The sequence below is a fragment of the Dipodomys merriami genome, unplaced genomic scaffold (genome assembly GCF_024711535.1).
Source record: "Dipodomys merriami isolate MVZ:Mamm:240054 unplaced genomic scaffold, mDipMer1.0.p SCAF_5, whole genome shotgun sequence".
NCBI classification, from domain to species: domain Eukaryota; kingdom Metazoa; phylum Chordata; class Mammalia; order Rodentia; family Heteromyidae; genus Dipodomys; species Dipodomys merriami.
In genome coordinates this window covers 19,098,071-19,227,500 of record NW_027206068.1, presented here as the reverse complement: position 1 = coordinate 19,227,500, position 129,430 = coordinate 19,098,071, and the positions used below count along the sequence as shown (strand labels likewise).

General features: G+C 34.8%; 1 protein-coding gene across 1 annotated transcript; it reads right to left on the bottom strand.

The window, feature by feature from the left end:
- Window positions 1-21,736: 21,736 nt before the first annotated feature.
- Meox2 (mesenchyme homeobox 2) lies at window positions 21,737-80,352 on the bottom strand. Its single transcript, XM_069996157.1, has 3 exons — window positions 79,491-80,352; window positions 37,433-37,605; window positions 21,737-23,103 (listed from the first exon to the last, which is right to left on the bottom strand). Exons 1-3 carry the CDS (start codon window positions 80,002-80,004, stop codon window positions 22,879-22,881), a joined length of 912 nt encoding a protein of 303 aa, XP_069852258.1. The 5' UTR covers window positions 80,005-80,352; the 3' UTR covers window positions 21,737-22,878.
- Window positions 80,353-129,430: the final 49,078 nt, after the last annotated feature.

The following is a 129,430-nucleotide window of genomic DNA, read 5'->3' as shown; positions in this document are numbered from 1 at the left end:
AAATGAGTCCACTTGGCTTGGAAAGATACATAGTGATAAACATGTAGAGGAATTCATATTCTTTGTGAAAAACCATAAGATTGGGTGAGTGAGTCCTAGAATAGGAAAAGGATTTCTGTGGTCATTCTTGATGTCATATCTTATTTAGAATTTGGCAATAGATGAGAGATGAAATTTTGAAGGGACTATAGAATATACAGAGGATCATGACTTCTTATGTCTTTTATGTGAATTATTAAGAATTAGATATTTTGAAACATCCCTATCCTTTTACAGCCTCAAAACATAAAACTTTCAATTGTTGGTCTTTTTATAGTTGTCTACTTTAGGAGGACAAAAGAGCAATACTGCTACAAATCAGAGTATGCCTACTTTAACAATATGTAAAAAAGGAGCACATCTTATTAACATTCTTAAATATGTTTTATCGTGAAATTAAGAAAATTTGTTTTATTGTGCTAACTCAATTTTATTTATTTATTAAGTATAGTCTTATTGATTTCTTTAAATGTAGCTTAAACTTCCATCCTGCATTATGTTCTTAATACAAAACCTCCATCCCCTTTATGCTTCTGATGCTGATGCTTCTTCAAGTGTATTAGTGCTTGATCTTACTAATCATGGTAGATATTTTATAATTAAATATGAATCTAAAAGCGTGTATATGTGTATGTATTGTGCATTCATGTAGCTTCCAGGCTGAAATTTATTTTTAATGAAAATATATTTATTTATTCTCTGAAGTCTTTAAATCGCCCAAGCTACTATGGGTATTTTATAGATTTGTGAAGAAGCTACCACTTTATCTAAAGAGTCATTACTTTTGAAGAAATATTTTATTTTTAAAAGTAATTCCTAACTGGGTACTGGTGGCTCATTCCTATAATCCTAGCTACTCAAGAGGGTGAGATGTGAGGTGCATGGTTTAAAGCCAGCCTGGACAAGAAAGTCTGTGAGACTTTTATCTACACTTAGCCAGCACAAACCTAGCAGTAGAGCTGTTGTTCAAGTGTTAAAGCAGTTGCCTTGACCACAATAGCTCAGGGATAGCACCAGGCCCTGAGTTCTAACACCAGGAGCATCGTGTGTGCAGATGCATGCATGGACACACACACACACACACACACACACACACACACACACACACGCACAGAGTTATTACTGTTGTATGTGTGGCTGAATATCCTATTTCCAAATTTCAAGTGTGTGATTTAAGATAACCCCTGTTTTTACTGTATTTGATGTTGGTATAATTTGTGGAGGAGAAGGGAAAAAACAAATTGTTTAAATAGGGATACAGATGCACCCATTGCAACAATGAGATGTACCAGACGTTATGTCGAAAAACGGGGGGAGGGGGGGAGAAGATGGGAAGGGATGGGAAGGGGAAGCAAAGGAGGAGGCAACAATGCTTGATAAGACATGTACTCATTACCTTGCCTGTGTAATTGTAACCCCTCTGTACGGTATTTTGACACACTCACAAGGAAAAGATAATTCATACAAACAGTAAATTTACTTCCAAATACTTTAGTATTTTTAAGGTTGTGTGTTTTTTAAAGATAAAAGCTGGCTTATAGGAGCCCTTAAATTGATTATAGATTTAAAAATTGGGAAGTAGATACCACTGTTTGAAGTCAGGTCCTTGTTTCTAATTCTTAACACATTTAAAGAAACAAAATTGGACATTTCTGTCTTTCAATGATTCCACTGAGTTTATTTACTGCAGTTACATAACAGGCTCCAATTAATAACAATGAAAGACTGCTTTTGTCTAACTTTACATAATTACATATGTTGGAATGGCTTCCTACAGTTTTTGGTTCACTGTTCTTTCTTATTCAACTTTTCAGAAAAAAGTAAACATAATATAAGTAAATGGTAAGCTACTTTTGCAAGGAAACGCATAACTTTGATGTAGCCTTGATTCAAAGAACGCTTTCTTTCATGGGTGATGGTGGAAACAGAAAGTTTTATAGTTCTTCAGTGAAATCTGACCTTTGAAGTACCCCAAAAGTGGAGTGTGTATAGGCTTGCTTTAATCCCCTCTTGCAATGTAGCTCGCCACTTTTCCTCAGCCGAGAATAGTCATTTTAGGCAATTGTAAGATGTGACACCTGATTTCGCTTTAACAGCACCTGCCCCAAACATAATTAGCAGTCCAGTTCTGAGAAAGAACTTCCATACTGCGCAGATGGTATTCTTCATACCAGACAAGCAACGATGTATATTGGAAATCAGCCAAACTGTCTGCAAAACATTGTGAGAATTTCAAGACAGGCACCTGAATAGAAGGAAAGTTTTCTCTTTTCCTCTAATCCACATTATGAACATCTGTTAAAACTTGGTTTTCACTTTTCCTTCTACTTTTTTTCTTCTGATTTGGTTTTTGTTACAATTTAAAATTTATACTCAGCATTAGGTTTGGTTGGTGAAATCTAAACATTATCCACCAGAAAAGATGGTATAGGATTCTATTTTCAAGTAAACTTACATTTTTACTACTATTGTTTTGTTACATGAATCTGAAAGCCATTTCAATTGTGAATTTGTTCAAAAATCGATTGACTTATTGATATTGTCAGTTTCAGAACTGGCATTTATATTTGTGCCAATTACACATGGAATACCTCCACTGGGTATAATTTGCTTCAGAATTATAGAGTGCCCTGACTTTCAGGTTGATATCCAGATCTGAATATTCTAGAGATATGAGCATTAGTGCCCTTTCTTAACTCACACAAATTCAGAATGTGGGTCAGTGCTGGATTTACTAGGCATTGATCAAATTCTAAAGACATAGCAATCAACAGAATAGACAGAGTTCTTGCTCCTTTGAAGCCTACAGTCAAAAGGGGAAGTGAATTACCTACCTAGTGACAACCAAATAAACAATACTAGCTACAAAGAATAGAGTATGATAATTGATGAAATTTTATTTAAGATGATCAAGGTTTGTCTTTATTAGGAAGAAGAAACCTAAAGAAATGAAGGAATAATTCAGTATACGTTTGGGCAGATTTAGTGCTTTAAAACCCCAATAAAAGTTTGGGAAATTCACTGTAAGCCATTGCAATGTTTTCTGCAAAGGTGAGACATTCATTTTCTGATCTTTCAAAAAATATGCAAATATTTCCTATGGAATGCAACTATTATTTGGAAATTTACATCTGCACATATCACCATGAGGCATTTATAAACAAATCTGATTTATGTTTTAGAATGGCCACTCTGGCTGTAGTATGTGTAAATCTGATTATGTAAAAGCAGTAAAAGCACAAATAACCTACTAGATATCTATGTCATGTGTTAAATTTTCTTAAATTGTTTGCAAAATATATATATGGCCACTGCATTATTAGGCATCCTATGCCTCTGGCATAAGGAACTATTTAGAAACCCCAATGCTGCTTAGAATCACCACTTCAGAGTTTTATTAATGAAATTAGTTTTAAAATACAGATAATAGTTTTTTAGTTTTGAACCAGCTCACTAAAATTATTTTGAATGTATTTGTTATGATTTTATAATTTAATATAATTTGATGGATTATACAGAATGACATAGGGATCTTTAATTTTAAGCTTCCTAGAATAGTTCAAATAATAATAAATACAAACAAGAATTTTGTGTGATCTAATAATATTAGTATAAATATAGTGATCTTTTAATGTGTATTTAAAATACAAAATAGCAAAATAAATAGTGATCCAAATTAATTTAAAGTATGGAGCAAAATTATCAGAATTATTATTGTTTGTGTGTTGTGTGTGTGTGTGTGTGTGTTTGCACACGCGCATGCAGTAGTCAAAGGGTTTGAACTCAGGGCCTGGGTACTGACCCTAAGCTTTCTTGCTTTTGGCTTTTGGTGATTAACTGGAGATATAAGTTTCATGAAGTTTCCTGCTTTGCAATCCTCAGATCTCAGTTCCTAAATAGCTAGGATTACAAACATGAGCCACTAGCTCCCTGCAGAGTCATTATTGATTTTTACAAAGTAGCTTGAAAATGACTGGCAGAAACATAATGTATCAAATATACAACACATCAGAATTGATGTGTTGTAAATGTCAGCCAACTCTTGAAGAGCTGCTTCTCTGATGGCACTCTAGGAAGAGCAGCACTATGAGGAATTAAACATTTTGTACATTAGCTAAGTTGAACCAGACTAAACAATACCTGTAGAAGTGCTGAATAGGCAGTTCTCATAATTATATACCAATATTAAGAAATATGCCAACATAAATCAGTACATGGACAATCGATTGATAATTGAGCAGAGCAGTATATGTAACTAATTTACTTACAGAATTAGTTCAACTGACTATTAGTCAAATATAAGGCAAAATTATTTTCAATAAGTTCCCTGGTTTATTAATATATAATATAAATTAAGTAACATAAGCTTTCCCATAAACTTAACGTCAATTTAATTTTTGGTCTTGAGGTTTAATGTACATTTTTTTAAGTTCAAAAAGTAAAATGTTTATGGGGAATAACGATGATTCTTGTGTTTTCTACTTGGCTTTCATGATGTTGACTTATGAAATAATTTGCAAGCACTACAAATTTTAAGATGATTAATAGCATATTTTATCATTAAAATTTGTATTTATAATTCCTAACCCTAGAGAAATCTCTTTTAATTGGTCTTTTAATTATTTTAATTACTTTAATAATTTTAATTAATTTTTTCTCACAATTTCTCTCAGCCTAAGACTTTAAAATTTTGTTTAAGAATGTCAATTTGGCTAGATACTAGTGGTTTACATCTACATTTCAGCTTCTCAGGAAACTAAGATCAGATGATCTTCTTTTGTTTCTTTTTTTCTTTTTTTTTTTCGGTCATGGGGCTTGAACTCTCAGCTTTGGATGCTATTCCTCAGCTTTCAGCTCAAGATGAGCACTCTACCACTTGAGCCACAGTGCCACTTCTGTTGTTCTGGTGGTGTATTGGAGATAAGAGTCTCATAGACTTTCCTTCCCAGGCTGGCTTTAAACTATGATCCTCAGATCTCAGCCACCTGAGTAGCTAGGATTATAGGCCTGAGCCACCAGCACCCAGCCAGAGGATCATTTTTTTATAGTCAAAGAGATGAAAGCAAAAACACTGGCATCATAAGATGAAATGCTATCTCATTATAATCAGCACAAAACACAAAACTTCCTTAAAAAAAGCAATACAACTCACATTCATAACAAGATTTGTAGAAAAATCCTGCAAGTTTTATTATTTTTTTTACTTATTGTGAAAATACTGTACAGAGGGGTTACAATTACATGGGCAAGGTAATGAGTACATGTCTTATCAAGCATTGTTGCCTCCTTCTTTGTTTCCCCTTCCCATCTTTCCCATATCCCCCCCACACCCCCTGCCAAAGTTGTAAAGTTCGTTTTTTGACATAATGTCTTGTACATCTCATTGTTGCAAGGGGTCCACATGTATTCCTATTTAAACAATTTGTTTTTTTCCCTTCCCCTCCACAAATTATACCAACATCAAATACATTGAAAATATCAGTCTAAAAACTAAGATTTTGGTAGCTACAAATTTACTTTTACTTTTAGATTATTGCTCTTTGATCAAAGGATAAAAGAAAGGGAGTTGAAGAGAAAATGTAATTATTTTTCAATGCTTCAATGAAGAATTGTGCCTACTAAGAATTTTTATTTGCTATTCTAACATGGTGTTTTAAATATCACTCATATCACAGATGAACTGAATTATTTAAACAGCATACTATTTGAAAATAGGCATAGCATTAAGGACTTATTATTCAAGATCACCAGCTTAAGTGTATTTACAAGTGAAAAAACAAGAAAAATGTTAGTAAAATTTCTACTCAGTCCTTGAAATAAGCTACTCTCTTATAACAGATTTAGTTTTAGCTCTGTAATGTCTCTGATCTTCTTCCTCTTAGAATAAAACTAGCATTAACCATCAAAAAGATGCCAATATTTTTAAGTATTCTTTGGTTTTCTTTTTTTACTACCCTTAAGTAGCTGTACAAGGGGTTTGCAATTCAAAATGCCAAGTAATGAATCCAAGTCATGTTAACAAATGTTAACCCTTTTATCTTTCTCTACATCTCTACCAAAACCAGCATTACCTCAATTTCCTTAGTTCATCTGAAAAATGTTCTTAAAAAATAATGACATAAAATTGTGAAATACTTATTTTTATAATTTTCTTTATTTTCTCTTTGCTCTCTAATCACAACCTACTAGTCCTTATTGAAATTTAGAAGTCATTCTACTTATTATTTTGACATGTGATATAAACTCAATGGGTAGAAAAACTGTAGATGGATTTACGTCAAAGGCATTTAGTTCCGTTTATAAAACAAAATAGCAAAGAGATTTCATAAATTAACTCTGAGGAGCTAGCAGCTGTGGGAAACACAGGAAGTGGAAGTGTAATGGGGCCATGGAAATGAAGAACTAAATAGGAGGATCATGTTTTGTAGTAACCCTTTGAAGCCTACCCATGATCCTATACTACATTCATCTTAAGATTTTCCACAGAGCTACAGAGCCTGAAATAGAGTTCCATGAAAAGATAAAGTTCCATAGAACAATATGCTATACCATGACAGGATTCAAAAAAAACTAAAAACAAAAACAAAAAGAGCACAAACTATTTCAAACCTCTAATAATAGCTGCAGATAGGAAGGACTATGGATTAAGGGGAAAAGATTTTGAAATCCTTGTCAACAGAAGAAAATCCATATAAAGTGGTAGGTGCCATCTCACTTTTGGTGGGAAATATAAAGAAGGGGAATGAAAGTCTAGGCTGACTTAAACAAAAAAAGGAATCTATGTCAAAAATAACCAGGGCAGGGTTTTTTAAGTTTTCATCATAGAGGTCCTTCACTTGTTCAATTAAATTAATTCCTAGGTTTTTTATTTTTGTGGTACTATTACGAATGGAGTTGCTTTCGTGATTTCAGCTTCACTCTTCTCATTGTTGGGATACAGAAAAGTCACTGATTTTTTAAAAAAAATTTATTAATAATGTTACAATTACATGAGGGGTTACAATTACATGAGCAAGGTAATGAGTACATTTATTATCAAACATTGTTGCCTTCTCTTTTGTTTCCCCTTACCATCCCTGTTCTCCCATCTTCCCATCCCCAAAGTTGTAAAGTTCATTTTTCGACATAACATCTTGTACATTTCATTGTTGCAATGAGTCCACCTGTATACCCATTTAAACAATTTGTTTTTTCTCTTTCCCTCCCTAAATTATATTAACACTAAATAGAGTGAAAACAGGGATTATACCGTGGGGAATTCTATGCCTCCATCAGAAAGAATGACACTGCCCCCATTTGTTAGGAAATGGAAAGATTTGGAAAAAATTATATAAAGTGAAGTAAGCCAGGCCCAAAGAAACATAGGTCCCATGGTTTCCCTTATCTGCAATAACTAGTATATGTCAGAGACAAGTAGAAATGGTCGGAGAAGTTGATGTCTGGCCCTTGTTTTTTGAGTGTTAATTTTATACCCTGCTATTTTGCCAATGTTTTGAATCAGCTCGAGTGTTTCAGGACTGGAAACCATGGGATTCTTTACACACAAGATCATGTAATCTGCAAAGAGGGAGAGTTTTACTTCATCTTTCCCTATTTGGATCTCAGGAAATCAAAATAGAACTTAGAAAGTGGAAAAACCTCCCATGCTCCTGGATTGGAAAGATCAACATCCTGAAAATGGCAATAATTATATCTACAAATTTAGTGTGATACGTACCAATATTCCAACCTCATTCTTCAAGGAAATAGAAGAGGCAATCAAAAATTCATATGGAACAATAAAAGACACCGAATAGCAAAAACAATCCTAAACAGAAATAACAGTGCTGGAGGAATATCAATAGCAAATTTCAAACTCTACTACAAAGCTATAGTAATCAAAACAGCTTGGTAACTGGCACAAGAAGAGACCTCAGAACCAATGGAATAGAATTGAAAACCCACAAATGAACCCACAGACCTATAGCCATCTAACAGGAAATAGAAATGGAATGGAAGAAAGACAGACAGCCTAAAAAAATAGAATGCATCCATTCATCTACTGAGGGGCATCTGGGTTGGTTCCATATCTTAGTTATGGTAAATAATGCTGCAATAAACATTGTTGTGCTGGTAGCTTTAGTGTGGTCTTGTTTGTAAACATTTGGGTAAATGCCCAAAAGTGGGATTGCTGGATCATAGAGGAGTTCTATGTGAAGTCTTTTGAGGAACCTCCATACTGCTTTCCAAAGTGGTTGAACAAGTTTACATTCCCACCAACAATGAAGTAAGGTTCCTTTCTGTCCACATCCCCTCCAGCATCAGTTGTTGTTAGAGTTCTTGATTTGTGCCGTTCTAACTGGAGTGAGGTGATATCTCAATGTTGTTTTGATTTACATTTCTTTTATGGCTAGGGATGTTGAACATTTCTTCATGTGTCTATTGGCCATCCTTCTTTCTTCTTCAGAGAAGTTTCTCTTTAAGTCTTTCGCCCACTTATTTATTGGGCAGTTGTTTCTTTGAGGATTTGTTTTTGGGGGGTTTAATTTTTTGAGTTCCAAGTATATTTTAGATATGAGACCCTTGTCCATTGTATGGCTAGTAAAGATCTTCTCCCAATCCGTGGGTTTTCTATTGATCTTGCTAGCTATGTCATTTGCCCTGCAGAAGCTCTGCAACTTTATGCAATCCCATTTGTCCAAACTTTCTTTGATTTGTTGTGTTTCCAGGTCTCTATTCAGAAAATTTCGGCCTGAGCCAAGGAGACCTAGGGTTTCTCCTATTCCATCCTCAAGAAAATGTGGTATATATACACAATGGAATTCTATGCCTCCATCAGAAAGAATGACATTGCCCCATTTGTTAGGAAATGGAAAAACTTGGAAAAAATTATATTAAGTGAAGTAAGCCAGGCCCAAAGAAACATAGGTCCCATGGTTTCCCTTATTTGTAATATCTAGTATATGTATGAGTCAAGTGGAAAAGGTCAGATAATGTGATATCAGGAAAATGAACCCTTAGATGTGTATTTTAATGTTTTTTTCTTTCATGCATGTTGTTTCTAATGCATTTATAATATTATCTCTTTGTTGCTTTGTATGTCCCTCCCCCACAGTATAACCCCTGCTTTCACTATACTTGATGTCAGTATAACTTGTGGAGGAGATGGGGAAAAACCAGTTGTTTAAGGATACAGGTGGACCTGTTGCAACAATGAGAAGTACAAGTTGTCATGTCCAAAACGAGCTTTACAACGTCGGTGTGGGGCGGGGGGAGGGGGGAAAGGGGGGAAGGAGAAGGATTGGGATTGGGGGGGAGGGGGGAGGCTGGGAAGGGACGTGAAGGGTAAACAAAGGAGGAGGCTGCAATGCTTGGTAAGAAATGTACGCATTATCCTGCCCATGTAATTGTAACCCCTCTGTACAGTATGTTCACAAATAAAATAAAACTAAATTAAAAAAAATAGAATGGAAGAAGGACAGCCTTTTCAGGAAATGGTGCTGGCAAAATTGGTTAATCACTTGTAGAAAACTCAAGCTAGATCCTTATATATCACCCTGCACCAGAACCAACTCCAATTGGACTAAAGCAGGCACCAGGACAGAATCAGAGAAACCCTAGATCTCCTTGGCAAAGGCCGAAATTTTCTTAATAAAGACCCAGAAACACAACGAATCAAAGAAAGATTGAACAAATGGGATTGCATGAAATTGCAGAGCTTCTGCATGGCAAAGGACAAAGCTAGCAAAATCAATAGAAATCCCACAGATTGGGAGAAGATCTTCACTAGCCATACAAAGGACAAGGGTCTCATATCTAAAATATAGTTAGAATTCAAAAAATTAAATCCCCCAACAACAAATCCTCAAAGAAACAACTGCCCAATAAATAAGTGGGCTAAAGACTTAAAGAGAAACTCCTCTGAAGAGAATACTACCTCACCCCCGTTAAAATGGCTATGATCAAGAACTCTAACAACAACAGATGCTGGAGGGGATGTGGCCATTAGGGAACCCTTCTGCATTTTTAGTGGGAATGTAAACTTGTTCAACCACTTTAGAAACTACTATGGAGGTTCCTCAAAAGACTCCACTTAGAGCTTCCCTATGACCCACCAATCCCACTTTTGGGCATTTACCCAAATGATCACAAACAAGACCATACTAAAGCTATCAGTACAGCTATGTTTATTGCAGTATTATTTACCATACCTAAGATATGGAACCTACCCAGATGCCCCTCACTAGATGAATGGATTGAGAAAATGTGGTATATATACACAATAGAATTCTATGCCTCCATCAGAAAGAATGACATTGCCCTCATTTGTTAGGAAATGGAAAGACTTGGAAAAAATTATATTAAGTGAAGTAAGCCAGGACCAAGAAACATAGGCACCATGGTTTTCCTTATTTGCAATAACTAGTATATGCCTGAGACAAGCAGAAATGGTCAGATAAGTTGATGTTAGGCAAAATGAACCCCAAGATAAGGACTAAGTGGTTTTTCTTTCTTGCTATTGTTTGTAACATATTTATAAGGTGATTTTTTTTAATTTAATTTTATTTTATTTGTGAACATACTGTACAGAGGAGTTACAATTACATGGGCAGGATAATGCGTACATTTCTTACCAAGCATTGCAGCCTCCTCCTTTGTTTACCCTTCACATCCCTTCCCAGCCTCCCCCTCCCCCCCAATCCCAATCCAATTCCTCCCCCCCCCCACCGACATTGTAAAGCTCGTTTTGGACATGACAACTTGTACTGATCATTGTTGCAACAGGTCCACCTGTATCCTTAAACAACTGGTTTTTCCCCATCTCCTCCACAAGTTATACTGACATCAAATATAGTGAAAGCAGGGGTTATATTGTGGGGGAGGGACATACAAAGCAACAAAGAGATAATCTTATAAATGCATTAGAAACACATGCATGAAAGAAAAAAACATTAAAATACACATCTAAGGGTTCATTTTCCTGACATCACATTATCTGACCTTTTCCAATTGACTCATACATATACTAGATATTACAAATAAGGGAAACCATGGGACCTATGTTTCTTTGGGCCTGGCTTACTTCACTTAATATGATCTTTTCCAAGTTTTTCCATTTCCTAACAAATGGGGCAATGTCATTCTTTCTGATGGAGGCATAGAATTCCATTGTGTATATATACCACATTTTCTTGATCCATTCATCTACTGAGGGGCATCTGGGTTGGTTCCATATCTTAGCTATGGTAAATAATGCTCCAATAAACATAGTTGTGCTGGTAGCTTTAGTGTGGTCTTGTTTGTAAACATTTGGGTAAATGCCCAAAAGTGGGATTGCTGGGTCATAGGGGAGTTCTATGTGAAGTCTTTTGAGGAACCTTCATACTGCTTTCCAAAGTGGTTGAACAAGTTTACATTCCCACCAACAATGAAGTAAAGTTCCTTTCTGTCCACATCCCCTCCAGCGTCTGTTGGTGTTAGAGTTCTTGATTTTTGCCGTTCTAACTGGAGTGAGGTGATATCTCAATGTTGTTTTGATTTGCATTTCTTTTATGGCTAGGGATGTTGAACATTTCTTCATGTGTCTATTGGCCATCCTTCTTTCTTCTTCAGAGAAGTTTCTCTTTAAGTCTTTCGCCCACTTATTTATTGGGCAGTTGTTTCTTTGAGGATTTGTTGTTGGGGGGTTTAATTTTTTGAGTTCCAAGTATATTTTAGATATGAGACCCTTGTCCATTGTATGGCTAGTAAAGATCTTCTCCCAATCCGTGGGTTTTCTATTGATCTTGCTAGCTATGTCATTTGCCCTGCAGAAGCTCTGCAACTTTATGCAATCCCATTTGTCCAAACTTTCTTTGATTTGTTGTGTTTCCAGGTCTCTATTCAGAAAATTTCGGCCTGAGCCAAGGAGACCTAGGGTTTCTCCTATTCCATCCTGTAATGTTTTCAGAGTGTCTGCTTTGACTTCAAGGTCTTTGATACATTTGGAGTTGATTCTGGTGCAGGGTGATATATAAGGATCTAGCTTAAGTTTTCTACATGTAGTTAACCAATTTTGCCAGCACCATTTACTGAAGAGGTTGTCTTTCTTCCATTCTATTGTTTTAGCTCCCTTATCGAAGATTAGATGGCTATAGGTCTGTAGGTTCAATTCTGGGTTTTCAATTCTATTCCATTGGTCCTGAGGTCTGTTCTTATGCCAATACCAAGCTGTTTTGATTACTATGGCTTTATAGTAGAGTTTGAAGTTTGGTATTGGTATTCCTCCAGCAGTGTTCTTTCCGTTGAGGAGCGTTTTTGCTATTCGGGGTCTTTTATTTTTCCATATGAATTTTTGGATTGCCTCTTCTATTTCCTTGAAGAATGAGGGTGGAATTTTGATAGGTATTGCGTTAAATTTGTAGATAGCCTTGGGAAGAATTGCCATTTTCACAATGTTGTTCTTTCCAATCCAGGAGCATGGGAGGTTTTGCCATTTTTTAAGTTCTGTGTTGATTTCCTTTTTTAAGGTTTTAAAGTTTTCATCATAGAGGTCCTTCACTTCTTTAGTTAAGTTAATTCCTAGGTATTTTATTTTTTGTGGGGCTATTACAAATGGAGTTGCTTTCCTAATTTCAGCCACAATTTTCTCATTGTTGGTATACAGAAAAGCCATTGATTTTGGGGCCGTTAATTTTATAACCTGCTACTTTGCCAAAGTTTTGAATCAGCTAGAGTAATTTGGGAGTGGAGTCTATGGGATTCTTTAAATACAAGATCATGTCATCTGCAAAGAGGGAGAGTTTTATTTCTTCTTTCCCTATTTGGATTCCCTTTATGTCTGCATCTTGTCTTATTGCTGTAGCTAGGCATTCTAATACTAGATTGAAGAGAAGTGGAGAGAGTGGGCATCCTTGTCTTGTTCCTGAATTAAGAGGAAATGGCTTTAGTTTTTCACCATTGAGTATAATGCTGGCTGTAGGTTTGTCATATACAGCCTTTATTGTATTGAGGAATGTTCCATGGATTCCTAATTTTTCCAAAACCTTCATCATAAAGAGGTGTTGGATCTTGTCAAATGCTTTTTCTGCATCTATTGAAATAACCATGTGGTTCTTATTCTTGCTCCTGTTGATGTGATGAATAATATTAATTGATTTGTGTATATTGAACCAGCTTTGCATCCCTGAAATGAATCCTGTTTGATCATGGTGTATGATTTTTTGGATGAATTGTTGAAGTCGATTGGCCAAAATTTTGTTGAGAAGTTTTGCATCAATGTTCATCAAAGAAATGGGTCTATAGTTCTCTTTCTTTGATGAGTCCCTGCCTGGTTTTTGGATGAGGGTTATGATGGCTTCATAGAATGTGTTCGGTAGTGAGCTTTCTCTTTCAATTTCATTGAAGAGTTGGAGGAGTATTGGTGTGAGCTCTGCTTTGAAGGCCTTGTAAAATTCCGCTGTAAAACCATCTGCTCCTGGGCTTTTCTTAGCTGGGAGGTCTCTTATTGCTGTTTCTATTTCAGTGCTTGATATGGACCTGTTGAGCTGGTTTAACTCATCTTGGTTTAGTTTTGGCATGTCAATATTTGCTAGGAAAAGGTCCATTTCTGTCAAGTTCTCAAACTTATTAGCATAAAGTTTTGAGAAGTATTCCCTTATAATATTCTGAATCTTGGTTGTGTCCATGGTGATGTTTCCATTCTCATCTCTGAGCTTATTAATTTGGGTGTGTTCTCTCCTTTTTCTGATAAGATTTGCTAAGGGTCTGTCAATTTTGTTAAGTTTTTCGAAGAACCAACTCTTTGTTTTGTTGATTCTTTCTATAGTTTTTTTGGATTCTATTTCATTTAATTCTGATTTAATTTTGATTATTTCTTTCCGTCTAGTGGATTGGGGTTTATCTTGCTGCTCTTTTTCAAGGAAGTTTAGATGTGTCATTAAGTTGCTAGTTTCAGATCTCTCCAATATGTTGATGTAGGAGCTCAGAGCTATAAACTTGCCTCTGAGTACTGCCTTTGCTGTGTCCCAGAGGAGCTGGTAATTTGTGTGTTCATTTTTGTTGAAAAGCATGAACATTTGAATTTCCTTTCTAATCTCTTCCATGACCCACTCTTGATTCAGCAGTGTGTTGTTCAGCCTCCATGTGATACCGGACTTTCTTTGGTGGCTTTTGGTGTTGAGTTCTAATTTTATTCCCTTGTGGTCAGAGAGAATGCAAGGTATAACTTCAATGTTACTGAATTTATACAAGTTTGCTTTGTGGCCTAAAATGTGGTCTATTATAGAAAACGTTCCAAGTGCTGCTGAGAAAAATGTGTATTCTGATGCTGCTGGGTGAAATGTTCGGTAAATGTCTGTTAAGTCTAGTTGATCTATGCAGCTGTTTAGATCTGCGGTTTCTCTGTTGAGTTTTTGCCGAGTTGATCTATCTAGTGGGGAGAGTGGTGTGTTAAAATCCCCAACAATTAATGTCTTTGGATCTATATGGGATTTGAGGGAAAGTAGTGTTTCTTTGATAAATTTGGGTGCTCCATTGTTTGGCGAATAGATATTTAGAATTGTAATATCCTCCTGAAGGAGAGATCCTTTAATTAGTATGTAGCGACCTTCTTTATCTCTTCTCATGAATTTTAATTTGAAGTCTATTTTATCTGATATTAGGATTGCAACTCCCGCCTGTTTATGGGGGCCGTTTGCTTGGTAGATTTTGTTCCAGCCTTTAACATTGAAAATGTGTTTGTTTTTACGGGCAAGATGTGACTCCTGTAGGCAGCAGATAGAAGGGTCTTGTTTTTTAATCCAACTAGACAGTCTATGTCGCTTAATTGGAGAGTTCAGTCCGTTAACGTTAAGAGATAGGACTGAGAGGTATTTGGGAGTTCCTGCCATGTTATCCACCTTCTTGGGGGCTGCAAAAACTGGGTTCTTCCTATGGTTCTTGGATTCTCAGTTTGGGTGGAATTTCTTGGCCTTTGTTGCGGTCTTGTTGGTTTTCTATGTGTAGGACATCTTTAAGAATCTTTTGTAGGGCTGGTTTGGTGGAGATGTATTGTTTCAATTTTTCTTTGCTATGGAAGGTTTTTATTTGGCCTTCAGTTATGAAGGAGAGTTTAGCTGGGTACAGTATTCTTGGTTGATAGTTGTTTGTTTTTAGGGCATGGCATACGTCATTCCAGGCTCTTCTTGCTTTGATTGTCCCTGCTGAGAAATCTGAGGTAATTCTAATTGGTTTCCCTTTATAGGTGATTAACCTTTTCTCCTTGACAGCTTTAAGGATCTTTTCCTTGGTCTGGGTTGATCCTGTGTGGATTATAATGTGACAGTGGGATGTCCTATTCTGGTCTGGTCTATTTGGGGTTCTAAAAGCTTCTTGTATCTGAATAGGCCTTTCTTTTTGTATGTTTGGGAAGTTCTCTCCTAGGATCCTGTTAAACAAATTTCCTAGACCATTAACTTCTGTTTCTGGTGCTCCTCTACACTCATTATCCTTAGATTAGGCCTTCTGATGGTGTCTTCCAGGTGTTGGATAGATCTAACATATTTCTTGGACTTGTATTGGGTGGTTGTATGTTCTTTCTCTATAATATCTAGGCTGTCTTCAATCCCTGAGATTCGATCTTCTGCATGGTCTAACCTGCTGTCAAGACTCTCTACTTTGTTTTTTATCTCTTTTCCTTCTAATTGGTCAGCTTTGATGGCTTCAAGTTCTTTGTTGAAGCTCTGTTTTAGGTCTTGTATGAATTTCTTTACTTCCTTAATTTGGTGTTCAGTGTTTGTTCTCAAATCACTTAGTTGATTGGTTGTGGTTTCTTTGGACTCCCATTCCTTCTGTTGGGTTCCATTCAGCATTCCCTTTGTGGTCTCCCTGACTTCCTTCAGCTCTTTGTTAATGGATTCCATGAATGCCTTTAGCGATCTTTGTGTATTCTCTACCTGGTCTCTCAATTCCTGAATTACTCTTTGATTAGCTTCTTCCCTTCTGTGGGATTCCTGCAATCCTCTTTCTTCCCGTTCGAGGGATTCCTGCAGTTCTCTTTGAGTGTTCTCAGCCTGCTCACGTCATTCTTCCCTTTCTCTTTGAGTATTCTCAAGTTGTTCACACAAATCCTGTATCAGTTTTTGAGTAGCTTCCTCACGCTTATGATATTCCTGTATAAACTTTTGGGATTCCTCCTCTATCTCCCTATCACGCTCATACAGAGTCCTTTGTAAGTTATCAAACTTCTCATTTATCATGTTTGCCACCAGTATTTGTAGGGCTATTTGGGAACTCTCCTCTGGGTTGTTCATTATCTGATCTGACCCCTGATTATCAAGATTGGGAATTGAGATACCCGGATTTGCCATTTTTCTTGTGTTTTTTCTGGCTTACTCTGCCCATTTGAGATGAAAATAGCACAAGTTTTGTGCTAGAACACTATCTTAAGGCAACCATCAACCAACGTTTGCATTTATACAGTCAATAGTCTACAGATACAATCTAGTTCAACAGATACATCTATTCAACATCAAACAACTATATGTTAATGGGTTTCGAACCTCAGAGAAGAATTTGGAAAACCAGAAATTTTTAGGGTTAGGGAGAGATGTGGGTAAAAAATAGGAATAGATTGGTGTGGGGATGCACAGGGAGAGTTAACTATGTCCTAATCTCAATGCAGGAAAACGGTTGGGTAGGATGCAAGTAGAGAGAGAGAGAAAAGGAAGAAAGGGAAAGGGAAATAAAAAGAGACCAGAAAAAAATAGAAATGTAAAAATTAATATTATTATGGAGATTAAAAGACCATCTATTTAGAGAGGAATGTGAGTATATTAATAGAAGGGTAGGGACATAGAGGAGAAGTGAAAAACTTAAGAAAATGCTTAAAATATTATATAGGTATAAAGAGGTAGTACTGCTATTAAGGAATTTAAGTCTCAGAGGTTTTGAATTGAGTAATAAATTTGTGGATTAAGTGTGTACACAATGGGGGATAGGGTCTACTAGTTAACTACGGGTTTACCTGAGGATGTGCAGGACAAGAGTTAAGTTACATACAGAAGATCAAAAGAGAGGAAAAGGTGAAAAGGATTAGAAAGGGAGAGAAAAAGATCAGAAGTTCAGTAGAGCTAGACAAACAAACAAAAAGATAGTTAAGAGAGAAAGAAAAAGAGAAAGAAGACAAGAAAAAAAAGGAAAACGCACATTCATGTATTCCTAAAATAAAAATTATAAGAGGGAAAAAAAAGTTACTGGAAAACAATTATTTTTTCAAAAAAGGCAAAAATTAAAGATTAATAAAATTTTTAGAAAAGGAAAAAAATTATATATATATAAGGTAACAAAAAAAAAGAAAAAAAAGAGAAAAAAAAGAAAAGAAGAGGAAGAGAAGAAAAAAAAAGTTCTTTGATTTTTTTTTTGATTTTTTGGGAGGGGTGGGAAGAATCCTGTATCTCCCTTTTGTCTGTAAACAGCCTCTTGTTGGAGTCTCTGGTCAGCTTGAGGTCCTGTGGCTTGATTGGTTTCTTAAGTCAGTTTGTTCTAACAGGCAGAAAAATGCTCTGCTTTACCCAAGATTTTGAGATCCCCCTCCCAGATTAGTTTACTGGGAGGGTGATCTGCTTTGAGAATCACAAAAGAGGGGGATGCAGTGGTAAGGCTAGGTTCTGGGTAGAGTTGAGGCCTTTCAACAATCAGTAGCTTTTTCCTGGGGCCATTTTGTGAAAAAAAAACAAAAAACTCACAGAGCCCAGCCTGGAGCCGTTCTCAGGGTTTCTGTTTTTCAATTGATTGTTGAGGCTGCTAGAGGGAGGGGCAGCCTCTGGCTCTGGTTACCCAGTGAGGAAAGCCACTCCAATGGCTGGTGCCTGAGCTGGGTGACTTTTCCCTGGATGGAGCCGAGTCTGGCAGGTCACTTTGCCGCTGTTAAGTTCTTGTGACCTGCTAAATGATTCGTTTTATTCCAAGGCCTGGGTTGGAGCTGGCAGCTCCTCCGAGCTTTGTCGGTATCCAAGATGGAGATCACCGGTGCTGGCGGGGGAGGGGTGGCCTTCCCTCCTCTGCTCCCTGAGAAGGAGTGAGGACGTTGGGCTTCTATTCACGTGGAGTCTTGGATCCTGGGTCGTCTCTGGTCTGCGAACTGCAGGATGAAGATGTCCGCTCCTTGTCGGTTCTTGCTGGTGTTGAGTAGAATCCACCCGCTGCGTCTGGCTCCTTCGTCCTGGACTCTCTGTGTGAGCGCTCAGTTATGGCCCTGGCTGCGTTCTCCGCAGCGACCCTGCCGCCGCCGCCGCGGTGGCTGCTGGCAGGCTCTCAGTTGTGTCTTTTTGCCTTGACTTCCCCTCTCTTGTCTAACTCTCTGTCCTGTGATGGCACACTTGGTGTGATTCTCTGGCTTAGGACTGTTCACTGGAACTCTAAAACTGCTTTCTATGCGAGAGATTGTTCAGATTCCAGCTTCTCCTCCGCCATCTTCCCCAAGAAGCCTCAAGGTGATTATTTTGTTGCTTTTTCTGTCCCTCCCCCATGGTATAACCCCTGTTTTCATTGTATTTGATGTTGGTATAATTTGGGGAGTGGAAGGGAAAAAACAAATTGTTTAAATAGGGATAGAGCTGGACCCATTGTAACAATGAAATGTACAAGATATTATGTGAAAAAATGAACTTTACAACTTTGGGGGGCGGAGAGAGATGGGAGAGCAGGGATGGTAATGGAAAACAAAGGAGGAGGCTACAATGCTTGATAAGAAATATACTCAGTATCTTGCCCATGTAATTGTAACCCCTCTGTACAGTATTTTAACAATAAAAAACTTATTAATAAAAAAGTAAAACAAGAATATATATATAAATTTGTTGCACTAAGGCAGTAACGTTGGAAATGGCAGGTATAGAGGTAAAACGAGAATAAAAAAAAAAAAAAAAAACAGGGCACAAAGGGAAGAGAAGTATGTCTCAAGTGGTAGAGTAAGAAATGAAAAAGCCTAAATTCATTCCCCAGTACCACAGGAAAAAAAAGAGAGAGAGGAAGGGAAAGAAGAAAGAAAGGAGAAAATAATCTATTGTTTTTGTTGTTTTTCTCTTTTCTTTTAGGTTGTTGGTAAATATAGAGTAAATTGAACCTACATAATTGATTAGAAAATTGTATTTCCCCTCATAGAACTTTTAACTCTAGAAAGATAATGAGGTTATTATCTTGCTGACATGTGCTTCATTTTAAACATGGGTGAATTAAAATACAGCAGAAGAATAGCGAGTTATAATTAACATTAATCTGGGGGTGGTTCTAAAGTTTAGTGGTACAGCTCTTGCTTAGCATTCACAAAGTTTAAATCTCAGTACTATAAACCAATGACAGAAATAAAACAAAACAAAAACTGTCATATATAAAAAGTTTGTTGTTGGGGCTGGTAAGGTGGCTCAGTGGTAGAGCACTTGCCTTGCATGCATGAGGCCCTGGGTTCGATTCCTCAGCACCACATAAGCATAAAGAAAAAAGCTGCAAGTGGCGTTGTGGCTCAAGTGGTAGAGCGCTAGCCTTGAGCTGAAGAGCTGAGGGACAGCGCCCAGGCCCAGAGTTCAGGCCCCATGACCGAACCCCCCCCAAAAAAAAGTTTGTTGTAATTAACATCAGTTCGCTTGCTTATTTGTTAGTCTTCCAATGTGTCCAATGTCTTACATTGGGGGTCACTTTGATCCATCCATATTCCCTTTCTTACCTCTTCATGTCCTCTGAGGTCAAATTTCATTTTAAAATAACTCAAGATCCTATGGTGAAGGTATGACTTCTTATATAAGCTTTGCATTTCCTAACTGTCCTGTCTATTCTGAATCACTTGACTTTTCTGTAGCACATTAAACTACTGTTCTTACTTCTTCCTATTTCATGAGAAACCTGAATTCTTCAGCTACTTCTTGTTCCCTGATGCACTCAATTTGATAGATCTCTTCTGATTTCTCTAATCTATCAAGATAGCTTTCATTATTATCCTTCAGTATTTGTACAAAGGAACTGCCATTCAACACATCAGTTTATGAATACAATGTGTCACAATCTGTGTCACCCCTTGAACATTCTTACTTCTCCCTACCAATCCATCCCCCACTTCCCTCACTTTTCTTAATTTTTTAGCATATGTGCTGACTTTTTACTGGATGTTCAAGTTGTCCTTAATTTAAATCTTATTTTAAGCCAGTGCCATTTCACACCTATCATCCTAGCTACTCAGGGGGCTTGTTTGAAGCTAGCCTGGGCAGAAATGCCCAGGAGACGCTATCTCCAAAATATCAAATCTGAGGATTGTGGTTCAAAGCCAGCTAGGTAGGAAAGTCATTGAGACTTTTATTGCAAATCAACCAAAACCATAAGGTGAGATTTGGCTTACCTGGTAGATCCCTAGCTTTGAATAAAAAAGCTAAGGGTCAAACATTCAGTCCCTGAGTTCATACCCTGGCATATCCACCCACCAACATACCCACACATACACATGCACATACACATAATCATCATCATCATCATCATCATCGTAATCATCATCAATGAATAAAGAATAAACAATGAGGGTTTGGGAAATCTTTGCTAGCTACTTTTCTATATTACTATTTTTAACTCATTGGGGAAAAAGTAGATGTTTGTGATGCTCCCACATTCTTCTGATTATAACATAAAACAAATAAAAACAATGAGATAGTTATAATGTATTTCTAATCATTCATGATACTAAATAGATTAATTATTACATTATACTGCAACATCTGTCAGCAATTTCCCACAGAGCTGAATCTACTTAATTCATCTCACAGTGTCTGGATGACCACTTTAAAAACTATTGCAGGAAGTGGCGCTGTAGCTCAAGTGGTAGAGCGCTCGCCTTGAGCTGAAGAGCTGAGGGACAGCGCCCAGGCCCAGAGTTCAAGCCCCACGACCGACAAAAAAAAAAAAAAAAACATTTCAAAAAAAAAAACAAAAAAAAAAAAATAAAAACTATTGCAAAATTCAGGGAGTAGAGCTCAGTGGTAGTCTGCATACACAATGCATTGGGTATGAAAATCAACACCACTGAAGTGAAATAAAGTAAGTTAATTGGATTAATTAATGCTTATATTGTACATACCCACTAGAATATGAAAATATCATGTTTATCTATTTTTGCTAAATAATATTGTTTTCTACCTTTACTTTGTATTCATAAAGTACACAAAGAAATCCATTTTCTACATTATTTAAGTTATTGAAAATATTTGTAGTATATACTCTTAGGTGCTCTTTGACTACCCCAAATTGAGCTTTTTTGCAATGTTAAAAATTCAGAAATGTATATTTTGTTCTAGTTACTTCTATCAGGATTACATAAGAACAGATAATCTGAGACATTTTAAAGCACTGATATTACATATATGTATATATTTAAATATATTAAAATATGAACTCAGACAGTGGTTTATCCCTGAAATCATAGCTATTCAGGAGGCTATTCAGGAGGCTGAAATCTGAGGTTTGCAGTTTGAAACCAGCCAGAAAGTCCGTGAGACTCTTATTTCCAATAAGTGATTAAATAAATTAATATACAAACAAACAAAAGCTGAAAGTGGAGCTGTGACTCAAGCAGTATAGCTCAAGCCTTAAGCAATAGAAGCTCAAGGACAGGACAGTGGTCAGTTCCTGAGTTCAAACCCCAGGGCCAGTACCCAAAATCAATAACTAAAATTAGCAAAATAACAGAAAAGAGATCAAAATTATTTACAAAGGTCATTTATTAAACTTCTTTTCAAAATACAATGATTGTTGCCGTGCACAAACATATCACATATGAACAGGAATGTATTTTTACTGAACTTAATTTGGAGATATTTGGAATCTTGTCATCTATTCACTTGAAACATTGGCCTCATTTTTCACTTTGACTAATATCATTACCAATAAGGATAAAGTTTTCCTTGATAGTTAAATCACATCCACAAGAGCTATCATTATTTATAGAAATAAAATCAAACAATGTCTGCCATACAAATTTCCTTCTGCAAGGTAACTGCATTTCCTATGATCCTAATATTAAGTTTCAAGCTATAAGATAGGAAGAATTTAGGAGCAAGGTTAAGTTTTATAATGTAGTAGCAGCAGCAGTTGAGAGCATATGCAACATAAGGTTTGTTTTGTCTGTGGTACAAGAATATGCCCTATCAGACTCTAATGTGTCTTCTTCTACTTGGACATAGGTAAGCATGTGCTGGTCTCTGAATGACAGAGTGTATTAAAAATATAAGAAGCTGTTTCTGGTTGGCAATGTGGCTACCTATTTTCATTAGCTAATATGAATGCATTGCTAAAATTAGTGAAGACAGAAAAATGACTTAAGAGTAATATATACAGAGTTAAAAATACATTTGAAAAAAATCCACTTGGTGATTTCAGGCACTGTGGCTGTTCAGGATAAAATACTTCATGGTCTATACTTGATAGCTATTTAATTTTCAGTGCAAGCAAAAGCAAATATCTGCCCACTGTCATATACATGACCTTGTGCATTTGGAATGTTCAATGTTCAAAATTTTGTCTTTGGTATCTTCATTCTGGAAGCATCTTGAATTTAAAACAAAAAAAAGAGGTCTTCTCAAATTTGCTCTTGGTAGCAACTTAATTTTCAGTGCAAGCAAAAGCCAACACACCCCGTTGTCGCTGCCAGGCATGCAATCAAACAGGTTTGGAATGTTGAAAGCAAGTTCACCTTCTCCACCTTCAATAAGAGGGACTTATTGTAAGACCCTCCACCAACCATGTAACACAGGTGGATGCGATGCCTGGGTTCAATAACCATCACTACCATAGTCATCTCTGTGTGTAAACGATGATGCCATCACGTTTTCTTCCTGAGAATGGAGCTGGTCCTCTCTGTGGATATCATAAGTGAGCATGCTCTGAGCTCTGATCGCTGTCGTGACTGTCTTCATTGGCTAGAGAGTCCCCTGTCTGCTGGAGGGTGGCCGCTCCGATTCCGGAAAGCTCAGACGGCAGAAGTGTGCCCTTTTTCACATTCACCAGTTCTTTTTCTCGGGCTGCAGCTCCTTGCTGCCCTCCCTTAACCCTCTTCCACTTCATTCGCCTATTCTGGAACCAGACTTTCACCTTAAAGAGGAAGGGGGACAGAACAAAACAAAACGAGCAATTAAGATGGCATTCTGTTCTCCTTTAGACATCAAAAAATAAGAAAGTGAAAATGTTTGCATTGTATGCATCAACTGCTTTGTCAAATGGCCACTCCTTTCTACGACTACTTAAAGATAATAAATACATACTTAAGATAAATAAATAAATAATAATAATAATACATAGCTCCTCAGAGGCCTGTGAAAGGAAATAAAGTTAGAGCAAAAAAAAACTACTTCAGTATTGAATTTCATCAAGTTGTATGCAAAACTCTATTTCATATTTTTCATATATGATGCAAAAATAGAGACGAGGAAGCACTCTATCATCAAAGCTGCTGGGGGTAGCATTAAAGTTTATAAAGAGTTTCTATGTACTAGAAATCATATATTTGTCTTGGTTAAAGTTTTACACCCTCTCAAGTTCTTCTTTGACTTGCCCATCAGTGTTGATTCTTGATCCAATTTACTAGATGCTCCGGAGGCTACGAGGAAGCTGCATCTGAAAGGCCATATGTCAAGAAACTGGACCATGCTGATAGTCCACTTTTAGGAGCAAACCTGAATCAGTAAGTCAAACTACAACAGGCTCAGATGTCCTAAAATCGCAATGATAAAGTCAAAAATTTTGCAAATTGACCCTTATAAATCAGGGACTGTTTAGTTCCTGTTGCTGTAAGACATTTTTATTTGACCATTTCACCTCCCACTGTCTGTTTTCTTTTCTTTTATAATTAGTTATTTTCTGCTTACAACTGTCACTCAAGAGGCAGAGACATGAAGGATTATGGTCCAACACCAGCCCAAGCAGTAAAGTCTGTGAGAATCTACCTCACAATAACCAGGAAAAAGTCAGCTGGAGATGTGGCTCACGTATTAGAAAGGAAGGCAAGCAAGAACAGGCAGAGTTCAAATCCTGGTGCAAGCAAAAAAGAAAAAAAGAAAAGGAACTTTTATTTCTGAGAAATCTGTTCATAATAAATAATTGTCTACATTTATCAAATGCTGATACAGCATCATATACTATGTAATTCATATCAGCTCTAGAGGGAATTTTTTGTTTTTGGTTGGTTGGTGGTGGGGCTTAAACTCTGGGCCTGGATGCTGTCCCTCAACTCTTCAGCTCAAAGCTAGAGTTCTACCTTTTGAGCCACAGTCCCACTTCTGGTTTTCTGGTGGTTAATTGGAGATAAAAATCTCACAGACTTTGCTGCCCAGGCTGGCTTTGAACCTCAATCCTCAGATCTCAACCTCCTGAGTAGCTAGGATTATAGGAGTGAGCCACCAGCCCCCATCTAGAGGGAAAATTTTAAAAAAAATTTATAATTGAATTTGACTAATACATTTAATATGGCTCTTAGGCAGATATAAGTGTGTATATACACACATATATACACACATGTACACATATATATGCACACAAAAATATTAACAAGCAAACATTTACTAATATAATGATCATCTATTACAGACAGAATTCTACTGGCATCATTGTATCTTGCTTAGGAAGAAATCTACATCAATGGGTCAAAGACCATGCCAGTATAATGCACTAACATAGAAAAATCATTTCCCAATTTTGCATAGGTTTAATTCCCTGTCCTCCAATGGAGTTCTACTTGATTTACATATTGGCCAACACTTTGAATTATCTGTGGTAGTTTTTAATATAATAACAATCCCCGCTATCTCATAAAAAGTTTTCCTAAATCCATTTAAAAATAATCGACCCTTTCCCTTAATGAAATCTTTCCCCTGCGTAAATCAAGTTTCCTGGAAGCTGAGGGTGTGCTCCGTTACATTCCTTTATCAGTTCTCTTAACCTTTGACAGAAACTGTGGCATCTTCATTGTGGCACTTCTAAAATAAGTCTGAATAGCTAATAGGGAAAATTCTTCTTTGTTTTTCTACATCAGAAACATGTATACTCTCCATTTTTACTTTAGAGACAATTCTGCTATCTATATATACATATTGTAAAAGACAAAGTAAGAAGAAATATGCTCAGTTTGAAAAGATATTCATATCATTGATTTTTGCATAACTTCAAATGCTTCACCCAAGTTTCTACAGGTTTCTCAAGTGCTTGTAAGAGAAATTATGAGGTTAAAACCTGTCATGTACTACAGCCTGTACTAGAAGTCATGAATAATATATTACATAGTTAATGTTTACATTATTATTTACTTTAAAAAAGACTCAATAGTTGTTTTTCTTATAAAGCTACATAGAGATATAAGCTAGTTTTATTATCTCTAATACAATTTTTCTGGATACTATTAACATCCCTTTTGTTTTATAGTGGAGAACATTGAGATGAACATTCATGATTCATCTGATTACACAGGACAACTTGGTAGTCCCTTCCAAAATGTAGTGTTTTTTCGTCATTGCTTTGGGCTCCTATTTTTAAAGCTTTCAGGATATCGAAATTAAAGCATATCAATCCTGTGACCTCTGTGCGATTTTTCTACACTTATTAAATCTACACTTATTTCTTTGTTGAGGAGAAAATATGCAGTAAATTTACACTTATTTCTTTGTTGTGGAGAAAGTATGCAGCAAATCTTTAAAGCCATCATAAATATACAATTCTAAATATGAAAAATAAGACATCAAATTTTTAAACGAAACTCAGTTTTGTATTGCTTTCTATACTTACTATGTGGAACTTTAAACTGATAACATATTTCATTTTTATTAAAATTTGCTATCTGAATATATGCAGAAATATAGAGATGCACAAATAAATATGCAATTACATTTGGACATATATATATATACATATACATATGTGTGGATGAAAGCAATTAATCATTATATAATAGTTGTAATAATTTAGATTTTTCTTCTTTTCTTTTTTTAGCTTTCACATTAACTTTCTTCTCATAGTCAACTTGTGTGAGTTATTAACAAACTCTCACATTGCCAACTATTGTAGGGCTAGTATTTCTTCTTACATGTAACAAAAACTCACACTCAACAATGAGTTCTGGGTTGTAAAAGAGTTTAAGGCTTTGTTACAAATGAAATAGACACACACACACAATTTCTACAGAATATTTTCTTTAATGGCTAATGTATGTATTTGATTTAGGAATATCATAAAATTACTAATAGATAAATAAAAACAACAGGTACATAATAGCTTCATAGAAAGAAGGATTCCCAAAAGTCAAGACTTTCAGTATTATTTGCAAACCTATAAAATATTGGGATAAACTGAAGTAAAAGGAGATATTTGGGGAAGCATGTTTATTCACATCACAGTAATAGCAAAATGTATAAAAGTAATCTAAATTATAAATATTTCTTCTAGTATAACTTGCTAAATATTTTTTCTATTATATTAAAACTTGCAAATAAAGTGTGTAGTTTGGTATCACCTCATTAGCCTAGCTTCATTGACTTAAATAAAAGTAATTGCCTTGGTTTTTTTAGAACATTTCATTGTGTGAAAGAAGTATTTTATTGATTTAAAAAAAATTGCAAGTATATTTCATACAATAGTCTGTATTCATAAACAATGCTGAGTGGGTATAATCTGACTCTTCTTCTGTTACTTGGACTTTATTTATTTTTACACTCTAACATCTAATATCCACTGATTCGTAATGGGTTAAATCAACAGGATGGGTTCCAGTGGGGAGTATAAATACAGTGCAGACCCTCCTCCATGTTAGGGCATTCACAGTCAAGAGAAAGAGACTTGCAAATATGACATTTGTTATGAGCTGTATCTGAGGATTTCGGAATATTTTGAAATGTAGAAAGGCTAGCTTCATATTTTAAAGAATATTCCTAAGTAGTTTACTGTTGTAGTGGTATTGCTAATAATCCCTATTAGAGACACTCACAATATCCGTAGATACACCATCAGGCTCCATTCTGACTCCCAGGGCCCTCTCCCAGTGTTAGTTGTCACGTGGTTAATACAGCAAATGATTTTTCCCCTCTTGGGAAGATCATCTTCTTGTTGTTCTTGGCATCTTTGTGTGTGTTGGGGTTTTTATCCTAATAACCCAGGGTGGAACACTAGGTTCTAAGGAATTGGGTCAACAAATCTTTTGTATATAAATGAGACGTGGAGTTGAAACATTTGAGCTTGGTAAATAATGTATGAACTTCTGTTATTTTATTTGTGCTTCAAGTCAATTGTATCTACTGGTCTATAAGATTTGGTAAATTCTGGATAAGAGCTTACTATATATTATATATAATATTATATATTATATAGCTTATTATTATATGCTAAGAATCAGAAAAAGGATAAAATGTTACTTTTTTAAGGAAATCACCAGATTGCAAACTAGCTCTGCAGAGTATTATTCAACAAAGTATTTTTCATAACAAAAGAATAGAAAAGTTTGATAGTAGCAAACCTAGTTTTAATTTTTCAAACATCTTAGAAATTTCCATTACTTTACCCCTAGTGAACAAAGTAAGGGTTTAGTATTAAGATTGCTTAAATGATCAGGCTACTCTTCCAATAAACATGAAAATGTGAGTTCACATATTGAATACTTTTGCAAAAAGAGAAAAGGCAAAGGAAATTTTGGTAATTAAATTATATGGATGATATACAACAGAATATCTTTTCTTTTACAAAAAATTATTGTAAGGAAGAATTCTATTACCATTGGCTAAATATTAATTTCAATTTTACTTATTTGTTTGTTTACTGAGGATTGAATCCAGGACCTTGTATATACTAAAAACAGGCTATTTCAGTTGAGCTACATCCTACTGAACTTTAACTCTTTATTTAACTTAGTCTTTCATATTACAGTTTTGAAAATGTAAGCTTAAAATACGTTTTGTCTTAGAGTTTGCATTATAACACAGGAGAACAAACATTAAATGTAAATTTTGCTTGTCATGCAATTTCCTTAGTTACTCAGAGGCATGTAAGTTGCAATAAATTTCCATCTATAATAATGCAATAACCCATATTTATATAATACTATAAATGTCTATCTTTCGAAGAAACAAATGAACATAAGCCCAAACATCTGGATGAAAACTAAAAACTTTAGTGACATATCCAGATGTCTCCAAACATCTGGAATTTGTAGACTTAATATTCCAAATGTTTCCATTTTTATCTGAGTATGTGAAATACTGTAGTCACTGTCTGAGAAATATTTATTCACATATTTAGATGTGAAAGTACCCAAAGAATAACTGTACAAATATGATTTTCAGATTCAATTAGTGCCTCCCCAGGGATTGTTTGCCCATGTCAATTATCTAGTACACCCGATGTGATAAACCCAGCCTACATAAGTCATGCGTATAGCCAACACTCCAACTGAAGAATCTGAACCATGTATGCTTGATGTCAAAATAAAACATGAAGACAACAATACCATTGAATTCTTGTTATCTGAATAGATGGATTTGTGTCTGATTAAAAGAAAAAATCATATTACTATTTAGAAGAAGCAGATTGAAGTCATTAATCAGCTGTCATTTCTGCATCAGCATATTGAGGTTGGAAGGTGTCTTTGTAGATATTGCAGCATGTGGACCTAAGGCGGTGGGTCATGCTAAATGTCCAGTATCTGTTTACAAGGCTAACTCTCACCTTTATTCTTTATCTTAGCACAATAATTATGACTTTGCAAACCTATTTCTTCCTCTACAATTTTCTGTTCTGGGCCTTCTTTTTCCCCCCTGTGTTTTTTTCTTACAAATCATGCCAATTATTATAGCCATAAAAATTTACTACTTCTCATATATTTGAAGAAACTGAATAAACATTAGCTACTGTCAACCACTGGCAAATAATATTTAGAATAAGATATAAATCTTTATTAAAAACAACAAATAAAATTATCCATAAATAATTTTATATTTAAGTGTACTATTGCATGATAATGGTATATTGCTTCTTCCTTTTTCCAAAAATGAAGTCAAAGTAACCTTTCACATCATTAATACATTGTTAGAGTATCTATATATTTTAATTTAGTTTTTGATAAATGTAACACTAGGACAATATTATATGTGGTATATAGTATATAAATATGTAATATATAAGAATACTATAAATTATACAGTATATAAATGTATTATATTAATACAGTATATAGTAAATACTGATATATTTTATATGTTATATATTATATATTTATATATAATGTCCCATATTCTGTCATTTCTGATAAAATTAATTCAAACTGTCTATTTTATTATGAACATACATTAAAATTCAATATTCCTAATCTTATTTTCACATAAGTACAAAATACAGATATTTGCTTAAGCACATTATGAATAAATGACTTTTGTAAACTGAGTGAAAACATAAACCTAAATTAGCTGCTTTTCTTTGTTATTGTATTAGAAAAAGCAAGACTTAAATAAATGGACCTTTTGCTTTTGGAGCCACTACTTTGTACCTACATTATTCAAACTTTTGAGGCCAACTAGTATAAAAATTTGTTTTCACATAAAGCATACCCTACAGAACAATGCTTAACAACAATTAGAAATCTACCACTATCAATACATATTGTTTCGATTAATAGCATCTCATCAACTTATACATAAAATGGAATATAAATATTTCCTGCTTTGAAATTAAGAAACTCATTAAGAGCAATGGGTGACAATATTGTCAGACACCTTGGACCTATAATATTTTGTAGAATGGGATCTTCTTTGTACAACTACTTAAAGATATAATAATTAAAAATGTAAATAAGCAAACTAAGAAATTAAGAAACTCATCATTCTTATAAATAAGGAGTCATAGACCATTGGTAATTTGCTATGATACTAGTTTTCTGTTTTGAGTGTATACGAGCCTTTAGTACCTTGGCCATTGTGCTTAGATTTAGAGAGTATTGCCAGAGACCTAAGATTATTATGATAACATTAAAAAGACAATTATTATTTTTAAATAAATACACATTGATTCTTAAAATAGTCAATAATTCCAATGATTAGACAAAGGTGAAAAATTAGAAATATACATAAATGTATGTGTATGTCCATTATAAAAACAACTGACAGTGGGATTCTAAATTCTAGTCCATTATGAACTGAATGTATCTCTGTTTCATGAGGAAACTTGGGAATACAGGAACCGCTTACACAAAGTCTTTTATAGTCACATCTCTAGAGACTACCAGTTCTTTTAGGCCTGACTTTATTACTTTACAGCTGTCACAGAATATTTGCATATATGGATCTGAAAATCAATATGTATATGATTTTAAAAAACCTATATGACCATATAGATGATGCTAAACAAAATGATCTCCAAGAAATGGCCACAAAAGGTTTTGCTTTGTTGTTGTTATTTGTAATGTACTATGCAATTTTTTGTTTCTTTTATATGCTCTTCCCCCTATGGTATATCTCCTGTTGTCACTGTATTTGATTTTGGTACCTGGTATTGTATATACGTCTATTTGAATGAGAGAAGGGAAGGGGAACAACAGAATGGTTGGACAAAAAACAAGAGGGAAACCAATGAGAAAGTGATATACAAAAGACAATATATTGGAAATGATCTGTACAACTTGACGGTGGGTTGGAGGAAAGGGAAGCAGGAAAATGAGGGAAGGCGTAATAAGTTTGACAATAATTGTACTTATTCAAGAAATGTACTTATTACCTTATGTATCTAACTGTAACCCCTCTGTCCATCACCTTGACAATAAAAAATAAATTTATACACAAAAGTTTCATGGCCTTTTCAAAATACCTATAAATTCCTAATTTAGTACTCGTTTAAATAACATCTCAAAAAACCATATGTATGGGAGAGTAGTGTAAAAAATGGTGTGCTTCAAATTGTCTTTCACTGAGATAGTTCAGTTAGCTAAACACTATGATCTAAATAAACATTTTATGTCTTTCCAAGTGACTTAAATACTGGTGTCATGAAATTAATGAATCTTTTCAAATCAAGTCTTTATCAATTTGGATAGACAATATGCTAAATAGCTAAGTGTATTCCTATAAATGTATAGAAATAATCCTGCTAAGAGGAGGAATTATATTCAACTTTAGAGCAAAAGATGAAGCACTATATATTTGGTACAAAAAAAATGTCATTTTTGGCATCCAAAAATGGATGACTATTTTGAAAACACTTGGCTTTGTACACGTGATGATTTATGAGTAACAAACAAGGTATAATGTCTCTCTGGTGTAGATGATCCAACTAGGTGGGATTTCCCATTTATCTTGGCAGAGAGGTACATGAATCTGTTTATTCTGGTAATTTTAACTATTTTACAAATCTGCAGCATTGTTCCTTTGATTAGCTTTGTGGTGAAAAAAGGTTTATAAATTAGAAAAGCCTGTTATTTTTTCTTTATTTGGCAACATTCACTCTAGAAAAATATCCACTTTAGGAGGCATTTCATCTGCTCATACAGCTGCCAGGGTGCTTCTTCCCACTGTGAGATACAAATGTTGTGGAAGCATTCTCCACATTCATCAGGATGGAGAAAAATAATTTTAAAAAAAATTGTTCAACTTAAAAATACCTTGTGATAGAAATGTGTTAGGACTGAAAGGCTTTTCAATGTATTCTGAGTGACTCTGTCAAAGAATACTAGTTGTTGATCTTCAGTACATGAAAATACATTTATAAATTGGAAATTATATGTTGGAAGATTACTAAACTAATAACATCCATACAACATTATAATATAATATAGTTCAAAGTTCAACTTTGTTTTGGAGTCTCCCTTTGTACTTAACATAAAATAATTTTCTTGGCTTGGAAGGTGGCAGAGAGTTTGCCTTGCACGCATGAGGCCCTGGGTTCGATTCCTCAGCACCACATAAGTAGAAAAAAAGCCGCAAGTGGTGCTATGGCTCAAGTGGTAGAGCACTAGCCTTGAGATAAAGAGCTGAGGGAGAGCACCCAGCCCAGAGTTCAGACCACACAACCAACCAAAAAATATTTCTTTAATGTTTCTTGAATGTTCTTTAGTGTTTTGTTAACAGGAAATTATTTTGCAAGTCTTTCTGTCTCTGTCTCTTTATTTCTGTTTCCTTCTCTCTCTCTCATATTTTGGCCAGATGAAGTTGAAAAATACTTATAAAGGGAATTATAGATACACCTCAACATTCATTATGGAAAACAGCAACATTATGTAACTTCTTTGTGAGATTTAAATGACTATTCTTCAAGTAGCAATAGGAAACTTCAAGTCCCAAATAATGTTTAAAGGTACAACGTATCATACATTTTTTTCTAAAGATATACCTAATAATTATGGAAAATTTCCTATCAATATATCTATAGCCTAAAATGGGCAGCCCATATATTCCTCAGAAAATGTAGGCATAGCTACAAATAGTATGCTGTTTATAGAATAAATAATTCATAGATAAACACATAATATTTCTAGAGATAAGGACTAGATGATAAGGACCAGTTCTGATTTTAAAGTAAATTTGTATGTATATGGAATTTTAAAAAAATTTCTACTATAGATCAAGAATATTTAATATTCATCATTCTTTGCTATATATGTATGCATTATGTCTGTGCATTTGTTCAGTTAAAGTCAAAAAACTTATTCCAGACTTAGTGAATGTTATCAATGGAAGGAAAATATGGAATATAAATTTAGAGATATTTTGGTGCATATGTTTGGTTACTTGACTAAATCTTACAAATTTTTAAATATAGAAAAATATTACATAATTAAAATGTTCAAATGTAAATCTATAATTAGGACATTTTACATGCTGAAATCATATGAGGATTTTTAAAGGGTAAATGTAGTCAAGATATATATTACACAGATAAGCTTTATCATATTAGAGAAAAGTCAAAGTAATGGAATGATTATGTAATAGTCTGAGTGATTATTGTCCTCCAAATTTCTATGTTGAAAACCTAGCTCTCAAAGTATTGTATTAGGACTAGTGTCTTTAGAAGGTGATTAGACTGTGAGAGCAGTTCCCTCATTAATTACTCTTATGAAAGAGACTTTGGAGAGTTAGGTAACCCCTCTGGTCATATAATGCTATAATAAAATGATGATTGGCTGTGAGGAAACAGCAACTAACCACCTACCAAATCTCTAGAGCCTTGAACTTGGACTTTCCATCAGCCAGAACTTCTCTTGTTTATTAGTCACTTAGTCTAAAGCAATTCGCTGTAGCAGCTCCAACATAAACAGATAAGCTGTATCCCATTTTACAAGGATGGATTTAAAAGAATCAGTTTACCTTCTATCTGAGGCCCAAACTTTGAGAAAATAAACTAAAATGATTTCACCTAATGAAGGGCTTGACTTTTTAGAGGACTATGCTAATGGGTCTTCAAGAATCGCAAAACTGATAGTTGAAGTATGGGACATTTTTTTTCCTGATAAATTCAGCAATAAAATTCCACCAGAAAAAAATAAAAATAAAGCCTTGAGACTCAATCTACTGGATCATCACAGAAGTTTAGAAATAAAATTATCACTTAGCATATTCTGAATATTCTCAATTCAGCCCTGTCTTGGTATTGAATACTTGTCATGTTTGTTAATAGTTGTTCAGCTTTTTAGAATTCTATGACTTCTAGTATTTATTTGTCTAGCTTATTTTGAGAAGATTTTATTTCCAGCACCTAGCCCAATAGCCTAGATAGATCGATCCATCTATAGATAGATATCTTTATAGCTAGATAGATATATCTAGATAGGTATAGTGATATATAAACAAGTGAATTAATTCAACATGAATTTCATAGTAAATATTTATACATTGGAGGATAGCTGTGTCTTGAAGTTCGTGCTAAAACTCTTCCAAATTCATTATACCATAAAAATCTGAGCAAAAGAAAGAGCAAACTCTTAGTTTCAATTCCATTCCCAAGAAGCTTGGCACTTCTGTATGAAGACACAATTCCAAGTGACTAATTTTAGATTTTAATTCAGATAGTTTTAACAAAAATTTAGTTCTTTCTCATTAATTCATACATGTCCTCTAAAAATGTAGTTCTGACTAGAAACCAAGGTCCATATGCATACATCATTATTGTCTTGTCAAACTTTACTAAAATTTTACAGAATAAAAATCTTTACATTATCAAATTTTTATTTTTTTTGAAAATTCAATTATTTCCTCAAGATTTTGCTTGGTTTTTTTTCTCCTAAGGAGGCGGCTTTTGTATTATTTCAGAAGTAATTATCAATGGATTCCTGTATTAACACCCAGCTTGCTCAGATAATCTGAAACATGATACTACATTGATAAATACATGTAAGCAGGAGCTTGAAAAACACTTTGATTATGAGAATTTTCTGTCTCAGTGTTCTGAGTAATAGCTCTAGTAACCATTGCAAAGTTTCAGGTTATTACAAGAAAAAAATATAAGCAACAAAGACTGAGGCTCAATCTTGGATCTCAAGCATAGGCAGCTTAGTCGGTGACCATCTGAGTACAGGTCTACATGGATGTAGGAAAGGCTGACAAGTCCAGTTCAAAACTCTCACCCACAAAATTCCAAGCAAACAGAATGTTATTGTATAAAGCCACCCGTATTTGGGGTGCTATATTAGACAGCAAATCAAAACCTTCAAAAAATCAGTTTTTAAAATTGGGTATGCATGGATACATGCATATGTATTACAAAATGTTTTGATCATAGTTCTTTTCCAACCAGGTCAAGTCATCTCAGAAGAAAGAATAGCCAAAATGCCTTCAAACTTCTCAAAACATATGTATGGAATTGTTTTTTAAAAGAAATTATTTTCAAAGCTGAGTGTCAGTGGTTCACTTCTGTAATACTACCTACTTGGGAGGCTGAGATATCATGGTTCAAGGCCAGCTCAAGCAGGAAAGTCCATGAGACTTTTATCTCCAATTAACCACTAGAAAGCCAGAAGTGGTATCGTGGTTCAGAGTGATAGAGCTTTAATCTTGAGTGAAAAATCTCAGGGATAGCACCCTGGCCCTAAGTTCAAGCCCCACAAATGACAAAAAAAAGAAAATTATTTTCACAAAAATTATGTGACATCATATTGTATATCCAAATAACAAAAGATGACTATAAACTATCCCTAGATTAATAAGCACAAAATCTCAGCTCTTCTTTTGGCTGCACATATAGCACTGTATAGATGGAAAATAGACTGTAGTTTCTTACTTCCTTTATGTGTTCCATAAAACATGGCTGCATTTCCTGGAATTTGCCTTCTCTGTGTGCATGAATATATGGACTGTTCCCGAATACTTACTTTTCAGATCTCAGATGAAATATTAAGGTCAGCTAAGATGAACCCCAAGATAGGGACACAAGTGATTTTTTTCTTCCTTGCTATTGTTTCTGATGTATTTATGAGGTACCATGTGATTTTTTTTATTGCTTTGTATGTCCCTCCCCCATGGTATAACCCCTGATTTCACTGTATTTGATGTTGGTATAATTTGGGGAGGGGAAGAGAAAGAACAAATTGTTTAACTGGGGATACAGATTGACCCAGTGCAACAATGAGATGTACAAGACGCCATGTCAAAATCGAACTTTACAATTGGGGGGGCGGTGTAGATGAGGAGGTGGGAGGGACAGGATGGTGGGGGAAAAACAAAGGAGGAGCAACAATGCTGGATAGGAAATGTACTCATTGCCTTGCTCATGTAGCTGTGACCCCTCTGTACAGAATTTTCACAATAAAAACTTATTAAAATATACAAATAAAATAGTTGTCTAATTTTGGGTCCTATTTTTCAATATGCTAAATGCCAAGAACTTATAGGAAGAACTTTGTGTGTCAAGATGAGGGGAAGGAAATTTTGTGCTCCATACTCAGGGACTAGTCATAATATTTAATAAAATGTAAACTGCCAATAAATAAAACCACATAAAAGTGTTCCTCTGTGTGTTTCCATTACTCAGAATAGCCTACCAAACCTGAAATCTGAACATTAACAGAAAATGATGATTTAAGTAATTGGAGAAAGTCTCATAAAGTATATACTCACTTGTCCACACCCTGTGGATATTTTCTGGTCCCAATTGGGATTTCTGGAAGAGGTATGTATAGTCAAAGAGGAAATGAACTCCAGCCCCAAGGGTGCCAGTCATATTTGCACTGTCCATAAAGTTGTTTGCATTTTCCTTTCAGCAAATGTTTTTCTAAATTTTAGCGACTGTTAACCATCAGTAGACTAATGTCTCCTAGGGCAAAGTGGAAACTTTGGAGTGTGCTGGCTATGTGTTCTGATGGAATACATCATTGGTCATTCAAAAAAGTCTAAGAAATGGACATATAAATTAACTAATTTAAAATATTTTGTTCTAATTCACTGGGGTCCACAGATCATTAATAGTTGTAAGGTTTTGTTTAAGTACCAGAATTTTAAATTACTGGGACTCACACAATTGTAAAATCATTCTGACAACAGAACGGCAGTATTTACCAATGACCTATGTCCCCTTGGCCTCCAACCACTACCTAGACTTCTTGTACCTAATTTGTACCTAAGTTGCCATTTGCAAACCTTAGAGTGTGACTGGAAGGAAGCCAGATCATTTCCAGATAAAAACATTTAGAGGTCAGTGCATGAACTTGGAACCTTGTCTTACCTCCTGTGTTTACCAAGGACACCACATGTGAAGGCCCAAGATGGCCAGATGGAGTCTGTGAGTGAGTGTTTGAATTCTGGAGTTGTAGAGATTTTATGTAAGCAAATAATGATGTGAGAGTGTTCTACCATTGAAGTTAGAGGGTTATTGTGTTATTCCAGTGTAACAGACTCGATCCTGAGCAGTACTTGTGACTACATTGGAGATTTTGAAAGGTAAGTACAATAAATCCCTCATCATATGACCTCACTATATTAAAAATGATATTTTCAACCCAAAATACAGATGGACAGCATCACAGAATAAAGTGTTTCTTCTTAAATACAACAAATCTAAATATTTTCCTTAAAATATTATTATATTATCTTTGACATTTTTAAATGATTTTTCTTATCAGAGTGTTCTTTTTTTTTGGGGGGGGGTCCGTTCATGGGGCCTGAACTCTGGGCCTGGGCGCTGTCCCTCAACTCTTCAGCTCAAGGCTAGCGCTCTACCACTTGAGCCACAGCGCCACTTCTGGCTTTTTTCTTTCTGCTTATGTGGTGCTGAGGAATCGAACCCAGGGCCTCAGGCATGCAAGGCAAGCGCTCTACCACTGAGCCACCTTCCCAGCCCACCAGAGTGTTCTTGATGTAATAATGCATCCAGTTTGTGGTGGTTACAAACTAATATCTAAATATTTCACAAGTGACACAAGATTGTTGACTCAAACCAAGTAAAAAGATTACATAAGGAAAGGTTCTAACTTTACCTGTCTTTCAGTGAGATCTAGATTCACTGCTATCTCATATCGTCTCAGTCGGGTCAAATAATTATGATGGGCAAATTCTGCTTCAAGTTCTCTGATTTGCTCTTTGGTAAAAGCTGTCCTTTCCTTCCTTGGTTTGCTGTTGACTTCTGACTTGTAATTTCCTTCCTGGGAGTCTGAAACAAAAGAATAAAAGATTAAGTAAATACCTTTCTGTGTACTTTGGTAGAACAGAAGACAAACAAAAGTAATAAGGTTGATTTCACTTGATAGGTGAAAATATACAGTTTTATTTTATTAACTTCCCTCCAATAACTCACAGCTTGATTATGGAAGCATTTAATTTACTTCACACAAAATATAGACAAAAAATTGTTGGGTGTTTATAACGTATTATTATAATAGTAAAACAAACCAAGCCTCAGTAGGAAATGATTATAGATAAGAAATGTTGCCTTAACACATGTATTTAAGATACAAGCATGCTCAAACTCAAAAGAAGAAAAACAGCACACAGACCTGTTACCAATCAAATGTTTAATGACCAGTTATAAGAGTTGAATTGGACACATGTATAAGTGTCTGAATACTTATGTCTTCTTCTATTTAATTAGGATCATATTTCTGATTTATTATGAAAAGTGATGGTTCACTGTAAATTTATATAGAAAAATATAGAGAATATATTATTTAAATCAATAAAATATAAGTAGCTTCAAATGTTTTTTCCATTATATATAAGTATAAAATGTTTTTTCATTATATATAAGTATATATAATTATATATTGTTAAAAAGTTGTACAATGTCTATCACAATGTATCTATATTATCTAATTTTATGATGACACTATAAAAAAGCCAATGACTTGAAGCACATGAATCTAACTTTTCTTTTTGGAAATCAATACATAATTGACATATAGTGTTTTTTCTTATGATAAAACTTAAGGGAGATGTTTATCATTCTGATGCCCTTGGGACATAGACTAAAAGATTAGGCTTAATACACTAAGCAGAGCATGTATCTATAATGGAAAGATATCAGCATACATCAAGTATCCCAGTTCTGGTAACTCATGTCACATTTATCCTTAGTAAAATACCAACCCAAACAAGATTTTTTTTAAAAATCATAGTGTTCATCACACTACTTATGATTTCTAAGTGTTTTTGTCATTAAATGAGCTATGATACTATCATCAGATGGAAAACACATAAGTCTTCCATGAGCCCAGTGATAGAATTATATAGGAAAATGAGCAAAGATACAGTGATATTGTCATTGCACTTCTGAAATTTTTCTTAGTATCAATTAGTTGTACAAGAAAGTTACATTTTGTGAATGCAATACCCATATGTAAATACCATGCTATTTGGGGCACACACACACACACACACACACACACACACACACACACACACTCACGCACACTCACCTTCCTCCCTCTTCCTCCTCATTTTTCAAAACAGTCTCAACAGCCTTCATTGTTCTCTTTAAACTCATGTATTGGGACCACATTCACCCTTTTTTTAACTCTCTCTCTGTTCCCTCACCTCCCCCCACTAATTTCCAAATACCAGACGGACATGTTTCACCTTCCTGGACATTCATTTCTGCTAAAGTTCATGTTATTTGCAGAAGAGATACCACTGTAGTATTTCATACATACAAATACTGTGCTTTAATTGGGCTGGCCACTGTACTTTCATGTATTTGTGCTAATGCCAGTCCCATATGCTTTATTATTTAACAGCTTCTGTAAGTTTGGTTTGTCCATCTCTTCTTTTTTTTTTTTTTTTTGGCTGGTCCTGGGGCTTGAATTCAGGGCCTGGCACTATCCCTGGGCTTCTTTTGTTCAAAGATAGCACTCTACTGCTTGAGCCACAGCACCATTTCCAGATTTTTCTGTTTATGTGGTACTGAGGAATCAAACCCAGGGCTTCGTGCATGTTAAGCAAGCACTCTACCACTAAGTCACATTCTCAGTCCTGGTTTGTCCATCTCTATTCATGATGCAATGTACTTTGGCATTGGTCATTATCTAGCATTATCTTTTGTTTTTCCCCCAACTTCTAATCCCTCAAGTATTTCCACAATAACACAATTGATAAACATAATATAGGATGGATTAAAAATGGTTTTATCTATGCTTGTTGTTTTATCTAGTGGTACTGAAGTACACTGAGCAGCACAAAAACTGATGTATGTGTGTGTGTGTGTGTGTGTGTGTGTGTGTGTGTGTGTGAAGTCTAACTAAAGAGGGCTCTGCCTAATAGAAATCCACTAGACAGGGCACTTTAATGTAAACACATTTATTTTCATTCTTACCAGCATATATGTTGACCACATGTAAAGATTTTTAGGATTATCATCAGCAGTAGCAATAGCTTACATCAACATCTGAGTATGTTACAAATTTTTTGCTTCTCGTAGACCAAGGAGGTTTCAATGGCTTGCACACTGGCCCTGTCTAAAACGCCTCATCATTCACAATCTGGGCTTGTCACTTATTTTCATGCTGACTGGCCTCCTATCTTAGCAAGTCAAAGGGGATTTTATCCAGTGTAAAATCTCTTTTGTGATAAGGCACACACATGTTGGTTTCACCCCATAGAGAACCACTGGGAGTAGATGAGTTAAACAACAAATCAGCTGTGACCACACAGGTAGGCATATTTTACACAACTCCAACCTCCTTGGCTCAGAATAGAAACTGACCCACAGTTCATCACACACTTGTATAGCCACATTATTTGCCAACATCCACACCATTGAAGTATTGAGTTATTCTGGCATTGTGTGAACAAAACTTCAAAATAAATGCTTTAAAACAAATTTTCAAGCTGGGCTTCATTTTAATTTGAGTATTAGATATCTTTCTTTTTGATCTGTCTCTACATTGAAAGTAATTTTAAGATTCACAGTTGGTTCCAGGCATAATATTACATGCCTGTAATCCTAGCTACTCAGGATCAATCACAGCTCAATGCCAGAAAAGTCCTTGAGACTCATCTCCAATTAACTACCAAAAAAGCCAGAAGTAAAGGTGTGGGTTAAGTGGTAGAGCCAGTCTTGAATGAAAAAACTAAGAGTCAGTGACCAAGCCTCTAGGTTGAACCCCTAGTACTGATACACACACACACACACACACACACACACACACACACACACACACACACACACTTCCATGGATTGTTCTAGAAAATCACAAACTATACCATGGCACAGAATATTCTGATAATAAGTCTCCCTCAGAAGTATTTATTTTTCCATGTGAATCAAAGGAACTTATTTGTCACTTTGGAGCTACTCTGCCTAAAATCAGTGGTTAATTAGTCCTTAGATGTAAACAAGTTTTTTCCCTTCAGTCAAACAATTCTGGAAACCGATGACAAAGACAGCACATTTTTCTCATGAACAATTCAATTTGAATGATTCATGGTTCGCACAGTCTCTTATGTAAGCATGAATGAACAAATTCACATTGAGAAAAGCCTATTAACTTTATTTGTTTTTGTTTCTCTAAAGCCAATCTCTTCTCACTTTTGCAATATTCAATAATACTCTGTAAGTACACACATACACACACAAACACACACATACACACACACACACACACACACACACACACACACACACACGCAAGACCTACATGCACAACCCTTCTAACCAGAAGTCTACAACAGCGTATTTATATATTCACTATTTGGATTTAAACAAAGTCTGGCCATAACTCAGCACTTATATCCAAAAATCATTTACTGAATGCCTGAAATCCTAACCAAAATTGCTCCAAGTGAAATCCAGTGCCTAAAATGAAGCAAGCTATATACACTTACATTTACAATTGCCAAAGGAATTATTAAGTTTCAGTTAATACAAAGAAGAGTAGGCTAGTCCTTTTTGGCATCAGCATGGAAGAGGACTATCAATGGAATTGAGATAGAACTGATATCCATTTATTCAATGGAATTTTATTATGATATATGTGACTCTTATAGTTTACAACAACATTGTTTCCACTCCATTGGAATGCAATATGTATGTATGTGTGTATGTATGTATATATGTGTGTGTGTGTGTGTGTGTGTGTGTGTGTGTGTGTATGTATATCTATGCTTTGATACAGTGTTTTTAAGTTTATCACTTGTGAAGTCTCACTCTATTGGAATGCAGTTTTGGACTGTTTTCTGAGTTTTTTTTAATATTATTGCTTTTTATATAGTATTTTCCTAAAGTTTTTCACTGTGGACCAAGTATTCTCTGCTCTTTTCACCTGATGAGCTATTCCTTGGTAGAAAATAGGTAGGAGATTGGGACAAGGCTTTTGGCACATTTCACATCTGCTTCCATCTGTTTCCCAGCTGTTTCAGCTGAGGCAAAGCTCCCTCTGTCTTCTCCAACCTCCCATATCCTTTGCCAAATGGTAGGTGTTGAGGGGGATTTTTGGAAACTGTCTTTCTTTCTTTCCTACAACCACAAACAAAATGTCACCATCTGTACAGGATATTCCCATGTAACATATTACAATTGTTGATTTTTTTTCCATCTCAGATACTCTAATGTGCCTGTGAGTGTACTCTCATACTCTCTCTACACATTGAGGAAATGGTGACTTAGGTATTCAGGTATCTTTGGCAGTCCCAGATCCTTAACCTTTTGATCTCTAGGCTGAGGCTAATGGAAGAAGTCTGCGGTACTTCCTGTGGAGGATAAAAATGACCCTCTGAGAATCATTTCTGTCTAGTGTTTAGAACTTCTCCACATGTGACTTTTTATTTCCCCCAGTGTGCAAGAGGATGTCAAAAGATAATAATGGTTTATTGAAAGTGAGTGAGGTGAGGGCTTGGTCCGTTCACTTGTGCTGTAGCATTCCTCCAACAAAGGAGAAATAAAGCACAATGGAGCCTATTTTTAGCTACTCTGGGTAAACTTAACTTGTTTAAGTGAGGAACATAGCTTACTTATGTCTATAAAATATTAAAGATAAAATGGAATGTCTCTATAACTTGGTCTAAAAATGAATTCTTGGTCTTCATTCTGAAGGAAAATTAAAATACTGAGGCTTAGCATATTTCAGTCCTTTACAATTTCTTATATCAATAAACTTACATCATAAGTTATTTACATTCAGAGATTTCTACTCTTTGGTCACAAAGCTGCACATGGCTGTAAGTGTAGGAAGCTATAATAATCTTAAAATAAGCATGCATATTGTGGGTAAAAGAAAATTTATAAAACAAACCTACCAATGCCAGTGATTTGTACATTTAAACAGGAAATTGCTTTCCTTATAGGCATTTATCCAAATTGATATTTCAGCTCCTTTCTGTGTGGGTATTTCTGCCTCTCCATTAAAAATAAATAAAAACATTTTTTCTTGAGGCTTTTTAAATTCTCTTGCCAATCCACTGCCAATATGGAAACCACAGCCTCAGTGGTTACTATTACAGATGAATGTGAATATTACTGTATCCTGTGGAGTTGTAAACTAGGATTGAGAACAGTTATACTAGATGTACTATAGAACTTCATTAACAAACTCAGGTTATTTCTTGTAGTTCTGACTTCAAAGAAAGTACAGCTCTGATACTAGTTTCTCTTATAAAAGCAAATCTAGGTTTACATATCACAAAAAGATCATCTCCATAGCTTTGTCAAATATATTTCCATAATATTATTTGTTTTCTAAAGGGGAAAATATATCTATACCTATCCCAGTGATTATCTGTTGATAGAGAGCACTATTTCAGCTCATAACCTCCCTTCTTAGAAGCTCCTTGATGATTTGTGAAAATGTCTAGTATCTCCCTCAGAAAAAAAAGAGTCCATCAGGATGCTGGTGGCTCACACCTATAATCCTAGCTACTCAGGAGGTTGAGATCTAAGCCAGCCCAGGCAGAAAAGTCACATGAGACTCTTATCTCCAATTAAACCACCAGAAAACTGGAAGTGACACTGTGGGTTGCTCAGGAACAGAAACCAGGCCCCAAGTTCAAGCCTCATGACTAAAAGAAAAAAAAATGAACATTTTTTGTAGGATCTCATTAAACTTCATAGTCCTTACTTACATTCTTACCATAATCTATAACTATAGGAATATTTTCTTTCCTTTACTAGAATTTGAATAGTTAATGCTAATACCCATCAGATTGTTCAGACTTTGAAAATGAATACAAGTAATGCCACCATGTACACTTTGATGTTCATATAATCAGACATATTAGACAATGTCATGAAGAGGGTTCAAATCTTTGCACATGCACCTACATTAATCCATAGCCAGTTCTTTGTCAGCAAATATCTTGGATTGTCAGCAAATATGTGGGATTGATGAATATTGGGAAGATGGGGAGGGAAAAACAAATATATATTTTTCAGGCAAGAAAATTGGCAGTTGCCACAAGAATTGTGACACTTTTAATTTATAGCTACCAGTGAAAAAGAACTGAACTCTTTCATAACATAAGGCAATGAAGTGCCAGCAAATTCTGCACCAGTTCTTCTAGTAGTTTAGTAAATCTTTTGACCCAATAACAGGAGAACTTCCATAGAGATTTCTTTCTCATTATAGACAGAGTTCTATGTCTTTTCAGGGTAGGAGGACTTACAATTATGCCATCATTCTGAGTTCTTTTTTCTAGTAAGTCATCATAGTGACTAGTATATATTTGTAGTTGTAGACTTTAAATGACTGAGTTTGTGTCCACTTATTTTTATTTCTACTTCGCTTCTTCAGACTGTAGAAAATTTAAGACTAGAATCTCTTCCTTATCCATTTTGGTCACTAATGCTACATACAAAATGAAACTCTTCTTTTCAAGAAGTGGACATGGGTTATGATTGCAAAGATTACTCTTGGAGACCATATTATTAGAATTTAAATAAACTTCAGGTTCAAATTAAGGAAAAAAATCACTCAATATTTCTTTATAGTAATACATGTCTTATATTAAGTTATATTTCATCTGTCTAATATCATTAATGGTAGGTGGGAAAAATAATATCACATCTATTTTATATCCATAATGATAAACTTAAGCATATTTTGTAGAAAAATATCAATGAGGGTCACCGTTACAAAATGTATATCCTAATAGATGAAATGACATACCAAGTAAAGAAAAAGGATATATACAGATCAGACTCCTAAACATCAGCATCTTTGAAATTTGGACTTAAATAATTCCTGTCACATTCTATACAAAAACATAAACACATCTAAGGTAAAGGTGACATTGGGCAGGCAACATCTTTAGTTTCTACTCACCATATATTTGTAACATTCCCTAAACCTACTGAAAAAGTTACAGGATTTTCAGTTCAATAGAAATCCCCAAACTTAGCCAGAAAAAAATGCAAGATTTCAGTTCAATATCAATAAATTTTCTATATGAAAGAAAACATAGCTAAATACTCAAACAGAAACCTGATTATGATGCCAAATTCATAAAAGATAAAAACATAATCTCTACTACATATTTGTTATCCAGCTGCTACCATTTTCATCTTTGTCTTTCACATGAGGTAAGAGGAGAGTGTCTCGGGGTTGTGAATACTAACTCAACTGTAAACTACAGCCCTTACTCATTGTGGTTAAGGCATTAGTAATTAAATATTATAGATTGGATGGAGTCAGGAGTTAGAAAATCTTTTTTAATATAAGAAACTTTTTTCCATAAGGTGAAAGTTAACTTAAATGAGTAGAATTTGCACGATAACTGTATTCTGCTTTACACTGACAAATGGATGAGCCCTCCATAGGATCTGGGGCAAGTATACAAATGAAATGGAAAGGTAAATTGTGATATTACACTGAACCTGATGAGGTTTGATTATGAATTGATGTATGAATTACTTTTTTCCCTAAAAGTTTTATCAGAAATGTTGAAGAAACTTATCCACAACCAATATGCACAATAAATGAGGTTGTGCATGCATATGTGTGTGTTCTGTGTCTGTATTTCTTGTTTATTTAAACACCTGGCAAATGGATGTGTAGATTTAGATAAACAAAACTCATCATCTACCTAGATGTTAGAATACGTGAAATGTTTAAATAACTCTTTAACTCACTTTTCAAAACTAATAATAAATCACTTACTAATATTATATTCTTACTTTGTTCATTAAACATGCTATCTATTTGTAACTTTCCTCATAAGAATGATTTATAAATCTGTCACTTTAGCTTTTTAACCACTAAGCTAACCAGACTGAAAAATAAATGGTTAATGATTTATAAATAGCATCAATGTCTGAGAAAAAAATACAAATTATCAAAAGTAATGAATAATATGTAAAAGTAATGAGCTAAAACTAATTTTTAAACCCCAAACAGCCTAGGGTTTTGTCTGTGAAGTAAGGGCAGTTTGTTTGCTGCTGCTAGAGTTACATTCTCAGTAGAAGAACTAGTTTCTTATTGCCCTTGGACTGGAAAGATGGAGAATATAGTTTCAAGGTGACACTGCTGCATAGTAATCTGTGATTTGATTTATGAATGGTTTTTCCCTAATTATGATAAGTAAAAATATTTACAGAATATTTTAAATACTTGCCACAAATAAAATTTTATTCACTCTGACTAAATAACACTGATTTCTAAAAATAATTAGGGTCTGAGGGTCATTTGGAAGAGAATTTTCTTTTTTTTTGGGGGGGGGACAGGGGGTCCGGTCATGGGATCTGAACTCTGGGCCTGGGCACTGTCCCTCAGCTCTTCAGCTCAAGGCTAGCGTTCTACTACTTGAGCCAAAGCACCACTTCCAGTTTTTTTTCTTTTTGCTTATATGGTGCTGAGGAATCTAACCCAGGGCTTCATGCATGCAAGGCAAGCGCTCTACCACTGAGCCACCTTCCCAGCCCCTGGAAGAGAATTTTCTTAGCCTGTGCAAGGTCACTGTTTTGATTCTCAGCACTGCAAAATGAAGTAGAGTTGCATTCAATTTTAATGTGTCTATTTAAGCCTAAGTAGACTTGAATTTAAAACATATAGATCATTAAAATATATAAAATGAAAAATACTCTAAGATTAAATTAAGCAGATGTGAGATTTATACTATTCCAATAAGTCTGTTATGAATATTTTTGGTAAATTAATATAAAGATGAGTTTTAAAGGTACTAATCTTTCACAAACATATAAATGATAGCACTCTAATCCTCCTTATTATTACTAGTTCCTAACAAATATCTAAAGACATTTTATTTGGACAAATTTTAAATTTAAAATCCAAATAGAGTGATAAAGTGATATGCAAGCTGATTTGTAACTATTTAAAGTACCTCATAAAGAATGTACAGAATTTAGTGGAAGCAGAATGGTAATGATGCAGAACAGAAGATGACAAATAAAAGACATATATACAAATTGTATAGTGATATGTACAAATATTTTTCTGAAAGATAAAGAAGTTGAAGTCTGATAGGCTGTTGGACAAAAGGTAGGTATGAAAGATGGCAGGCTTTAGAAATAACTTGTCTGTGGAGAGTTATTCAAAGAGAATAGTTTTATAGAATTCTGAAGCTCTAAAATAAAGTCTCATTTAAAATTTTATTATATTATTATATTATTTTGTATAAAGTTACACGACTATATCTACAATAAATAAATATATTTACATATTATATTATATAATTTTAGTATTATAATACATCTTACAACCATGTACCCATTGCTTTATGGTGAAAATTTGGTGTCTGATATTTGTATATGTATGTGTTATTGTCTAATGTTCTTTGAAATAAACAGAATAATGGGGTATAGCACCTAGTTTCAATTAGCTTACAAGGAAGTTCAGAATAAAAGCTATTTAATAATAATACACAATAATTGTAAATGTTTGTACTGAAGGTACTAGCAAAGCAGTTATTTGTTTTAAAAAAGTTTATATAATTGAAGACAAGAATAGTAACAGTGACAAAGCCTGTAATCCTAGCTTCTTGGGACTAGAGATCAGGGGACTGTAGTTCCAGATCATCTCAGATATTGAAAGAATAAATTGCTGAGAATCTATCTCAAACAATTACTGGTTGCAGTATCATGTGCTAGTTATCCCAGTTATGGGGAAACACAATGACTGGGACATTGGTGCATGCCTGTGCTCCCCAAAGACACTGAGACACATAATTTGGAGAATCACATCCCTGCAGATAAGGTGAGACCCTGCCTGAAAAATAACCAATATAAAATGTGGTCAGAGGCATGGATCACATTGTAGAGTGTCTGTGTAGCAAATGTGAGGCCCTGATAAGTATTCTTAACTAAACCTTTGCTAGAGCACCTTCTGGGAAATGCCTAAAATAATATCACTGTAACTATTTCATGGGGAACAGTTATAAAAGGGCATAGAATTGCATATGTAACAGATTAACTATCTACTTATGAAACCATCTATTAATACCAATATTTTATTGATTATATTATGTTTTACTTTTGTTGGTCATGGGCCTGAACTCTTGGCCTGGGAGCTGTTCCTCAGCTCTTCATCTCAAGGTAGAGCTCTACCACTTGAGCCACAGCACCACTTCTGGCTTTTTCTGCTTATGTGGTTCTATGGAATCAAACCCAGGGCCTCATGCATGCAAGGCAAGTACTCTACCACCAAGCCACCTTCCCAGCTCTGATTCTATTATGTTTTAAAATTGTTAATTATATTGTTAGTGATTGCTAGCACGTTTTTTTCCAAAAGTCTCAAATCAATAATACAATCAAGATACAAATGTAAGAATTTGAATGCAGTTATTTTCAATGCATTCATAATAGTTTAGAAACTAACTTCAATTTTATATTCAATGAATTTTACAAGGATAAAATTTTCATTGAAGTATGAAATAATAAGAAAAATCAGACCTAAACTTATGTCACATTAAACATGAAATATATATATATACATATTTTTAATCTCCACTAAGACAGGCAGAGGAAACTAAGGCAATCCATCACAATGTTCTCTTCTTTCTATGTGTCTTGGTGTCTCTGTGACTCTGTCTCTCTTTCCTTAGTATTTTTAGCTGGAACCAGGACTTAAACATAGAGGATCACACTTGTTTGTCTGGTGCTAGGCCACTTGAACATTATCTCCCACCCAACTATTTTATGGCTGATTGGAAATGAGCTCTTATAGACTTTTCTGTTTGCACTGGCTTCAAACCTCAATACTCAGAATCTCAGCCTCTAGAGTAGATTGGATTATAGACATGATCTGGCTAAATATCTGGCTAAATTTAAATATTTTAGATGCCATAGATAACAGTCTATTATGTTTGGAGTGTTTAAAGAGTTTGTTAAGGTTAGATATTAGATACCTATACATCATCACACTTGTACTGTCAGCCACAAAGGAGTATGTCATTCAGTCTTAGAATATAATTTCCTAACATACACAGCTTATCATATGTCAATCTTACAATAATTTTCAATTATTGAGAAAATGTTCTTGATAGTAACTGAATGTTATATATTTATTCACACCATTAACATGTTTAAAAAGAAAGAATAGATTGTGGATAATCGCACTGAAATGAGGTTTTGTTAAAAACTAGGGCTGTGGTAGAACCTTTGTGGCTCATTGCTAACTGTGAGGTCTTCTGTGCTTACACATTCTAGTGAAATTCAGAATTCCCTTTCTCAGAATCCACACATAGTGTGGGAATTTAAAATAAGTATGAATGAGAGGTAGTATTCAATATTATATATAATATATACAAACTATTAACACTATGAAACTAAAATAGCCATGGGTAAAATTTAATTATCTGAAATTTTTACTATATTTATTAGACTGCTAATTATATTTCAATCACCTAACTTATACTTCAATCACCTATCATTTAATATCTAGCAGATATTAATATTAGCAGAATACCTCTTTATTTTTGAAAAATGACATTGATTTTTGAAAGGAGGAGATTGTATTTTCTAGTTCTTTCTACTGATATGTACTTTACAAGACCCAGTATCCTCAGGAGTTCCTTCCAATCAAGAAGGATTAAGTAAATTTGCTTGAAATAAAAAGTAAATGAGTTTTACAAGCATATGGGCTCTTATGTCTTGTACATATTCTTTTTGCTGCTTTGCAAGTGCACAGTCTAGTTAAAATTAAAGCAGAAACTGAGTAATGGTGGCCCACGCTTATAATCCTAGCTACTCAAATCTGAGCTCCAAAGGATCATTGTTCAAGGCTAGCTCAGGCAGAAAAATCCATATGATTCTATCTTCAAATAACCAGGCTACAGAAGTGGCTCAATTGTTAGAGCAGCAGCAGAACAAGGATGGTTAAGCCTGAGTTCAAACCACAACTCTGCATATCTATCTATCTATCTATCTATCTATCTATCTATCTATCTATCTATCTATCTATCTATCATCTATCATCTATTTATCTAAGCTAATAACGTAAATGAAATTTTATACACTCTTTTTTTTATTTTATTTTATTTTAATTGAGAACATACTGTACAGAGGGGCTACAATTACATGGGCAGGATAATGCATACATTTCTTACCAAGCATTGCAGCCTCCTCCTTTGTTTACCCTTCACCTCCCTTTCCCGCCTCCCCCCTCCCCCCACCCAATTATACCCCCCTCCCCCCCCACACCGACATTGTAAAGCTGGTTTTGACATGACATTTTGTACTTCTCATTGTTGCAACAGGTCCACCTGAATCCTTAAACGACTTGTTTGTCCCCATCTCCTCCACATGTTATACTGACATCAAATATAGTGAAAGCGGGGGTTACACTGTGAGGGAGGGACATACAAAGCAACAAAGAAATAATCTTATAAATGCGTTAGAAACACATGCATGAAAGAAACAAAAACATTAAAATACATATTTAAGGGTTCATTTTCCTAACATCACATTATCTGACCTTTTCCGCTTGAGAAATTTTATACACTCTTATCCACATATTAATGATGGACATACATGTAGAGAAAGATATACTTATTCTGTAAAACTGTAACTGGAGGTTAAAATTGGTTGTATGTACACAAATAGAATTTAACTATTGGAAACTGTTCTTAAATTAGGTATTTCAACAGTTCTATAGAAAAATAATTTTATTCACTTAATTAAGGATTTCCCTGTCATATAGCATGCTCTGAAAATGCTTAGCTTTCCGTTGTGTAAAAGGAAGTATTCTACAATTGCCACAAAACTACCACTCAGGCATACATAAAAATCTGTGTTGAAGAATATCCACAGTGTTTTTGCCAATTACCTAGCACTAGCTTATGAAGAGGCCATTTCAGTATCACACGGAAGACCCTATATTTTCCACATTAAGTAATAAGTCATTTCTAGACATATGGCTCATGAATATATTTTAGTAAATTCTGTCAACAAGCCTTAATACTCTACTTATTACATAAGAGTCTACATAGATGCTTCAATTTCTTGGTCTTCTCTATCACTAAGCTCAATCAGGGTTAATATTCTGCTTATTACACAAGTCTACTTTGTTGCTTTAATTTCTTTCTCTTCTCATTTTACAACATTTTCGCTCCTTAGCAATCTTACTAATTAGCATAGAAAATTCTCAAGGATCATAATCTAGGCTCCTGAAATGTAAAGACAGGAAAGCTCAATTTTATGGAACATGAAAGTAAAGCTGTTGTGAAAGTAGCCCCACACCAACAATGTTCTCAAGCTGGAACACTAATCTTACCTGCATAGTCAATGACATTAACAAATTATGAAAAGCTTCATTACTGTGATTGTACTAAAATGCCATAACTTAAATCATAACCATTTAATGAAACAATAGACCTCTTAAATTTATTAAACTTCTAAACATGATCACTTTTCCTAGGATTATCATGTATGCATTAGCTCATCTGTTTATAAAGAAATGACTTCACAATAATTTTGTATTATTAACCATCTCATTTCATAAGTCAGGTTTCGGAACATTCCAAGTAAACTAAATCAAATAGTGGAAGCAGAACAAAATCAGAAGAATTTCCTTTACCAACACATTGAAGTAGGGAATGCTGGTCCTCATCCTCAAAATGCTGAATTTTTGCTTGTTGATTACACAGGAGAGATCCAATCACTTTGGCAATCAAGGTCATCCTTAAGGACATGCTTCTTTTAAATTAACATAATATGTACTGAAAAAAGTCACAATTTTTCAGGCTTTGTCTCTTTGTATTTAAGATTCAGAGAAATTTTTGTTTCTGTAAATTATTGGTAAATCTACAGCCTGACAACTGTTTTAAAATCCACACACTGCTACATAAAATTTTCCTACCATAACTTAGTTAAATAAAAAGACAATCTTGAACCATATAATTACGAGATAAAGGGCTGGCTTTTTGTTAAAAATATATAACCAGCTGTGCATAAAACCAACTTTATGTAGTGTGTATGAGTTCAAAAACAAGAAAGTGAGAATTACATCACACAGATATAAAAGAGGGACGGTGTTTGGAGGGTTTGAGATGGCTCTTTCTGGAGGTGGTATAATCTATGCTGGATGCAGCGGAAAGGATAGTAGGCCAGAGAAAAAGATCTGGGTCCTTTATTGTTGCCATTAAAATCTCACATAAAACTGTCTCCACATTCCATAAAAATGCCATGGTGCTTCAGGAAAAATACAGACCTGAGACAATAGTTTATTTTGGCTGGAACTAAAGTTCCAGAACTGAAGAGTTACTGCCAGAAATAGGAACCAGCTTTGAGAAGAATTTCGCTGAAAGAGGATTCAGCGAAAGTGCTACAGCCTTCATTCCCTCCAGTTGCAGGGTGGGAATCAAGGGTTCTTTGTTAAGAGCCTTGAGACGCAATTAATCACCCAGAGGAAGTAAAGAGGTTTGAGATTGGAGTCTAGTTACCCAGGGAATTCCCTCTTCCTCTGGCACCCACTTACCAGCAACCTATTAAAAAAGAAGAAGACATATTTCACTCTAAAAATGATTAATAATAGCTTATTTGCATGAAATTTAGTTTTTCACCAGCCCAGACACAATTGACCAGTTTTTAAACTGGCCCTCCCTCAACTCTCAAAACCCCAGTCACCAACCATCATGAGACCTCTTCAACTCTGTTTCTCTTTAAAAGAGACATTCTCCTTTTGCCTTGGTCATCCTGATTTTTCCCATAATTCCTATAAGTTAAACTGGTCACTATTTTTGAAGTGTTAATTACCAAGAATTCCACTCAAGAAATATTTTGTCTTTCTTAGTCTGTTTTATCTCATTGAATGTGATAATCTCCAGGTCTGCCGGTTGTATAAACAGCATAATAACATTCTTCCTTATGATCGAATAATGCTCTAATGCATAGATATACAATACATTTTATATCCAGTTGTTAATTAAGCACCTAGGCTAAGTCTGTAGTTTAGCTATTGTTAACAGTACTGCTGTGAATGTCTTTTGGGATAGAGATGTAATTCAGTTGAGGAGACCTTTCCTAGCATGCACAGTGCCATGATTTCAATCCTTGGCACTACAAAAAATGAAAGAGAAGAGAAAGAAAAGAAAAAGAAAAAAAGGAAGGAAGGGAGGGAGGGAGGAAGGAAGGAAGGAAGGAAGGAAGGAATTGATTGATTGACAGGACATAAAAGTAGGCCTGGTTTTTGTATGTTGTGTTAGGTGATTACTGAATTTACATATTAATTTACTGTAGCTTCTTTGGTAATTTTACAGCTCCCTTCTTCTGCAGATACAGACAAGCTTTTTAAAATTTCCTTTCTGATTGGTAAGCATTTTATTTCCTTTCTTATCACCCCAATGTCAAGGGAAAAGCATTCCATGCTCATCATTAGGCATATTAACCCCAAGCTTTTGCTAAGTATTATTTACCAAGTTGAGGATGTTCTCCACCATTGCTAGTTTTTTGACAAGTTTGATCATACATGTGTCTCAAATATGCAAATAATTTTTTACTCATAATTATTAGCATGTATACATAATTTACATTTATAATTTATAATAACTTTTCTTTTAAAATTTAATTTATTGTCAAGATGATGTACAGAAGGGTTACAGATAGATAACATTTTAAAGTATCAAATCATCCTTCTACAATTAAACCAACACAACTTTATCATGGAATTATATTAATTTTCTGTATGACTGAATTTGGTCTTCATTTATTTATTGCCTATCCCAGGATTTGAGTAACAAATTTTTTCTAATAAATTTGGTATATTGACAAAATTTTGGAATCATGGCTTACCATATTCCTTTTGTCATTTTGTTTCATGGTTTATTACCAGATATCGGTATTTTTCACTTTATTTTGTTTTTCATTGTTTATCATGCTAGCAGATACTGGAATTTTGTGGCTTATCTTCAAGACTAGCTTTCTACTTCAATTATTTTCTCTATTCTTTAAAATTTATCCTTCACTGATTTCTGCTTTTACTCTTAACTTTTCTTCTTTCTGCTTATGTTGCATTATTTTATCCATCTTATTTGAGATCGATTTAAGAGTTTATTGTTCAAAACCTTCTATCTTTTCCAATAAGAAATTAATTTTATTCTTAGCACTGCTAGCTGAATACTGCAAAACTATTATTCATGTTTTCACTTTCATTCAGGTCAATGTATTTTCTATTTTCATCAAGACTTCTTCCTGGAAACATAATATTTAGTAACATTATTTAATTTCTAAAAATGTGGAGATTTTTCTAACATTACTTTGATACTAATTCATTCAAGTTTGTTTAGGGTTTGTTTGTTTTAGTGGGGCATACACACATTTGGCTCATAAAAAAGAGATGCAGGGTAGAATATTATAAAAATGCCTACTAGATTGTGTTGATGTCATTAAATATGTCTAAAACCTTGATGGTTTTATTTGAAGGATTGAGAAATGTGTAGTAAGAAGTCTTCGATGTGATTATAGGTTTGACTACTTCCCATCCCTGGTCTATTGGTGTTTGTTTTTCATGCTTGAAAGTTCTGTTTTAGAGTAAACATAAATTTGTAAGTGTGACATCTTCTTAGTATATTGATTTTCATCACTATATAATATTGTCTGTAGTAATAGTTTTTGTTCTAAAATCTATTTCATTTCATACTAGTACATGCACGCATAATAAAAAATTTCTTAATATGTATTTTTCCACTTTTTTTTACTGTCAACCTACACATCATTATACTGTAAGTAAATTTCTTCTCAACAACAAGTGGTTGGACCAAATTCCTAATCCATTTGGAAAATATTGACTTTGAATGAGTGATTGCTTAGATTATTAATACAATATAATTTGGTATACATTGGAACCTAAGTATGACATTTTGCTTTTGATTTTCTTCCATTTTGTATTTTTTAACCTTTTATCATTTTCTCTGTTATTCCTTTTATAACATGAACATTGATTTAGAATTTTGTGTAGTCTTTCTGAGATTGCTATGATGCTACTTGGGATAATGGCAATCATCAAATGTTTTGTTAATGGAATGAAGTAAAGAAACATTACCTTCATTTTTGTGTTCCCCTCTGCAACTTATAGTGTCATTGCCTTCAATGGTTCTTTTATTCTCACTTAGAATCACATCATAAAATGTTATGGATTTATTTTACATATTTCTCATAATTTCTCAAATACAAGTAAAATATATTTCATTTTCCCATACACTGGCTGAGGTTCTTCTTTTGATTTTCTGAGACTACTTTAAGAAAATGAATTCTTTCTGTTTAATGAGCTTCCTTCCTTTATTCCTTGATGCATAATTCTAGGAATTCAAAAGCTTCCATTCATTTGTTTGAATTTCCCTTTAATTTTAGAAAAAATTATTCTAGATAACAAGCATTGGCCTGTTAATTTGTTCTACAATTGAAAAATGTTGTTACTTTTGGTTTCTGACATCTAAAGTTTTCAATGGGAAACCTACTGTCACTCAAAAACGTTCACTTATAGACACCATTTGCTTTTAACTATTTTGTAAGACTTGCTTTTCTTTGCCTTTAATATTTAGAGTTTGATAGTGTAATTAATGTATATTTTTCTGTTATCCTAGCTGAGTTTCTGTCAACATTTTTTGTTTTCAGTAGTTTTGTGTACTTGTTCTTTAGGAAATATTTAGTCACTGTTTCTTCTGATTCTTCATCATCCCATGTACTTTGTCCTAGAACTTCAATTATGTTTTTATCCATTTTTCGTAGTTTAACAGATCCCCTGAGTCATCAGTCATTTTTCTCTTGCTCCAATTAATTGGTTGTTATATATCATGACATTTATCAGTTCTCTCTCTCTCTCTCTCTCTCTCTCTCTCTCTCTCTCTCTCTCTCTCTCTCTCTCTCTCTCTCTCTCTCTCTCTCTCTCTCTCTCTCTCTCTCTCTCCTTTCTATTCTGCTTTTGTGCTCATCCATGAAGAATTTTATTTGGAGTCAGTTGGAAACACCATGCATACATATAATCTTTGGGAAGTATAGGCAGGAAGAATGTTAGGTTTAGGTACTAACTGAAAGCAAACAAAAGCAAACAAAAAAGCAAAAGGACTGGATATGTGGCTCAATAATAGGACTTTGATCTAATAAATATGGGACTGAGTTCATACCCTAATACTGTAAAAACAGTAAGGAAAAAAAAAACCACTTTAACTTGATTTACTAGTTTCAACATTCCAGCAGGTTCTGCTTCATATTCTCTTCAATTGCTTTATGTTACCTATGTATATGATGAAATTCATTGTTTGTTTACTAAAATATATTCTTTCTTTGGCTTCAAAATGGTCAAATTTAATCAACAAATAACTTCGGGGAGCAATAGTAAGTTTAAAATTCACACTTGTTTGTCAAGCAGTCTACCACGAATCATACTGTCAGCACTTTTTGCTTTTTTAAATTTTTTTGAATAATGATTTGCTGTTTGGGCAGCCATACTGGATTGGGCATCTCATATTTACATGTTCCACATAGGTGAGATGATAGGCACATGCAACTAATTTGCTTATGGTTGAGATTGGCCATATTGTTTTTCACTTAGCTCATCTTAAACCACAATCCTCCCAATCTCTAATTCCCAAGTGGCTATGATTACAGAAATAATCACTTTTCTTGACACAATAAAGTTGATTTATATTATAATACAAGAGAATGTATTTTGAACAAAATATTCCCATTTTTCCATCTTTTCTTCTCTCTTATCCAAACAACATTTAGATATACACACATATGTGTATATACATATATATGTGTGTATATATACAAACACATATGTGCATACACCGTTATGTTATACAATATAATATTATGTTAAATAAATAGGCAAATGAATTGAAAAGACACTTTTTCATAAAAGAAATACACATGCCTAATAGTAAGATAATGATTCTATATCCTTAGCCATAAAGAAAATGGAAATGGAAATAAAATAATGCACTAGAATTCTAACTCCACCCAGTCAAAATGAAAATTATCTAGAAAACAAGCAACAAATGCTGTGAAGGATGAAGGGAAAAGGAAATCTCATGCACTGTTGTGGGAGTGTACATGTACACTTAGTTCAAGGGACTAAAACTAGACCCTACTTATGAAACTATGCTACTACTCTTGGAATTAGAAAAGAAGATAAATTAATATTAATTGATGAATTTTTATGATGACTCTCAAAATTTTGCCAGATTAAACCTTTACTAAAAGAAAGGTATTTCAGGCAAAGGAAATCTTATCATTTTCTTTTGATACTCTCCACTGCCAACTCCTTCAGATTTTCTCAATTAACTTCTTCCAGTCCTGTGGGGACATCTCGTTATGCTTTGTTATAGAAAACTATCCTATACATTGCATGAGGCTTAGATGTATCTTTTATCTTTAACTTGTAGATGTCCATACAACTCTCCCCACTTCCAAATTGTGACAGTCCTTTGTCTAAAGTGATGTCATGTCTCCTATGAACAAAAACCACCTGGTCTGAAAATACCTGACTTCCACTATAAATTTACAGCACAATATTTGGCCCAGAGTGAATGAACGATACATAAATCCATTGTCATGACTGTAGTTTGTAAATGAAGAACAAAATTGTTAGAATAAATTGGAGAGTAGTTATTATACTGATGCAGGTATTCATCATGTTAAGCAAAATAAGCCAAACTCAAGCAGACAAATGCTGTTTTTGGTGGAGAACCAACAGGAAGGAGACAGAGAAAAGGCAAGTCATGGGGATAAAAATTATACAAGTAACATCAAAGGGATATATATATATATATATATATATATACATATATATATATGTGAAAACTGCATAATGAAAGCCATTAGTATTGTCTTTTAAAATAGGAAGAGAAGTAGGAACAATGATAAGATTTTAGCAGAGGGGTGAATGTGATCAACATGTATTATATGAAGTATGAAATATACAAAAACACATTTGGGCAATTAATATTGGCTAATAAAAAGGAAAAAATATACAGGTGAAAAGTTGCAATAGTTACCTAAGAAACCAAGGTAAAATAAAATTAAATGTTGCTTATGATATAAAGTAAGCAGATTGCTAATTAAATGGTGTCAGTCTTCCTTTCAAATTTGCCTTTATCTGCCATGAAGCTGAGATGCTTCATATAGCACAGTAAGCACTCTATTCTTTGGAGCTAAGCTAATTATAATTTAGTAAAAGAATTTTCAAAACTTCTCAAATTCCTCTGAATTAATCAATATATTAGTATTTTCATTAAATTGACTTGATCAAATAGGCACCTATGTAACCTATGAAGTTCGAAAGACAGACCTCGCTCACTTTTTAAAAAATTCAGTCATGTTTTCTTCAAAAACGGGTATCACTTTGCCAATGGTAGCCATTTAATCTGCACTTTATAAATGGCAAAGACTGAAGGAGTGGGAGATTAATCAGTCATCCTAAAGCTCAAACCACTATTTCAAACAGATGTTCTTGTATGAGTTTTCCACTTAAGGCTTGTTGAGTACCTGTAAGTGAATAACACAGAATACATTTATTATATTGCTGGTAATGATTTGGGTGGTGCTCTGACTGAACAGTCATTCCCTAATTAAGAGGAGCTAGTATTACAAATCCTCTGATCTGAGCATTATTAGTGCCATTGTAGCCACTTCAGCTACTTGAACAAACTTTCCAAGTGACAAGCAATGACTGTGCGCCTCCATTGTCACATAGTAAAAGGTTGCACTTTGCAAGAGCGCCATGCTAAATAGAAAAATAGTTTTGTTGTTAACTAGAACTTTGAGTAGTTAATTGTTTTATTTTCAGCAAGAACATCCTCAATGCCGTTGCAAAGAAAAGGTTAGCGCTGTTCTTCGTCTCACACCACATACTCCTGCTTAATCCCTGTTCTGGTGTTAACTAAGAAAATATAGAAGCTTTTTTTCATTCTGGCTAATTTTTTGAGAAATAAAAAAATAAAAATAGTCAGATATTACTATTTGGAGAATTATTAGGGGTTAAACAAATGGATAGAGAAAGGATAGTTTAATGCTGTTGTAGTATTCAATGTAAGTATTTGGAAATAGAACTAGGTAATTTGAGGAGATGGCCAGGATTGGAAGAGATGGAGGGAAATGATGAGAGGAATGATAAAATCCACTGTACTCACAAACTGACATGTGGAACTGAAACCCCTCCATACAACTACTTAAGTATAATAATAATAATGAGAATCCCCAATTTAGCAACTTTGAGGTCTACCAAGAAGCATGCTCTTTGGTGATATGTATGAGGTTTAGTGGTTTTGGGTTCTCTGCTTTTCTAAACCAAAAGTAATTGAGCAAATAGAGACAGAAACCTTGATACAGTTCTCCTTGTAATCAATAATAGTGTATAAATCAAACTACTTCAATAACATGAATATGAACATACATTTCAGCTGTGGTATATAATCCAGCGAGATTTGAACTGTCAATAGACAAAACCCTTTGAATGATACTAGGTTCAAAATAAAGGACTAAAGAGGGACTGAGAAAATTAAACATATTTTGTAGTTGCCAGGCAATATAATTTTTCAAGGTTGAGTAATGCAATAATCCCCTATAGGAATAAGCAGACTTTTAGTTTCCATAGTATTTGAAGCCAGATTTTGATATTTTTGGCTTAGAACAATGAAGCAGGCCCCCACTATTTCAAGATTTTCCACACCCTCCTTAATATCTACACCATTCAGTAACTGAGAGAACTTTTAGTAATTTATTTGTATTCCTATCTGAGATTTATAAAGAATGAAATCATCCCCAAAGGTTTATGATTGAACACAGCACATATAAAATTTTAAAGTACAGTTCCTTTTAAACAAAAAAAATATTTTCCGTAATTTAAAAACCAATAACTTCCCCCAGTGAATGCATATCTGATATTTGGTAACCAAGTGTATGAATTATTAATACTGTAAGAATGGAAGCCCTAAGCCAGGCCAGTGGCTCATGCCTGTTATCATAGCTACTGAGGAGGCTGAGATCTGAGGATCGGGGTTCAAAGCCAGTCCGGGCATGAAAGTCCGTGAGACTCTTATCTCCAAAAAACCACTAGAAAACCGGAAGTGGTGCTGTGGCTCAAGTGGTAAAGTGCTCTCCTTGAGCTGAAGAGCTGAGGGGCAGTGCCCAAACCCACAGTTCACGGCCGACAAAAAAAAAAAAAAAAAAGAATGGAAGCCCTAGATTTAAAAGGCCTCTAAACCATTTTATCAAATATTTCAAAGTTATTAATAGCTCAGGCTCATGCATACTAACATACTGGTTCTTCTTACACATACAAATATCTCATCTGTGAACCTACTCTGAATAAAATAATAACTTTTCTCTCATGGTCCTAGACTCTTGTTTGCGAGGAGAACAGATTGAATCGGGGCAAATAAATACACTTACAAAGTTATTGGAGGAGATTGAAGAGTAGTAAGAGAAAATGCTTAAAACTGATTTATCTTGTGTCCAAGTCTGTTCATGTCAAAGAAAAATCATCTGTGCATACAATATAACACTAATCTATTTATTTTTATGATGCTGACCATGAAATCCTGGGCTTGGTGCATGTGAGGTAACTACTTTCACACTTCTCAATCCATACAATATATTCTTGAAAGAAAAAAAAATCGTGTAAGATTTTTGCAAGCTGGAACAACTTTAGATATTCACACAATACTAGGCACCACCAAGAGAAGGACCAGCATAAGGTAGACAGTATAACATGAAAAAATCAAGGGTTATATCATCAGCCTCTTTCCAGCCCTCAAAATACTGGAAGAGACAAAAATGGAAAAGGCTCAGTGCTTTGGTCTGTCTCTCCAGTTGACCACATGGTCCTTTCAATGTTTCTGGAACTATGTTATTTCCAACAAGTATGTTTTTGTTTAATTTTGTTTCGGTATTAGGAGAAAACAAATATAAGTCATGTTTCATTGTACTCAAAGAGCTCTAATATTTGCATGAGAAAGGACTCATGAGGCTCTGTAAGAAAAATTCTTAATAAAATCTAAAGGCTTAGTATAAAACTTAGAGGAAATAACAATACATTATGCTTTTACATTCAATGGGTGAATCACTTTTCCTATTGATGCCTCTTATGTGCTTTTGTATCATACTTGTTTTTTGAGCTTGTTAGGCATTTGGCTTGTCTTTTGGGTTATCTCTTATCTGGCCTTATGATCCTTTGGCAAATTATCGGTTTGAATGTTCAAGCATTTACTTTAAAGGAACTCATTGTTTTCATTGAGACAAAGTACAATAAATGTACCTGACATTTTTTTGAAATAAAATTTGCAAGCAAATGAAAAAAGAACAAATAAACTCATGACTAGATCTTTGATGCTTATTCTTTAGTGAAGATCCTGTTGTTCTAGTGCAAGTTCTTATCTGAGAACAATTAGCATTTGACTTAAAGTGGAATTTGATTTAATTCAATCATTAATAAAGTACTTCAGGTTTAATTTGCTTGGGGTCCACAAGGCTCCAGATAAAATTTGTAAAGTTTCCTCACGGATTTCTTATGTTCCCACAAATCAAGTTTTCTACTTAAGAGATTTCCAAGGCCTTTGCCTTCAACTTTCATTCTTGGCTTAGATTCACCCTTTTGCTGAAAGTCAAGGTTTGAGGCTCCTTTGAATGCCTGCTCTGTGGCTATCTGCTGGTCTTTCTCACAGGTGTGAAGACCCCAGCGCCCTTCTCTTACATCCCATTTCCACTTATGAAATACTTATTTCTTGAAGGATGAAGTAAAAGTGACTTTTGTTTTTCTAAAAGTCTCCTGTTTCAAAGGACTCGATGGTGATTTGTTTATTTCTGAGGAAATGGAGACCAGTTAGTGATGACAGATTTATTAGTTAAGTGGACATCACACACACACACACACACACACACACACACACACACACACACACACACACACATACACACACACACACACACACACACACACACATACACACACACACACACACACACACACACACACACACACACACACTGCTTTCCTTATAGTTTGGGCTATTAACCACACTCTAAATGATCAAGACAATGTTTTAGATTTTGGCAAATCAAATCCACGAGATTCAATGTGGTCAAATTTGTGAATTGGTATGACTTCTTTCATATATACTTGCGAAAGAACCTAGGGTAAAGAAAACTAATGGACTAAAAAAACTAATGTTGTCCTAAATTAGAAGAAAAAATTGCACCCAATGAGTAGGTAACATTAATGTCTTTCAGAAATAAGGGAAGGAATTATATAAACAAAAAAATGTCAAGTGGTAAATATCCAAAAAAAAGATATCCAGCGTTTGCAAAGAGAATACAGGAAAATACATATTTTAATCAAGAAGTACCTCCAATTATAATAGTAATATAAACTGTCATATTTATCATTGATGGAATGTTTGTTAACAATCATTCATATTTTAGAGTAATGTTGAAGGATGGGTATCAACTTCAGGATGGAAGAAAATATTCTTCCTAAATTAACAACTAATGTTATCAGGAGGCAAATGTCATAAAGGGAAGACATCAGGGCGAATTCCATACTCTCGATGTTTATTTTGTTAAATATACTGGCCAACTGATGTTTAGCATTTATTCAAATCCATGGAGAGTAATGATAATATTTTGGGGCTATTCCCAGGATTCATGTGCCAGGGTGGTGACTTCACATGCCAAAATGGCTCTGGTGGCAAGTCTATCTATGGAGTGAAATTTGAGGATGAGAATTTCATCCTGATGCACACAGGTCCTAGCATCTCGTCCGTCCATGGCCAATGCTGGATCAAATGCAAATGGTCCCAGTTTTTCATCTGCACTGTCAAGACTGATTGGTTTGATGTGGTATTTGGGAAAGTGAAAGAGAGCATGAAAGTGAAGGAAGCCATGTGAGGCTGCTGGTCCAGGAATGACAAGACCAGCAGAGGGTCACCATTACAGACTGAGGGCAACTCTAATACATCTAACTTGGTTTATGGTAACCACCAGACCATTCTTCTGTAGCTCAGGAGAGCACCCTTCCACCCCCATCTATTTCTAATATCCTGTAATCTTTTTGCTCTCATGCCATTCTCTGGGTTCATGTTTTTCTTACTCTTCTCCAAATCTAGATGGATTGCAGAGTTTATGATTCTAAATAAAAACTAAACAACAATAGAAAACAAAACAAATAAAACCACATACATATGCTAATGTCACCATTATTGTTGAAAGTGATTCGTTCAGCCATCTTGAAAAATGCAAGTTCAGATATTTAAGTTCCTATTAAATAATAAGGTGAATTACAGAAGAAAGATTAAATAGGACATAATTAGTTTTAGTTTCACATCCTGCTCTTAAATATGCCCCTTTCTGAGCTCCAATCTTCATTCCAAGGGCACTGCTTTGATGGATTCTGGAATCCCTTCCATTTCTTTTTCAGTGTTTAGGATTAAATTTTGTTTGAACATCCCAGATAAGAGTTCCATGGCTGAGTGATATCATTAACCCTAGCATCCTATCCAGTTGTAGCATTCTGTGAATCTCCTTAAGCATAGCTTGCAGGTAGGTCTTATCAGCTCCAAAGTAGATGTGGAGAAAAAGGATGACATCATTTAAAAATCAAGCAAAGAAGACTTAGGAATGACTGAAAGTCACTTCACTTGAGTCACAGTCTTCATCAAAGTCTTCATCAAACATGGGAGGGTTAATACATAACCATCATATCTGTAAGTGGATTTTTTTCATGTTATCCTTGTGTTAATTCTCCCTTACCTTATCAAGATGACATGAATTTCATGCTGAAATTAATATTGCCCACACATTTAATCACTGAATCAGAAAGCAGAATACCTTGCCTTTCATTGTGATTATATCCAATAGTGTCCCGGAAATGCACTCTGCGTGTATGTGTAGTGCTGGGGGAATTCTGGGTTTTGTGCAAGCTAGGCCTAGGCATATGCTCAACCACTGTCTTGAATCCCCATTCTTAAAACAGTATTTTAGAATTAGGAAGCTTACTCATCTCGTGCCTGAGCCAAAAACCTAGTGAAATGGTAAATAAAGGATAGGAACCAAAGCATCCTAGGAACAAATTTTGTTTACATTTTGAGGAGCCAAAAATCCTACCCCGAATTTGATGCCTTCATTATTTTCACATGGTTTCTTATGCTTTTCTACAAAGGCCACAATCTATGGATTTTCATGGACCCATCATATGAGTAAAATGAGATGAAGACATGGTGACAAGTGCCATCCTCTTTTTGAAAGCTTTCTACAGCTCTCTGGATATTTTACCCTATGCTTCTTTATTATACCTACATCACATTGCTGTAACTGTTTCCATTCTCGTCTTCTTTACGCTATGATGGATCCTTCCTTGAATATCAGAGTATTCATTCATCTTAGTTGACCCACTATACAGTACATTTACAGAATTATATATGAGTTTGTGAATTATATTGCTATGGAAACAGCTATTGTCTTGGTGGGAGGAAACATCAGTATTGAAGTGAGATAGGTCCTGATTTCACACTAATGGCCATTTATCAGAGGAATTCTTTTCTGAGTTACTACCTTAACTAATGCAGTTTGATCTAAAGTAATAAGGTTGCATGTCAAGTGATTCAAAATGTTCCATTAAAAAGTGTAAAAGCAGAAACTTGGAAAAAATATATATTTGGAGTCATGTAGAGAAAATGTGAGAAAGTATTTATGTCTGACCTGAGAATAACACAACTACTTCATGAGGAAATCCTTTAATAACATCCTACTTGTGACTCTTGGGTTAAGCAGCCCCTCCCTAGTTCAGCACCTCTTTAGGACACAGTTAAATTATGAGTCCACTTTATTCCATCCGCTTTGAATAACATATTTAAATTTCCTATTGGCTTAGTATGGCTTTCTCACATCCTGAGTTTTCAAGACAAACAGTGCAATGTGGAAACCACCTATTTCTACTGTGCTTTAGCATGCATTCCACTGTGTTACTACATTTAACTACCATACTTAGTGTCTCAAGATTTTTTATAAAGGCATTTTGTTTCAAGGGGTTCCTTATGCAAAAATTGCATCTTACGTATGCAAATTGTGCCCATGAAAAAAACACTTCAAAGTGAGGGGTATTTTTATATTAATCTTTAGTAGAAGACAACTTGCATTAGTAATATAGATTGCCACATCCACACGTTAACCTACAAATGGCCACTAATAACATATGAGTAAAAAGTTTTAACATAAAAGTAAACTCATAAATTTCACCCACTGAAAACTAGTAAAATGTTTTCCTTAACCTTCTACACTGCCAGTAAAACTTTATTACAAATTATATTTGGTCTAGACTTACTCTGCTGCAAAAAAAAAAACCCTAAAACAATGATAAACTGGTAGCTGAGCACTTATTTTGGCTTGGTTTAATGCAACTGTATAAATTACATATAAATACATATATATATATATATTATATATATATATATATATATACATTCATGAATATTTCTTTTCTGTCTTCCTAAGTAATACCAAATGCAATTATTCGCATTTTTCCAGGTTTCTATATTTCAATGTATACTCTCAAGTCATAAATTCTAAAATGAATGTGCCCAGGGATATCACTGCCAATGTGTATATCAATATTGCTTTTATAATACCACAAATACCTAGCAGCTCAATCCTCAATTAATTCCCATTTAATCTCCATTAATGATGAATTCACTGGTGATTAGTCTCCTGGTTCTTCTAGACACCAAACTTTGTGGTTGTGATGTTTAATTGCATAATACATAGCACAGCCAAACCAGTCCAGATGTTCCACAGTATGGATGCGAGGCTCCCTATACGTCACTCCTCCTTTTGCTTTCCTGAATGCCAAGATGAGGCCTCATACTCTTTCTAAAACAACTTAAACTCGCCTCTAATAACTTCTGCTGTTTGTCAGCTCCCTGATCTGAAATTCTGAAATTCAGATCAAAGATTACAAAAGATCAAATCTTCTGAGAGACTTTAAATGTTAATAATTCTATGTCATTAATTGCTACTGTCTGATTCTATTAAGGTTTTATACTTTCACCCTGGAAAATCTAGCCTAGTTCCTGGCATGTTCCCCACCCTTTCCCAGAAAAAATGTTTTCCTCCCTATCCCTCAAGAGGCTTGGAAGAATCTCCCTAGTTGACCTTACATTTTTTAAGTAAGTTTTTATTATTTGCTTTCTCACTTCCAAATTCTAGTTTTTATACTCAGAGCCATTGCTTTGCTGTGCATTACTTCATATTGTGTAGTTACCATTTAATGATTTAATGTCTTTGTTTTTTTCTTGTAGTTTGATAACTACCCAAATCCTAGACTTATATTATACTAGGTTCAATTAATTTTTTTTGTATGTGTGCTGGTCCTAGGACTTCAACTCAGGGCCTGGACAATCTCCCTGATCTTTTTTTTTTTTTTTGCTTAAGTGGCAATGCACTACCACTTGAGCCACAGCTCCACTTCTGGCTTTTTTTAGCTAATTGGATGTAAGATTCTGGTGGATTTTCCTGCCAGGATTGCTTCTAATCTGATCCTTCTATCTCAGCCTCCTGAGTAGTTAAGATCTCAGCCATGAACCACTGGCATCCAGCTCAATTAATAACTTTTAGAATATCAAGAATATCTTTTATTATAGTACATATTTGGGCAATAAAAGCAAAACGTCCTCAAGCAAAATGTGCTCTTTATATTTTACATTTGGATGCACTGCAAAGTTTAATTATATAAGCCTTCTATGGTATTTGAATTCACACAATTCCTTTCTCTGTTGCGTAATGCCCATCCTCAGTGCATCTTTTGGTTAACAGCAGTAGCTTAGTGTTTTTGTTTAGAAGCTGTATCCAACTGAAATAATGGTAGATGCATTAATGTATCCTATATCTATACTGACCAATACATCAGCCTGAAGCCACACATATCTACTGACTACTTAAAATTTGGACATGAGTCAAATTTTCCATTTCATTCACTTAATTCAAATGTAAGTAGCCCTGTGTGTCTTGTGGCTATTGTTTTATAACACCAGACAACATCACTTCCATTAACAATAACCACAGGTACACAATTTTTACTAAAAATGATTATACATTATTGTAATCCATAAGTTGCAAGGAAAATACGTAGAATTCTAGTTTGCTGGTTTTCTGAACTTTTCAACCATGGAGCAAGATTATTCTACACTTTCAGTCCTCAATCATGACCATACATAGGAATCACCTGGAACATTAAAAAATACAAGAAGTAAAAAGATGAAATTCTTTTGGAAAAAATTGGGTCAATGTAAGGGAAACACGAGATGATACAAATAGTACTAATATGACAAGCACTGATAAATATTGAACAGAATAAGAACTTGAAAGATCATAATACTTTTGTTTCTTTCTACTTTTAATATTGTAATTTTCTAATATCAAATTTTACAAATGCCAAGTCTACTTTAGGTTATCTTAATCCTAATTTATGGTCATCATAAGAGTGCGCTTGTTGGTATATAGCATGAGTGTTGCTGCTCTGAATAAGCATATGACATGTTGGTGGAAAAAGCAAGAAATATAAAATATCTTATATTTATTTTTCCTTAAGCATAAAAGTATTTAGTGAAACTGAGCCTGTATTAGGGTTGTGGAAAGCAGATTCTGATTGTCAAAGGATACTGTAACATCAACTGATTTTTCACCTCTGTGAAAACAAATGCTGCTGAGTGCCAATGGCTCATGCCTGCTGAGTGCCAGTAGCTACTCAAGAGGCTGAGATCTGAAGATCACACTGCAAAGCCAGCCCGGGCAAGGAAAGTCTGTGAGACTCTTATCTCCAATAAAACACTCAGAAAACTGGAAGTGGCACTGTGGCTCAAGTGACAGAGCACTAGCCTTGAGCTGAAGTGCTGAGGGACAGTGCCCAGGCCCAGATTTCAGGCCACATGACCAATAAAAATAAAAATAAATAAACAAACAAATAAATAAATAAATAAATAAAGAGTCCTACATAGAATTGAATTAATTCTAAAAGAGATATATAAGTAGGAGCAGAAAAATTGTTATGGAATGGTATGAAATAAAATGGATTGGGTGTGTTACTACGTAGAACACAGAACGGTAACCCAACCTACTGGAAAGAGGAATTTTTAATATAAATCAATAAGGTGGAAGGAGAATTTGAATGTGTTTGAGACATAGTTGTGTTTAGAAGAAAAAAAGAAAGAAAATCTATTTAATAGTTATATTTATTATATGTGTATATATATATATATATATTATCTAAGGATGAAAAATGAGTTGTTTATTGTCTACTTGTAATAGCGATTTTCTTTATTACTTGATCTGAAGCCAAAAAAGGCAAACACACTATAAGTAAACCGCAAATAGAACAAAACTTACTTAAGCTTTTTAAAAAAGGAACAGATTCTTCAGTTTACAAATGGTTACCTAAAACAGATTATTATTTACCTAAATATCTATTACTTACAGCAAAGTTCATCTGTACATGGGCTTTAAAATATTAAATTTTCAAAGAGAAGGCACCAATGTTTGATAAGAAATGTACTCGTTATCTTGCCCATGTAAATTGCAACTCCTCTGTATGGTATTCTCACAATAAAAAAATATCAAATTTGAACTTGATATGGATATTACATAAGGTGTTAAAAATCACAGCACTTTGGTCATTGCTACCAGAGCTACTTCATGAGAAAAATAGGAAATTCAAATTAAGAAAAATTACCTGTGTTAACATTCATAAAACAAGCATGAAAAGTGACTGAGGTCATCATAAATGTAAATCTAAATAGCAGTAGACTATACACAATTTTGTCAAGATACATTTTGTTTACTCAACATTAGTACCCAATGCTTTATAAATATTGCTTAAATTTATGAGAGGAAACTAAAATCTTAATGTTTCAAAACATTTTGTGCAAGTTTCCTTGTATGGGTGCTAGACCGAAGGATATGAAAGCCAGATGCTCCTCCTAGGCTAAAGGAACAGACATTACTTGACTTCTCTGGACACATGCTGTCTTGGCAGAAATAGGCTCCTTGGGCTTAATCATGTGTGAGTCCCTTCAAGTTTTATTATAGTTCTAAATTTGGTTATCTGTTTAAATATTCCAATGCACTGAGAAAGCTACAAATCAAATTTAAGCTGAAATCAATGAATTAATGAATGAACTAGTATAAATAACGAGGACTTTATTTCATTTTTTGTCATTGTTGTGTGTCACTGAACATCTAATGTTTTGTCCTTATTCTGACTTTTCTCTCTCCTCCTACTAGCTCTTCTATATTAAACAGAGGAACAAACACTACATTTATTTTTTTATTTTTTGCTGGTGCTGGGGCTTGACTCTGGGCATGAGCTCTGTCCCTGAGCTTCTTTGGCTCGAGGCTAGCAGTCTTCCACTTGAGCCCCAACTTCATTTCTGGCTTTTTTTGTGATTAATTGGAGAGAAGAGAGTCACTGACTTTCCTGACCCAGCTGACTTCAAAGTATAACCCTCATATCTCAGCCTCCTAAGTAGCTAGATTACTGGAATGAGCCACTGACACCTGGCAATCACTACATTTCTTAAAGGATGAAATGTGAAATCAACAGCTTTGAAAAAAAGCTAACTCTGCATTTGGGATTTTAGTTACCTGTTTTATAATTACATTGTTTACACAAAAATAACTGCTGAAGACCAGTAGATATAATCATGTTCAGTTTCTGTAAAGTCTATTTTGAATTCTCCATAGTGCACTGGGTTGTAGGACAGAAATGTCCCCCATGTCTTAGGTCTTCAAGTCAAGAGTTTTGCTGCTCTGTGTTCCCACAACTTGAACAATTATTTTTTCAGTACTAACTATATACAAATAAATGAATGAACCGTCTTCTTTGTAAAAGGAATTGCCCCAAAATAGGGCCTATCTCATGCATTTTATGTAGGATAAAATGCTTTCACTTTTTTGTAAGATTTGTGTAGTTGCTATTTGTAAGGGTGTCCAAATAAAACTGCTAAAAATAACGAAGAGCTGAAATACATGAATTCTCTCTACAAAGTGTGATACATAGTAGAAAAATGCCCCTCACCCATCTTCCCAGTTAATAGCTTTAACAGAGAAATGATATTTTATTAGTAATATCTGAATCCATTTAATTTGAGTTTTCCCTCTTGTACTCTCTTAAAGACAGAATTGCTTCCTTTGTTTTGTCAGTATATTTTCTCAATAGAAAAAAAATTGATGGAGTGGTGGTAAGAGACACTAAAGAACCAGAAACAAGAAGATCCCCAAGAAAAGATTCTTCAGAATAGGACTTTTAAGACTTGTGAAGGCAACTACAACTTGCCAGATAATTTAATTAGAAATCAGCCTATATTCACAGGGGAAAAAAAGCGTATAGACTATTTTAAATTTATACCAAGCAGCCCTTCTTTTTTGAATATATTTTTATTGTAAAGATATTGTACAGAGGAGTTACAGTTACAAGAGCAAGGTAATGAGTCCATTTCCTATCAAGCATTATTACCCCCACTTTTGTTTTTACCCTACCAACCCTTTCCTTCCCACCTCCCATACTCCTCCCCACCCCCCCTCCCACCCCCTACTCCCCTCACCACAGCAATGTTGTAAAGTTCATTTTCAACATAGTGTCTTGTACATCTATCTCGTTACCACGGGTCATCCTGTATTCTTATTTCTGCATTTTGTTATTTCCCTTCCCCTACCCAATAGCAATATATGTAATAAAAATAAAAACAGGTACTATAGAAGAGTACACACCCACAATACAGTGATGGATGACAAACATAATAACTCTTACAGAAGCAGACATTCTTCTAAGTATATTGTGCATGTAAACTCAGCTTAATTTGAGGAAAAGTAACTGAAGAGAAGTTTTATTGTTGGCCTATGTGGCAGCTAGTAAGAGAGAGAAATCGAGCAACAGTTGAGTCTTCCCGTGTGACCCTCCTATCTGTTTCCCATATTTCTCCTTCTTGGTCTGCATTCGTTCAGGTTGACCTTGATGCACTTCATCCACATGTCTTCTGTGCTCTGGATACTGGTTACATTTGGCCAATGGAAGCAACAGAAGACTGGCTACCCCAAGGCAGTTTACCGGACGATACTCGATATCTACTGTAATCCTGCACCTGAGGTCCAAACTTTGCCAGAAGGCTTCTGTCCGGATGTTCTTACCAAATGGATTCTAGTGAGAGCTCCTTCTGTTTGCCAACTGAGGTTTAGGGGAGCTATTATTTTCCAATTGTGGACAGATCCTGGGTGATTCATCATTTCCTGTTGCTTTCCTACAAACTGCCCAGCATCAAATGATTCTTATTTAAGTCTCTTCAATTCTCCCTTAGAGGATTCATCCACTTCCTTACCTGATATGCTAAGAAATAAGACAGGCTTTTATGATGTGTCAATTAGGACTAAATGTGCCCGCAACTTCCGGGCATCCAAGAATAAATAAGATACAGAAAGCCTCACTTTCAGGAAACAGAATGGGATTGGAAGAAAAAATATCTATAGTTGCCTGGAAATTGAGCATGGATGTTCATAGAACAAGAATTCTGGAAATGTGGGCGGCAGCAGGCCCCCAGATTTGGATGCCTGAACTCTGGCTTTCCTGTCATTTCAATCTGGATCAAAAGTTTACTTAAACATACAGTCTCGTTTAATTCACCCAGACCCGTTTATATTTCAAATGAGAAAAAAAAAGGAATTTCTATGTAAACATAGCATATGGTTGGGGAGATTTTAATTGTTAAAGGCAGTAAAAGGAAAGCTCTCTTTCATTTTGAAAAATATCAAATGAGGGGATACCACTGGAGTTCAATATACACAGTGCAAAAAGACCATTTTGATGGTTTTTAAAATGTAAAGGCCATTCATTAAACTACTGACATCCTGTAAAATAAAACATTTTACCCATCTAGTTCTAAGTTTTGGCTAGGATAGTGCTGTTGTTCTGTGTGCTTTATCTACCCAAATAAATCAGTAATTTGTGAAGTTTATTTTCATTGTTCACTTGTTAAGAGTCATTTCTCATCTTATTTTTGCATAAATCAGTAATTTGTGAAGTTTATTTTCATTGTTCACTTGTTAAGAGTTATTTCTCATCTTATTTTTGCGGTAACATGTATACATCATTTTAGTTTGCTTTTTTTTTCAAATGACTAAGAATACTCATCTAAAAATTTACTGAATGGTTCAGACAGGAAAGAAACTACCTCTGCAGATAGTGAACATATTTTATTTACTGCATTGCAAGTAGCTATCACATTGCAAAAACTAAGTTTATCTAGATGTTACTTCTGGCAAAACGTTAAGGATAGCTTTTTCAAAGAATAAAATTGCAGGCTTTTAAACTCCACTGGCAAGTGCTAGCCTAAGTTGAAGTCTGCTGGTACCTTTCCTCAGAGCCTGTGGGATGATTTCATCGAAATTATATTCTTGCCCTCTCTCATAGAAGATAACTAGGGATTTCTTGTTTTCCTTGTAGAATCATGGGAATCACTTGAAGTGAATTAAGAATAGTGAGCTAAAAGAAGAGAAAAACAAAAGAAAACACAAACTGCAGGGAACTTGGCAGGTTTGACTTTTATGACTAGCATTGATTACTAGTCCTAGCCTGCTGGAGTCTCCACACAGCTTTACATGCTAGAAACGTAATATTTTAGTTTTCAATTGAAACATTCAACATCACATTACAGCAGTAGAATGTAGAATGTTGAATCTTTAGTTAAATTTACATTGTCAAGAAATTTAATTTGGAATTTTCTAGATTAGTACACACAACTATATAGGAAATCTAACTGCTGCATTCTAGCTAACACAGCACCTTCACCGCTATCCTAGCTTTACAAGTAAACATTCTAATAAAACACAACACAAGCTAATAGCTATAGAAATTAAACATCATAAATTCTCAGCACTGCAATACTGAATACCACATATTCATATTTTCAACTAATGGAGCCAATATAAGCTTCAATGAACCCAAAGAGTTAGGAAAGTGAGGACACAGTGTTTAGAGATGTATTTGAAGCAAGTTTAGTTTAAACTTTTGAAAATCAACAGTCTTTCAGTCTAAAATTTTAATCAATAATAACCTAAAGTTTTTATGACTGTAAGTTATACATAGTAAGCATGTTATATTTTCAATAACTATAAAAATCCCAAAAATTGAGGATTTAAGTCACTAGTGTAATCAAGTACATTAGATTCAGTAAACCTGGACGTAAATGCAAAATTTTGAGAATTCATAGTAGTAATATATAAAGTAATGATATAAACAAATTTTTCTATATATCTAGAATAGAAAAGGAAGCATGATAGTTTTTTAAAGTCTCTCTCACAGAAATCTTTCACAAAAAATATTTAGATTCAAAAAGTTTTGCCTAAATATTCCTGTTCACATGCAGAAGAGACCAAAACCAAAATATCTTCAGAACCCTATAAAAACCAAAAATGCCAATACCTGCTTCATAATTTACACACACGTAATGTGCAAATTCAAAAATGAAATGATGTCTAATACTTTGCACATGGAATTTTTTATTGTGTATTTCAATTTTCAAAGGTAAAGAAAACCTCCCGATTACTCCATTTTATTACACATAAATAAATGTTTACAAAGTAGCAGTTAATTTAGTAATACAGTTGTTAAAAGGTTAAAACATACTTTCTCTGAAATAGAAAAGCAGCATTTGAGATCTGTAACTTATAAATAAATAGAAAAGTCATTTTTTTGCATGATAAAATATGAAGTGCAACTTTCTGAATGGGAAAACAATTTATCTATACTTTTACAATGGAAGTAAAATTTGCAAAAAAAAAAAATTAAATCCTCTTAGAGGGGAGCATCAGAAATGGGTGCTGGAGGCTTTTGCCTGTTATCATAGCTACTCAGGAAACTGAGGATTGTTCTTCAAAGCTAGCCCAGGTGGAAAAGTCCCTGCGATTCTTATCTTCTATTAATCACAAAAAAGAAAGAAACAGAAAGAAAAAACAACAAGCAGGAAGTAGAGCTGTGGCACAATTGGTAGAACACTAATCTGAGCAAAAGAAGTACAAGGACAGTGCCTAGGTTGGGTTCAAGCCTCAGAAATGGCACAAAATAAGAAACAAAAAAGAACACAAAGAAGGAAGGAAGGAAGGAAGGGAAAAGGAAGGAAGGAAGAAAGGAAGGAAGGAAGGAAAGAAGGAAGGAAGGAAGGAAGGGAAGAAAGAAAATGACAACAATATTTACATTATTTCAGCCTTAAAATAGATAATAGAAATTGAACCCTGAGATCTCAATGACCAGTGTCATAATGTATTTTACAATATAATTGTCAGATAATCTACAAGCTTTTTTGTAGTTGCAATGATGACTGTGATTTCAGAGTTTTGCCTACACTTTTCTATATGCCGTTGCTCTTTATGGCCTCAGCTCAAAACAGCTATTCAGAGCAGTCGTAAGAAATATAGGGACCATATTAAATTGTTATCTTTATGTACTTTTAAAAATATAGTTAATGAGTAGACCATATTAGCAAGTGAGATGGATAATATATGAAAATTTAAAAGGACAATAAAATTATTATTGAATAAATATGTCAAATACAAAATGCATTCTATCTACTCAAGTTCTAATTTGTGAAATTGTGACTTGAATTGTGTTTCTTTCTTTCTCTTCTCTCCTTTGTAAAATTTTTAATAGTTGAAATTAACCAATGATACCTTCAGCATGGAAAAGCAATAAGTGTGCGTATTAAGAATTTGTCTTCACTCATTATGATGACAATCGGTGGGCAATGAATTAATGAAGAATTAACTTCTTTCACAAAATGTTTTATTATTACTAAAAAATATGGCGATTTGGAAACTTTGAGGAAGATTGAAAATCAGAGATAGAAAATTTGAGAGATAAACAGTCTGTAACAATTAACTGAGCAAATGTTGAGGAACTCTTACATAAAATTTACTTTATAGTGTATTTCTACCAGTAATATTGACCAATTACAACTTTCATAGCACTGTTTATAAATGGATGCCCTCTGAAATTTTAGATATAAAGCAATAAGATGAGCATTGTTGAAAACTAAAATGTGTTATTCTATTGCACTTTTTTATTTGAAGTAAAAATCTAAAACACTCACAAGTATTTGTTTTGTGTTTTAAGCTGTTGACATTTAAAATATACTAAATGAATAAAAATGTCCAAGCAAAGTAATAAATAATACAATTATAGGTAGACACTTTTCACACTAGTTTATTAAATTGTTAGCAAGCTAACACTTTTAAATTTCCCCATTATATATGAAACTAGTTTCCCGAATTTCCCTTCAAAGAGAATATCTTAATTTTTATTTATAATTAATTTCTTTAAATGATTGTCTTGCAGTCAATAGTGTAAATTGTGCATTTTGACAATAGGATGAAAGGTAGGTGTATTTAAACACAGAGAGAAAATAATTACCATAATGTTCCCCCCCCCCCCACAGTGGGCTAGTAGAAACCAGTCTAGGAGGCATTAATATAACTTTTATGGATTGTTATTGTAAAGCAAAGGTGAGTACTTTAAGTATGCAGTATTGAGATTTTAATCCGTGTAAAAGCTTAGATGTTGCTCCCTTGCATTTAAGCCTTTCCTTTACCAACTACAAATGAGGAGATTTACATTGAACTAGAAACAGCATACTTTAATTCGCAGTTTTCCTTCCATTCATTTCTGGCCTTAATGTTAATTCTAAAGGAATTCCGGCTCTTGACTTATGAATGTAATCTTTGGGTAATGCTCATATAGGTCATTCATAGCTACAATTATTATCTTATGTCAAGTCAGCACTTAAAACAGTTTACACCTAAAATTAAGCTAACACTCCAAGAAAAATAAAAACTAAAATTTATATTTTATATTTCGTAGCTTTGAGATATTTGAATTTTCAATAGCTGTTATCTTCAGGATCCAGCTTATTACTTTTATTAATTCTAAAGAATACAGTGAAAGTTTATACTTAAGCAATGCTGAAGTGAGTAATAAAGTCATCTTTTTTAAAGAAAACATGATGATCAAAATATCTAGGAAAAATACAATACTAGAGTTAAATTGGAGTAAGACAGTAACTCTGGCTTTAACATTGTACCTACTAACCATAATAATTTCTTGACACTCAATCATATAGATAGATAAAGTTTGAAAATAAATATTTTATAGTCTAGTAGCTATAAAGCATTTGCCATCTTTAGTCTAATATGACTCAAATCTAGTAAAACACACTTTATCAAATAATCCCCTACCCCCCTTCTCCTCTGTTGGATATATTTGCTTTTTAAAATAAGGCAAGTATTTATTTTCTTTAGACTAATCTGATTAAAATTATCTGCATGTTTATGTTATAGAATGCTTGCATAAAAGTAAGAATGATTTTCATCCCTTTCATTACATTGTTTGGAGAACCATCTCATATAATTCAAGCCAAAAAAATCACACTATTTATAGACTTTTTTTAGATCATTTGCTCTGTGTGATTGTTTTAAGTAGAGTTGTAAAGTTTTGACTATTAAGAGTCCCTTTGAAGGTGTGGCAGATGTTGGCATGGTAAAGACGGCTGGAAAACATAGCAGGTTCAATCTTACAAAAATGGTCAGCCCATGAAAAATGTTTAACATAAAAAAATGTGGCATACTTTTTATCAACCTCAGTAATTTGAAATTGTCAATAAACTACAAGTGGAGCCTAAAGTCTAAATATATCCATTTTTATACCACTATGCTTTTTGAGTTTGTTAACATGTAGATTTATGTATGTCTGTGAAGGTGAAATGCATATTATGATCCATTACTATGAACCAAATGTAAGATTTATAAATATTTTAGCTGTTTTTCAACATTTTCTGGCACTATTTCTACTATAACTTAATTTGGTCATAGATAAAACATGCATACAGTCCTAGTATAAGATGCAGTGATATGAAATTTTTATTCCAAATTTCCAGGAGATTTAGATATTACATTTATGCTCAACCAAAAAAATACATCATAACTGCACACTTCCTTACAAAATATAAGTGATTTTCACTTTTCATTAATTTTTTCTCATACAATTGCAAGAGTCTAGAAATTAATTAATTTCTTGAAAAGAAATATTGAAAGTTTGAAAGTAAGCCATTAATTACACAAAATTGTGTTCATGTAACACATGAGGGAAAATATAGTTCAAATATTTAGTATGTGTAAGAAAGTATAACAATGGAATCTGTTGAACTCATAAATAGAAGGAAGGGTATGCAGAGGAATGATGAAGGAGGTGAGTTTGATTGGTATATATTGTACATATGTATAGAAATGACACTGAAATTCATTGTACAACTAACATATGCAAAGAAAAAAATCTTTTCAAGAACAATTGTAATCATTTTCCATGTTGTTTTAGTTCCTGCTAGAATATGAAATGAAATAACTTTGAACACTCATTATAGAAGATGAAATGTATTATCGTTACAGGAGAAGGGTATCTTGAATGTAAATATATCTAACGATCTAACAAATATTTACTCAGACCCAGCAATTGGCAAATTGAATTCTATTTTCAATAAGTGTACATTAATCACTGTGATGTTTCCTTTTATTTAACCAAATAGCCCTTCAATATATTCTGATCAAAGAAAAATTTTATTCTAAGTCCCCAGTGGTTTTTATCTTTGGCAAAGAGTAGCTTCCCCCCCCCATTCAAGTTGAAATTGACTGATACTTTAAGAAGATGACACAAGTTTTTGCTTCTGCATTTCTTAGTACCCTAATAATCGGCTTTAAATGTAAAAATAAGCTTTATTTTGTTATATGACTTTTATTTATGAAGGGGATGGTAAGGATTTGATTAGCTAGAGTTTATGAAAATAGGGTCATTTAAAGGGTCGGTTTTTGAATCCTACTTTCTCTGATTGTCCCTACCAAAAATAATGTATGTCTTTTAAGGATTCTAGGAGTCGTGAGGAGCAATCAATCACATAGATTTCTCATGCAGAAAGTAAAAGTGAATGATCAGGTCTGGAAATTCCAAAAGAATCTGACGATCCTGCATTGCAATTGTCCTCTGAAAGCTACTACTGTCAAAAGAACTGTCCATGAAACCATCATGAGATTCAAAAACTGATTTTTATAGCTAATGAAAATGGAAACTCTCTTTAGATTAACCTTGCAACTAATTGTCTAAAGAGAACTTCATTGGCAGTTAATGAAATCTGTTAAGGAATGATTGACCCGTATTGGTAACTTCTTTAGATATAAACTGATTTGTGATGGGGCATTAAAAGTTTATACTTGACCTTGAAAATAAAAAGTTAGATTTGTGACTGTCAGGGACAAACTTGCATGGTAAATACTGGAGGAGAACCGACACCTCTCCACAAGGTACCATGAAGTGCGTATCTCAGTTATCCTCATTTACATAGTATCTTGTCCAAAGTTTCACAGAAGCTAAACATTTTCTTAATCCTTCAAACTTGATATCAGAGATGACCTTTTTAGGACTTTTATGGCAGAATTACACCAGAGAAGAATATGAATGCAAGTGTTACGTTAAGCAGATGATAACTTTCAAAACTTTAGAACCCAAGTGGCCCTCTCTCTCACAGTGGAGGGAAATTCACAACTTCTTTCACTCGTGCGTATCTTTTACATCTTTATAAGAGCGTTGAAGAGTTGCAAAGGTTTTCAGTTCCTCTAGATTACTAGAAAAGCACTAGCCCCCTTAGGCTTCTAGTTCAAGGAGACTTTTCCTGTTGCTCGCTTGACTGCTGCCTCATACACTCCTGCAACGCCTGTGTCAACTAGCTTAGCATCCATCCTCAGGCATGAAGCAAGCTAGGAGTACCGAGTCCCGTAGTCCGGTACCCCAAATGGGAGAGGATTCACTTTTTCACTTTTGAGTCTCAGATTCTCCTCACTCCTACATGCGTACTAACTTTCATAAAGAATCAGCGGTTCTTCAAGAATCTCAGTATCTCCGTATTTACAGTTCTCTAATACCTTGCTCAAAACCCTCTAAATTCCTAGATAATTCCTTCTTCCCCCCAAAGAAGGAGAAAACGTTTATCATTTAAAATAAGGTGCGGTGAAAAGATCCCTGATATCAGAAGGGGGGGAAAAAAGAAAACCTAAAACTTTTTTCTCATGTGCTTTGCCAAGTTCCACTGCAAGTTCCAAATATCGTGAAAGAACTTGGAAGTCCAGTGAGCGACGGGGAGAATCAAGCCACTCAGGAGTTGGGAATTTGCAAGCGAAAAGTCCAGGAGCTCCCTGGCACGCATGCACGCAGCATGGGGCGCGCTGCCGCACCGACACCCCCGCCCCTCAGCCGGGAGGGATAGTCACGCTTCACAATTGATTTTATATAGTCACTTGCTTATTCCCTCCCTCCCCCCTCCACACACACACACCACCACCACCACCACCATCACAGCCTCTGGAACTTGGGATCTTGGAGAACTTAGGGCTGCTGGCTGTACACGTGTGTTCCTCAGGGAAACCCGTGTCCCCAAAAAGTTGTCTGGCTGAATTTGGCCATGGAAAGCCCAAGGAAGGCAAGAGCCCTATTTCTCATCTTCCCTGGGACCTCTTCCCTGGCATCGCCCCCTCCATTCCCACCTCCTCCTTCTCCTGTCGGGACACCTCGCCTGCCCAGAGGTGTACACCCTTACCCGAGCTGTCGCTTTTCCTCTTGCTGCCGCTTCTCTTCTCCACCTCGGCGGGTGACAGCGCTTGGCGGCCGTAGTCTCCCGGTGCGCACGCCGCGCCGGTCGGAGTGCTGGAGCCCAAACTGGATGAGTTGGAACACAAGACAGGAGGGCTGCTCCCCAATTCCGGGGGCCCTCCCGAGTCGGTCTGGAGACAGAGACTGTGCCGAGCGGCGCTCGGTGGGGAGGACATCTGCGGGAGGTGCCAGTTGGTTTGCAGAGCCTGGTGCTGCTGCTGCTGGTGATGGTGGTGGTGGTGATGGTGGTGGTGGTGGTGTCCCCGGTGATGCTGGCTGGCAAACATGCCCTCTTCGTTGGGGTATCCCGCGATTATGCAAGACGAGGAAGAAGTTGAGAGTTCGGGGTAGGACATATGGTCGGATCTTCCATGGAGGGCGAGGGAGGACTGGGAGAAGGGGTGCAAGCCTTGCGCTGTGGCGTGCGGGCTGCGCAGGCAGCCAAAGAGCGGGTGTTCCATAGCATGCAAATCTCGGGGTCCAAGCAGACGCGTTCTCGATGGTTCCAAACGCCGCCACCACCCTCTGTCACTTTTTACTGGAAACCGTGTGACTTGACCCCCCCTCCCTCTCTCTCTCTCCCTCCCAAAGTAAGAGCGGCGCGCTTTTCTGCAGAAGCTCGGCTAATCCCGGTCTTGGAGCCCTAGCGGCCAGTCTCCTTTACATAGAAACCCTGGGACCCGCAGGAGCGTCCCTCGAAGCTGCTCAGATGTCAAGGGTAGGAGAGACCGAAGCCAAAAGAAGGTGGTCCCAGAGAACTGCATTCAGGGGGAAATGGCTCTGAGAGGTTATAAATAGAGTGTAACGTGAGCTGGGGGCTGGCTTAGGAGCCCGGAGCTGACCACAGGCAAACTCCCTCCAAATCTCCCGCTCAGTCTGCGCCGCCGCGCGCGCTCCTTTCCACCGCCCTGAGCTGCCTGGGCAGAAGCGGCACGTCCACGCCCGCTGGGCCCGGGCAGCCTCCGGGAAGGCAAGCCCAGATGCCGGGTGGTGGCTGAGTCCCGCCGGGACGGGCAATGGCTCCACCCCCGAAGGCTCCGGGCAGCTTAAGTCAGTCCCCCACCCCCGTCCACACACACAACTCCCCCAATTCCCTCATAGAGTTTCCTATCCACTCCCTATTCTGGGGAAGTTTGAGTTTGCCACTAACATGAGGGAACTGTCACCTGCAAGAAAGCGGGGAGAGCGCCTTGCCCTAGAACACAGAGAAGACTTGGGGTGTAATGGAAAGCTGAGAGTTAATTCAGGGAACGCTGGGAGAAGTCCTCCCCTCCCCACCCTCAAATTCAGTGGGTTTGTGTTTGTGTTTGTGTTTTTCTGTTTCCTTAGCGCAGCAGCGCGCCTAACGTTTCAATGTCTTTGTTGGAGTGAATGCATAAAACGCTTGGAAACCAGGTCAGAGATGGCAGAGCTATGCCCCACAAGCAGCAGAAGATGATTCTCCACTTGGGAAGGAGAGAGTCCCGGGGAAGAAGGTTGTTCATGTCTGGGGCTCTGGCATCCCTCTCGCGCATGGCTGAGTGGCTCCTGTTATTTTCCTTTCCCCCTCTGCCTGTCTTTCCTGGTCCCACTCAAATCCCTAGCCATTTATCCACCAATAAATTTCCCTGATGGAGGACTATTCCGAAGCAATCTTTTCCCAGTAGCAAGTACATTTCTAGCCTCTTGCAGGAGACAAGATTCCCTTATTTCCTTCCAGAAATCCATTCTCTCGCTCAAAAAAAAATCAGGTAGCCACACCCCTTTCAACAAACTGCGGTTCCATTTACCGAGAAAGTGATTTGGGACCATTTTGCATCCTCCAGCGTTCACAACGTTTGAGCGCTCCGGGTCTTTCTGGTTACAATTGGCATCCTTGTATAGGAATTCCGAAAGTTGCCACAGTGAATTTGTGAGCGCTAGGGGCTGGCCTTTGATTCTGACACTTGTTTGGGTGACAACACGGTCTGCTAGGGCCTGAGTCCTTTACTCAGGGCAAGCAAGCAGAGGTAAAGGGCAGCAGGAAAGTCCCCACTCTGTCTGGACTGGGCATGTGGCCTTGGGAGAATATCAGCAATCACCAACCATGTCCCACAGTGTCACCAGCAGTACTACCCTGTTATTTTCATTGTCTCAGGTGTCCATTGCCTGGTGACCTGGTCTTTGAAGTTGTTAATGGGATTAATCAGAACAGCAAACTGGGCTCGACATCTGGTTTGAATTAGGAGAAAGTATTGATTAATCTTGAAGGGGCGTCTGTAAGGAAGGACCTTTCCTTCTATCCAGCCCCTCTAGCTCCTGTCTGTCTCTCTTCTATTTGAAGGCTTCGAAATAAACCTTCACATCCGTGTGAAAGATCGAATTGTTTTCCATTTCTTAGAAATGGGGTGGAGTGAGGTTGATCAGGAATTCTGAGATTGGTAAGCACTGCTTTCTTTAACGGAAATTGAGCCCTATTTTGAGGGAAATTAGTTTTGCAGACTTCGTTAAAAAAAAAAAAAAAGGCATGTAAAACTTTCGTTTACCAGCTGCTCAGCTTTTCAGTCTGAGTCTGAGCTGGGAACCACTGCAACTCTTTGACGGTAAGGCTTTCTTTGCCGATATTTTGGGACCCAAATGTTGTTTTGTATTTCTGAAGGGGATCTTGGGGTATTTCTCGGTCTGCACATTTCTCGGGGTTTTCAGCACTGGCAGGATGGCATCTAGGACTTAAATCTTGGAAGCATTTCTTCCTGCCACTCTCCATGCTCTTGGCTAGGTAAGAATAAAAAGGGGTTTAGGTTTCCATAATCGTGGAAATATTTTTGAATTTTCATCGTGTTTATGGTTTCAATATGTGCTCTGATATTAAAAGTTGTAATACGAGAAAAAAAAAAGCCAAAATACCTTACCTGCTATACTTTGTAGATTCTGGGTGAACACATTAAGATTTTACTCAAATTGAAGTTATTAAGCAACTACCTCAAGAAACACAACCAGAAATGTTGTGGTAGTAATATGTTGCTAATCAGAATCACCACAAAATGTTAAGGTTGAAGAAAATATACTTTATCCCCAGATAAAGGGTAAAAATAAATTAAATAACGAAATAAATAGGGACACCCATAGTTCAGCTTTAGTTTTCATTACATATATTCAGATGGTTCTAAGCAGGTAGATCTTAAATAAATATTCGAATTGAATAGAACATCGCAGGTAACTAGCAAATAGTAAACACCAAGTTTTCATCCTCAGGGGTTGACACTTCTTGAACCTGCTAAGTTAACATATTAACATGTTGAGAAACCCTCTACCTACCTCAGTCACCTACCAGGGAAGGGTGGGGTCACCAACCTGGAGAAAGGGGGAAACATTTTTAAAGGAAGGAATTCCCTCCCATCGCCTGCAATTCAAACAAAGCTAACAAGTCTTTTCAATTGAAGAAACAAAATATCTGGGAAAAAAATGAAATCCAGACTTCTAATAGTAAGCATAATAGAATAGAAGCAAACTGTTATTTGGGGAAGAAAAATAACTCAAAGAGGAAAAAAAAAAGGTTTTGCAGTGCAAAACCAAATAGAACTTACTTGATATGTGTATGTATGTATGTATATTAATGCTTTATCCATTTATAAAACTTTTCATTTCTTAGAAATTTTGGAATAAGATAGAATTTTGATTTTTGTTTTCCAGGCTATAGTGACATTTTAGTATAAAACAACAGAAAAACATTCCTAGTACTTCCTATAATTGCCAGTTCAGTGTTTTGCAGTGTTTTGTAAAATCCAGTGATGAAAGATGCTTTTCCAGTAATTACATTAAAATAAGTAGAAAAACATTTATAAAAATTCTAAATGGTTGTAATTTTAAACTACATATGGCATAGTATTTTTTCCTACACCTACAATATGTCTGAGGTTTCCAAAAAGAAAATCCCACCAAAACTGTTACATCAATGTCAATATGTGAGGTCTTAATATCAAGTTGCACATTTTGAGATTGATTATATGAACATGAAATCTATTTGGTTCTTATAGGGCACATAATCGAAATTATTTTAAATATGTGCTAGGCTCTTTAAACTTGATAAGTATGTGTATATTATTCCCTTTACTTTCATGAAATGATATTGAATTGTAAAAGCAGAGTTTTTTAGAGTATTTTAAAGGTTGAACTATATGAGTTGCAAAAATGTAATATTTGAAAGTAAAAATGTATTGTACATTAACTGTCCAAAGAAACAGCTTTCATTATGACATTTTCATTCATGTCTGTAGTATATTTGATCTTATATTAAGATTTATGCTCATTGTTGCAAAATCTGCCATTCTTCTATACTTTTACAACTTGAGGTATGAAATGAAACTCAAAATTAAAGATAATAAAACTCTACTTTGCTTTTTGCCTGATAGATATATATCGTCATAATATATGTTAAAATGTGTATAATTAAGTTGAAACTGGAAATTTTCTCTGAAACATGTATTGATTATAGGGATGTGATTTTTATTATATATTTCCCCAAGAAGTAATTATGTCCATCAGTTGATTATTCTGAAATTAATAGTTTAAAACTATTTAAATAGACTAAATGCTCAATGGTAATTTATTTGCTTTATCATCTTCTACATTTTATGAAACCATAAAACATTTTTCTTCAGAAAGTGTAAATTATATAATTTAGGAAACAAATACGTTATGGCTAAGATATGTTACTTAAAGGTTTTATGTGACTTTATATATTTAATGTTCTAATTTTTAACATCTAAATGATTTTATTATACATTTTGTTATGCTACATATGGATACATAAACATTTCTTCAGAAACATTTTCATTCTACATTTACATTTATGATTTCCTTTAGAAATCATGGTTTTCTCCCATTTGAGTACTTTACATGATACTGCAGGATACACTACATATCTATCCCTACAGTAACAGAAAAGAAAACATATGTAAATTGGGTTCCTTTAATAAGAAATTCAAACTACTTAATGGTCCATGCTTCCAATCACACTTTACATATATCATCTATCTTATGTAATTTAGTTTTTTTGTGCTTTCTCCATAGGAGTGCTAAAATTGGAAAGGTATTACCTGCATTTCAGATTTCACAAACCTTTAACTAGACTCCTCTTTGTCACCTGTTCTAAATCCAAAATTACTGGGCAATTCCCTTACACTAACACAAATAGGAAGGAATTACATTCAATTTTCAGATTTTCATGTTTGTTCATTTCATATGTCATTTTGTATTTTAAAATGCAGGCATATTCAGAAACTCTGAATGGGAGATAAACAGAGACATTAATGCAAGATGGTCCCATAACAATGTGCTACATATGAAATCACATTTTCTTTCACATTTAGGTCATCATCACTATATTTCTCTGTGTAATTTAAGGGAAATAAACCACTTATTTCTCCCACAATAGCCATTGCTATACTTTAAAATAGAACGCAATTAGAATGAATTTATAAATCTCATAGAACAAAAATTTGATTGAAACTAAAGACAGGAATTCTAGAAAAACTTTGGTATTGAGTTTTAACTTATGCAATTTGAAAAACTTAACAAAACTAATATAACTTCGGCACTATAGTAGGCTATACTTTTGTGTTTTTATTGTTTATTCTTCATCTATTTGTAGTATGTTTTATTCCTAAAATGGAATTTTCATTTTGAGCTTATGAGTTCAATGAGAATATCTTCTGTTTTCACTGTATTAGGACAATTCCTCTAAAATATTTAATTACATGTTCTAAACTTTTATGATTCAGACTCAGCAAATAAACATGAGCTTTATCCAATGGCAGTATTGTTGTTTGTAGCAATAAAACAAAATGGTTGTACATTTGTGTGCCAAGTGGCAAGTTAAAACCAAATGCATACTCACCCATGAACACTCTAAAAGTTTCATATTAGAACTCTTAGGAAAAAAAATCACCTCAGATTTTTTTAAATGATTTTCAGAAATTATACAGGTTATTTGAATTGGACAGCAGGCGTATCAAATGAAATAAACCAAGAGTGAAAATGAATAAATGACAACTTTTGTAACGCCTCTGTTCACCTGAAAAAGAAACAAATATATCTGAAACAAGAATAGGCCTAATGAAACCAAAAAAGGGCTTAACAGGAGAAAATTCAGAAGGTATGATAAAACTGAAGCTACAGAAAATAATTTTGTATTTGCTACTACAAATATGTAGACTATAAGACACACGTACCTTAGCAATGCTAAAAAAAAATCCCAGTTACATATCTTAGTTTAAGTAGAAATTTAAAAGCAACTCAAAAGGAGTATATGCATATATATTTTTCATAGAAGTAATAATGATGAAATAATACTCTTCTGAGAAGCAGTTTCAAATATTCAAATGTGTATAATGCGGAGCCTAGGGAAAGATGTGGTTAAAACCCAGACATCTGCAAGCTACTAATTATCTGAAGTTCTGAATATTCATTGTTGGTACATGTTACACATTTGTACTATGAAACTCATTGTCATCAAATGCTTTTTCTAAATTTAACTTATATCTGGAGAATAAGTTCTGCTAAGTTGTGATAATAGTATATAAAAAAGAATAAACTTATTCATAACAGCCTTGGGTCTAAAGAATATATTCATATATACATGTATATTCACACATACATACATATATATGTATATGGCTAATCTAAAATAAAGCCCTTCAAAATACAGGTAAGAGAATTTTGGTAGAACCTTTGAAACACTGAGCTGAAGAGCCTAGGAAAAGATAATTCTGTGGACTAACAACAGTTAACAGCATTTTCACCAGCAATCAAAATCAAGATTTTCCTGTGCTATCTCAGAGAGCATACATATTAAATGAAAGGACATAGAGAAGTTAGGGAAGATTCTTTCCATCCATATGACATTCATTTTGTTGAGCTCCTATGCTATAATCTCTAAATTACCTTACAATTTCCATATTGCAAGATCTGCCTTGATCTAACTCTATAGTTCCAGTTTTTGAGTGTTCAAAACTAGTGCATAGGAAAACTCAGTTATGAGCAGACAAAATCAGAAAAACCTTGTAGTCCTTCATGATAAAATATAATAACACTAACTGCTAATGTTGAAACTGTCCTCCTTAAAGAATGGGGAGCCTTTCATGTAGGGTATCTGTAGAGATCATTTATTTGTATCATCTCTGAAAATAAATGTTAAAGATGACTACCTGATTGGGTTAAAGGTTAATATCCCCATGAAGGTAATGCTCAATGGCAATAAACATGACCCCTAATCAAATGTCATGATTCCTTTGTTTATTGAACCATCTTCAAGAATACATCTCTATTATAATAAATAAAGAAAAATAAAAACAGTTTAAATAGACCATCCCAGGAGTTTTGTTCATGCTGTTCCTCATCCTATCATTGATAAGTCAATGGTACTTGTCAATAGTTTATGAGATGTTTCAAACTTCTACAGATTTTCTTCTGAACTACCTTTCATATCTTGCACCATTAATGACATAATTTGATCAGAATGAAAAGAATTTTGAATTTTTTTCTGGCACTGGAGCTTGAACTCAGGACTTCATACTCTTGCTTGGATGTTTTTGCTCAAAGTTAATCCTCTACCATTTGCAAAATGCCTCCACTTCTGGCTGTTTGCTCTTTAACTGGAGATAATTGTCACATCAATTTTCTGTTAAATTAGCTTCAAAGTATAATAGTTGAAACTCAGCCCCCTTAGTAGCTAGGATTACAAGGGTGAAACATCAGCTCACATTAGACTTTCAAGATCAGATCCTTCTGGCCAGGTCAGATGGCACAGATTAAGTAGTTATTCCAAATCCAAAGACAAACACATACATATACCATTTGCAAAGCCCTCCACTATTTTACATGGGGTTGTTTAGAAAATACATTTTTAAAAGGAAGCAATAGAAGCTTGCAATGTTATGTACTGTAAGTTTGAAAAAGCTGTTCTTTCTGTAATAACATGCAAGTCTTGATAGCCATGAAGGTTTCTGTTACATAGACAGTATTTTTCTGCAGTTGCAGTTGTGAAATTACTGTCATCTGGTATTTGTGCCAAATAAAGCATGGCTAAAACATGGATAAAATGTTTAACATACACTGATTTAAAAAACTTGCTGGATGTCCATGGCTCACAAATATAATCTTAGCTACTCAGGAGGCTGAAATTTGAGGATCAAAGTTCAAAGCCAGCCAGAGTAAGAAAGATACTGAGACTCCAATTAACTACCCTTCCCCCCCAAAAGCCAGTAATAGAACTATGCCTCAAGGGGTAAAATGTTAGCCTTGGGCACAAAAGCTCAGGAACAGTGTGCAGGCCCTGAGTTCAAGCCCAGAATAGGACCAAAAATAACAAAAAATAAAGTGCTAAATTCCAATTTCAGGTTACCAAGTCCCGTGTCAGTCTCTTTCTACACAGCATCTCCCATAACTTGTTTGTTCAAGTCAGAAATAGGAACTTCCCTTAAGGGCCCCCTCCTTCCTATTCCTCTCCTCTCATATGAAATCAATCATTTGGAATAGACTCCCAATTGAACCTCTTTAATATTCATTAGACCCATCCTTCTCTCTATCACCAATGTCATTACTTTGTTTGGAAGCTTAGCTCTACTTGCTTAAATTACACAAGATTCTCATGGCCCCTTGACAGTCTGCTTGCCAAGAGTACTCTTCAGTCCTCAGAGGGAGGATGGAAAATTAGCTTGCATCTAGCCCTATCAATTCTAATTCTATTAACTCAAAGTACCTCTATTGTAGAATATTAGACAATACAGTGAGTGCACAATATGATGCCCTCTTGTCCAGTGCATCCTATTGTGGTGACTGAACACTTCAATGTATCTATTCCAAATGACAATTCCCTTTAGGATTAAAATGTTCCCCAGATTTCAAAGACTTCAAATGAAATTAATGAAGTTTTACATGAGTCACCTGTTGCAATAGCCATTATTGGCTATGTCAAGATTTATTGAGTTTAACTTTGTTTTTGCTTCTTTAGGTGTAGCTACTAGAAAATGTTATGTAGATGACATTGTACTCCTCTTAAACAATGTTGAGCTAGAGCATGTCCTTTAGAGTTTTTGGTTTTTTTCTTTTAAACTATTTATTTCTTCCTTTAAAAATAGGTACCAAATTACATGTAGATCTGTCAAAATGATGCAGGACCTGAAATTTTCCTGTAAATTGATCCTCATGATCCCATGATGATATGGTGGGTCACAATGTGGCATCACACCTGGAAACCTCAGGAACAAGATCTGAAGGAAACATAGGAAATTTCTGGAATAGCAAAAGATCCTATTCAAAGACATCTAGTTTTTCCTCTGTGCGCCAGGAGTACCACTGTTAATTAACTACTAATATGCTTCAAAGAGTTTGTTTGGGAATGGCCATGTCACCAAGAGTTAACCTTGAGGGCTGGGAAGGTGGCTCAGTGGTAGAGCGCTTGCCTTGCATGCATGAGGCCCTGGGTTCGATTCTTCAGCACCACATAAGCGGGGGGGGGGGGGAGCGGGGGGGGGGAGCCGGAAGTGACGCTGTGGCTCAAGTGGTAGAGCGCTAGCCTTGAGCTGAGGAGCTGAGGGACAGCGCCCAGGCCCAGAGTTCAGGCCCCACGACCGGACCACCCTCCCCCCCAAAAAAGAGTTAACCTTGATATCACACTGCCTTAGCAAATGTGGAGTTCTTCTTCCTGCATTTTCTAGTGTAAAAATGGTTGGGTCTCCAGGCAGCAATTGATCTTGTGAATTAGTCATGACAGCATGTAGGAGACACACTCCTACATGACCCAGCCAGGAAAAAGAGAGGCAGTGGGTCACATACTGGGCTTATACTTTGTGCTATATAGGCAATACTTGCCATGTCTGCTCAAAGCTCCTGGGTCCGACCAAAGAAGCTGGAAAATAATCCAGAGTTCAGACTACTTGCTGAGCAGCAAACATCTTTGCTATCAAAAGCTTTGAGGAACTACACATTTTCTCCAAATTGACTACACCAATAAACCATGTAATTTTTTAGTATGATTGGCATCCCTAATTAGTATTTTCTAGCATAATGTCTGGGATACACTATTTTAAATCTTCAAGATTCAACTTCCCATTAGATTTTAGTAGACATGGAGCTACTGTATCATGTCAGGAGCATGTAATTGATGCCACAAGTCACAAAAAATTAATTGATACGGTGCTTGTCTTAACTTTAATATTTTGGGGGTAATTGGTTTATTGTGGCTTTTTTGTTGCTGTAATATTTGCTTTCTTTTCTGTTCTGGGAAAGTGATTCAATTCTGTTTTCATTGGAATCAAAACAATTGTGTACATGTGTCATGACAATATTTAAAATTTACTGGACAAGGGGCTGGGAAGGTGGCTCAGTGGTAGAGTGCTTGCCTTGCATGCCTGAGGTCCTGGGTTCGATTCCTCAGCACCACATAAGCAAAAAGAAAAAAGCTGGAAGTGGTGTTGTGGCTCAAGTGGTAGAGCGCTAGCCTTGAGCTGAAGAGCTGAGGGACAGCGCCCAGGCCCAGAGGTCAGGCCCCACGACCAGACCCCCCCAAAAAAAAATTTTACTGGGCAATTTTTGTGTACAAGTATGGGTAGTGAAGTTGTCCAACTCTATTTACATAAATCAGATTAGAGATATTATCTTTACATTGAATACTATCCATTCTGTAATATTTTCCAGCATAAACTGTGAAGATGATGCTGGATGATGATTTATTTTTCTCATGTAGTGGTAATTTGATCACTGGTAAGTTAAATCAGTATTTTGTGTTTAGATTTTCTCATCTCTGAAATAAATATATTTATTTCTATTATTTTGCTTAGTGCTTAAGTTATGTAATTTATGCCCAATTCATTCTATAAATCAAATGTTATATTGTGAGTCTATAAAAATTAGAAAGTATTGTCAGGATGAAAAGTGTTATTGTTGTCACTTCTTTGGCCCATATTCTGTCTAAATAGTAGTCCTGTATTTTTTGTACTTAATAAAAAAATTAAAGGCCAGAGAGACAGAGATACACATATTTTAATAACAAGAGAGTAAATGATATAGGTAACTGTATTTTAAAAAACATACATAGTCAAGAAATATAAAATTATTGCAAGCTTATTCACAATAAAAATCCAAATTAAAGGGGTTGGGGGTTTAGCCCAGCGGAAGGGTGCCCACCCTGCATGCACAAGGCCCTGGGTTCGGCCCTCAGCCCTGGGGGAAAAAAAAAATCCAAATTAAAGAAGCTAGCATTTGTCAACTACAAAAGAGATAAAGGATTTTTAAAAACAGATATGATAAAAAAAATTCAGAAAATAAAGCTTATGCAGAATTGACTAGTGTAATAAGAATAAAAATTTTAAGAGAAAGTTAACAATCAATAAAATGTTAACTTGAACCCAAGAATTCCAGGTAGATTAAAATATCTAGAAAAACTAGTATACAAAATATTTGTGTATAATTATGTTTCTAAAGTGATTGTCATGTGAAAATTCACTAAACAATAAAACTTGATAAAAAATAAAATATGCAAATTCATTATAATGACTCAATGTGACTATTAAGAATTACATTCTGAGCCAGGAGCTGGTGGCTTATGCCTGTAACCCCAGCTTCTTATGAGGCTGAAATCTGAGTAGTTGTAATCCAGACCAGACAGTTCCGTAAGACTCTTATTTCCAATTAATCATCCAAAAAGCCAGAAGTAGAGTTGTGGCTCAAGTGGTAGAGTACTAGATTGAGCAAAAAGGCAAAAAAGCAAAAAAAGCTCAGAGATCGCCCAGGCCATGAGTTGAAGCCCTAAAACCAGCACACACAAACACAAACGTACATATATACAAATAAAGATTTGCATTCTGATGTAATAAATAAGGATGTAAAAACTTTTGATAAATGCTTTGGCTATACTTCAGTGATTGTCTGGCAAGTGAGTTTAATCCTCAACACTGAAAACAACAACAACAATAACAACAAAGAAAGCAAAGACAATCACCAATTACACTACAATCTTAAAAATAAAGTAGTTTGCCAGTATACCAAAAATATAACCCAAATATACTTAGAACATGTAATTTTAGGTGAATATGTATGTGCACATGTCTGTATATATATGTATATTCATGTATATATTATGAATTAGAAAATAATATATAAAGAGAATGAAAAAGTATATATGTATCTATTTTGTATATTCATAATGCCAAATAATAAGATACTTTTATAATAACATGCATAACATGTATAACGTTTTATAAAAACATATTACCCAAAAAGTAAAATAGCAATATATTGTCATCTGATTTATGGAATTTGTGGCAGTTATCTTATTGCCTAAAATGCTTGAAGAACATTTTATAATTTTTATAATGAATATACATATTTTGGTATCTGGAAAAGAGCATTGCTATTTCTAAACAATTTCTAAAATCATGAAATATGCATATATACATAATGTACGCATACTTTATGATATATGTATATATATATATAATATATATATATATATATATATATATACAAACACACATATCCCTTCCTAGATTAAGTAAACTGTGCATGCACAAGTTAATAGGGCATTGTATAGAAACACAATCACACAGAATTTTTGATTGGCTACCAGCTGTAGTACATGTACTGACAATCTTTGCTAAATCTTTGTCTTAGAAGTTATTGTTCCTCTTTCTGAATCACATCAGTTACTCTGAATTGTACTGGGCTGTCTGCAGTTTGAGATTAGCCTGCTGTAACTCCCCTGTGAAAGACTCAGTTGTCTGCAGTTCAGTCAGGTGAAGCACATGGAGCTCATTATATAGAGTCCAAGGCCATGGCTGCACTGGCTGTTCAGAGGTCTGCAGCCCAAACCCAGATACTGTCCTGGACAGATGCAGCCCTTCATGGTTTGAATTATAGTAAATTTGAAACGAGCTCTTCTCCCATGTGTGAAAATAAAACTGAATGAGGGATTTCCCCAGAAGTTTTTTTTTTCTTTTGCAATGGCAGGGTTAAATCTTTAGTGGGGGATCAGAACAGTAGAAGGTGTTTTTATATTAAGTTATGACAAGAAGTTCAGAATATCACATGACACCTCCTATTGTCTAAGAGGCATAAGCTGCTGGAGTGCTAAATGTCTGCAGAGTTTCAGGGTCTTAGGGATTTTGTGCACAACTTCAAATAAAATTTATAGTATTACCTTTTCTCCCAAGTTGATATCATTGTGCAAATTACATTAGTTAGCTACAAAATAAGCATATTTGTGTTTCCAAATAAGCATATTTGTGTTTCCATATTCTGTTCAATGCATGACCAAAGAAGCTGTCTTTCCTTACTTAAGACTAAGCAGATGGCATAAAATTACAGAAGTCCTTGTCTCTCTCCCAGTGTTTTTTGTTTGTCATCTGCACATTCTTTGGCTACTGCTGCATCACTTTGGCCCTGCACGCTGTGTCTATTGTGTCTACTTTTTTCCCTATGAAGATCCCAATCATACTTGACTTACAGCCCAATCTAGTATGGCCTCACCTTAACAGTTACTTCTGTACACCCCACATATCTAAATAAGGTCACATTTTGAATTTTACAGGGAAGATTTGACAATTTATAGGGACAATATTTAAGCCCAACATAACAAAAGTGTTTTATAAAAATAGAAAATAGAAATTAAATAAATATAAATCAATGTAGTAAGTACTAAGTTCTTGAAAATTGTTTCAATAAATAATATAGCTATAACTACTTATCTATATCCCCAAAGTTTATATTCCCCAAGTGATCAAAATCTTTCTTTAGAACTTCCTATTGAAAAGAAAATTACCAATATTTAAGCACAAAAGATAGTCAGGTGAATCAAATGGTTTCCTAACAAAGTGCTTGACTCTTAAAAATGTTTATTTGACCCAGTAGAACATTTTTTCTACAACATGGAAACAGTTAATCTTGACTTTAAAAGATAATTATAACTGAAACAATTTCCATGGAAAAAGCAAAATAAATAATCCTGTCTCTAACAGACAATTCAAATTCAATTTAAAATCTCCATAGAATTGCATCAGTTTCTTAGTTTTATTTCTTTAAGGCAGGAATATGACTGTCTACATTGGATTCATTTTGAAGGCACAAGGATTTCCCTTTGTCTATTCCATATCTGCTCTTTTCTTGCTCTTTAAATTATGCAGAATTCAGTCTAAGTTATGCAGAATTCAGTCTAAGTGTCATTTTTCCGAGGAAATTTGGATCATACATTCACTTAGTCACAAATATGTCATCTATTCCTTCTAGAGCAATAACCTTGTACAGACGGGTTGTTCTCTACTAATTGACCAATACAGTATTAGTAAATAATTTGCCCAGAGAGAAGGAATATATTAAAGTCCAGAACTTTAAAATGGTAACCCATGCCTGCATGACCTTCGGTGAAGTTATTACATCTATTTCATTGAATGTCAGTGTCTTCATCTGTAAAGTAGTTATTATAGCACAAGCATTATTGGAGTGAGGGTTTAATGGAACATTCCATGTCGGGAAGTTGAAGCTGCCTACTAGAGTTCTGCAGCCTAAGCATGTTATAAGCAACAGTTATCTACTTTCTCATATGTACTAGGGCAATGAAATACTGCATTTGAATAAAAGCTAATTTAATACTGAGTTATGCTGCAATTGAATATGAAAATTAATTGAAAATGTGCTTAAACATCACTTTAATGAATTTGAGGAGCCCTTGATTAGCAGTTCTGGAAGGGATAGAAATACACAGCATCTCAAATATCAAAAATATTGGCTTTTGAGCTGGTTGTTTTATGCATATGATCCTAGATTCTCAGGAGTTTGCAATCTGATGATCATGGTTTGAAGCCAGCCAAGTCAGGAAAATCTGTGACTCATTTCCAATAAATTACTCAAAAAAAGCCAGAAATGGTGGTGTGGCTCAAGTGGTAGAGCACTAGCCTTGAGCACAAAGAAGCTCAGGGGACAGCACCCAAGCCCCAAGTTCAAGACTCAGGACCAGAAAAAATAATAAAAGATTGGCTTCTTGCACATTCTTGGGGTGCACCCATTTTAGTTTTGTCATTTCTATATTAATTTCCAAATTGTCATGATGTGTTAAGCACAGGATACCTCACTAGATTTCAAAACAACATTCAATAATATCAATGAAATTTTAAATAAATATTTTGATGAAAATACTGTCATTTTGTGATTGATTCTAAGATAAATCACTATATATTTCTAATATATATATATATGTATATAGATAGATTAAAGTTATAGAATATAAAGCTGTGGAAACTGATACATGAAAAGGAAAATCAATATAATGAAAATTCCTATGGAAAGAGAATAGTAACTTAAGAAGAATCGTGGGAGAAATTGAAAAGCTTTGACTAACATTGATGAAAATAATCTGAACATTTTACTCCTTCAAAATAAAAATTCCACTGAAAATAAAATGTAAGGACATTATCTAGCAGAATTTATATGCTTAAAGTAAGTAGATACAACATATTTTACTTTTGGTCACCAGATCTTCTCAGTAGGATATTTTCAGGACCTATTTTCCTCAAATTCCAGTGTGTTTTTGTTAGCATAAAATATTTTGTTTATCACTTTCTAATGGTTTACACTGCAGTTTTGTAGAGTGAACTTCAGTAACTTTATTTCTGCTATATTTTTTGTCGCACATTCCATTCAGTCCATTCTCAAGTGAGATATTAGTGAATAAGGAAGTAGCTTAATCTGGAATCTTCTATGTCCCTAGCTATATAACTGTACCAGTTGTCAAATCTGTTTTTTTTTCCTGAACATATGTTGTTATTTCTCATTAGCTGAGTATGTAAAATCCTTCAATGATATTTTCTTTCAGTTTAGGCTTTGTTGAATCAAACCTAAAATATATAGTAAAAACAACAAAACCCAAATTTGGTTATATCTTTTATGCATGCATATGATTGATTTGGGATGACTGATTTGGGATGGCCCTTATAAATAGAATTTTTTTATATTTTAATTTTAATTGATATTGATGTAAGCATGCATAATCATGGTACAAGATGATGCTTTGATACAGGTATATATTATGTAATCACCAAATTAAGGATACTATTATATTTAGTACTTTACACTTGTCGTTCTAGATAAGAACATTCAAAATTTTATTTATCTAGCTACTTGGAGACGTACAATGTATGACTTTACTATGCAATCAAACACCAGAACTTGTTCTACCTTTAACATTTTACTCACTGACCAATCTCTTCATAAAACTATGCATAGATAAATGAAATATGGTATATATTTGTAATACTATTCAGTCATAAAAAGATGGTATGCTGTCATTTGCTACAACATAGATGAGCCTGAAAAACATCATGTTAAGTGAAGTAAGCTGGACACAGAATTATAAATACTTCATTATCTTACATGTTGAATCTGCAAAAAATTGATCTCATACCAGTGGACAGTTGAACTGTGTTATAGGCTGAGGACTTCTGGAAGAGGGAATAATTTTGACTCTTCTGGCAATTCTACTGTGAAGTCAATATTTAAATTCCAGTGATAGTATATTATTTGTCACCTTCAATTATTTGTACACATACGTTTTTCTTTCTCCTGTGTTACTCTGTGTAGAATTAAGAAAATGAATAATTTTGAGCATTTGTTAGCTTCAGTACTGGAAAGAGTGACATAAAGTTAGTGATTGGAAATTAGACAAACAAAAGAGAAATGTCATCTGAAAATATATTTATGGTGATTTGGTTTGATAGCTATTAACCAAATGCTAGAATCCACAAGAACTTTATGTACACAGATGTACATAATATGGTGCATGACTTTAAGAGAAGTCAATTGGGCATTCAAATGGGTACTCACAAATAAGCAATTGTCATAACAGGAACATTAAAATGATACTGTATCTTAAATAACTATCTGAGACTATCCAAAACTCTCAGTCTAATAAAGCAATTTATTCTTTCCTTAATTAATAGTCCACTAATTTACATAACAAAATGCATGCACAAAAGTATTGTCTTACAAGTTTTAAGAGCATGTAAAATCTACCTACACATAATTTCATTTGGTTTTTCTTTTATTTAACTAATAAATATTTTCCTATCTTTAGCATGGCTATAAAAAATACCTAACCAGTTGTACATTGGTTTAATATCCAAGGAAAGGCAGGTGTTCACCAACTAGAGAAAGAAAATTAAAAGCAGCCTAACTGCAGACACTTCCTTTGAACCACAAATTTAGATTTTTTTAATGGTTTTACAACCTTCTCAAGCTGTCAATGAGAAAATGTGGCTTGACACTGAACACATACCAAGTCAGTAGCATAACTATTTTATAGTGTCTGATTGGTCACTGTGAAAAAATAGTTTCAAATTCAATCCATGTGATAGAAACACCACTTAGAAAAAGACCATTCATGCCACAGGACTGCAGGAAAACTGGTTATAATAATTCCCATTTCATCTAGCAGAGAAAGAATTGTTAAAGACTTACAAATGGAATGTTTCCTAGTAATATTGCATGTTGAGGATTATTAATATAAATTTTACTATAATAAAGTTCATTATTATCAGAAGAAAAAACATAACATTATTTTTTTCATATTTGTGTGCACAAAAATAAACCCTGTATTAAAGGAAAATTTTCAGGTTTGCTTCTGGGAACCCTTTGGGAATGCCCATTCATAATTTTTCCAGGTCAGTTATTCATTAACTTAACTGAAATACATTACACACTTACTATACTATTTCTCATAACATAAAGGTATTGCCTGGTAACCCATCCAACTGGTATTTATATTACATATGGATTCTGGGCTCTATTTGGGAAATTCATGAATAGATTTTTAATTTTTTATTTGAAAAAGTGATGAGCTGGGGGATAATAATTGTATAGGTAATACCACAAGTACATTTCTTTTTAATCATCATTACCCCATCTTCCACTTACCACTCCCTATCAGCCCCCTAAATTGTAATGGTCATATCCCACATAGTGTCAAGTGAGTATCAATGTTGCTGTGGTTCATCCCTTGTTCTGCTGTTTCTGTGAGCATGAATAGATATTAATGTTTACAGATTGCAGAATCACAGATTGCCCAAAACAGAACTGGCTGGTATGTCAGAAGGTTCTGTATTTAAAAAGAAACAAAAAATAAGCTTAAGTGATCAAACTAAATCATATTCTCTCAGAGACAAAGGGCACATGTTTTCTCTCTTGTGTAGAACTTAAATCTAAAGTGTAAACATTCATGAAAGCATTTACAAGGTCATATCCATGTATATATAATCAAATTCACTGAAGTATGGTATCTTCAGGGTATGATTTCAATGGTGTAACAACTAAATTACAATTTAGAAATAAACACCAGGAATCTGAAGCACGTCTTCTCAGAGAGAAGTGGCATTTGCAGGGGTGAGGGGAAAGGGCAGATGAATACGCTCATACTATTTAAGTTACATATGTGAAAATGAAATCAGGTAACTTGGGATGGGAGCAGTTAGGAGAAATTTGGGAGAGAGAATGGTAAAAGGGAAGAGAGACATTGATCGAGAAGCCTTGTATAATCAAACATGTTGAATTGAAGGCTCTTTGGACATCTGCTTGAAGATAATAATATTAGTAATAATAATAATATAAAAATCTCTTTTGGAAAATTATAAAAAAAAACTAATTAAACTTCATCCACACTTAGAAATCAGATTCATTTTGCATATAGTAAGACAAAAGAAGTTTTAAGAAATGAAAATGTAAATTTTCACATTTCTGCTAATTTCATCTAAACTTTACTTGACTAAATTTGAGAAATCCAAATTGGTAGACTTTTTGTAGCTATTTTTTTATCTCCTAGAGTTTTTTTTATTGTTAATAGTAGTTTCAAAAGCCAGGGACAAGTTAAAAAATGGAAATAATAAGAGTAGTGCACAGGTTAAACAGAATTTACCCGATCTCATTTTTCAACTCTAAAATGTGAATTTAGCTGAAAAAGAGGTTGAAAAAGTTCCAAGACAAATTTATTTTTCAATTCTAATATATATATAGTAATACTTTACCTTTCTTTTTTAATTTGCCTGTCCCTAATGGCAAATGAGGTAGCAATCTTTTCATATATTTATTTGCCATAAAAGCATCTTCATTGTTGATGTGTCTACCCAGGATTTTGGTCCATTTTAAAAGTAGGTTATTCTTTTCATTATTGTTCAGTTTTGAGAATTCTTAATGTCTTTTTTGGTTTTCCATTCTTGTGATAAAAGGCCAGACCTCGGTGTGTATGCATGCACATGTGTGCACATGAATATTCTTTCCATGTATTTGATGAAGAGTTAAGTAAGGCACTTTTCCAAGACCTTGACAACTGAATATATGTACGCCTCTTCTTACATTAAGCACAATAAGATGGCACTAAAAATAATGAAATACCATAAGAAATGTAGGGAACAGAAAACAATGACAACAAAATGGTGTGATATACAGAAGAGAGTTAAGCATTTGTGCAGAGGAGTTAAACTGATTAAGTTTTCCTGGATATATCCCCTTACACACATTATTTCCATAACTTATGCCATTTGTGGGGACAAAAAGAACATATTTTGTTCTCTCTCGTGGGTGTATTTTTAAAATATGCACATTTCCCCTTATTTTTCCTTCCCAATCCTGTCCCATTTCCCAATCCCCCACTGACTCCAGTTCAGCATGCTCTGTTTTGGACTAGACAAATAATACACACAGATTTATTCCTATAGAAACAATCTCTGGTAAAATCATAGAGTGCCTACTCAAATGATACCAAAAGTTAACTGCATGCTTTTCAATGGCCAGAAATAACTCATAGGAAATAAATCCACAAAGCACTCAATGGAATATTGTAATCTTCTTAGGGGATTCATTGCATAATGAGAAAAAATTGAGGCAGTAAAGCAGTCCTTATAACATATTCTCTGTCTGTCTCTAACTCTCTCTCTGTCTCTCTCTGTCTCTCTCTGTCTGTCTGTCTGTCTGTCTCTGTCTCTGTCTCTCTCACTCTCTCTCTCTCTTTGGTAGAAATTATGCTGAGCATAAAGTATTGATCTGTGGCTTAGTCCACTTGAAGGCATGGAATATTAAGTATAATGTTCCTTTGATTACATTGTATCATGGTGATAGTATATGCAAAACAATTTATAGTCATTACCTGACAATAACCTCAATTGCCATCATTCTAAACCAGAATGATCTTGCTACCTCTTAGACATAAATTCACATAAGTCAAAAAGTTGATACTTTGGGCTCAATGTTCTTTAAACTGAATTCCAGAAATTATTTCGCAGGAAGGGAGAAAAAATCAAACATCTGGTGCATGCACAAGAATTTGCATTTCTGAGATGTAGCAGAATCATTAATTGAAGAAATTTCTGTTAATGAAACCATGCTGGAATTGGGGCACAGTTTTAGAGCTGAAGCTATGAAAAGGCAAAGATGGAAGTGAATCTTCCAAATTTGTCACTTATGAAAAAAAAACACTTTAAGTTTCAAGTTAGAATTGTTTGATCATTGTTCTATATACCATGACTGGGCCAATCTTCGGCAGCACCATGTGATGCTGATGCATGTGATAATTTGTGTGTTATTTTTGGACAGTCACACATTTGATTCTGAGAGATAATCTAATGTACTTGAAGGCAAAGCAAGACAATATTTTAGGGAAATTAATGCTTAATTAAAAGTGGAAACCCATTCTCAATGTGCATCAATGCAGGTTAAATATATCCTTCAGTCTAACTGTCATTGAGAATTAAGTATTCCTTCCAGCTTAGAGATTTTTTAATTTTCTTTATTGTCAAGGTGACGTACAGAGGGGTTACAGTTACATAAGTAAGGTAATAAGTACATTTCTTGTCAAACGTGTTACCCCTTCTCTCGTTTTCTCCTACTTTCCCTCTCTCTAGCCCCCATTCCCCAAACTGTATAGATCATTTCCTACATATCGTCTTGTGTATATCGCTGTTACATTGGTTCCCCCCTTGTCCTTTGTCTCACCATTCTGTTGTTCCTCTTCCCTTCCCTAAGTCAATTAAACATATATCTATAGATATATAGATATAAAATACCAAGGTACCAGAAACAAATACAGTGACAACAGAGGATGAGGATATACTATAGGGGGAAGACCATACAAAGGAAACAAAAAAATCACATGGTACATTAAAAACAACAATAAAGAAAAGCTCTCGTGGATATTTCACCATAGCTAAGATATGGAACCAACCCAAATATCCCTCAGTAGATGAATGTATCAAGAAAATGTGACGTGTGTGTGTGTGTGTGTGTGTGTGTGTGTGTGTGTGTGTGTTAGAATTCTATGCTTCCATCAGAAAAAATGACATTGCCCCATTTGTAAGAAAATGGAAAGACTTGGAAAAAATCATATTAAGTAAAGTAAGCCCAGACCCAAAGAAACATAGGTCTTATGGTTTCCTTATTTGAAATAATTCGTATACATCTAGGATAACCTTAGCAGATGAGCAAAATAGCTCAATAGCTCTGTACACATATGACCATATAAGATGACACCAAGCGAAATGAACTTTAAGAATTCTCTTTCCCTTTCAAAATTATATCATAGGGGATTTCCAGACCTCTTCATCTCCCATCTTCTCCAGTTAAAGCTGATTGCTTCCTATCACATTCCCACAGAATCTGGTTTCCTGAACCGCCTATTCTGTCTCTGTGTCTCTCTCTTCCTGTCTCTGTCTCTCTCCCCTTCCCCCCCCCTTTCTCTCCCACACATACTCTTACACGGAGGAACATATTTTCATTGTTTCCTTTAACCCAAAACACATTTCTTATTTTGTCCTAATTTTAGACTGGCTACATTTTTTACTCTATCGAATTTTCTGGGATAGTTCTTACTTCATCTTAATTCTGAGAAAGGGCGGGATTTACCATGCAGACTCTCATTGTGAGAGGAGACAGGATACAGGTGAGGACAGCATGGCCTTGGCTCTCCCCCTGACTCCCACAGTGCCACATGAATATGGATCTTATTTTTCATTCAGAGGTGATGGTCCTAAGAGATAGAAGAAAGCACTCAGAGATTTGCTTCCCCTGCAGTGCCTCTGAGTACACATACAAGTGCTGCCCAGAGTCCCAGTGCCCATCTCCACACTTCCTAAACTCATTGCGACGTGCTCTTGTGCATGTAGATTCTTAGAGGGAAACAAGGAGGGGAGGGAGATTATCAGAGAAAGATGAAATGTGGAACCTTCTGCATAACATTTATTTTAAATTCCATTTGTGAATAGCTGTGAAGATTCTTTAAAATGCCAGTGGGATTCTGTGCTTTGCCTCCAGCAAACAAGAACAGGAATAAAAATGAAATACATTCTGTTCTTGAAAGAAAACAGAATAAGATTGGATTCGGAGAAATATGGCGAAGAATAAAGGGATTATGGGGAGAATAGGCAGAGCCAACAGAAGATAATCGCACACGCAAAAATCAGATAGGAAATAAACACCAGAGGGGAGACAGGAGTCCTCCATAAAAGATGGGTTCCCAAGCTGCTTCTTCAACCCCATATTTACTGCTTCCCTGCTTCTCCCCAAACTACTGTCCCATAGATTAGTCTCTAACAGTCACTTAGAACTTAGACCTGCCAAATACTAAACTAGGTCTCTTCCCATTCTGATGTTCAAGCTAAGGTGTGAGGGTTACATTTGAGTTTGAAATTTTGCCTGAATTTTTCTGGTATTTAATGATTTCAAAGTGATATTTCTGAATTAATCTTTATGTACAATACATAGACAAAACAGGAGCCAGCAATGTCTGACAGTTCTGATTTTTATTTTCTCAGCAGATGTTTACTGTATGTTACAAAGGTAAACTCCACTTTTTAGGCAAAAACAAAAGAAAACAATAAACTTTTTCAAGTGGGCAATTAATCTGAATAAAGATAGATGGAATTAAAATGGGTATGTTGGAATTAAAATGCATCACTGTTTCTCAGCTCTTCTTCCTCTAGAGGATGGTAAAGGATAGATTTTAATTATGTAAATTACCACATTTGATTTAATGTAGGTTTTGATTTAGAGATGTCAGTAAGTTTTCATTACCTGTAAAACTCACATAGTTTATATGCTGATTATCACAACCCATAATTTCTGTTTCACTCTGGTTCTGGCTCTGCATACACACAAGAAATGATAATACAAGATAAACTCAGAGCAATAATTATTTGTTGCACATACATTAAAAAGAAAATGGCATCATTTGAAAAAATATTTTCTTCCTATTCAAGTTTCATAATGCTTATTTTTACAACTATGAGATATCCATCCTAATTTGAAGAACACAAACCTGCATTTGAACCATCCATTATTACCTCAGGAACAGAAATAGGTTGAGATATTGCATAATTAATCAAAATATACTCAGTGATCTTTTACCTCTGTAAAGACCCCTCCCTGCAATTTAAGTATGTCTAAAACAGAAATAATATCCTATTTACCTTTTACTCCATATTTTGTTTTAAAACACACACAAAATTTGAGCTTAATTGCAAATGATTCTGTTCTTTGTAAACAAAGAAATTCAGGCTGTAGGACTCTTGCCTCCTTCTTTCCCACAGCTGTAACCCGATGTCAGGAAAATGTATATTTGGGTTCCCAAATTCTTGTCTCCCTAAGGGAATTTTGACTTCCAGAGGATTCTCAGCAGTAAATGCAAATCACCATTTCATACCACATAACACTTCTTTCAACATAATAGATACAAAAGATGGCACACATACACAGAGTGACATACATTTTGAGTATCAAGGTGAGAGTTGGGAATGAAAGTAAGCTACATGGGTAAAGAAAATGTTCTAATGATGCCCTTTATTTCCACAATTTTTGCATGTAAAAAGATGTGCAAATCTCTTACGCTTGAAAACAAAAGTCAAAATTTTAAACTATCCATCTTTTATTATCTCGGTCGTAGATAATAAAGATTCAAATCGAGACTGTTTTGTAAGTGCTCAGTATATAAGTGGCCTGAACTAAATAGATGTGCATTTTCTAGAAAAAAGAGCAGATGTTGCTACTACATAAGAGAATATTCCTTACTTGCTTTAGGTGGACTTTATGGAATTTTTCATCCACTGCCATGAAAAAATGGTTATATTTAGGTCATAGATAATGCTTAATTTTATAATCCACTAAACAAAAATATTTTGCCAAATTTTGTATTTGCACATTATTTTAAAAATTCTATTATAAATTTGAAATAGAAAATGAGGAACAACTTGTCTACTCGAAATAGAAAGCAAGAAACAACTTCCACTTCAATCTTAATGTCTAATAATGACATGGATCTGTGGACAAACATCTAAGAAGTATTTAACTGTTGTTACTGCTTTTGTTATACAAGAACTGACCTATTATATATAGTTGTGGAAAATCCCTATGTTTCCAGTATTTAGATATTAAGAATTTTTGTTGACTGAACCATAAAAATGGGCTGACTTTACCACTCAACCACTAAGGAAACAACCTGAAAGATATATTTCCTTGTTTTTTCCTGCATATTTCCCCCCTCTAGAGTTACTTGCTTTACATACAAGCTAGAATTTAATTTCTAGACATTTTCAAATCATTTACTAAACCATTAAACAAGTAAATACAACTGTCTTCAGCATTTCCAGGGACAGAAAAGACTGATACTCCACATGATGTATCCTTGTTTTATTTTTGAGTACAGAAATGTCTTAAAGGATTAGAAGATACAGAGTAGAAGAATGCACTGGTTAAAAAAAAAAAAAAAAAGCCAGGTACAGTCCTAGACAAGGGTCTGGTTCCCTAATAAGCCTGATTTCCAAGACATGTATTAAGTGACATCAATCTTCACCTGTTGGGAGGAAAGCATAATATTCAAAAAAAGAAAAATCAGTTAAAAAAAAAAAACAAGAAAAATTGGATAACATGGTTAAGTGCTGGTGAAGGGAGTCTATCAGGAACCACAAATAGAACAATATATGGAACCATAATCCACCCCCAAAATACTTCACAAAATGTAACAATACTATTGATAATAACCAGTACCTAAGTGCAGCCCTCAAACTGTAAATATGGAACTGGCATTTAAAATGTTGAGAATAGTGTGAGAAAATGCACCTTATAATCATATCCTGACAGTGCCATCTGCCTGTCGCAGTTCAAACTGCAGTGGGAAAAAGGTTTTGTTTGTTTGTTTGTTTGTTGTTTTTTTGCCTTAAAAAATAAGGTTTTTATTGTGAAAATACTGTACAGGGGGTTACAATCACATGAGCAAGGTAATGAGTACAACAAGCGGCCAACAGTGAATAACCGAAACCATTATGAAAGTCATCTCATATACAATTGGGTCTAAATTTCGAAACATTTTCATTTTGAATCATTTCATTATTTCATTGTGGCCTCAGAATAAATGATTCCATTGGTTTCTGGTTAAACAAGTTGATGTCTTGTCACATGATGCCCCAATCATTACGTACGGATTTATGTGGCTTTTAAAATTCAGCCCCCCTGAGCTAGTAACTAGTTGGCAATTCCACTTAGCTTAATGACCACCTCCATGTTCTCCAGGGCACCATTCTGTTCTGAGATTGTTTATGAACTTCTGTAATGACCTGAATACCTTTGTATTTCTGTGCCACTAGTTTCCTCATGGTGTCTCAAAGCCCAGAAAAAGTCCTACCTTTTATCCTAACACTGACATGGACTTGATAGTTGAATTTCTAGATCGGTCTTGGCTTGTCTCTTCTGTAAGTTGAAAATAATTGAAATATATGATCACGCAGTTGTTGTAGCATTATCACAAGCTGTTCTGTTTAGTCATTTGATTTGGATTTCTTTGAATCTGGACATATACTATCCTCAGTTTTTCCTTGAAATCCTAACTTAGGTGAAATGTGTTATACTATATCATGCACATGTGGTACAAACCTTTCTAACCAGAACTGAGAGTCATCCGGCTCCATCATACGCTATTTCCTTACCCTCTTTTCATCTTTCTCCTGCTTTTCTGGCAGAAACAGAAATTACTTGACCATTTTAAAATTAATGTCCTTTGGGGGACCCAAGATGTATCTTTTTCTTCTAGTCAATTAGAAAATGAAAAGCAATTAGATAAACTCAAGGGCCAGTGTAAACTGTGAGGCTGGAAGGTGAGCTTGTTTTCCAGAAAAAGTTAAAATACAGCCCTGAGTAACTGGACTGGTTTTGATGTTTGAGTCTATTCTAAGTATTTAAGGGGAATTTTTTTTCTTAGAGGCATAAATAAATTATATTTCATTTTTTTACATCTAACTGGCATAATGGGATGATTACAAATTAAATGAGTGAAAGAAATGTTTGTGGAATCATAAACTTCTATTAGGTCAAGTATACCTTTAACAACTTTATGAACAAGTTTAAAGAGTCACAAATAATTTTCCTTCTATTTTTTCTTTATTATTGTTATTATCATTAAGGAGTTGTACAACAGTTGTTATTTAATTCTTCATATAGAAAGACATGTTTTGTTTATAAAAATCTTTTTTAAAATAAAAGTTTTTATACCTTTGGTATGAAAATGCTATAATCTGATACACAAATATAGATTTAAACTAGTCATTTGAATGAAAATTTCCCCGTCCTCCTCTCATTCAAAGTATTACCTAAATGTACTCTGAAGCATTTAGAGTGATTCTACTTCAATCCTGTTATGTTTTCAATAGTGAAGACTGATAACTTGAGAGTTCCCAAGGGGTTAGTGACTGCAGGTTAAGTATATAATCAACATTATGTGCTGTTTTGTTGTTTTGTGTAATCCCTGGAGCCATTTTAGATGAGATAACAAGGGCTGAACAGAGCTGGGTAGAAGTCTGTAGGTATCTTCACAAATATCATTATTAATCAGCATCTTTATAGGTTTAGTCATTCTCACATTGATATAATTTTCTTACGAGTAGTTAAAAAGAGAAAATGAAAACTTTATTTCTTTGGAAGTAGAATTACTGTTTAAAAAATCTATGCATTAAAACACTTATAGCTTGGCAGAGTGGCACAAGCCTGTAATCCTAGCTTCTCAGGAAACTGAAATCTAAGGGTCATAGTTCAAAGCTATGGAACTTTTTTCTCCAGGAAAGTCCATGAGACTTTTATCTCCAATTAACCACCAAAAAGCTGAAGTGGAGGTGGTTCAAGTGGAAGAGTACCAGCTTTAAGATTAAAAGCTACAAGCCAGTGTGCAGGCTCTGAATCTAAGCTCCAGTACCAAACATAGATAGATAGATAGATAGATAGATAGATAGATAGATAGATAGATAGATAGATAGATAGATAGATAGATAGATAGATAGATAGATAAGATAGATAAGATAGATAGATAGATGATAAATATATAATGTCCTATTTATAATTCATTTTTTCATTCATTTTCTATCTAGCATAGAATTAGACTTGCTTCCAGAAATTCTCAGTACTATTGCTTCATTCTATTACTATTTTCTATTTGTAACTATTTCCCCAACTTCATTCTCATGATTTCTCAGTTTGATCTTTGAATAGCTCTTATTGATTGATTTTTCTACTCTGACTATCCTACCATCCATGCACAAAAATGCCCACTGGACTTCAGTAGTAGTCACCCATGATGAGGCCTCCCTGACTACTTCCCCATCTCATACCTGAAATTAGCCATCCTGAATTGAGAGCAGTTACTTTTCAAGACTTGTTCTCATTCATCCTGTTCCCAATTCCTACCCTCTCCCCCAATCTTAGATAATAGAACATTTGCGTCCATTTTTATGTCTACCAAACTGACACTCCTTGGAGAAGTCCTTTCTGGCCTCTTGAATCCTTCCACTCAGCATCCTGTATTTCCAGCTTACTATCTGCACCACAGCTGCCATTACCAAGCAGTTCAACCAACTAAAAAGGCCTTGTGATTCTTTTCTTAACTACTAGAACTTGAAATTGTTGTTATTTATATCTGGACTCTCTTTAATTTTGAGAATATGCACTGTCACCATTGTAAGAGACTGAAAGGAAAACACACTAAAGAAAAACCAACGCAACCAGTTTCCTTACTAAATTTATACTCAACACCACTGTGTTAAAGAAAAGCACTATGATTCTCTGATTGCCATTGCTCCATTTCCTTCTTTCCCTACACATATTAATAATTGTCTCTGAAAATGTTTGATATCAATTTCAATAGTATATGAGTAAATTAGCACATACAATGTTCCAATAGAGTACCATGCTACCCTTTCCCTTGGAGCAGAGGTATTTGAATTTGCTCTCCTCTTGAGATACAGACACAATTTTGGGTAGGATGAATGGCAGCTCTTGCTGTGAAGAATCTGTGCTGCTCTCTTAGCTCTTGTTTCCATGGTTTCTGAAAAACTTAAGGCTCTCTCCTTCCTTCTTCCTTTCTCCTTTCCTCTCATCTTCCTTTTTATTTTCTTCTGCTTTTCCTTCTCTTTCTCCTGCTATCCTTCTTCTTCCTCCTCCACCTCTTCTTCCTTCTCCCCCTTTTCTTATTCCTTTTCTTCTTCCTCTCCTTCCCACCTTCCTCCTCCTCCTCCTGCACCACTTCCTCCACCATTTCTTCCTTCTCCTCCTCTTTAACATTTGGAAACATACAACCAGCTGGGTAGAATCTGCTATTCATATGTTCTTAATAAATTTTTATTTCCCCAAGGATTAGCTTGTGCTTCTTAATCCTGGCTACACATTAGACTATCCAAGAATTAAAAAAAAAAAATACACTGTGTGACTCCACAAAGATTGATTCTGATTTACTGAGTTGGGGTGAATCTGGGACAAGGGTAGGTTATAATTTCTCCCATCTGGTTCCGACACGTGGGAAAACTTGCCCATCTCTATTCTTGAGTTTTACAGGTGGTATACTAAAGAAGTAAACGGACCAGCTTGATTCATACACCATTTCTGTCCATTATTCCTAGGACAGAGGGATGTTACATTCTTAACATAAAACGATCACTCAAGTGTGAAATAAATAACATCTGAAAAGATGGTGCTTTGTTTGCATTTCAGATTGAAGGTGTGGCAGGACACAAATATCTGGGAGGAACAACAGGAAGAAAAAGTACCATCAGATTCTGTACCACCAATGTCTGTTCTTGTCTTGAAAAGAACACACTGAAGTCCCACCAGTCATAGTATTGCAACAGGCCGAGTTCCTCCATGCACAGAGGCATCCCACAAAAGGCTGCATGCAAAACAGGAAACCACGTCTTCTAATTGCTCCTTAATTCTAGATGTTTCATAATTAAACTCCTACTCCACTAAACTTAATCCTTCACCTCATTGGATATGTGATCTTGAAACATGACTACATTAATGCTATTAATTAAATTAAAGTTGTTAAACTTTTAGTATTAACCAGTGGACCACTAATGAAAATAAATGATGAGCCATACTTGCATAACTATAAGATTGCTTACAAAGTTACAAAGTCATTTGGGAAGAGACTGATCATTCTCTTGAGTCATTTATTTGGGGTTTGGTGTTGTGGAGGAGTAGAGAAAGATGTTGCTACTGAACCAATCACTTCACCAGTCCTTTCTGCTTCTCTTTCAGAGGAGTTGCTTTGGCTCAAATCGAATGACTGAACAAGAACATAAAACACCCTCTACTCTGGTCATTGCTATGCAATAGTTAAAAATTAAACGCCGGTATCAGGTTAGAAATAAATCATACTGACTTTGTGACTTAAGGAATAGGTGTTGGAATGAATGGCAGGAAGATATTGGAGAAACAAGCTACTTGATGACGACCTTCTATGTCCTGGAAATCTTACTGATTTTTCCTTTTTTTCAGTATGGTATTTCACATGTGTTTTTATTATAATTTAGTCAGAATCATGCGCTATATTGCTCTCTTTTCCCAGTCCACCCTATACACCAATTGTTGAACAGATTTCCATGAGTTACTTTATTATATTATCTTCATATACAGATAAAGTATTTTGATTTTTAAAAAGTAACCTTTGGTTAATTAAAATGATAACTTCTTAGCCAGTCACTGGTGACTCACTCCTACTCAGGAGGCTGAAACCTGTAAGATCACAGCTTAAGACAAAAATAAAGTTCATCAGATTCCATCTCCAAATTGACCAGCAAAAAGCTAGCCTGGAAGTGTGGCTGAAGTGGTAGAGCACCAGCCAAACAAGCAAGTGGAATGCATTCTTGAGTTCAAATAAGTACCACTAATTATTTTCATTAGCCTGAAAGGAAAATATAGTATTGTAGATCAGGAATATTTAGCCCAAGCTAAAAATGCCCTTTTGATTTATTTTATTGAAAAGAGTTTTGAAGACTGTTTTAGTTTTAAATTTACAACATTCTAAGGAAGGCTTTTTATCTAAATGGACAAACTATGGAAACAAATCTGGAACTGTGTGGGAGAAAAATTCCTGACTGATGAGGATGACATTTTGAAAACTAAATCCCTCTATTATTTTATATCAGTAACTTATTTCTTATGAACTTGGCGCTGGAATAGTCTTTAAATGAACTAAAAGTATTTCATGTATTTTATTTTATTTATTTATCTTTATTTTTTATTTTTTATTGATCAAAGACCTTTATTTTGAATATTTTAATTTCAACATAGAAGTTGGGGGTACTTATGGAGTACCATGATATGTTTCAATGCATGGATATTTTGTATAATGTTCAAATATGAATCAAGGTGACTTTTAATAAATTAAGCCAAGTGAAGTTAAAACATTTGGAGTATCTCCAATAAAACTTGACATTCACTTCTTTCTTCAACAAAATAAGGTTTTTAGATTCTAAAAGAATCATATTTAACTTCTCTCACATAACAATTTTAGTATACCATATACAGTTGTCAAACATTTCTTTTTTTAAAAAAGTAAGTTTTTTTATTGTGAAAATACCATACAGAGGGGTTACAATTACATAAGCAAGGTAATGAATACATTTCTTATCAAGCATTGTTGCCTCCTCCTTTGTTTTCCACTACCATCCCTTCCCTCCCATCTCCAAGACTACACTCCCTCCTCCCCCCCACCTCACCCCACCCTTCCCTACCCCTGCCAAAGTTGTAAAGTTCATTTTTCGACATAGCATCTTGTACATCTTGTTGTTTCAATGGGTACACTGTATCCCTATTTAAATTTGTTTTTTCCCTTCCCCTCCCCAGATTATACCAACATCAAATACATTTTTTTTTGTCGTCGTGGGGCCTGAATGCTGGGCCTGGGTGCTGTCCCTCTTCAGCTTAAGGCTAGCGCTCTACCACTGGAGCCAAAGCACCACTTCGGGCCTTTTCTGTTGGGGTGGTGCTGAAGAATCTAACCCAGGGCCTCATGCATGCAAGGCAAGCATTCTACTTGAGCCACCTTCCCAGCCCCTGTTTCATATATTTTAAAATTCTGGATTTGTACTTTGGTTAGAAACAGAGAAAACAAGAGTACTGGAGAGAGAGAAAATGTATTAACGTTCCCAGAAACTAGGAAGATAATGACAATGATTTGGGTCATATTATGTCAGTCTATATACAAAATTAACAATAAAAATAAACTTTCTGAATGAATGATAATTTTGAATTCCAATAATATTGGGGTTATAGAAATATTGTCTTACCTCTTTTATGGCTAAGAAAACCTATGTCTAGAGGGGTTATATCATCATACAAATTATTGAAATGCAAAGTGATGGATTCAAATTACAATTTTAATGGAATCTATTTCAGGGCCCATGATCTTAATCATTCTGCTTTACAATTATACATAGGAAAAAATGTCCTCAATTTATGGAAATTTAAAAGTGGAAAATTATCCTAATGTCATTGAAACCCTTCTGAGAAAAAAAAGAGTCTGGAGATGTGGCTGTCTGGCTTACTTCAGAAGACTTAGAATATATATATATATATATATATATATATATATATATATATATATATATATATATATGAAAGATTGCTGATGAAAAAAATGGATGATGTCAGGCTACTTTAGTAATTAAGATGAAATGAAGACATGTGGTTTTTCATGATGGTTATCAAGGTTACTGAAGTTTGTACAGAGGAAAAACAGTTACAGATGATTTGAAAATTTGAGTCAGTAGGATAAAGTAATAAATGGTGACATTGAGAGCAAAAAGAAAAGAAAAACATTGGAATCAAGCAAATTTTAACACAGGAAATGAAATCAGCTATGTGTTACTGGTAGTATAATATAATTTTGAATAAAGATGTCAGACAGATCTTTTCTTATTCAAGCAAAGTCTTCCAGTGCTGTTCTTGTCACGTTTTCTTACCATGTGACTCAAATTTGCAATATCAATTTAATATTTCAGTTCATGTTATTGTAGTATTGTTCTTTGTGACTTTGTCTCCTCATCTATTATACATAATACGCTGATCTTTTCAAAACAAAACAAAAACAAGTAGTTTAACTCACTGAGTATTCTAACCAAAAGTAGTACTTTGTTGCCAACTTTACACATTTTCTGATGTTGACAATCTGATGGACATACCCAAATCCCATTTTGTCATATTCTTCTCAATTAAGTAACTTCTCCTAGTTAAACTTGATTATTAACGTAACGTGATCAAAGGTGTACACTGAGTTTCCTGAGCCCAACCATTTCCAATAGAACTAAGTGTATATGGAATATAGTCCAAACACCTGGTTTCTTTTGGCTCTTCATATATTCAGAGTTCCTTGATATTATTTAATGGGTTATATATATTTATATAAATTTATAGATTAATAACATGCCACTATTTTGTCTTCTCTTGCTTTTTAAAGTTTTAATTATAAAGCCACTAATAACCTATTTCCTTCTTATTTTGTACATGAAAGTCCTTATATTTGACTTAATCTATTCCACATCAAAGAAGTGGAATTTACTCAGTGTATTTTTCCAATTTATTATATAATTGTAAATGCTCACATGCACTTTGTTTTTTTTTGTTTTTTTGGTCGGTCATGGGGCTTGAACTCTGGGCCTGAGCGCTGTCCCTCAGCTCTTCAGCTCAAGGCGAGCACTCTACCACTTGAGCTACAGCGCCACTTCCTGCACTTTGATATGTCTTTATGAAAAAAGGAAAATCTAGTTTTGTGCTTTTTTCTTTACAGCTCAGAACCTTGCTTATTTAGTAACATATATTTTTGGAGAAGCTGGACTTTGAACTTAAGTCCTTGAACATGATAGGCTGGCACTCAAGTCACAGCTCAGACCCTGAAATGCTTGTTATTTTGTAAATGGAATCTCATAGACTTTTCTGCTTGTGCTGACATCAAACCATGATCCTCTAGGATCTGTCTTTTGGGTTGTTAATTGGAGATAAGAGGCTCACAGACTTTCCTACCCAGATGGCTTTAAATAGTGATCTCCAGATCTCAGCCTCCTGAGTCACTAGGATTTCAGGCATGAGCCATTGGTACCCAGCCTGGATCATTTAAATAATATCTTATAGCAGTTTTCTATAGCTTCTTTTCCCATTTATTTATCCATTAGAACTGTAACTGCAAATATGTTTGCAATCTTGTCTTCTGAGTGAGCATCTCTACTCATGTGTGTATGTGTATGGTCAAAAGCGCTTGCTCTCATAGTTAGGTTGAGAGAAACAGATTCCTAAGGCTGAGGATGTGACTTAGTGGTAGAGTGCTTACCTAGCATTCATGAAGCACCGAGTTGGATTCCTCAGTACCTCATAAACAGAAAAAGCTGGAAGTGGCACTGTGACTCGAGTGGTATAGTGCTAAGCTTGAATGAAAAAGAAGCTCAGGGATAGTACCCAGGCTCTGAGTTCAAGCCCCAGGACTACCAAAAAAAAAAAGATTCTTAGAGGTTGAATTACTGGGACAAAGAGACAGAAAATTTAAATTTTTATACATGTTTCTCAATTACACTCCAAGTTTGTATTTATTCACATCAAATCCATAAGAGGAGTGTAAGGGTTTTCACCATAATTATCAACATTGAAAGTGATAAACATTAATTGACAAGGTTAAAAATATAACTTTACTGTATTACATCTGTGAATTTAACATCATCATATGAGTTTCCTGTCTATTTACATTTCTTCTTACATTAATTTTATCCTTTATCTCTTCTATTCATTTTATTAAGGTAGGCCTTTTATATGAACTCCCAATTTAAGAGCAATTCTATTAGTACATTAATGATTAATTTTACTTCGATGTTTTAGATTAACTGAATTTATTTCTTAATATTAAATAACTATACTTGACATTGTAAATGACATCAAAGCAATCACAGATTATGTTTAAGATTGCACAATAAGCAACATATACTTGGAGAAATATAGTTTACCTAATTGCACATATAAATACTGCAAAGTCATAATGCATCTATTCTAGATTTTAAATATGTATTATATATGCCTTGTACTTTCTATTCTTTTTTTCTAATGTGAAAATACCATACAGAGGGTTTACAAGTACATGGGCTAGATAATGAGTACATTTCTTATCAAGCATTGTTGCCTCCTCCTTTGTTTCCCCTTACCATTCCTTCCCATCTCCCACGCGCCCCCCCCACACAAAGTTGTAAAGTTCGTTTTTCGACATAACGACTTGTACATCTCATTGTTGCAATGGGTCCACCTGTATCCCTATTTAAACGATTTGTTTTTTTCCTTCCCCTCATTGCTGTATATCAAAGAGAACCGTAGACAACATTGAAGCATTTGCAACATAAAAAGTGTGAGATTACACTTGCAATAATTCTTTGTTTTATACATTTCTTCATCTAATCTATTATTAAGAGATAGACAATTTCTTAAAATATTTATGAACATATCTGTAATGTGTACTATGTTACAAAAATATTATTTAACTCTGTCTTAATTTTAATATAAAGGAGATTGCCATCAAAATATTAGACTAGATTTACAGTCAATCAAATTTTCATGACTGTGCTTTAAAAGTTTAGGATTAACAGAGAAATTTTTAAATGAGAAAACACCGCTAAAAAGAGATGCTCAAGAAGCATGAAATAAAATTTCATGATGAAATAAAATTATTTAGAAAAGAGAAATTCTACTCCCTTCATTTTCTTACCTCCAACTATTCCTATTTCTCTTAAATTTTTACAGAATAAACTCAATAGATGGAGTTTACTATGTCTATAAACAAGTATTGACAAAAGCTTATGCCTTTCTTTTATGTTAATTTCTTTTCCCATGAAAAAGATGTCTAAGAATGTTTCAGAGGAAATGTTTCACAGCTAGAGAATTATAATCATTGTACAGGTTCATTGTATTTTCAGTTTATCACTGGTATATAAACATTATATACATTACAACCAATTAATATGAGTAAATAGATTACTAGCCCATGTATATTTGTTAGTCAGTTGTTGAAAAATAACAATAATGCTTTTTAACAAAACTAAAATAGACCTTAACAGGATTCATCTTTCCCTGGTTCTATAACAATATTAAAAATATAGTGAGTCTGTATAAATAATGGGCCTTGCCAACTCAGATATCTAGATTTGAGTCCCAGTGCTGAAACTTACTACCTCTGTGACTTGGGGCAGTTTACTTGACCTCTTAAGTAGTGTTAATTTTGTTGTCACACATTATTTCCTTCATCACTTGGAAAATGTAATGGAAAGAATATTGGATTAGTAATAGAATCGTGGATATGAATCATCGTTTCTGCTCTCAAGTCTAACACCTACCTGCCATGGGCCTCAATTTTCCTATCTCAGTTTTCCTAACATAACATAAAGGGATTGGACAAGGCTAAGTTTTAAGACTTTCCAATATATTTTAGAGCACAAATAACTGCTTTCTTTACACTAAATTTCACAGCCTTAGAGAAAATAAACTTTCTTTTTTTTACATTCTTTATTTTTGAAGTTCTGTTGCAAGGCCTATAGTTTTGAATCTGGGAGGAAAATATGTTTTAAAGTTTCAAAATCTTTTATTTACCAGAACAGAACTTTGCCAGTGGATTTCAAACAATGATAGGAGTGTTTTTAGGAAACATACTTTACGCTGCAACTTATTTCCCAGGGGCGCTGGAAGAAAGACCTCTCCTAAAACTTGCATTTTTGGAAAAGGTGGAGTTGGGCTCTCATCTGCAGAAAACATCTGTCAAAATCTGTGATTCATTGCCAGAAGCCTTCCTTTGGAATCTTTTCTTAATAATAACAGTGCATAACAAAAAGATGCTTTGTAATTTAGTGATGCCTTTATTTAGACCACCTTTCTAATCCATTTATAAACATGTCTAAGGAACACAGGCAATGTCTAGACTACCAAACAAAAATGCACCCAAATCGAATAGAAACACTGACAGCTGGCATTTTCTGTAGTCTACACAACAATACCAGTTCATTACATAGGTGTCTTTCCATAGGCATTTACATACATTTTTAGGGAAGCAAATTCCCCTTTTAAATCACTCTCTACAGGTTTGGGCATAACTCAAAACATCTTTATTAGCTGTAGTTGGTGCTCATAACTTAAAGAAATGAAGGGGAGCTGGTAAGAAGGCTCAGTGATAGAGTGCTTGCCTTGTATGCATAACGCCCTGAGTTTGATTCCTCAGCACCATATAAGTAGAAAAAATCGAAAGTGGCTCTGTGGCTCAAGTGGTAGAGTGTTAGGGTTGAGCTAAAGAGCTAAGGAACAGTGTTGAGGCCCAGAGTTCAGGCTCCATAACAAACAACAAAAAAAAGAAATGCATGGTATAATGGTCTTGCTCACATACAAAGAAGCAAAATTCAAAACAAGAAAGTCTGTAAAATCTTTGCCATTATAAATTATCTAGTTTATATTGAGCTAAACACTTTTCTCTATTTAAGTCATGAATTCTTTTTTTTTTTTGGGGGGGGGGGTCCGCTTCAGCTCAAGGCTAGCGTTCTACCACTTGAGCCACAGCGCCACTTCCTGCTTTTTTTCTTTTTGCTTATGTGGTGCTGAGGAATCGAACCCAGGGCCTCAGGCATGTAAGGCAAGTGCTCTACCACTGAGCCACCTTCCCAGCCCTGAGTCATGAATTCTTTCATAGATATATGTCCTTTTTGTTTTTGTAACAATGTCTTTTTGAAAAAAATATTTTTAAAAATTTTGCTGATAATTTACTATTTTCTTGTGTTTTGTGTTATAGTTAAATTCTGTCTTATCAGCATCAAGATTACAAAAATTCTTCCCTTGTGTTCCTCAAAAGTTGTGTATCCAGGTCTTAGATATTTGGTCCATTTGAGTTAATTTTTAATAAGGATAAAATTCAAAATTTATGTTTTCATATATATTTCTTTATTTTCATATTTATCTTCATATTTAGTTTTTCATATGGCTATTCAAATTTTCTAGCATTATATGCTTTAAATGTATATCATTTTATATTGAAATGTTCAGAAATAGCTGGCAAAATAAATTGAGTATAATGGCGTAGCTTGACCTCGAAGTCCTACTTTAATTCATAAATCTTTTGTCTACTTTTATAATAACATAGATAGCTGTTTTGATTGCGAAGGCTATATAGTCAATCTTGAAATCAGATAGACTAAAGTCCTAGCGGCATCCTTTTCAAAGGTGTTTCACTATTCTCTGTTCTTTATATTTTTATATGAATTTTAGGAACAAATAGTTCCTGCAACAAAAACTACTGGGGTTTCAATTAGTATCAATTGAATGAATTTGAAGGCAACTGGTAGTTTACTAATTCTGTGTTGTTTAACTATCATTCAACTTCCAAGATTCAGGTTCTTAATTTCTCCTACATATGTTTTACAGTTTTCAGTGTATAGGATTTGTACAATTTCCTTATGGCTTGAGGAAGCTCACATCCAAGATTTTTTTTCTTTTGCTTTTTCTGCTGGTGTTTTATCAGAAGCACATGTTGAATTGACACAGTGAGACCAAAGGAGGATATTCTTAGAAGAGAATCATAAAGGCTCAATACCTGTGCGCAGATGATCACATAAAGTGATGTTTAACAAAATGGACTCCAAGAAATTGAAACAAGAGGTTTTTTATTTTTATTTTACTCTTTCTGGTGTTTTTTTTTTCATTTAGTTTAGTTTTGTTTTTCTCCTTTTGCCGCTGTTTTTTTTTTTTTTTTTAAATTTCTGTACTGTTTTTCTTGTATGTAAGTTTATCTATTTGGGGGAAGGGAAGGGAAAGCACAGGAATGCCCAGACAAAGGGTGAACTAATTCAACAGTGATACTCACTAGACACTATGTTGAAAATGAGCTATACAACTTGTGGGGGAGGGGAGTCAGGAGGGAAAAAACTGGGAGGGAAGAGGTGTCACTGTTTAAAAAGGAATATACTCAGTACCTGAGCTATGGAACTGTAACCCTTCTGTATATCACCTTTATACTAAAAATAAAGTTTTAGAAAAGCATGTGAAATTTAATGAAGTATTTTTTCCCCAGCTATTCAGATGCCTTTTCTAGCTGTTAATACAGAGGATTGTATTGGTTTATTTGTAAAACCTTAACTGAACAAGCATCCCTGGAATAAAACTTCATCTAATCATATTATATTCACAAAAATGTAATTTATAGATTTTGGAGTTTAATTTTATTGAGTCTGAGTCTTCTCTGTTTTTACTTTGTGCAAATATTTGTCGGTCTTTCCTTTCAACGAACCAACATTTTGTTTCATTGATCCTCCGTATTATCGTTTTAGCTTCCATTATATTAATTTCAACTCTAATCTTTATTTCTTGCTTTTGACTAATTTTGAAATTGGTTTGTTCTTGTTTTTCCAAAATATTAAGTAATTTGGTTACCTATTTGAGATCTTCCTGAGTATTTAACATAATCAATTATAGCTATAGGTTTCCCACTTTTGTTCTATCACACATATTCTGGTCTGTTCTATTATATTTTTCCTTTTCTTTATATTCTAGGAATTTTTAAATATCCTTATTGATTTCTTTGATGGAAGTGAATTGGTCAATCTCTACATATTTCTATGTTTTTTGTAGTTTCGCTTGCTTTTGATTTCAGGCTGAATCATGATCTGATAACACATGACAATTTTTTTCAATCTTCTTATATTCATTAAGATAATTTATGTCTTTAAACATGATCTATTTTGAAGAAAGTTCTAATTTCTTAAGAATGTGTCCTCTGCAGCTGTTGTGTAGAATATTCTGTAGATGTCTATTAAGTCTATTTCATCTACTTTGTCATTTAATGCTAATGTTTCTTTATTGAGTTATTGTCTGAATGATCTACCTTCCCTGAAAATGAAATATTGAATTCACCAGTCATTGTGTAAGAGGCCTATCTTTGCCTCTATCTCTAGTGGTTTGTTTAATGAAAGTGGGTACAAATTTGATGCATATATGCTTACATTTTTATAGTCCCTTTTTATTGTATTGTTAATATATTGTACAGAGGGGTTACAGTTACATAAGTAAGGAAGTGAGTTCATTACTTTTCAATCATTGTTACCCCTTTCCTTCCTTGTTGTTGTCCTACTATCCCTTCCCTCCCCCACCTCTTTGACTCCTCCCCCCTTCCCCCACCCCTCGCTGCCCAAGTTGTAAAGTTCGTTTCCAATATATTGTCCTGTGGGTATACTTGTTGCAATGAGTCATCCTGTGTCCTTGTTTCAGTGTTTTGTTATTCCCTTTCCCCTCTCTAGATTAGGGTATCAAAATCCAGTACAGTGACAACAGGGGATATGCTACAGGGAAAAGAGCATACAAAGGAAACAACAACAAAATAAAATAAAATAAAATCACATGAAACATTTAAACACTAACAATAAAGACAGACCTCATGTCCATATCTTGGGGTTCATTTCACTAACCCCTCTGTACAGTATTTTTACTATAGTCCCTTTTGTTTCCAGTACTAGGGCTTAAACTCAGGGCCCTGTACTCACTCGGCTTTCATACTCATGGCTACACTCTACTACTTGAACCATGCCTCCAGCCTGAATATTTTTTCTGTTTAATTAGAGATAGAGTCTGGTAAACTTTCTGCCCAAGATCATCAAACTGCAATCATCTGACTTCAGCCTCTTGAGAAGCTAAGATTACAGGCATGAGATATTACCACCTGGCTATATCCACTTTTATTAGCATAAGTTATTAATAGTTCAAAGATACTTCAATAGTGAATTTTCACACAGATCTACTTTTAGTATTTTGAGATACCCCCTTTATGGATTTCCATAGTAACTACATTAAATTGCAACCCGCTATTAATGTATAATGTGCCTTTTGTGCACATCATTGCCAATATCTGTTGTTTGTTTTCTAGCTGATAGTTATTCCAACTAGAGTAGGATGTAATTTCACTGTTTTGATTTACATTTTCTTATGGCTAAGGATGTTGAATAGTTCAAGCATGTATTGTCCATTTATACTCTTTGAAAATTGTTAAATTTCTTTTCTAATTTATTAATTGGATTTTTTGTTCTTTTGGCATTTAATTTTATTGGTTTTATGTATTTTGAATATAATTCTTTTTTGGATGAATTGGTTGGAAAAATTTTCTTCCATTCTATAGGGTGTTTCTCCACTATGGTAATTGTTCCCTTCGATGTGAAGAAGGTTTTCTGTCGGTTAATTATTGCTCTTATTTCCTGAAAATTTGAGGTTTTAGCTAGAATTTCCTTCTCTATGCTTATATTATCAGGAATTTCCCCTGTAAATTTCCTCCAGTGATTTCAAAGTTTCAGGTTTTTCATTAAAATCTTTGAACTACTTTGAATTAATTTTTGTAAAGAGTGAGAAACAACGATATAATTACTGCTTTCTGCATGTGACAACCTAATTCTCTCAGTATCCCTTTCATTAGAGTGGCTTTTTTTCCAATGCATGAACTTGGCTTTTTTGTCAAAAATCAGATGTCTGTAGTTGTTTTGGTTTACTTCTATAACTTCTAATCCATTGTTCTGCATGTCTGTTTTTGTGTCAGTACCTTGATGATTTTATCACCATGGCTCTATAGAGTAATATGAAGTCAGTTATTGTGATTATTGAGCAATGGGAAGTATGCTAGAGAGAACCATCAAATTACAATTAACAGATTTCTTAACAGGAACTCTAAAAGCCATATGAGTGTGGAATGATGTTCTTTACCATCATCTTTAACAGCATAAATGTATAAAATTGGTGACATAATTAGTCAAGAATCTGAATTACTATATCCATTAAGCAGAATGTATGTGGCAGCCTTGAATATGGGTGAATTTTTCCTCTGAGATAGTAATCTGTGCCTTTATGGATAAGGAAATTTAGTCACGTACAAAACTTTAGCACAAAGCATCAGTTCTGTAACACGAGATAGTATTCCTTTGAAGATCTGGAAAAGCAAACATGTGAAAATGATTTACTATGTAAATCAGGAAGCAATTTTGGAAAACTTACTAATATTCTTGAAAAATAGAGGAAAACATTTCCTGAATCTTTTCTAAAACAATAGCTGGAATATGCCACTGGGTGTAAGATATAATTGAAGACAAAATGCTTTTCATCCTAAAATCTCAGTCAAGAATCATTATTGGAGTAAGTGCAGTGGAAGGAAGAGTCATATCACTAAACCTACATTGGGTTTCAGGATTATTCCATCCTTTCAGAGCATAGTCTTTCTAAAGAGTCAGAGGAAACAATTTCTTTTTTCTAGATATTATTCACATATCCTTAAGTTTTATAATATATACACTTGAGAAATATTAATATATTCTGAAAGTGTTTGCTACCAGATTCTGAATGGCAATAAAATATTTTTATATTAATGTTACATAAAATATTATTATATTATCATACACATAGTATACATTATTCTAGAAGTATCATGCTACTAACCATGCCAAACTTAGAAAGTTTTGTATATTATTATTCCATAATTATAACTAAATAAATTCAGTAACCAACTCTTTAAAAGTTTACTTATGAATATGTGTCATGTATAATATACAATATTATGATCACAAATTATTCTCTGAATAAATAAATATTACAACAAAAACAAGTAGTTTCAGACAAGTGAATCCTTATGAGAGTCTAAAGTACGTATGAATTTCATGAATAATTTTACGTATTAAACTGAGTTCAAAACCAGTAGCATTTGTTTAACATTACACGTTGAGGCGATTTCAAGTTTTCTTTCAATAGTTTAAGTAAATAAATACTTAGAAGCATATAAAATTCTTATAAATTGTCACTACCTATGGTCTGTCAGCATCTGCATTTTAAGTTTAACAGACATACTTTTACTGGCTGGAGTAAAAACATAAAAACTATGCCCAGATATGTTTGTCCTCCATTGCTTTCTCTGTAAAATAAGGATGATAATAGATTCTACCTTGTAGAATTGATGTGAAAAATCAAATGAGAATACAACTACCAATACAGAACCTGGTTTTTATTACTGCTGTAGAAATGTTTAGTGTCATTAGTATTAACACCTTTCCATCGTCATCATCAAAATCAATAGGGAAAGGAAGAGGAAGAGAAGGGAAGGGGAGAGGAGGGAAGAGGAGATGGAGGAGGGGAAGGAGGGGGACGATCTGTCAGGGTACTAATGTTTTACTCTTCATAAAAATAGATATTATTAGAGTTCTTGACTTTAGCCATTCTAACTGGGGTGAGGTGGTATCTCAATGTTGTTTTGATTTGCATTTCTTTTCTGGCTAGAGAGGTTGAGCATTTCTTCATGTGTCTATTGGCCATCCTTTCCTCTTCAGAGAAGTTTCTCTTTAAGTCTTTAGCCCACTTATTTATTGGGCAGTTGTTTCTTTGAGGATTTGTTTTTGGGGGATTTACTTTTTTAAGTTCCAGGTATATTTTAGATATGAGACCCTTGTCCATTGTATGGCTAGTGAAGATCTTCTCCCAGTCTGTGGGCTTTCTATTGATCTTGCTAGCTATGTCCTTTGCCATGCAGAAGCTCTGAAACTTTATGCAATCCCATTTGTCCAACCTTTCTTTGATTTCTTGTGTTTCGGGGTCTCTATTAAGAAAATTTCGGCCTGAGCCAAGGAGACCTAGGCTTTCTCCTATTCCATCCTGTAATGTTTTCAGAGTGTCTGCTTTGACTCCTAGGTCTTTGATCCATTTGGAGTTGATTCTGGTGCAAGGTGATATATAAGGATCTAGCGTTAGTTTTCTACAAGTAGTTAACCAATTTTGCCAGCATCATTTACTGAATAGGCTGTCTTTCTTCCATTCTATTTTTTTAGCTCCCTTATCGAAGATTAGATGGCTATAGGTCTTTAGGTTCATTTCTGAGTTTTCAAGTCTATTCCATTGGTCCTCAGGTCTTTTCTTGTGCCAGTACCAAGCTGTTTTGATTACTATGGCTTTGTAGTATAGTTTGAAATTTGGTATTGATATTCCTTCAGCAGTGTTCTTTTTTGTAATTTTATTTGTGAACATACTGTACAGAGGGGTTACAATTATATGGGCAGGATAATGCATACATTTCTTACCAAGCATTGCAACCTCCTCCTTTGTTTACCCTTCACCTCCCTTCCCAGCCTCCCCCCGCCCCCCAACCCAATCCTCCCCCCCCCACCGACATTGTAAAGCTCCTTTTTGACATGACAATTTGTACTTCTCATTGTTGCAACAGGTCCACCTGAATCCTTAAACGATTTGTTTTTCCCCATTTCCTCCACAAGTTATACTGACATCAAATATAGTGAAAGCGGGGGTTATACTGTGGGGGAGGGACATACAAAGCAACAAAGAAATAATCTTATAAATGCGTTAGGAACACATGCATGAAAGAAAAAAAACATCAAAATACATATCTAATCACGGGGTCTTTTATTGTTCCATATGAATTTTTGGATTGCTTCTTCTATTTCCTTGAAGAATGAGGTTGGACTATTGATAGGTATCGCTTTGAATTTGTAGATAGCCTTGGGAAGTATTGCCATTTTCATGATGTTGATCTTTCCAATCCAGGAGCATAGGAGTTTTTTCCACTTTCTAAGTTCTGTTTTGTTTTCCTTTTTCAGGTTTTTAAAGTTTGCATCATAGAGGTCCTTCACTTCTTTGGTTAAGTTAATTCCTAGGCATTTTATTTTCTGTGGGGCTATTACAAATGGAGTTGCTTTCCTGATTTCAGCCACACAGATGCTGGAGGGGATGTAGACAGAGGGGAACCTTACTGCATTGTTGGTGGGGGTGTAAACTTGTTCAACCATACTGGAAAGCAGTATGGAGGTTCCTCAAAAGACTCCACATAGAGCTCCCCTATGACCCAGCAGTCCCACTTTTGGGCATTTACCCAAATGATCACAAACAAGACCACACTAAAGTTACCAGCACAACTATGTTTATTGCAGCATTATTTTACTATAGGTAAGATATGGAACCAACCCAGATGCCCCTCAGTAGATGAATGGATCAAGAAAATGTTGCATATATATATATATATATATATATATATATATATATATATATATATATATATATATATATATACACAATGGAATTCTATGCCTCCATCAGAAAGAATGACATTGCCCCTTTTGTTAGGAAATGGAAAGACTTGGAAAAAATTATATTAAGTGAAGTAAGCCAGGCCCAAAGAAACATAGGTCCCATGGTTTCCCTTATTTGCAATAACTAGTATATGTCTGAGTCAAGCAAAAAAGGTCAGATAAGTTGATGTTAGGGGAATGAACCCCAAGATAAGTATTCAAATGGGTTTTTTGTTTTTTTTTCCTTTCATGCAATTGTTTCTATCATATTTATAAGATGATCTTCTATGTTGCTTTGTATGTCCCTCCCTCACAGAATAACCCATACTTTCACTGTTTTTGATGTGGTATAATTTGTGGAGGGGAAGGGAAATAAACAAATCGTTTAACTAGGGATACAGATGGACCCATTGCAACAATGAGATGTACAAGTTGTTATGTGGAAAAATGAACTTAACAACTTTGGTAGCAGGTGGGGGAAGGATCAGGTGGGGGGAGGGAAGGAGTATGGGATGCGATGGGAAGGGGAAACAACAAGGAGGCAAAAATGCTTGATAAGAATTGTACTCATCTTGCCCATGTAATTGTAACTCCTCTGTATGGTATTCTCACAATAGAAATAAATAAATTAATAAATTAAAAATAAAGAATGACAAAAATATTATTTGAATGTTTCTTTTTAATTTTAAGTGCTCTAAGGTACAAGCAGAAAAAATTCAGTCATATTTATCATTTAAAATTCTTAGGTCATTAACAAATTCCAGTTCTTTCTATTTTTTTAGAGGTTTTTTGCAAGGCAACTTTGTTATCTCACACTTGCTGTAAGTTCGAAATCCAATAGGCTAGAAGTGTGGCTTAAATGGTTCTCTGCTTTGAGTCTTATTGGGCCAAAATCAGGCAGGATTATGTTCCTCTCCAGTCACTCTTAGATGAATTATCTTCCAAATTCATTCTGGTTGTTGGTAGAATTTTAATCATGTGATTATAGAACTGAAGTCTCTCTCTCCTAGTTGGCTTTTAGCCGGTGTCATTCTCAGCTTTTAGTGGTGGCCTGCATTCCTTGGTTTATGGTTCCCTTCATACATTTTTCAAAGCCAATAAAGCAGGTCAAGTCCTTCTCATTATTTTAGCCTTTGGGCTTCTTGTTCATTCTGCCTTTCCTCTTGCTGCTGCGTGTGTCTGTGTGTGTGTGTCTGTGTGTGTGTGTGTGTGTGTGTGTGTGTGTGTGTGTGAAAATTTACAACTAGATTTTCTGTCTTCTCTTTTATTTTTAAAGGTAGATTTGATTACATAATGTCCATATGACCAAGCCAAGACAATCTCTCACTTTTCTTTCTTTAAAAAAAATAGCTCAATTCTGCATGGCAAACGACATAGCTAGCAAGATCAATAGAAAACCCACGGATTGGGAGAAGATCTTTACTAGCCATACAACAGACAAGGGTCTCATATCTAAACTATACTTGGAACTCAAAAAATTAAATCCCCCAACAACAAATCCTCAAAGAAACAATTGCCCAATAAATAAGTGGGCTAAAGACTTAAAGAGAAACTTCTCTGAAGAAGAAAGAAGGATGGCCAATAGACACATGAAGAAATGCTCAACATCCCTAGCGATAAAAGAAATGCAAATCAAAGCAACATTGAGATACCACCTCACTCCAGTTAGAATGGCAAAAATCAAGAACTCTAACAACAACAGATGCTGGAGGGGATGTGGACAGAAGGGACCCTTACTTCATTGTTGGTGGAAATGTAAACTTGTTCAACCACTTTGGAAAGAAGTATGGAGGTTCCTCAAAAGACTTCACATAGAGCTCCCCTATGACCCAGCAATCCCACTTTTGGGCATTTACCCAAATGTTTACAAACAAGACCACACTAAAGCTACCAGCACAACTATGTTTATTGCAGCATTATTTACCATAGCTAAGATATGGAACCAACCCAGATGCCCTTCAGTAGATGAATGGATCAAGAAAAAGTGGTATATATACACAATGGAATTCTATGCCTCCATCAGAAAGAATGACATTGCCCCATTTGTTAGGAAATGGAAAAACTTGGAAAAAATTATATTAAGTGACGTAAGCCAGGCACAAAGAAACACAGGTCCCATGGTTTCACTTATTTGCAATATCTAGTATATGTATGAGTCAAGGGGAAAAAGTCAGATAATGCGATGTTAGGAAAATGAATCCTTAGATAGGTATTTTAATGTTTTTTTTCTTTCATGCATGTGTTTCTAATGCATTTATAAGTTTATTTCTTTGTTCTTTGTATGTCCCTCCCCCACAGTATAACCCCTGCTTTCAAAATATTTGATGTCAGTACAACTTATAGAGGAGATGGGGAAAAAACAAGTCATTTAAGGATTCAGGTGGACCTGTTGCAACAATGAGAAGTACAAATTGTCATGTCAAAAAGGAGCTTTACAATTTCAGTGGGGGGGGAGGGGGGGACAAGAATTGGGTGGGGGGGTAGGGGGGAGGCTGGGAAGGGATGTGAAGGGTAAACAAAGGAGGAGGCTGCAATGCTTGGTAAGAAATGTATGCATTATCTTGCCCATGTAATTGTAACCCCTCTGTACAGTATGTTCACAAATAAAATAAAATTAAAAAATAGCTCAAATTAATTGTACAAAGACATTTCATTTTTGTTACTCTATGTAGGCATACAATGTACTTTGATCAAATTCATCTCTCATTTACTTTTTTACATCCCTGCCTCCTTTAAAAATAATTTTACCTTTTTATTATTTTATTTTCATACAGGAACATAGCAGATTTCAAGTTCTTTAATGCTTATTCACACCCAAAGAAAAGAAATTTGTTAATTCACAAACACCTGGATTAACACACATTTTCATAATGAACAATAACCATCATTTTTGAGGAATTCTTATATTTAAGAATTTAAGATCTTGAACTCAAGATCTGGGTACCATCATTGAGCTTTTTGCTCAAGGCTAATGCTCTACCACATGAACCACACAGCTCCATTTCTTGCTTTCTGGTGGCTACTTGGAGATAACAGTCTCATGGACTTTCCTGTCCTCAAACCATGATCCTCTTATCTCAGCCTCATGAGTAGCTAGTATTATAGGCATGAGCTGCTGATGCTTGGCTCATGTAGAACAATTTAAATAATTTCTCTCAATTGATTTTTATAACAACTCCATCAAGAATATTCCAGAATTAATTATCTGCCTTTTCGTATGAGGAATAAAATGTTTTAACACTCTCAATGACCACAGAGTTATTAGGTGGCACTAGGACCCCAGTCCTGACCTAGGAGTTTGATGCAAAACTCAAAAGAGCTTTATTACCAAGGATCCTGTCTGGGAATAACCGCAAGAAGATCCTTGAAGCAAAGACCTATCCGAGTATGATAGATCACAATCACAGATACAAAAATAATGCCTCAGTTTCCTCTCAAGCTCAAGGATAGCTTCTCACCTCAGATCATGAATAGCACTTTAGTCACCCACAGTGGGAACATTTGCTTTCTTGTGTAAAATGTTAGATGGCCATGGGACTAAAGACTTGTAAAATGGCACAAGAATTATGAAAATTTTGTGCAAACTAACAAAAAAAACCAATTCAGTTGTATATAAACCTGTAGGAAAAAGTTAGGATCTGTAAATTATGCTGTGGGATAGTTAATTTGGGGGAATATATAGAAAACTCAGCCCAGCACTGGAGAAATGGAACATGAACGGCTGAAAAGTTTGTCCTCACAGAGAAGTTCTGAAGTGTGAGATTGCGTTAGCTGAAGCAGATGGACTTAATTATGCCATGCTGGAGACTTAAAAAAAAATCTCCCCTTGAAATAATTAGTCATGAAACTATAAGAACATTTTTCATGTCAAATGGGCAGTGGCTTCAAAGAAATTAGAGGGTAGAACCACGAGAGTGAAAAAAGAAGACTGACTGGATACACGAAAGACAAAAGATCAACATTTCTTGTTAACCATTGAACATGTGTTACCATGCGTAAGGTCACTTTTTAAGTACAGACTAAAGATCTAAAATAGGTAGCTGGTTACATAAAAGAAATAATATTGAGGGCAACTGTAGGGCTTAGGTAACTCTAAATTCACATATTATGAGTAAAAAGACCATATAATTGAGCCAGACAACAGTTGGTCAAGCCTAATAACCTAGCTACTCTGGAGGCTGAGATCTGAGAATCACAGTTCCAAGCCAATCCAGACAGGAGAGTCTATGAGACTCTTATCTCCACGAAAGGACCAACAAACTAAAAGTAGACCTGTAGAACAAGTAGTAGAGTGCTACCCTTGACCAATAAAAGCTCAAGGACAGAATTCAGGACCCTGAATTCAAGCCCCAGGCAGGACAGTCACCAAAAAGAAAGAAAAATTAAAAAAGGGACACACACACACACCCCCACACCCACACCCACCCCCCCACACACACACATACACACACACAGAGTTTTGCTAGAAAACTAGTGTGAAATATGATACCTAGAAAAGTAAACTCCTTAAATTCAATACTGATCAAATTAGACTCATCAGGCATCATGATCTGTGCTTCAGACTTTGCCTAATAATGGTAAGGTTGAGGTTTATTAGAAGAGCCAATTTGTTATGAGGGTATAGAAGGAGAGTTTTAGTCAAGGCTATAAAACTGTTATGAGGTTAACAAAAATAAATACCAATTTTGTGACTTCTGCTGTAGTCATTGAAGTTTGACTTAAAAATATATGGAATGTTTCACAAATTTGCCTGTCATGTTTGCCCAGGGCCCAGGTAGCATTCCAGTTTGAGTATAGGTGCAGTCATAATGAACACGGAGCCTGCATTTTTAGTAAGGAAAAGCCAGTGACTATTATGAAATTTTATTTCACTTCTTTCGGGTCACAACGAAGTGAACCGAAAATTAGCACACTCATGGTCAGGTCTTGCTACAACTATTTAATATCAAAACTTATGCAGAAAATTGCCAACAACAAAGAATAAAAATACATTAATTGTTGCTATTTATAATGTGAATATAATCATATCATTTATAATAATTATATATGGATATATATTTTCTGATCAATTCATTCTATACATATATATATATATATATATAAAAACTTCTATAACAAATACATTTTGAGAACCTTTTATAACATCTTCATTTTACATACCTGAGTGATCCCATGAATGTCTGTCATCCTAGCTACCTGGGAGTTTGAGATAAGGGAGATCACAGTCCAGGCCAGCCAAGCTAGAGATGTTCATGAGAGGCTGGGAATATGGCTTAAGATAGAGTGCTTGCCTAGCATGCTGAGGCTCTGGGTTCAATTCCTTAGTACCACATAAAACAAAATTAATTAATTAATTAATTAATTACTTTAAAAAATGTTCTTGAGCCTCCATCCCAACCAAAGATGGACATGTTGGTAAACATCTGTCATCCCAGCTTTGACCGGAAGCATAAAACAAGAGGATTCCTACCCAGGCCTGGCCATAGATAGGAGT

Excerpts from the sequence above, each read along its gene's own strand:
- Meox2 (XM_069996157.1), bottom strand. The coding sequence starts at position 80,004 with ATGGAACACCCGCTCTTTGGCTGCCTGCGCAGCCCGCACGCCACAGCG. Across the intron at positions 37,606-79,490 it reads GAGGAAAAGCGACAGCTCGG|ACTCCCAGGAAGGAAATTAC; the intron begins GTAAGGGTGTAC and ends CTTTTGTTTCAG. Across the intron at positions 23,104-37,432 it reads TAGATCTCACTGAAAGACAG|GTGAAAGTCTGGTTCCAGAA; the intron begins GTAAAGTTAGAA and ends TTCCTCTTTAAG.